Genomic DNA, 123,417 nt, shown 5'->3' with positions numbered 1-123,417 from the left:
TAAGAGAGGTTTCTAGAGATATTATATTATCTAAGGTAGTCTGCATGAAATTGGTAAATACTGACTTGCATTAGGGGCATCCGTACGTTTGTTTTCCCCTTGTCTCGCAACGTGTCATCATTCAAACACAGAAAAATACATTGCGAAATTGAAGTGAAGACAGTTACAGATGACCTGTTACACCTACAAACGTTTGCACAAAAACGACGGACCACTGAACTGTCGGCAAACTTCCCGAGAGTCGAGTTTTTGCGTTGATTTCTGTAAAATGCATTGAATGGTGAAACCTCTTTGGTCAGAAAATGGTGGGATTAAGAGATAAGGCTGAGGAACAACCCACGATGACCTTGTCAGTGACCACTTACGATTCGTCCGATTACGACACAAATTACACATGGCCATTGGTGAGCTAAGGCTTAGACAAATTAAAATGCAGGAAGGCGTAAGTGAGTAAACTTTCATTTTTATAGAGTTATAACTTAACGATTTAGAGAACCTCTCCTGGAATGCAAGATGTAGCTTCATAATGGCGTCAGTCCACGTAAAGATCAATGCTGCAATTAGTCTTCAGCAACCCATGCTTGTCGTAAGAGGCTCGTTGACGCATATCAACGGATCTCACATGTGAGATCGATGCTCATGCTATTAACCACTGGGTTGTCTAGTATCGGTTATTTACGGGCCGTCACCACATAGGTGGATTTTTGTTAAGTGTGTCATTAAACAACAAACAAACAAAATGGCGACGCTAAACGACAAAATTGTCGACTGGGAACAGTGCAGCTGGTTCTCAACATTTCTTCTATAGATGACTTAAATAAAACACGTGGTAAATATGAAAAATATGAATATGAAAAATCAGTCAACAGAGTGGTTTGTGTATGTTTTGCAACTCAGTTTGGTAAACACTTTCATTCTGGCAGCATTGCAAGAAAAATGGGTTCATTTAATGGAAGACGGTTAGATACAGGTGGAAATCGCAATCACTGGTGCAGTGCACAGATTGTCGTTGCTATCAACGATGTCTTGTTTATAGTTACCTTCTAAAATAACCTGGATTTTAAAAATAGATGATCATAAGATTCTCGTAAAATGTTATTTACTCCGATGTTTTAATCGGAAACAAGAGTTCGTACGATTCTATTGTCCAGTCTTCTAAATAAATAAGAAAATCGATGTTTTACCTTTTCAAAGGATTACCATGAAGAATAGATGATACATTTCTCGGTATTGATTATTATAGGTAAGTTTCGCTATTGCAGACACTTAAAATTTTCAGTAAAGAACAAGTTTGAACGTGGCTCTACACAAGACTGAGAGTCCCCATTTGACTGTTCGTGGTATTTTGTAGCAATTTCAGCAAACTCACGAAAGAGGCATCCGATCGGTCAACCAAAAGAATCTCAAGCAAACTGTTTATTTGTTGTTGAATGACGCAGTCAGTAGCGTCCCTGGAAATATGAAATCTCCTCTATATTTTAATCAAATTATCAACCGCCAACCATTATATTACCTATTGAAACAATTCGCAGGGTATAAAGAACTTCAAATAAACGATCTTATCCATCATGACATATCGAAGATGAATATAATGGTTTATTTCAATGTGATAAATTTACGGCTTCCAGAAATATGTATGCAAAGAATTATTTTGAAACAATCCCAGTTATATATAATAATGTCCATATTTGAAATTCATAAAATGAAGCAACTACGAAATCTATGTAAATTGCTTCCCATGTCTGTCAATATGACATGCATTCGTTTGTCTATACATAATTGCTGGATTTGTTTCAAGCCATAGTCTCAAAGGTCATACATATACCTCCATGATGTTTTGCTTGTGTTGTAAACTTATGCAATAACAGTTTATTGATTGATTGGAACTGAATGTCCAGTGAGTGACATCATGAGCATCTCACTACGCAACTGTAGATAGCATGCACCAACAAAGTGAGTGATTCTGAACATCCGATCCCGTTAGTCGCTTCTTACGACAAGCGCAGAACTAAACAAGAGTACAAGCGAAAGAGTACAAGTGAAAAAATCACCCTGAATATTCTGAAGTATTTTGACTGTGACTCACAGCTCAAACCCATTGTGTACATTTTGCCAAACCACCGCTCATATCCTCTGATGTGCCGTGTTGTAGATATCAGGAGTGCGTCTGATATCATAGATACACAATCATCGCAACAAAACAAATGCATGACATGATACTAAATTATGTTTAAAACGAAGAATTTCACCCAAACTAGTTAGTACATGAAATATTACCATAATAGCGAAAATGAGAAAAATATAATGCAACGACATATTATTTAAACTGATTTTTCTTTTGAAATATACCTACATGTTCCGAAATATTTATGGAAGAAAAGAAATTCCCTTCTAATGAATGTGTTTGCCTTTGTCTGTCAGTTCACGCACGTCACACACTGAACGTATTCACATGTTTTGTTTGCGATGCTGCAATAAGTCACCTGAAGGCTACTGTCCCCATATCGCTAGAAATACCACACATATCTGTGTCATGTACGACAGCAAAAGTACCGCTGCGTCCATTGTTTCTGAGAACAGAGCTTCTGTCTTCATGGCCATGCACTTTGGACTCACGCCGAGTTTGTTTCTCTGAGAGCTGTCGTATATCATCTTGATAAACCCCCAAAATGATAATAGTATCGCTTCGCGATAATCAGGGGGATTTGCGTTTCAGAGATGTACGGGATATACGTACCTAATGATGGTAACATTAACAAGTGTTTGTACCCTCGTCCATATGAGTAGTGAGTGAGTATGGTTTTATGCCGCTTGGAGCAATATTTCAGCCATCTCACGGTAGGGAGGGATGGAGGGTGAGTGGACATCGGAAATGGGCTTGAGTGAGTAGGGTGTTATATTCGATTTTAACTACAGGAGTCACTTTGGTATGCAATGGGGCTTCTTGCCTCTTGGCAATATTCCACCAATACCACGATAGGGACACCAGAACCGGCATTCACACATTGTACCCATTTAGAGAATCGAACAACTACCCAAGACTCGACAGGACGAGAGAACAAGTGAACCAGAAGGCCACTCCGTCGCCATGGGTATTGAATCAGGGACTTTGCTGTGTCTCGTGAACGATTTAACATTCGACAAACCTTCCGTTCTAGGCGACTGGACAAATTAAAGCATACATATATACCACTTTGTACATTCGCTAAGTAAAGAAACAGTTCCAGACAACAAGAAAAAGTTTTATTTAGATTTTGACAGCTTACAGCCTTACAGTTTCACATAATAAGTAAGGGAATCCAGACTTATGTTATCACAACATGAAGTGAGCCTACACGGACATAAACTGACGCGCAAAAGAAAATACTTACTAGGTTTAATTAACGCTGCAATCCCAAATTTGCGTTCCAAGTTCAGACCACTGATTGCATAGATCGCAGTCATCTTGTTTAATTTGCCAAAATGCAACCAAAATCATTTGTACGCGTTTTGTTCATTTGTGTACGGAGGGAATAAAGCCTGCTTTTCTCACGAGAAAAAGTTTGACGTAGGCGTCATTGCGTGAGCTGATTCACAGTGACAAGACGACTTCGTGCTGCTGTCACACGGCCTGCCGACCGCTGTATGGAATATCCTTGACCTTCCAGCATCGTAGCAGGGAGCCTATATAGAGTATACCTGATCGTAGGAACCGTGTGTAGTGGACATCACTTCATCGCTGTTACTGTCAATACATAAAACACGTGCGTTGCAGTGTGCTTTAACACACAATTTTCATTTCACCAAAAGATTTTGTCATCTTTATCATATTAGAAGAAACACAACCTGTGTACTTTCTTTTGCTCGGCAGTTTATCATAAGCTGAACTTGGCCAACTTGTGATAGTACCTGAACGTGTCTCAGCGTATTCACTGCTGTGAAGCAGAGATACAGGTGTTGATCGGTGGCTGTGACATGGATAGATACTGGGCTGCAGGGCATCCACCATGAGGTTAGAATCATAGCCCTATTTGCTTAAGGAAATGCAACCAAATGTTCAGAATACTGCTATCAGAACTATAACATATATGTTACATATGGACTTACAAGGCACAAAATACGAGCGACATGCACAATTAGTGGCATTCACTGTCAAAGTTCTCGCAATCGCAACGTGCGTACCTGAACCGAATTGATTTGCAATACAATTCATTTACCAATACGCAACCTTAATTATTTATCATAATGAGCAGTACGATAACAACAGATTGTCTTTGACATGTTTTGACAATGTTGACAATGCTAGCGTATCATGACAATGACCTTCGACCACATTACTGTCAATGACTGTTGACTGTTGTTCTGCCTGGATTGGCCATATTCCAATTTGTATTTGAAAACGTCCAAAGTTAGGCAAAGCACTCTCTTTAACATAAAAAAAAATGGAAAAAAACCACACGGACTTTCGATTTTAGTGACGCAAAATAATTAATTAAATTCATGATTGTCAATGGTTAAATTCAACGAAGACACGCGTGTACCATAACAATTCAACGTGATTGACTAAATATTACCGAACAAGTCTAAACGGTGTCCCAACGCAAAACTACGTAAGTCTAACAACAGTCAATTATCTGTTTAAGTCGAACCTGCTATTCGTCATACTACCGGAACGCACACTAAATAAATTGTGTGTTCAATCTACAAATACCCAAATAGAAAAATAACCCCAAAACAATACACGAAACATCAATTATAAGAAAAATATATAACGGAAGCAGCACAGATGTTATGACGATTACTAGTTTGGTAGGAACTCATATCATCGATGTAAGAAAGATGAAAGACAGAGTTCGATGGTTGAGAAACAACCCTTCTCTACAAACATAAACACGCAAATGCGCATCAGCCAAGTTAAACACAATGTTTTGCTGTGAAAACCTTAGGAATTATAAATGTTGTCGCTTTAACTGCATCACCTGAAAAGCAAATGCTGTGATTTCCAGCCTTCGTCATACTGGCTGGTTCCGCAGGGGCGGATACAGCTTTGTGAGAAGAGGACTCCTCCGTTTGCTCAATTCGTTGTTTATGTTTTCATCGCTAAATAAGTTTTCCCGCTACATCCCGAGTATACAGCCTATAATTTATCTCCCTTGTGGGCGATGTTTCTCCTATCACAAACAAGAATGACAGCAATGGAAAAAAACAATGAAACCTATTTCGACTGATTAAGTGTTTGTTAAGCTGGGCTCTGGTCTTTGGAAATGCACATATGAACTATTCATCACTGTGAACAAACTGAAACACCTGTGGGTTGGTTTTGCCTTCAGCAAAAACATATCTCAGTGCAGACATTATATCGGGAACAAAAATAATAACAATTGTAAGAACAATGAAGGCTGTTCCAACTGACCCAATGGCGACGGCACTTGGTCTGTTGTCTTGAGCACTCGTCAACATCCTGATTGTCTTGGAGAGATTCTTAGGCTCCAGAAGAAGCAGGTCAATAAAGTCCTTCCGAAACATCTCAAACAGCTCATCGGTGATGTTCCAAGAGGCATGGGTCTTGCACAGGCAACCACATACTTTCTGCTGAGGTACTGAAGATGTCAACTCAAACACGCCATGGTTTGAGGCTGCAAATGGAGCAGAAGATGAAGCAAAGAGAAAAGAGGAGAACGAAACGGGAGAGAGGGAAACAGAAGTGAGTAGTGAAGAAGTCGAAGATGAAGAAGGAAAGGGAGAAGAAGAAATAGAAATAAAAGACGACAGTGGCACATAAGAAAATGAAGAAGAGGAGGAGAGAGAAAAGGATGAAGTGAGATAAGACGAAGAAAAAGGAAAAGATAAAGATGAAAAAGAAAATGGGGAAGACGAAGACGACAATGAAAGAGCAGAAAAAGAGGAGGATAAAGGAGGTGACAATGAAATAGAACTAGTGGAGGATTCCATGTCAGGTGAATGTGGAGTGGAAATTGGTAAGGAAGATAGTAGAGTATCTGCTGGTGTCTGGTCCACGTCTGGTGAGCTGGATTGCTCCAGTGTTTCCACTGTCACTGTGGGTTCCAAATTAATGGAGGAAGAGGATGTGCGTTTGGAATATGAGTCCGATATCATGTGATGAGAGACTGATGTTTGGAACTGATGATCTCCTATAAAGGTAGACGATGACTGAGTACCCACAGAGAGAGATGCTACATCAGGAGACTGAGACCGAGACCATGGTTGGGGTGTACTTGATTCAGATGGAGATAAGGACAAATATGAAGTTGACACAAGCCCGTTGGCTATAAAAAAGAATTATATTAGTAAATATACTACAAACAAAAAAGTAGGGGTACACCCTAAAATTTGATAATCGTATACAAACATAATAGTGATGAGGTCATTTATTCTCTGAGGTAAATGCAACTTTTTGTGTGCTTAATGGGCACTTTAAACGACATGCAGGTTACTCGCTGTTTTTGATAATGTTTTGTAATTGTCGCCCTATGGGGAGCACCCAGTGACAGCTGAATTATGCATTTAACTAGTCTGGGGAAATGGCAGCAGACTACGTTAGACTTTGCTTTGTGTAACTTTGTTGATTGTGTGAATATTGTAGTCTGTCACCATTGTTTGTAATTCAGATTCAAGTTCTAATATTGGACTTCTCGCACATGGAAAATAACACAAACATTTTGAGAGGAAAGCGTTTATTGAAAGTAAACAAAAACGTATCAAAAGAACATTCACACACGTCACGTACTTTCTAAGCTTCCACGTTTATCCCCCCGGCCTACCCCTTTAATTCCTAATCCCGATACAATACTATCGGGTACATATAAATCTAATACAGTTAATTTCCCAAGCTATCAGTCCCAAGTTACACTACCGTTAACAGTTACGACATACCAGTTCTATCCATCCTGCGCATGTGGAAACCAGTGCGAAAATGTTAATTACTGTTTCTTTGAATGGTCTTTATACAGTCAACATAGAAGGGTCATGCTAAAAGCTATTCAAGACGTATGTGGTAGTAACTTTGTGATTATATTATCTGTTATTTTAAACGGCATTGCAGATCTGACAAATCACAAAAATGAAATTATATTACAAAATTCCTTCAGTGTTTCCCTGTATCTAATAATTTCTTGTGATGTAATAAGTGATTGTAAATATCTTTGGAGATGGGTTTTATAAGTTGAAAGAACTTGTCCCCAGTCCTTTTCACACTGTGAATAAAATATGTTTAAACTAAACCAGTTTTACCAGTTTCATTTCGCTGAAACTCAAAGAATACTGAATCAGTTGCTTTACTGCAAGTTCTAACATGTTGTTTGATGTGTCTATTGAACACACAAAACGTTGCATCTACCGTAGAGTATAAATGACATCACGTTTAATTTTATATATGACTATAAAAATTTAGGGTGTTCCCATACGTTTTGCTTGTAGTATGTATATCATGGAAGTCTTTTGGATTTAATAACAAATATGTATATTTGTATTTGTAATTCTTCCAGATTTTACATTTTATATGATCACGCTGAATGTGTTGTCTTTATCATCAAAGCATGTATTTGGCACCTCCTATAATATTGTATGATATGCGGAAACATGAACTGATAAATGAATATTAAAAACGGATCTTTCATAACGGTCAATATCGTCACCAGAGCCCTGTCCCTATTTACAGCTACCTCAAAATAATAATAATTTTAGAGTAATGTCTTACCAAAGGCCATGTTGAGTGGAAAGGCCACGCCGTTATGCCTGACCTCATTGCTGCCGTAGAGATAAGCGCCAAATGCGAAGGAACCACCAGAAAACCTTACGGGCCATGCGGTTACTGTCACTGTGTACACATCATAGGGGCATCCTGATATGACTTCATGGGCAGTTGTAAACGCTGAAAAGTCAGGGGTGTAGTTTCTACTAAACACAAAAGAGATAGACACAATTTCAGCCACGTTCAACTCAGTAGCTAACCCAAAGTCAACGTTTATGCTTGTGGTGAACATGTTGGTTGCAGGTACGATATACATTGCTGCGTCTACAACTATATTGTCATAAGAACTGCCATTTTTCGACTTGGTGAAAGAAACAACCAGGACTGGAAAATTCGAGTTTATACATTGCTGGCCACTGATGTCCGTGTCAATGTCCACATACTCGTACGCATTGAGTAGAAAGGTCTCCCCAGTACTTGAAATGACCTCTGTGTTGTCAGAAGATGAAACGATTCTGTTGATCGAACCGTCCGCGCTGCCACGAGGATCAATCAGGACAAAACTCAAACCAAACTGATCCACGGGAATCAGCATCTCTTGAAGAGAATCTTCATAGAATCCACCTATGTTTGTATTCTGATGTCCAGAGATGACCACAACAGGTTTGTTGCTCACAATGTATGTTCCTGTAAAGTCACCAGTACACCGTACACCGTACACTTCATATGCATGAAGTGTGTGGGTAGAAGTCTGCCCAGTTGTGTGAACATCACACTGTCCACTGGATAGCCGGTACAAAACGTCCACATTGGTGTCATTCATGAAGGCAATGGCTAGAAACACAGGATACGTCTTGCCTGTCTGACCATTGTAGGTCACGGCAATATACGACGTGGAGAGGGCGTGGAGAGGAAGTGCCATGTATCCTGAGGATCTGCTCTTGATCCCATCGTACACGTAGACAGTGACAGGGGCTGTAGAAGTAACATTCACGGCAGATCGTACAGCTGTGAAAAAAGATTTGTACCTCAGGTCTGTGGGCAGGGAAAGCTTCCATGTTTCCCCGGGCTCTATGTCATTGATAAGAATTTGGTCGAGAGATGGGATGGTGATTGTGACGGATGCCCTGTCTTCAGCTGTTATTAGAAGGATAGGATTCCCATCAGGCTTTTTGGGGTGTATAAATGACAGCATGAACTCCGTCCCCCTCTGGTCCTGTCCAGCAACAGCATCTGAGTACATTTGTAACAAGGACATAATAAACCAATTGTAAAATGATCTGGAAAAATAATATATATTAATATGTCTTGTCTGATTTTACCTGTATGTGATCAGTTGGTGCTCCACAACGTTTACTGCAAGCTGTTGCATAGATGGTAAGACATGCTGAGATATTTCATGGTTGTTTTGCAGATGCCATATGTTTTTCATAAATGTACAAATAAGGATATGAATAAAAATTATGTAACTTAACTACTAGTTTTGTGAGATCCATTTGTTTGAATTTGTGTCATATGTTCAGAGGTAAAAATGTAATGACTTTTGATAACGGGGACTGGGAATTCCAAAAACCCACATGTGCTCAAGTTTACTGAGGAAAATGTTATGCACCAAAGAAACGAAAAAGCAAACTGTAATTGACAACATCCACTGGGCATGCTTAATGTTGTGAACAAACATCGTGTTATACCTCGAAGCCGCGATTGAAACCTTTCTTATCAGTGAAGTACTGGCCTCAGAATCTGAAATAGTCGGTCCATTACATATGCCTTGTAGTGCTACAAAAGAGCTAAAAACCCCAAACCCATAAGGAAACACGCTTACTTACCAGATACAAACAGTATGGTCCAGGGTACGAGAACTAAGACCTGTAACAAGAAACATGTTGATCAGGGCTAAACATCCAGGGAAGAAGTATAATAGTTTCATATTACATTTATGACAGAAATATCCAGATTTTATGCAATTTCTTATTTTTTGTCGCACCACATGTTCCGAGGGTTATTATTTTTATTTATTTTTATTTTATTTTGGCTTGTTTGGTTGTTTGTTTTGTTTCTTTTAACAACTGACTTACCTTTAAAATATTTTGAATTAGTACTTATAATTTATTACCACGATATACAATTATGAGATGGGTCTCTCAAGCTGAAAATCACCCACCCCACCCCACGTCGACATTAACACATGATGATGAAGGGGAAGCAATATACACACATATTTAGGCACAAACCTTCCACATTGTCGAGCACTGGGAAGACTGCCAGATCATGTAACAGTGCTTGAGATGAAAGCTGCCATCTAGGTGCGAGGAAACATTATAGTCCACTACTACCTATGCGTCATTGTTTAAGAAGTTTCCTAGTAAAGTAACCATCAATATATCCACGAAGACGAGTTCTTAAGCGTCATTGATTCTTAATGGGTGATTGATTCTTTCTACTTACCTCAGCCTAAGTGCTTTCTTTACTGTTATATATATTAAAAAGGGTAAAGAGAATAACAGAAAAATCATATGTACCAAATGGGCAAAGAGTGCATCAGTAAAATGTTGAGTACCAAATGGTTACAAAATATAACAGAAAAATACAAATGGGTAAAGGGTGTGACAAAAACATGTATATACCAAGTATTGATCTTTGTGAAACTGTTTAACGATGCACCATAACTGAGGGTGAATACTCTTTTCTTTGGCAAGCCTATAAGTATTGATGAAAGGTAACGGTTTTGTTTTCAAACTTATTAATGTCAGCACAAGAAGTATCTAATCATAATGTTGACCAAAATTAAATATTGCCATCGCTAACCCTCAGCTGAAATATGTAAAATCTCAATATCTAATTAAATATCAGAATGTGTAAATTCAATTTATATCTGTTGTGATGAATACTTGAAACCAAACCTCGTTGGTCGGAATGACCTGGTCGACGCCATAAAGAGTTATCCAGTCAGCATTGTTTTCTCATGCTGCGTTCCAGTCGCTTTGATTACAGAACAGCTCCATACCACATGTAAACAAGGATTCCTCCAAACCGTTTCCTTTATACTCAAGGAATGGATACAAAATATCAAATGTTAAGAAATTGCTAATTTTCATGTCATTTTGTAGAAAAATGCTAATTATTTTCACAAAATAGCATTTGTTAGACAAGTGACGCCATCATCTGGCACCGTCTGTAAAAAGTCATATGTCAATAAACGTTCTCCTAAAAGTGAATTGTTTACTTTTATTAGTCAGTATGTGTCTCTTTACATAGATATTTCAGTAATCATATGACATAAAGCAGGAAAATCAATTTTCAAGGCAATGTGTAGGATCGAACACATTAATTAACTTCTAAAAAAACACTTATTTAAAAGAAAAATATTGATTCATGAATGCAATAAAAAAAATCTAATTTTAAAATAGTAAATTCACATAAGATTATTATGGAAAAATGTATGCTACTAGAGAGTATCAACATTATCTCCAATTAAAACAACAAACCCAAATTAAATTTGGTAAGGGGAGATAACTCTGGCATAACTCTTGCTCAGATTTTCCTACAAATGTCTGTGTGACCAAAATATCATGAAATATGATTAGAAGAAAGATAAAGGAAATTAACTGAGGAGCATAAATACAGGCTGCTACTGTCACATCCCGTCCAGTCGAAAACGGTATGCGCACAAACCGCCGTATCCAACCTCTTTAACCTCATGTACCAGAGATACCTTGTTGGTGACACAAGAGAAAGAGACCGTGGCATCACAACATCACTATACCTGGTTGATGTGGCACGTGAAGATCAATTTGAAATTAAACTTTAATAACACATGCTTGTCTTGAGAGGCGACTAACGAGATCGGACGGTCGGGCTCACTAAAATGTGGTTGACACATGCTATTTTATCCCAATGGCGCAGATCGATGTTCATGTTGTTGATCATTGGGTTGCCTATTTCAGACTCGATAGCTGGAATTTGACTGAGTGCGGCCTACATCTAAACACATGCACTCACTCTTTGTAAAAACAGAATTGAAATATTACACTCCATACTGTCGAGGCTGTCGCACGTGAGATATCGTATGTCTCAAATAGACATCAAACATCGACGGCCATTATGTTCCTAAAGTATTCGAAAGTTTACTTTTGAATGCCAGACTATGACCTTTGTTCTCTCAGCATCATATATACTAACGAAAAATGTAACTGTTCCTAATATTAAATTGCATACAATGCAAGTTATGAAAAATAACATAATATACGAGGGGATATCACAAAGTAGTGAGCTACACCAAGAGAAAGACAAATGCAGCTGTCCTAAACAAAACAGCCCGGACTAAATCTAAATTAAGCAGTCTCAATCACTGGTTGTTGATTACGACGGGGATTCACATGATACCATTCAAAACATATTTTTCATGCTGTTGTCTGAGGACATACCATTATCAAGAAGGTACCAAATGACATATCGTTTTCATCTTCTGCAATATGTTACAAATATTATACCCAACGTGTTGTTATGACTCATATGTAAAACTTTGGACATGCCTTGCTAATGATTCCTTCAAAACGAAATGAAACCTTTGGACATCGAAAATATAGTCAGGCTCACTGCTTTTGACATTCCCTCGCACATAAAACAAAGCACTTGGAGTGTAAATTTGATGCCTCGTCATAACGCGTGGCACGTGCACTTTGTGTTCAATGAAATTACTCACCTTTCGCATGACTTTTGGCACCTGAAATTTGCACAACTGATATTGAAAATTGAAGAACGGTTGATTATTCTCGGGAACTGTTGTGGAATACCGTGCCTACGTCATGCTACGTCCGCCTCATGGGTATTTCGGAGACTGGAATAGCGCAAAATGAAGCGGCCAGACAAGATACTGTCTCTAAGGAGACGGTTGCTACATGTGAACAGGGAACGGCCGTCAATTTTATGCTGATTGGGCTAGATTCACAAAAGCAAAGCATGCGACAACTTGTTAACGGTTTAAGGCCACGGGAAATAGTAGCGCAACACAATGCTCTGCTATATCACGGATAATCTACAGATTCCATACCCCCTGGTTATAAGAAATATTATATTATATTATATATTATATATTACACGTTATCATGTTAGTTTGAAAACTCTGATAATGAGAAACAGTTGAACGTACCTTATGAACATTTTCAATGAAAACATAATGATATTGCAGATATGATTGTAGCCTTTATTCAGGTAAGGTGATCGCCAGGTGTGATCCACACAAACACATCCATACGTATTGTCTGCAGGTAAACATGGCTTGATCACTAAGCACGGAACGTTTCCTCATATTGTAGCACTTCCTGATCAGAAACTGATCATTGTTAATCTACTTTATTTTATGCTTTGTCCTTGATATTCATTGTATGGAAAGAGAAAACTATCTTACCGGCAGAACCTACAGGAAAAAAATATAGATTATTTTCATGGGCATCCCAGGCGATGCAGCCCTGCTTTGCTTTAAACAACTTCAAACTAAACAGTATTACGCTTCATTCAAAATAGTTGTTCAAATATGTATGCGTTTATTATCTTTATTGTAGCATTTTAAAATGAAAAAGAAAATGCTACAAAGGGTAGTTTTAATTTATGTATATAACAAAAATGAAAGAATAACCAACTATATATCAAGGGGACCGTTGAATTACCGAACGTTCACAAGTTACTTTCTACATATATTCACGAATGACAAAAACTGTGCTAAAAAAGAAAAGAACGCAAAAATGGTAACTGGAAATATTTGTAGCTTTGGTGATATCTACATCATCAAATGAATGGCAAATAAACAAATGTGTGGGTAGAGCAAGGCCATATCACACCAAACCAGCAGAAGAAACGCAAAGTCGAACCGGTTGGGAGAGCGCAGCAAAGCAACTTGAAAAAGCGGTTGCGACATGAATTGCTTGACTATGAAAACGATGGTTTTTAATTTGCACCACATGTGAAAGGTGTAAACATGTCACGTCCAACAGATACTCATCACAACCACGCTATCGTAGGCAGACGACTCGGTTTCGGCTTTAGCCAGTTTTTTCCACCAGTCACAACAGTACAGTTAGTGCGGTGTTAAACAACAAACAGATGAGTGAGTGAGTGAGTTGAGTCCTACGCCGCACTCAGCAATATTAGAGCTATATGGCGGCGCTGTGTAAATAATCGAGGCTGGACCAGACAATCCAGTGATTCAACAGCATGGGCATCGATCTGAGCAACTGGGAAGCGATAACATGTGCCAACCAAGTCAGCCAGCCTGACGACCCGATCCCGTTAATCACCTCTCACGACAAGCTAGTCACCTTTTATGGTTGCTGAAGGCCTATTCTACCCCGGACCTTCACGGGTAAGACAACAAACAAACACATATAATAGCATAGAACCGTTATCAGACGCATGGAACATCACGTGACCCACCCCGATCCGATCCAAACTCGATTATTTACAGACCGCCGCCATCAGGCTGGAATATTGCGTGAGTGAGGCGTAAAACTAAACTCACTCACTCGGATGGAACAGCTGTCGTCATAGTTTGCGATGTTGACTCGAGAGAATGCACCTGTAATAAAAATCGAGGATGATCTTAACAAGGAGACGTACTCACCGTTGGTCGACACAGAGTTATCGGGTTGTCAACGACTACAGGGTTTAAGTTATAACATAATACCACAAGTCATAAAAAGAAATTGAGAGCCCAAATCAGTGAGTTGTAGCGAATACGAAGCTGGCTAAGTGTTTGAGGGTCAATAACAATACTGAATGAGATAATGGAGAAGCTATGTTGTCTACGTACGAACAACTTAAACTATCTCAAGTGCCGAAAAAACATGGCTAGTGTCGATTGAGCAAACTATATGTTAACTAGTTTTACTACAGATGCTTTGGGTCCCGAAGCATCAACTTGAATTATTAATCGAGCGTTATCCCTATACTGCTCCCATGATTCCAAACAATATGTCAGCGAAATAGTACACTTTATTTACTCTGAAATTGCTAAGATTTTATTCCAAATTTACCATTGCTCACGTGAACGTGTAAGTGTCGTCATTATTTGATGTACAATACCTGGTCATTTTCATTAATACCATGAAAAGTATCTCAATTTGGAAAACCAAATCCTCACATCAGGTGTGGTGTACCTTTAACGACCTCTACCTGCGTGCCAACCATTCATAATTATAGTCAGTTCATCTTGATCGTGATTTGTGTATGACACGTGTATGTAGTTCTGGTCACAGAACGTGATGTACATTACTTTGTAGATGTAGTGACAGTCGCTTTCGGTTTTCTGAATTTCCAGAACCGTCACAGAACAACATTCTAAACACACCATAATGGAATTTGTAAGGAACTCTTGCCCCTTTGGTCACTTTTGTTGCTTACAAAAGAAATGCCTACGTAAGACCATTATGAAAAGAAAGTCTTATATACGCCAGGCAGCCTAACATACTTCAGTCTATAAAACTGACTGCAATGGGACAGCAGTGCCATCTGTCAGTGGCCAACGAAAATAATCATACCAAATATTTGGCGAATACCCTGGAGTCTTCAGCCAATCAGATGGCTGGTTTGCCCTTACTCTAGGTTCTCCATGTCCATGTGTTGTTGCACCGAAAGAGATGGTTCGCAGACATTATCACTTCTCCCTTGCCCTTCTTTTGGGCCTGATCCTCCGACGCCTCGCTGGTGCGACTAGTAATAACTGGCTGCATACTTTATAACTGGTCAATCGTCTCGTCTCTCGAGCAGTATAGATCTTTGACAAATATTTCTCATCCCATAGTTGCTAGTTAATAATTCCATAACAAATTAATCATTTTCGGATTAGATTACATTTTCCACTTTACAGTTATGTTGCCAAAACTGAGCTTAATCGTTCGTTAAAAGCATTTTGATTCAATAAATTATACTTCCAGCTTCCAGACGTTCACTGTACTATTTGTTTCAAATGCGTACCTGTTCCATTTAATTTGCCTGTTGACTAAGTATGAATATTACATGTAGAAATAATTCTATTATGGACGGCGAGACGTGTGTGGCACATCACCGGCTCACAATTTTCTCTTTTTGATGGTACCAGCATACAGTTTAAGTTTACCAGCTTCAAATCATTCACTGACAAGGAGGTCTCCTATATACTTGCTGCCCCAAAGCCAACGTGCTGCAGATTAGACCCATGTCCTTCCTACTTGTTAATGGAATGTATGGAAGAACTTCTTCACAGAACTGTCAGAATTGGAAACAACAGGTTTGAACATAACCAACACCCAGCCTCTTGGAGAATAAACTGTAGTGAATAACATAGCAAATCATAATGACTTGATAATGAGTCAAGCTGACACAACGTCAGAGGTAGAATGCTGCGTCAGTTCGACAAAATCGCAGATGATATATTTTCTCAAGACTGTACCTTAGTAACAGTCCCCTGTATCCTATCTCTAATGCAAACGAAACTATCGAAGGTAGTCAGTGCTGAACTCTCCCCATTGGCTTTAAGTAAAGGAGAGAACAGAGTTCAAACTCCAAACAACACAGCTCCAGAATATCTGTCAAAGATGGTACTTAGGTACGAACCATCAAGACGTCCTCAGTCGACCAATACCAGCTCCGGGTTCCTACACTGCAGCTAAAAGTACTTGGCGCAAAGACATTTGACAGCTCTGCTTCGTTCTGTTGGAACAATCTTCCAATCAGTAAAGTCAGCTCCCGCATTTCGCTCTTTCAAAACACCCCTGAAAACCCACCTATTCAAACAATACAATATCTGGTCTCATATCAAAAGGATTCATTATATCATCTGCTTTCCTGCGTTCTTTTCAGCGACTTGAGCATACGTAATTGTGTGGATTGTTCAAAGTTGCCTTATTATTATGTAATCGCAGAGAAGTATAGGTTCTGACTCCAGCCCCTGACACTTTTAGCACTTTTTAGCCAACTCCCCATCCCCACATGAAAGGGCGGGTCTAATGACCATATTAGGTTCTTGCGATTTATACTGGGATGCAAAGTGTAGTAATGTCATGTGTAGGTCAAGTGCTAAAATCACTGTCCTAATAACTATCTCACTCTCAAATGCTCATCAGCATAATCATGGTGAACGCAAGCTGCAGCTCATTACTTAAGGTGTTTTGCAAACACATGCATGAACTATTTAACATTGCTAACAAACTGAAACACTTTCGGCTGGGTTTCACCTTCAGCAAAAAGATATCTCAGTCCAGATATTACATCGGGAACAAGAATAAGAACTATTGTAAAAACAATGAAGGCTGTTCCAACACACCCAATAGCGACGGCAGTTGGTCTGTTATCTTGGGCACTCATCAGCTTCCTGATAGTCTTTGATAGGTTTTTAGGCTCCAGAAGAAGCAGGTTCGTTGCTTCCTCCCTCAGTTTCCCAAAGAGCTCCTCGGTCATGTTCCAAGGATCATGGGACTTGCAAAGGCAGTCACATACTTTCTGCTGAGGAACTGAAGATGTCACCTCATACACGCCAAGAGAAGACGACGAAGAAATCAAGGACTGAGAGGAGAAAGAAGAAAATGGAGAGTAAGGTGGTATAGGCGAAACCAAGTCAGAATAAGAAAACAAAAGAGAAGAAATAGGAACAGAAGAAGGAGGAGGCTGTGAAGGTAAAGAAGATGAAGAAAGTTTAGACCGAGAAGGAGAGAGGGAAGAAGTCGGAGGCGATGAAGTAGAAAAAGAAGAGGACGAGGAAAACAAAGACGAAGAGCCAAAAGAAAATTGAGAGGGCAAATTAGAAGACGACGACGATGGCATAACTGAAGATAAAGAAGAAGGGTCAGAAGACGTGGACACAAAAGACGTAAAAGACGAAGAAGAAGAAATTAAAGCAAAAGAAGGAGATGATGACAAAGACAAAGGTGAGGAAGGAAAGCAACAGGAAGTAGAAGCAGATGACGATGATGACACTTGGCTGTTACCTGTAAAACAACATGGAAGAAAAATTAGAAACAGATAAGGCTAAGTAATTTCCTAAAACCAAGAAATTCACTTTCTACAACGTAATGTTGTTGACAAGAAAGTTACACGTTATTGCTTGATTGAAAAACTTATTTTGACATAGTGTGGTCTAACTTAAATGGGAAAAGAGATATTTTAGAGACATGGCTTACCAAAATTCATATTGAGAGGAAAAGATGCTCCATTGTACTTATTGTGATTTGATCCATAGAGGTAGGCAACAAATTTGAGGGAACCTTCAGAATATACAACTGGCCATGTTGTTACTGTCATTTTGTACACATCGTAGGGGCAACTTTGGATGACTTCATGGACACTTGTCGATGGTAAATTCTGGGGAGTATCGTTTCTACTAAACACAAAGGCAAGAGACACGAATTCATCTGTGCTCAACACACTAGATAACCCATAGTCAATGTAGATGCTTGTGGTGAACATGTTGGTTGCAGGTACGATATACATTGCAGCATCCAGCGACCTCTCGTTTAGTTTCTCCCCATTAACAGACTTGGTGAAGGAAACAACCAGGACTGGAAAATTCGAGTTTATACATTGCTGGCCACTGATGTCCGTGTCAATGTCCACATATTCGTACACGTTGAGTAGAAAGGTCTCTCCTGTACTTGAAGTGACCTCTGTGTTGTCAGAAGATGAAACGATTCTGTTGATGGAACCTCTCATGCTGCCATGAGGGTCAATCAGGACAAACCTCAAACCAAACTGGTTCACGGGAATCAACATCTCTTGAAGAGTATCCATATTAGATCCACTTACATTCGTTTTTTGGTGTCCAGAGATGACCACAACAGGTTTGTTGCTCACAATGTATGTTCCTGTAAAGTCACCGGTACAGAGTACACCATACACGTCATATGCATGAAGTGTGTGGCGGGAAGTCTGTCCAGTTGTATGTACATCACACTGACCACTGGACAGCCGGTATAAAACATCTACTGTGGTGTTATCCATGATGGCAACGAGAAGTAAAACGGGATAGGCTAGGTCTGTCTGACCATTGTAGGTCACTGCAATATACGACGTGGAGAGGGCGTGTAGAGGAAGTGCCATGTATCCAGAGGATCGGATACCAACCCCATCGTACACGTAGACAGTGACAGGGGCAGTAGAAGTAACATTCACGGCAGATCGTACAGCCGTGAAATACGATTTGTACCTCAGGTCTGTGGACAGGGAAGGCTTCCATGTTTCCCCGGGCCCTATGTCATTGATAAGAATTATATCTAGAGATGGGATGGTGATTGTGACGGTCGCCCTGTCTTCAGCTGAAATGAGGAGGATCGTATAACCGTCACTCTTCTTTGCGTGTATAAATGACAGCATGAACTCCTTCCCTCTATGATCTTGTCCCGCAGTAGCTGAATAAGACAAGGATCACTACATTAGGTATGAAGTGCTACCATGAACACAAATATGAAATTCATTGAAAAATTCATTCTGTACTAATAGGTGCCATTTACCATAATTTTGTTATGATATTATTTAAGTCACTTGAAACTATTGCTCGTTTTCATGTAACACTCTATTTGTGAAAGGGAAAATTTGCAAATTTTCACAACCTATCGGAGGGAAAAAGAAATAAATCATGCTGTCGACAGACTGGCCTTTGAATGAGAATCCGTTCACTGATACACTACCTACTGTAGACGATGATAGCATAATATCTGTTTTTCGTTCAAAGAATGTTTACCAGAGCCACACATGTATGTTGCTGTTACAAATACTGTATGTTTAGGTGTACCTGATTATGTTTCAAAGACGCTGAAGGTATACAGGAACGCATAAAACATACCGTTTTGCTTGACCCATAGTGAACCCTTATCCAGACCTTTGTGCCTCTAATGAAAGTAGGAAGTTATCAATATACTAGTGTGTTTCGGGCTTTTTAGGCGCTCTTTAACTTTAGCGTTAAGCACGGATGTTTGTAATTTAACTGCATTTCGGTTATTTTAGTGATAGTTTTTATGATTGTGCCTAAATATAGAAGTACTTATGAACTGACGCTGATTATTAAGACAGATTTACCGGAAGGTTTACATCTCAGACAGAGACCCAATCTGCCTACTGTTATGCAAATAGAAGTTACGGAACCTTTCTGCAGTCGTAAGAGATATCTGCTAAAAGCCGAGTCGATTATACAATTGTGACTATTTGATGAGCAGATATTTGTTTCAGCAGTATTACAGCTGTATGATTGTAATGAAATCTGTCCTGAACCACACCATCCAGTGATTGCCACCATGTGTTCCAGTAACAGCATACCACATGATACTATAGGGAACAATACAACGATGTGTTTAATGTAGATGTCTGATGGACCTGGGTGTGATTTTGATTCCGCGCTAGGAATCTTCGGTTTAGGGAATTGAGAAGGTCCTTGAGGTGATCGAGCTATTATGGCTTAAAAGTAAAGGGTAGCTTTGCACATTTCACGGGTAAAGAATCAAACACAAGCTTCATTCTTTACCCTAGTATTATTCAGTTGACACCTATTTTACCCAGTTTAGGAATCAATATGTACCCAGACGTGACCACACATGCCCAAAGCGAAACAAAACACATGGTAATTTTGTTTGTATTAATGAATATATTATTTTTCCTGTTGACTAGTCAGAGTTGGAATGTTTGGTCCATTTTTAACAAGAACTCAGGGTTTGGAATGAATATTTTTGCGAGTAAAAGCTTAAATCTGGCATTCCAGATGTATGTATCTGTGCACAAATGTGTGTTCTAATTTGAGTGTCTGTACAGCTGATGGTATGCGGTTCTAGCTTCACATCTAGACACTTTTTGACCTAAATTTAGAAATGAAAGGAAAGTTTCAAAACTCAGTTTTTATATAAAGTCACGTGGACTAACACATGTCAGCGCAGAATGCATAGATATATTGACCATGATGGCGAATATTGTGTTATAAACAATATTCCTAAATGTAGCATCTTCTTAACTCTGTTTCAGAAAGAACTCTGTTGCTGTATATTCATATTCCTGCTTTTGTACATCAATGTGTTTGGCTAACATTCAAATTATATTGAATCGACCTTTAATTACTTCCGTATATACAGGTAGTAATGAGGCCTGTTCAGAAGCGTGAAATACATGATCTGTTTCCGTTATCAAACGACACTTTCATTCACAGGAACCCGATATCGCACTGTAGGTTAAACATAGATCATAGATATACACTCACGTCAAATATATTAATAGAGTAAAGGAGCAGCAGCTGCCATATTGGATTGTCGTGCCGACATCGACTCGTTCCGACTTCAAGCTGAATGTACGCTAAGAATTCGGTGACATTCGAAACTATGCACACGTACCTCTCAATTATACATGTCCACACACATCCTGTCTGATTTCCACGACATAACACCCACTTTATTAACTTTAATACGTCCTCAAACTCGAAAATCGAACCAAAACACATCTGGGGTGAACGTTATCCCGCACTCGCAAGCTCTCGCTTGATCGCTGAAGCGAAGTATTTGTAGTATCGGTAAACAAGACGGCATGGTTTGAGAGTGAAAAGTTTTGGATGAGCTATGAATTTCAGATTTCAAAAAACAAAAACAAAAAAAAAGCGATTTTTAAATTTCGCGCTAATGTAATGAATTTGTTCTGGAAAATTACTTACGTTCAGCGGACCAATGAGATTGCTCGAGAGGCTCCAAGAGGCGCTTTCATTCCACCATTTTACGTCACTCAATGTCTCTTTGGCATGTAATGTTCAGAACGTTCCATTCTAAGGTTTTGCAAACAATTTTGGTCAACGTGATCAAAATGTACATGTCCCCTAAATTATACCAAATTTAATTCTACAAGCATGTTCACCAGTGAAGATCAAGGTTAGAATTGGTCTTCATGCTTATTGTCACAGGCGACTAACAGAATCGGGTGGTCAGGGTCGCTTGACTTGACTGACACGTGTCATCGTATCCCAGCTGTGTTGATGAACCCTCATGTTGTTGATTTTCCGAAAGACTGGTCCAGACTCGACTCTTTACAGACCACCGCCATATACTGAAATGTCGCTGTTTTTTAAAGTTTATTTATAGATTAGAAAACTCGTCACAACTTATAAACGAATCGAAAAAATATAAGAATTTTGAGGTTTGGAGAAGAATTTGGAAATATCGCCATAGTTTTACAAAAGTGAAACATGTACAAAGTATTATGCCATCAAAGTTTCGTAGATAACAACCCGTCCAGCTGTGTGTATATATAGTGAGACCTTGAAGAAATATCTTTTCAAAATGCAATGACTTGGGACTCTGTGTCATGTCTGTGTCGTGTCTATGGAGTCCAAACAATCTCCATGACTCTATGATAACTCTACCAGTTTGTAGTCAGGTGCAGTTAGAAACAGCCCAGATAAATGATGAATTTCGTTAGGATTCATCACACCAACGATAGGCACAATGGGGGGTATCTGAAGTCTTCCGCTGTGATGTAGCGGGAATATTATTAAACCGGCGCGCGAAATAAAATACTCTTTCACCAGTCAGGCCCATGACGGTTTATTATTATCTAGAAACCCCAGAAGAGTATGTGAAACTGGTATTTACAGGATCGAAGTATTGCTACATATGTCAGTACACAAATCATGAACGGGTGTCAATGGTGGTCAGCTGATGTGGTGGACGTGCAATGACGGTGGACAAAATGTCAATCAAACACTGTTGACTCACCTGTTAAAACGAACATGTAGCCAAATACAGCCAAAAGTGATTGAAACAGGAAATCCATTTTTCGCTTTGATTGTATTACAACTTGACTCAAACAAGCTACGATAACTCGCTTCCGATCCCAGGTGTGCCGATTGCACGAAGACAGAATAAGACGGTCTTTCACAAGTATTGATCTCAACATGTCACAACTAAACGCATTTATACTGCGTGGGTAATAAATGCATCGACGGAGTGCATGAACATAAATTGGAACCTTAAATTCTGGGATAAATAGTTCGATGCATATAACTCCCTCCCTAGCCGTATTTCCTATGAATTTGGATTGACGTTTCATCGATACACTCAAACATCGAGTATGTGTGATAAGACGCTCTTAGCTGTAATCAATTCCGATCAATTGTCAGATTAAATGGCCCATCCTAAAAGGTTCGGAGAGTAGGACTTTTGGGTACTAGGTTCTTGAAGTGTATTTGTGGAATGTGATGTGAGGTTGGACTTTTAGTTAAAGGCAACAAATTTCAACGTAAAGTGTCACATTTTACATAGAACAGGGGAGATATGTTTTGCATTAGTAACATGTTTAATATGTAATATATTTGTAAACATAACTACAATCTTATGTCTGAATTTGCTTACAGTACCACTTGGTAGATATCAGTTCTCCGGCAATGTGGATTTTGATTGGACGATGCATTTTAAGATTGACAATAATTATTAGTTAAGAAAATTAATGTTATTTTACGTACAAAAGTAACTAACATTGACCTCCTACATCGGTAACTCTATTAACTGATTTTTAAAAGATATTGGAGTATATATGTTGTCAATGTAGGTGCCGACGTTAATGTCACTCCTTCCATGCTGATCCGTCTTTACTGCAATGGAACCAGAATCTGTGCATGGTATGGCAAAACCAAACATTACAATTTGTCCAAGAGGCTATTGATATGCAATATCATTCAGTCATGACAAGTCCATTTACACACGTAGGCAGGAAATCACCCCCACTTGGTAGCACATCAAACTATCAAAGCGCTATTCATCATAAACTTGTCATCATTATGGTCAGTACGTAGGTTCCTTGAGACGGTGAACGGTGTGGTCTAGTGGTCAAAGTGTTCGCTCGTCACGCCGAAGATCCGGATTTGAGTCCTCATATGGACAGAATGTGTGAAGCCAGTTACTGCTGTTCCCCGCCGTGATATTGCTGGAATATTGATAAAATCGACGTATCACCATACTAACTAACTCACTCACCCACTCCTAGCGACCGAGAGAACCGCTGACAGTGTTGCTTCACATTCATGATCTGTTAGAATTTTCTTTTCTTAGCTACGTTTGAAGCCAAGAATATGTTAGTTCGATAAATCAAAATCACAGAGTAATTAAATCTAAATCACAAACTTAATTCTCATTAAATCAACTCTTATTCAACCCTAAGCACCCAGGAGGAAGGTCATGAAATTTCTTCATATTTCAAATATTAAAGTTCGAGTTATAGAGAAGGAGATAGCTAAACCAACCGCTGACATCTGGACCACATCATTTGACCAATGCATTTGATGTTTTCAAGCAACAGCTTCAGCTGCAGTCACGTGTATGAGACTAGACAATAATCAGAACAGCCCCGAGCCTCTTCCATCAACTCGAACATGTTTGTTTTTCTTACAAATATCTATATTTGTCCGACAAAGGTTATACAAAGCCTAAACTGATCCTGCAATTGGCAGAAGCGCACGTTATAATGAATGTATAGTGTCGTTTTTTTTCGATTCCTCGTAGTCGCACCTTTATTGCGAACCTTTTTATTGATTTTGTTCAAGTCCCTTTGTCATCAGATGCAATTACCAACTGACGTCCCTACGTTTGAAGTCTTGCTCGGACTTGATATATAAATCCAATCTGGGAATAGGCTAATGAAAATATACGGGCAGCATTAATAGATTGTTTTTGTACCGAAAAAACATTGAAACATTCATAAAACATGTTCGTACACTGAACGTCCTGAAAACGTAATGAATACTCTGTGAATTGATTCAGTACGAAGTTCAAGAGTTCATTAAACGATTACTGAACGAGAATGAGTTTGATACCTTGTTTATTACCCACATTGCAAATAAATCGTAGCTGATGTTGTTGTTTTTTTTTCACAAATTGAAACCGGTTTAAGAAAGAGGGGCTGAATAACTGACAAGAAGCATGTGGACTACTCCCAATGTGTGCCCACTTGAAGGTCTTAAATTTGCCCATGGAAAAGGACTGTCGGATCAGTCAAACTTTTATGAGAGGATCAACAATGATAGGTATGAGATATGACTTTCGATATCATGATGAACTTATTGTCAAATCGCGACCTCTACAGAATATTCCACAGTCACTCGGTGTGGTACTCAGCAACTGTATGGACTAATACGGACACCTGGTGCAGTGCTTGTTGTTGAAGTTAATGTTGGTTTATGCTGACGCTTCCGCCCTATACGACGGTGCCGACGACGGCTATGGATATGAAGGACAGAATTCATTATTTACATTGAAAGTGTAATTCAATATCCGACGCTTCTGAATCTGGTATCTCGATTTGAATTCTGAGTTGTGTTACTTGTATTCCCTCGAAACGAAGCCCTCGGGAGACCGAACCCAGTCATAGCGAGTGGATGTGCACTCAAGTGCTTCCGATTGGCTGGTTCATTTGCTGATATGCTGAGGGCTCATTGTGTGTACAGAAAGCTGATCTGTTTGATGGGCATTTTAGAAGAATGGCGAGTCACAAGAAAGTAAGATTCTTTATGGATAACAACTTCATTTATTATACTTGATGCGTCGTTTCAGTATGGATTCATATACCGTTGTCAAACAAAATCATATAACTAGAAGAAGTTGTTATCCATAAAGAATGTATATAGAGATGTTGGGTTTCGTAAATACATGTTCTCTGAATTTGCGTTCGATCCAATCAAAAATCATCTCTGTAGAGATGGTGAACTACTGCGTGACTGGAAAGTGTCATACGTCAAAGTACAAAACAGCACTTGAAATTGACAAAAGTTTGCACCAGTTTCCGTCAGATCCAGTCATCCAAGAAAAATGGATGTACAGTATGGTTCAAAATTATTGAGAATAGCTAAAGCATTTCATATTATTAAACGAGAACAAATCAGATAAAATTGAATGTATTGTGAAAGTGAACTGACCTTTTCATGTTGTGTAGGTAACAATTTAATATTTTATCAAGTCTCCTTGAGCTTCACGGCACAGTCTAAGACGAGTAGGCATACTTCCTATCAGAGAGGTTATTGTCTCGTGAGTTATGCTGTCCCAGTATCGGACCACTTCTCTCTTCATGTCTTCAATTTTTGTCAACCCCTTTTGATTCACACATTCCTTCATCATCCCCCAAATGTTCTCAATGGGATTTAAGTCAGGACTATATGCAGGAAATGGTAATGCAGTCACATTTGTCTCCTGAAACCACTGCTTGGCATGTTTTGCGGTGTGTTTAGGATCATTATCTTGCTGCAAAATCCAGTCATTTCCATAAAACACATGTGCACTTGGAAGGAGAAAATTATCTAATATGTTAGTGTAGCGTTGACTTGTCAGATGTCCCTCAAACACACACAGCGGGGTCGTTCCTAATAAGGATATCCCTCCCCATACATGAAACTTTGGGCTGTATTTAGGTCGTTGATACAACGGTGCTGACGCAGACTTTGTCCATATTTTCACATTATTGGGATATACCCATATTGAGCTTTCATCGGTAAAAATCACATTTTCCCAGTCAAAGTTTTCATGTGCCAAACACCACTCAACACGCCTGTCTTTATGTTCTTGTTTCATGAGAGGAGAAGGAATTCCAGTCTTTTTCTCCCATCCAAGATCAATCAAATTTCTTCTAACTGTAGATTTTGATACAGCTGTTGATCCCCTTTCTATCATTTCATACCTGATGTTGGAGATGCTTGCCCTTTGCTTTTTAGACGCTAAAATTCCCAGCCGGACGCGATCTGAGAAGTCCAATTTTCTGGGTCTCCCTGCTCCTTTCTGGTGCCCAAAATCCTTTCCCTCTTTAAAATTCTTCCTAATCCTATACACAGTAGAAAGAGGAGTTCCTGTTCTCTCTACCAATGTATTTACATCATCAATTCCTTGATTACACAACTCAAAAATCAACCTTCTTTTATCTTCAACAGACATTGTTGACAGTGCTGAGGAAAATGACGTCTGCTACAAATTCAGGGGAGGTAACTCTAATTGTACTATACTCAGTAGGCCAAGAAGAGTTACCTCCCTTATACCATTACTTAGTTTTAAGTATCAGTGAATCAGTTGAGGTGTTAGGATAGCTCAAAGTAAGAAGAAAAATTCTCAATAATTATGAACCAGACTATAGTTTGTTTGCAACCCACAGACATAAAAACATGTCATGTGTACAATTATCACACCTGTATAAGTACATAATGTGGTAAAGACAGGACTCATGAATCAATTTATTGTGTTTATGACGTATAGTCTGATAGGTGTTAAGTTCAAATTGCACGTGGTTAGTGATTGAAGCTGTGTATATTGTCTTTAGCGGACAGACAGGCAGACATATGGGTGTCAATAAACCAGACATTGAGTTTTCTCTGTGACAGAGGCTGCTTACCACAATCAACAAGTTTTTTACATAACGAGTAGATTATTTACTTGTTTGTGTACACAACCATGATTACACTACTGCTCACGACCTCATACTCCGAGCATGCATACTGTTTCATTACTATTCACTACGCATGCGTTATGCGCGCAGCACAGCACAGATGTTGAAACCCCCTTTTCCCCTAGCGCTGGGGGAAATTTAATGAATCGTTTGAACTCCGATTTTTGTTCATCGCGTTTTTTTCAACTTTAAAGGTTGAATTGGCATTTTTGATGATTTGTTTCGGTAAGTGCATACTAAAAGGTATCAGAATCTGCAAAGTTGTATTTTACGTTGCACGTGACCTTTAAGTCTCCCGCCAATGAAACTGTTTTATGTATCGTGGCATTTTCATTTTCACATTCAAATTGAAGAATACATGGATAACAGGAATGTGCCTGGTGAGTGGCCACCACTACCAGTTTCAACGTTGTTCAAGCACAAGTAGTCATGCGTGCTATTTATTGATTTCTTTAACAAGTTCTACTTTGAATCTATATCCGTCTTTTTCTTTTTACAGCAAACGTGCAGTCATATAGATGTAGGTTTATGATGTAATGCAGTATACAACTTTAAGGATGAAAAATGATCATGCTTCATAATTAAGTCTTGTATGATTCGACACCGAAACGTTGATTCAAGCAATAAACAAGAAGTTGTTATCAATAAAGTCGTATGCATCATTATTGACTAGCCAACATCTGGAATGCCAATCAAACAATATATTATGTCTATCTATATGTCTGTAAATATCCAAACATACCGTGTCCTCAGGAATCACCGATATGTCAATAATGACGTTCGCCGACTGTGTGAGAACCATTGACGAAGTTTTTATTCAAAGGTTAGTAATCGTAATATTAATGAAGAAAATTTGATCCAATGTTCGACAAAGACATGTATGCGTGAGACGTTCATATCAACAAATACATGTACAGCAAAGACAGGCTATTTGTGTAAAAATTAAAAAATGTATTTTGACGTTATATTGATGAAATTTCCATTTGATTTTCCAGTTATGAAACACTGCCCCTTCGGCTACTCTCATTATGCCAATCGATTTCATTTTTGCTGTATAAAGTCAACGAAATACTATTGTGTTGAACGAAACAAATTAACAAAGTCTGTTGTTTAAACATGGGACAGTATGCCCATTCTCAAGTGGAAAATATTGAACAGCGCAAAATATGAATCTTCGCTGGTTAAAAGTTTTTAAGACTTGCATATTATTTGATATGATTATATTATTCAATAGAGTGTCTTCTTGTTTATTGTAACTATACTTTCTCACCACAGCATAATTGTCAGAATTTAAAAATAAAATCATTTGTTGGTTTATTATATCATATTGGTTTACTTTACTCCACCAAGGAAACAGCACTCTTCATCTTCATCTACCTCTGAATATGTATATAACCGTACGTAGAACGAAAAGGGTGAATTTGTATTTCCAAAGCGTGAAGGGTGTGATATAGCCTTTAGGATCAAAACAACTACAACCTCATAAAAAGACAACATCTTGCTTTAAAAAGCAATATTACAGTATTTGACTTTATGAATGTGATATCCACTCTTGTTCTTTACAAAGAAAGGTGAAAGTATACTACTTTCAGGATGCCACATGCACCTTTATCCTTCAGGTCGACTGCCAGAAGACTGCCATCGCTTCCATCGAATGTTGGAAGACTGCAGCCATCACGTTGACTTAATATAAATCCTTCGGCCAAGCATCAACACAACACCACCGAGAACACACATCCAACCAACCCACCTGAAAGAATGTTTCTGGGTGACAGATTGACATGCAGGGTATTCTGATTTCTGAATTGTAATGAAGTTTTCTCCCTTATTGTAGAAAATATAATAGCAAAATATCGTCACAAGCACAGAAAAGGAAATATCCGATTTTGTTCATCTTTCAAACAAATGAAACAATTCAAGGGTGCTGAGCGAGGTCTGTGATGTCGGTTGTGCGCACGTAAAATCAGCAAATCTTCTTCATGAAGATCGACTACAGTGGTGGAGAATACGGTTAAATGATGTTGTGTAGACCTCAATAAGAGAAACACACTTCTAAGTGTTCGACGCATAATGCAATAATGCAACTCACTAGCATTGACATAATTATAACAAAAAAGTCATCATTGTCACTGATGATTAGAACACACGATCCGTGAAACACTGAGAGACGTGTTCTGACAGCAAAGGGCAGCCTTGGCGATAATAATTGGCCAAGGAGGTAGATCAATAAACAAATGTCATTTTCGCAATTTTTTGGCCTGTAAAAATCCGGATTATAATTGGTCTTCAGCAACACATACTTATTTTTAAAGGCGGCTTACAGAATTGGTTGGTTAGAGACGCTGACGTGATTAACATATGTCATCGTGTCACAACTGTGTAAATTGATGTTCATGATGTTGATCTCTGGGTTGTCTGGTTGAACACTGTCTGGAAAAGCAGCGTGAAACAACAACCAAACCAAACCGCAGTTTTTGTGTGGAAAGACTTAATATTAAATCCGCTATCAACATGAACATAATACACCTTATAACAATATTTTTCATTCTAATTGTGGAATGTTAGATAACTGTTTACACCTATAGTCTCCTGAAAAAAGAATCCAGAGTTTGTCTTTCTTTGGCAGGAATACAGCTGAGTATTTATCAATCACACGGCAACATAATGGTCTCTGACAGAAAGGTACAGAAAAGCCACCCAAGAGCATACACTACTTGACGTTGCTAACAAACTGCAGCACTTTGGGGCCGACGTCTTCTTCAGTAAAAAGATATCGCAGACAAGACATTACATCGGGAACAAAAATAACAACTATTGTAAGAACAAAGAAGACTATCCCGACTGATCCTATAGTGACGGCACTGGGTCTGTTGTCCTGGGCGCTGGTCCGCTTCCTGATAGTTTTGGAGAGGTTCTTAGTCTCCAGAAGAAGTAAGTCAGTAATGTCTTTCTTTAACATCTTAATCATTTCGTCAGTGATATTCCACGAAACGTGAGCCTTGCAAAAACACCCACATTCTTCCTGGTCCTCCTCAGAAGATGATGAACTTGACAGAGAAGATGAAGACACACATTTGTTGCCTGTAAAACAAAATGGCATCACACAAGGATATATCAAGGTACAAATCAGCAAAAGCATTTGATCTTGCCTGGCCTGATATTAGTCAAAGAAAGTGAGGGCGTATGGTGTTTGCAATGTTCAAACATTATCACCGCGGGGGACACCAGAACTGGATGACGTTACCCACCAATAAGAGATTTTGACCAATTCTTCAACATTTGCTCCTTTTAATGTTGTAACTTCTATCAAATAATATGACCAAAACAACTGTTAAAGGAGTGAGGGAGTAAGGTTTTACGCAGCTTTTAGCAATATGACAGCAATATCACGGCGGGGGACACCAGAAATGGGCTTAGTACATTGTACCCATGAGACAGACTATCGAACCCCGGGCCAAGACAAAGATAGCAGGCTATTATGAAATCTTAATAGCTATATTACTTATAACACAACACAGTCTAAACCGTGCTATTGTTATGATATGTATACTTGGATGCCTTGCACAAGGTATTTACACATGTTTGTGAGCTATGAAAGAGGTATTTTAGAGTCTTTAGAAACAGTAACGATGGTTTGGTTTTTGTACTAACACACTGGTGACATGTGAACTAAGGAAACCGTAGAAACTCAAACGGAAATATTATGAAACGTCTGAAAGGCTAAACGTAACAGTTCGGCACGTGCCATTTGCACCGAAACGTTTGAAGGGTTTAAGACGTAGGCGGACTTAAACAAAGCGCAAAGGACAGGTCAGTTTCTGTTTTTCATGACACTGAAACTGAAACTGAAATCAAGAGAGGTAAGGAAAATATGTATAAATGTTACCTTTATTGGGTATTTTTAAATACTTAAGCGAGCACATTTAGAATACAGCACCACAACGTTTCGTGAGGACATTAGATTAACCTAACCTTATCCTACCATATCCCTAACCCTGTTTACCTACAATCACGTAAAAGAATATTATGACGCGTTTTCAGATGGCAATACAGTGCTCTCTTTTACATGGCAGAAACAATTCTGGCAAAACACTGTCTCTCATGGCCCCAACTGTCATATCAAAGTCTTCGCAAGTACTGTATAACTAACACAAGGAATCAAGAACATCATTAGCTTTGATTTTGTAGCATACTAATTTCCTTGGTTATGGTGATTAAGCTTGTTTAATGACGATCATACAAAACCTGAATGGACAAAGGTAGATGATTGGCATTCAAGACATGGTGGTTGTGCCACATTTTGATGACCATCCTCTTAACGCAAGGCCTTCTTCGACCTCATGATTACTTACGTCATGAGGCAGTACAAAGTCTTGATGTGTTGGAAGAAGCCCTCCTCACATGACTGATGCACGGTCAATGAGGAAGAGGAAATGGAACGATGTTATAAATGGCGGAAGTTAAGCCAGAAACTGACACTGTGTTCAATTATTGCTACTTATGTGATTTCTTGAGGATTGTATTTTGAATGTATTTTGACAATGACCGTTATCGTACTATATAGTTACCAGCACTACAAATGGGTCAGTTATTGAATATTGAATACGTCCCTGAATATTTTCAGTTTTTCTGTTTTTCCCGCCTTTAGATTTATCATATATTGTTTCCTCTAGGATCAATTTACCGAAATATTTATTTCAACTGACATGTGGATAGGTTTTCTTGTTCTGGTAACACGTTGATACTATAAAAACGATAAACGAGATCGGGTCGTCAGGCATGCTGACATGGTTAACACTTGTCATCTCATCCCAGTTGCGTAGATCAATGTTCATGTTGTTGATCCCCGGATTGTCTGTTCCACACACGATTATTTACGGACCGCTGACATATAGCTGGAATATTGCGGAGTGCAGCGTAAATCTAAGCTCACTCACTACCTTCGTTTGCATACATGCAGGCAGGCAGGCAGGCAGGCAGGCAGACACAGACAGACAGACAGACAGACAGACAGACAGACAGACAGACAGACAGACAGACAGACAGACAGACAGACAGACAGTCAGTCAGTCAGACAGACAGGCAGACAGACCTGTTCCGTCCATAACAACTGTCGAAACTCAACATATGGAAACTACAATGCATGCATGCATGCATGCATGCAGGCAGGCAGGCAGGCAGGCAGGCAGGCAGGCAGGCAGGCAGGCAGGCAGGCAGGCAGGCAGGCAGGCAGGCAGGCAGACAGACAGGCAGGCAGACAGACCGTCCATAACAACTGTCGGAACTCAATGTCCGCATATGGAAACTACGATCATCTTTGCACAAGACGGCTTTATGTAACGGGTGACAAAGAATGACAATATCAGCTAGATCCTATATGAGGACTTCCAGTCATGCATTCTTCTAGTGCAAGTAATTTAGTTTCTTTGAAACGGTTTATCCGTTGGCGTACACTTCTCTGAGCTTGAACACTGGTTGTTTCAATTTTAGCATTGTGCCTATCCTTGTAGGAGAGTCAAGCAAGGGATCGGTTTCTTCTAGCAAATGTTGTCATGGTTACTGCGTGTCGTCATGTCCAGACAATATTCAGGTATTAATCACCGTATGGTCTGGTCCAACTGGCCAGAATAGTACCATAGACCGTGTTAAACAACCAACCCTAAGGGTTGTTAAAAACAATCAATGGATGGAAAATTCAAAACAATTTTTCCCAACATTTCAAGACAAAGACAATACACTTACCTGATAAAATGAACATGACGCCAAACACAGGTAAAAGTAGGTGAAATTGGAAACCCGTCATCATGAGGCGTTTATAATACAAGGTGAATGAAACGTCACAGGTAAATGTGCGATTTCAGGTGTGGAACCAATATAAAGATACGTTAAGATAACAGATCCTTCACACCTGTAATGATCTATGACAGGCTATTATAGATGAAGGTGTGTGCACAAGTGAACACACGAACGCGAAGACAAACAATGCAGTTCCATAATTAATATATTCATATACCACTCCAGGCTCAATATGCCGCGAAAGCGTTTTTATTGACAGCAATTGACTCTCACTCAGTGAGTTAGAAATGCTGTTTACCATCGTAGACGTTTCCACTCGTGTTTCATTCACCAAAGGAACTATGACAGATAATAATTGATTTGGTGTAGTCAGTAACATTCCTGCTTTGTATAGTGTATTCACACAGACCGCAGTAGTGAGTGATCAGTGAGCTATGCTTTGCTCCGCTTTTAGCAATATTTCAGGAATATCGCAGTAGGAACACCAGGAATTCGCTTCACACATTGTACTCATGTGGGGAATCGAATCCAGGTCTGCGGCGTTATGCGTGAACGCTTTAACCTCTAGCCTACCCCATCGCCTCTGAGTTGGATTCTTCAAGTTTATCCAATATTCCAACAACAATTTTTAAGGAGACACCGGAATTCTAAGGACTATTCACTTTTGAGACCAGAGCGAACGGTTTTAACCACTATGCCACCTCAACGTCTCTACAATGAACTACAGTTGTATATTGTTACGGTTAATAATTTGTCTTGACAAAAGGTATAACAAATCCCCTCAGAACCAGCAAAATATAACACTGACAAGACCAATATGTTCAGTAATATGTATTGACCAAAGAGCAAGATACAAAGATTCATAATAGGGTTTCTAATACAATGCAACTGAGTCAAACCTAAAGTAATGGGTCACAAATATAATACAAAATGCAACTGACCAAAGTCTTGGTTTTTAGTGAGAAACAGCTATGCTAAATGTTTCACAACGAAGCCGCGTTGAATGTAGGTTGAAAGTTGACGAAGAGGCAGACATGTGCAGGTTGGCTGAATAATGACACAACTCCGGTATAACTCTGTACGTCCGTGTGTATGTCGTCAACATATTCACTGATTCTTGAGCATTCCAGCAAAGCATGGAACCTTCGCGATCGGCTCGTGTTTACCAGTACTCAAAACACAACAAAGGACGGCAACTCTAACGTGCTACCTTAAAGGCGTGCCGCTAAAACACTACCGATGCGAAACGTGCCCCATAAGAACTACCACTCAAAATTCTAAACATTGTGACCCAACAATAACTATCACTTAATCAATAATAATACAAATCACAGAAAATGCACTCTCGTACAACTGTCTGTATATTTTAGAGGTTAGAGATATTTTGAGCGAGTGTGATGCATATAATACCACACTAAACAGGAATTTAGTTATATCAGGCGTGTCTGGCTAATACGGGATGAGATCCCGAAGTAGTGCAGGTGTGATCTCCGTTTGGTTTAAACCGAGTATAGTGCATGTCGGAACAAGTGGGATAGCGCTGATGCGCTGTAATTCATATTACGGGGGATGGAGGTGGGTGGGCATGGGGTGGGACTGAATTGTATATCAAATTCTCGAACATATCCGTGGACTATTGCACGATTCGACCTTACCACAACACGATCCCAGGTGGTATTCTTTAACGTAGACTTGCGACAGCCTTGCTCTAAGGTCGCTTTGAAAAGCATATATATAAAAAGCATATACAAGTACAATATGATTGTCAGGTGGGTTTGTAATAGATCTTTTTTTAAATTTCATTGTTTGTTTGATGTTAAGAATTGCATCCCGACATCACACGACAGTGTCAGAGCATGAGTTCATATGATTGTGTCCAAACGAAACTTTCAGAAGATAATGCTGGAGGTCAGTGACCAATAATACCCAGTCCTGAATATTCTCAGTGACAAATTCGATCTGGTATAATGGGAAAAAGCAGTGGAAGTTACACGCTTTGGTTACTGGAAATCCTTAATAACACCAGGTGCTCTGGTTTGGTTTGTTGTGATTTTCCAGCTATATGGCGGTGGTCTGTGTTACGTCATAGGAACATACTATCAAGGTGGTACGAGTGACTTCCTCTGAAACGTAGAGTTATCCAACTGCCATTGACGACTTCAGTTGTGTGTTGAATACCGCGAGGTATTTTCTTCAAGTTTATTCGGTAAACAATCGTGTCTGGGCAGACAATCCAGTGATAATCATCATGAGCATCGATCTACGCAACTGGGATACGATGACATGTGTCAACAAAGACAGCAAGTCTGACCATCCGATCCCATTAGTCGCTTTTCGCGACAAGCATCACCTGTGAAAACCAGTTCCAACCTGTATCTTCACCGGTTGAATCATCTACATCCAACAAATGAACTGATGCTTTGACCAGTAACGGACCAAGTTACTGGGCCTGACCGCCCGATCAATAAAGTGGTGTCCTGTAATAAGTTGTGTAAGACATGTGTGCGTTTCTCACACAGATGCTAGGGAATTTTTTCTTGACATGCATGTGTCCTTGTGTTATATTCCCTTTTGGGGAGGGAACCGTCGCTGCCATGCATGTCTTTAGTCACCATCACATACCGGTGCTTGACAGTGTTGGGTTTCGTGAGAATGAAAACGCGAAAGATATCAATTATTACACACGCTGTTGAAAGGGTATTGTTTTATTTGAAAAAAAATATCAAAGGAGAAATATACGATCCATATGATCTTCAAAGATTGCCACCTGCTGAATCTCACGCTGTGTATGTCAGTATACGTTATATTTGTTTCCGCAAATAGCTTGGATCTAGGAATGTGTTTGTGGGCTCCAGGCAATACCAAAACAACAAACACTTACCGAAATACTGAAGTGGGATGTTTTTCTTGTTTCTGGATCGTTTCCCAAAATTGATTTGCCTGGAAAACATTGCCTACCTAATTGTTCGTTCAACTTTAATTGTTCAAAATATGTGAGTTTCTGGTTGGTTTTTTTGTTGTTTTTTTTTGTTTTGTTTTTGTTTGCTTTTGTTTTTGTTTTTTGTTGTTTTTTTTTTGGGGGGGGGGGGGGGCTAGTTAATCGTTCAGTCTATAGATATGTACTTGATGAGTGAAAAGCCCGTCATCAAAACACATACTACTTTTATGTAAAGCTTGGAAATATACACGTTATCACTAACCACAAATATGACATTAATATAGTTTCACAAAATAGAACACACATTTTTGCTTCTAATTACTAGTCTTAAGAAGTCCTCTTGGTGTTCAGGGTAACAATCAATATTAACCAAAGAAAATACTAAAAGTATCATGTTGAAGTTTTATATTATTTTCATTATGTATAAATTCAGTTTCTTATAGGGAAATTATAAACGCAGTTGTACTGCTTAGAGGTTACAGATCACTGGGTAATTATGAATCAGATACATTTTTCAATTTTTACACGTTTAAAATTATAACAGTCAAAAGGGGTATATTAATGGTAATGTTTCTTCTAACTCCAAGGTCCGCTTTATAATACATTCTTATGTATGTATGTATGTATGTATGTATGTATGTATGTATGTATGTATGTATGTATGTATGTATGTATGTATGTATGTATGTATGTATGTATGTATGTATGTATGTATGTATGTATGTATGTAAACGAAAAAAATCCCGGCAAGGTTAATTTCTGATTACAAAACCAAATAGCTAGGAATGTCAAGTCTTCGGACATATATGTTTACATTCATTCAAAACAATTGCCACTGTACAGTACTTTGTAACCTTTGTGATCGTCAACTTTTATGGGATGGAGTAGCATGTTGCGTATCTAGACTGCCTAATTCTGAGCATAACAGAAAGAGGATAAAAGTATAATTATTCGTTTCATACATGGGCAAAAGGAGAATACATACAAAAGTTGAACACTGAATCGTCGTTTCTGATATTAACATCCGGTATATATATATATATATATATATATATATAGAGAGAGAGAGAGAGAGAGAGAGAGAGAGAGAGAGTGCGCGCGTGTGCGTGTGCGTGCGCGCGCGTGTGTAATAGAGGCAATGCCTTGAGGTATATACTGGGTATTGATTAATCTTTACCTAATGGTGAACGAGTTCGGGTGTTATCTGTTGTATCAAGATGTCGATTAATGTTAACAGGAAAACGTTTTTGTATGTCACGTTTATCTTACTATCTTTCCAGTGCCTGAGTAGTTAGAACAATTGTACGAACCAAGGATAGTTTGGGATTCCAGTTGTGGGAGGGAGAATACCTTTTAGAATATATCTATACCTGTACCATATAAACTTTTTAAAGTGGTTTTATTTGCTGGAGTTTTAACTAGAGAGGTAGCTCCCCTTACATAAAAATAGACACCAGAAGAGCTAAATATGGATTCGATCCAAGACAACAAACTCTGCAACGTCTATACGCCAACGTTAACCGTAAATCAGTTATTAAAACACAGTACGAAATCAACAAAAGCACAAAAGAGCATGATACAGTTACTACCAATTTTATTCTAAAATTTAATAAGAGCTCAAATCAAGTGTCACTATGCATTGGCACTGCGAAAAAAGAAGAAGAAAGATATTGGAAGTATACCGACGTACCAAAGCAGTCCTGATAGTAAACATGACCTAATTGCAACAATGGTTGAGTTTCCAAAGGGGTATCTAGGATAGGGACGATTTGCGCATAATTGCTGGCCTTCTTGTAACAAGACAGGTAACTCTCATTGTATATTACAGCTGACTCCAGAAGATTCACCACTTCCCGGGGTCAGAATATAGAGGAAATTTAATCGTTATTAAAACATGCCTGCAGACATTTCTTTGGTGAACTATTTCACCTTTCTGACAACCTGCCATACTTTGCGTTGATTTCGAGCTTCAGAAAATAGATATCTGACACCAGACATTACATCGGGAACTAACATAAGGAGTACTGTAAAGACGAACAAGGTTATTCCTACTGAGCCTACAGTAACTGAACTGGGCCTGTTGTCCTGTGCACTTATCCGCTTCCTGATGGTCTTAGAGAGGTTCCTAGTCTCCAGTCGAAGTTTGGCCTTGATGTCTTTTCGTATCATCTCAAGCTGTTCTTCAGTGATGTTCCAAGGAACATGGTTTTCACAAGGACACCCGCAAACCTGTGGAACATCTATGGCAGTCATGATTGCTAAATCTGTTTCCAGGATTGCGCGGGATGGAGCCAAGGAGTTAAAGGTTGTTGGACCGTCTGAGGTATGTTCATCTCCAGGTGTGGACTTCAATCCCGATGATGGGGACGATATAATGAATGATGTAGAGATTACGGGCTCAACCGGTGCACTGCTTCCAGAATCAAAGGCAGAGGCTATGGTTGACATTGCGATCATTGCTGAGGATGATGCTGATTTTAGTTCTCGTGATTCAGCATTTGTGGTTTGGAGAAAGGACTCAGACACTACCGTTACTGATGTCGTGAAAGCAGAAATCCCATTTGATGATGATGATGGGAAAAGACTAGATGAAGGCAGTGATGTTGATGAAGTTTCCGTAAGTGATGTAGTTGAAGACGATTCCAAAACTGTGTAAAATAGGAAAAATGCAAACATTTGGAATAATACCTTAGCATAGTTTCTGTCAATGGAGTCACACAGCTTTTCGATATGATTGCATCAAGGAAGCTCTGCTCAACCGCAGGTTAGACTGAGAAAATGTCTCAGTTTAATTTGCTGTTATTGCCCTCTCATGACCCTAATCAAAACGCGTTAGAAAATCGAGGTCACAAGCTCCTGAAACACTCCACTAACTCCTGTATGAATTGCATTAATCCACCTTACAGTAGACGACTAGGACACAACCAGATTATTCTTATATAATCTTCGGATAATTCTCTACCTCTTATGCTTTGAAGGATTCCCATTTGATCCAAATCGCTATGACAAAATTCACTGTTCTCACACTATTACAATATTACTTAAATCCGAACTATTTCATGACCACCAGTTACATTTCACAAGCTCACCCACACCAACCGTGATGAATTGGTGCAGAAAGTTCACTTATGATCAGAAAGATTTTGCACTAAGCACAAACAATATCACTCCAACATTCATGTAGAATAGTTAATCTGCTTTTATGACACACGAAGCATTACTTCAGCTTCATAACGGTAATATGTAAATAATCTAAACTCAATACAGTGATTGATATTAGGATCAACCATCCATGTCTTTAGGACCAACCCAACCACACTCGCAGAGGGTTAGCATCCATTCCGTGTAGATCATAATTAGTATTTTCTAAACCACAATTCAAGGGGTATGTGAAAGCATGGATTTGCGGATTTGAGGGTGGCAGGCCAAAGATCATGATCGTAGTATATTGGGGATTCGAACGTAAGTGAGCGTCTCCTAAATGAATTATGCATGTGTTTTTGCACAACGCGTATCAGATGAATCAGATACTCACCAAACCTCATGTTGAGTGGAAAGGAAAAGCCATTGTACATGTCCTCATTAGTACCATAGAGATATGAACCAAACTGCAAAGTGCCATCACTGTATGACAAAGGCCAGTTCTCCACCTTCCTGGTTAAAACATCATATTGGCATCCTGGAATTTCTTCCCTAGACACTCCAGGAGCAACTACGCCAGCGCCGAGATCTGTCCTGTCGACGACTGTCACAACGTACATATACTCGGCCACACCTAAGATGTCAGCCAGGCCATAATCCACTAATACGCTTGTGGTAAACATGTTATTAGCAGTTAGGACACACATAGAGGCGTCGCCAACCGATTTCCCATTTGCAGATTTTCCAAATGCTACAGCGAGGACAGGATTGTTTGAGCTAATACACTGCTGGCCTGTGTGATCTGTGTCGATATCCAAGAAGTCAAATGCCTCTAGGTGGAAGGATGAACCATTGCTGAATATAATCTGGGTGTTGTTGGATGCAGAGACAATTCTGTTTATGGTTCCTTTCGACCCATGTTTAATGAGGACATAACTCAGACTAAAGTAGTCTTCTGGAATCAACATCTCTTGAATGGTATCCATACCTCTGTCGACGGATACTTCATCGTCCTGGTGTCCCGAGATGACAACGATTGGCTTGTCGCTTACAATTCTAGTTCCAGTAAAATCTCCACTACAGGTCATGCCGAGGACATCGTAGGCGTCAAGAACGTGATTGGAAGTATCGCCATTTTGAAGAGCACCACATCCCTCACCGCTAGGAAGTTTATAATACACGTTCACATTGGTTTGATCCATGCTTGCTATAATGAGCATGACAGGTGCTTGGTTCTCACCATTTTTTCTACCGTGGGTCACAGCAATGTACGAAGTTGATAAGGCATGGAAGGGAAGAGCCATGTACCCAGATGCCTTGATTCGATAACCATCGTAGACGTAGACTGAAACCGGCGATGTCGATGCAATGTACACTGCGGATGGCGTGGCTGTAAAATATGCATTGTACCTCAACTCTCTTGGCAGTGTTTTTTTCCACGATTGACCAGGTTCCAGCGTTTTTGTCAGATTCCATTGAAGTAGGGGGATTGTGATATTGACAGTTGCACTCCGCTCAGCTGAGATGAATAGGAGCGGGTTCCCTTGCCTTGTTGGTAGATCTATGAAAGATAGCATGAACTCAGTTCCTCTTTGATCCTGTCCAACAACTGTGTCTGAAAATGTAAAGAAATAACACGGTTTACCGTGACGAACGTTCCAACAGAAATAATTAGTGTCGACTAAAGAAAGAAATAAAAGTATATATTTGTTGTCACGTAAACCGTTTAATAATATGTCACCTTTGATTTACAAGGTGCGTGATGCTTCTCAAACTGAAGCTGACCGCAGTGTATCTATATTCATTATAAACATGGGAACATATGTTCTCCAGGTTCGATTATTTACAGACTGCCGCCATATACCTGGAATATTACTTGGTGAAGCATTAAAGAGCAAAGAAACCAATAAACGTTTAGTATGTATGGTGGAATTCTATGTATTCTACTTACTCAGTATTGCGAACATGACGCTGCATACTGAAAGCATCATCTGAAAAAGAACATTATGTATCTAAAGTCAACTACATGCCTCACACATACAACTTTAATTGTCCTTAAACATCTTGAACAGATCAACAGCATATTCCCTTGCCTGCTATGACGATAGAGTAACATGTTACATGGTTCGGTAGTTTGACTACACAGAAATGGGATAAGAAACAAAGGAGAAATAGTGTTGAATTTAGACATGGATATAAACGTACACAGTTCCCGGGAAAACAGATGCAAAGTCTTTGAAAAAATGAACCTACATGCATCAGGTTCTAGAACACATATACCTACCCACTGAGACTTGCGAACCATTTTTATCTTAAACCGCCCCATCTTTAAGAGAATTTGGAATAAATACCTCAGGGAATGAGACTAATGCCTTTCGACCATAAATGATTTCGATTGATCTTTTCGAATAACATTTATACTTCCATAGAATAATATCGATATATTGATATGAACAATATCTGGTAACCAACCACCAGTGACACAGCATCCGATATCAGCATCGGATTAGGCACGTTTTGTTTTACTCTGTATATTGGTTTATCGTTATTTGCGACCCATACATGGGTGCTTCTTAAGTGGACTTTCAAGCACGTATGTGTAGGGGTTGGTTTCGTTTAAAAACAAAAAACAAGGTATTACTGATCTTTTTGTTCTGCAGTTTGTAGTCGTGAACTTCAGACATTTTGCTTTCAGCGAAGCCATGGTGGACTGAAGTACTTAGGTATTTCCCCTGAACATGGTGATCTGGATTGTCTACTAGTCATTTTGCTCTGAAGTGTTTTGTCATTTGCCCTGAACATGGTGTTCTGGATTGTCTAGTCATTTTTCTCTGAATTGTTTTGTCATTTGCCCTGAACATGGTGTTCTGGATTGTCTAGTCATTTTGCTCTGAAGTGTTTTGTCATTTGCCCTGAACATGGTGTTCCGGATTGTCTAGTCATTTTGCTCTGCGGCGTGTTGTGATTTACCTTGAACTTGATGATCTGGTTTGTGTACTCACGTACTCTGGAGTTCTATCTGTGGTACTCTGGATAGTGTCGTCATATGCTTCCGTATGATATAGGCGTTGTCAAAATCGTCTCTCCCTTGTGAGGTTCAACAAAGATATAACTATATACCCCACACTTTCGTCGTTCTTCACACGGTAACTTTACATTGCAATATAATTTATGAAGTCTGAGCAACAATGAAAATAGAAATTGTTCATCAAATCACTATGGAACGCATGAGATATGAAGTGTCTTGTGCGGTGGTGGTAGGGCAGCATATGGCATGCTTACCGGTTTCATTCACGCCGGATGACACCATCAGCAACCTTACCACCGACAACTTTACCTTGTATTCCCTGTGGAACTGGAACTGACGTTGCATATTTCCATATTCAAAGTGTGCTTTCTCAAATATCCATTGCGTGGCTTGTCTTTCTGTTTAATCATAAGACAGGAAGGCAGTTAGAAAGTTAGAAAGTCAGTCTTAATACGTTTCTCGAATTTCCTGACGAGTGTGATTATACGTCGAGATATTCAATCACGAATCAGTAACTGAACTGATTGATAGGCAGTTATTCAAAAACAATTGCTAATGGCTTTGTTGGAATTGTACAGTGTCACTATTTAGTTCAGCCAATATTTCTGATGATTATGGAAATATAAGCTTGTGTTTATATAAAGTTACTTTCGTCATCGCAACTTGTTTTCATACCATATTTTTATACCTACACATAAAACACGTGGTATATTCTCCTATCTGTGTTCACTTCTGAATGTAAAATGTGATTTTGGAATAACAAAGGGGATCTTCTTTTCACTTTGATAATATACTAATGTTTCTGTAAATGCAATATACCTATAAATATAGTTGAAGTACATCAGTTACCCATTAAACTGTAAAACAGTTCAAACAAAGTCATAGCAAATGAAATCAAAACTATTATCGAGCATTGTACTATTTCCTGTTACATCGAATCCAAACCCGGGGAACGTATGCATTTCGGAAAGAAGTTGCTCGATGCGTTCATTGTCAAGGATGCATATACCCCACCAACACCCTGATGTTAGAAAAAGGATATGCTACCCGACCTTGGTGTCGTCATTCATTGACAGTGATGAATGTCTTTAGTACGGTCAATGTGTGCTGGTCGTGTTTACTTGTATTCTTGGTTTGTTAAAAAAATGAAAATTGTTTCTCATCATCACTGCAGTGTAATTAACAGACTATTGGACATTGCTGATCTGACCCTTTCGGAAGGTATCCAACCTTAGAAAGTCTTTTGAATCCCAGAAAAGCGAAGCCATCGCATTGGCAGGGGGTTAATCTTTGACTTCTTCGTCTGAGGAGACAATACAGGGTGACCTTACTTTCGCTGTTGTTAAGTTTCAAGCTGATGGTGTTGAAGTCTCAAACATCCTACAAGCTGCTCAACAGATTTATCTGAATATTCCCCACATTGTTAAACGTGTGAAGACTATTTCCGGTGTCCCCCGCCCTGACATTGCAGGAATATTGCTAAAAATGGTGTAAAACTAAACTCACTCACTCACTCACTCACTCACTATCTGGATACAATTTTGTTTTTTTTTAACATTTACCGAGGATCTATTTGTACTGACCATAGTTGAAATAAGTCAGAAAAAATGGACGGCCATACTATTGAACATCGCATCGTCGTGAATGAACCTGTATAATATAAGTTGTTCACTGGTCACGAGGGGTCCATGGGCTCATGTACCCACGAGGTTTATTTATGTTCCCCCAGCCGTATTTATCTTACCGAACACCTGATTTTTAATTTTGAACTGTTTAAAGCACTTGTGTTAAATGAGAGGCGAGGTTCAATGCGAGGCCGTTTTGCAGACGATACAAGGTAAACAGATTTAGAGTTATCTCCCTTCCATTGAATTTTAATCCCGAAACATCGGTAATTTCGTTGCTTCAAGCGCGATTCAATGTTATTCGAGGCAAAGAAGAATTACCATGAAACACCAGAAGAGTTCGGAATTCCGAGAGGTGTACATTGAAAATAATACATCGAATGCAAGCGGGGTATATTGAAAATAATAGAATAGCGCTTAGCCAGTCAGAAAGCGATATTCATGTGTGAGGTAATTAAGATAAATATATCTTTCTTTCGAACTATAAAGTAAAATTGTTTTGTTGTCACACAGTTGGCTGCCAACGCTCTCTTCCGCCTCCACCCCTCTAGCTTTTTGCTACAATTTTGCCTAGCATTGTTTGGTAAATGCTTGGTAAAATTGTAGGAAAATTGTACCAAAACCAAGCCAAATGCTACTACTTAGATAACATGTCTGTAAATTTCGGGCGTGCAGGCGTGTCTGTATACAACGTTTGAAGTATAATGTATGTTGTTTTCTACATACAATGAAACAGATTCAGTTTGTCAAAACTCCGCCATTTCAACATTTAAACAAATCATGACCAGAATGTCTGATGAAATTACACATTGTGACATATACTTCCGTGTGTATTTCGAGTGCACACTTTCCGTCATACTGCACGTGTTTATGACAACCTGCAGCAGACGGGGCAGTGATAATGGAAATATGTTTTCTTCTTCATTGGTGAATGTTTATGGTTTCGGACATTTATCTTCAGACATTTGTGCAAACACTTGGGACACTTGCTGGTCGTGCCTACCACATTGGCTAATTGCATTGCGTGTCACCCCACACAGTTTGTGCCACATATATTTTGCCATCCATTCCGACTGGGTCTTACCTCCATGTTGTAGAACGAATATGGCAACGTGCGTCGTAAAACAACAATCACGAAGCGATTCTTCATTTTTTTTATATAAAACCAACGCATAATCCTGTTGATATAGTTTATTGATTAAGAGTAAAACTCCTCATGGCATAATATAGATACAAGTATATAAAGCTATGTGTAAAATGTAAAATATGATATGTTTTTTCGACGCCATAGTTCTTCATGTTACTTGGAACACATTGTCAACTGCTTTTAACAGAGAAAGTGTTCACCATTCTTGGATGTTAACTTTGCAACAATGCGCGTCGTCGTCTTTGGTACTTGCAAGAACCAGAAGCAAACACAGTCACACAAAAGTATACACCACACATGCATTGCACACCCGGTGTCACATACCCTTATCACGGAGGCCCGCCGTAGTTGGTCCGCCAGGAACCATTCTGCACATTCTTATCCTAAAGACTCGAAGCGTACATTTGTATTTTACAGGACACTGATCAGCAGCCTAGGACCACTTTCAGTCAATCTGATACTGAAACATTTTTTGTGGCGTCCTACGTTTTGGTGGTTATTAGTTTGCTGGATTGTAAAACCTTCTTACGGTGTTAAAGACACATGGTTCTGAATGTCTGAAACCGTTCTGCATGTTCTTATCCTGAAAACACTAAGCGTCAATTCGAGTTCTAAGGATGTGTAATGATCAACAGCATAGCATTAATTCCATTTTATATGATACTGAAACTTTGACGGTATTATAAGCGTGGATGGTGATTATTTGCTGGATCATTTTGTGTGAATAAAGACAGATGTTTCTGAATGATTTCTAATTACCCGAAAGCCTCGTCCGCATTCACAACTATTGGCTCTTGACACAAAGCACTATCATATGGTCCTCAATTCCATAGCTTCATTCTACCACACACACTGGTATAAATGTACATAAGGTTGTTAAAGCCTACTGGACTCTTCTGTCGTTTCTGACAGTGACAAATGGTCCCCTAGAATCCCGGAGGTACCACTGATCAAATTCCTATGGTAAGTATCATAATGCAAATGTAAAGCCTGTTAAAGGGCACTATTATCCCGAGACTTCGTGGGCTCTGCTATTACATAAGACAGATGGACACGGTTGAATCAGCAAGGTTTCCAAGAGTCTTCACACGGTCGCTTTTGATGCCGAATACTTTAATAAACCTGCTGTTATCAAAATACAATCTGTTCTGGTTGTACACAACATTACGGGGAGATGTGCGAATTTCCACCACGGTTTCAGACTGAACTTTATCCAACTGCAGTCGTTTAATCCCGCCCCATGCACTGTAATACAGAGCATGGTTTGTTGGATCCAGCGATACGGCAAAGATAGAGCTGCTGTCCTTTACGAGTTCCTCCTGTCGTCTTCCGTCATAGCTGGTCTTTACAAGGAAAGAGTAGTGGCACGTATATATCATTTTAGCATCAGGATCAACTGCCACTGAATACATGTACGGGCCATACTTCTTCATATGTTTTACTTCTCGAAGATGTTTCCCTCGAGTCGTCATCTTACTGATGGTGTAGCGTGGCGTGGAGGTCGTGAAAAACACCAATCGTCTGCAGACATCGATGGCCATCCCTTCGGAGGACAAGCGAGACAGCCTGGTGGATTTGGCAGGCTTCTGGAGATCGCTGGAGAATATCCCAGGATCCCTGGAGCTGTAGTTGGACCATATTATGGTCTCCGTAGCGGGGTCATAAACCACGGAGCGGACATGGCTGGTTTGCAGTGGCAATTTCTGCTCATCGTTCTTGCCAAAGATGATGAATCGTGAATCTTTGGCACTCACAGCCAGAATTCTTACTCCGTGTTTCTTTGCCGACTTTGCTTTGTATATGCAACTTTTCGGGTCGCTTTTCTGAAAATGAGAAAGTATTACAGAAGCATCTAGATTTCTGGGGAAATGGACAGTAGTGATTTATCAATGCAGAAAGTCAAGGATTATAATATTTAAGTCTGTGAAATATATGGTGAAGATATCAAGGTCTTCTGACAAACTAATATCAATATACTAAAGTAATAATGTATATACTCAAGTTCTATTTAGCGACGCATTTTAAACTTTGTCAGATGATATCAAGATCTCCAAACATGTGGGTTTTAAGCGACGTTCAAAATGTAGAGAATGAACGCAGTAAACCCAATATACTGCGTCTGGAGAGACGCACAAAAATACGGAGAACGTACCTACTGCGCAGCAAGGGTATTGCTAGTTCACTACTCATGACCACTGTCCACAGTCATGATCTCTGATTCATCTTGGACTCTAGATCCCAACTTTTGTAAGTCAAGGTAAAACAACGGGACGAACCTATTTCACAACTGTGTAATGTCATTATTTGACATTGAGTAACAAACTCACGATCTGATGAAAGTATCCCGTAGGAATATGACAAATATGCTAATAGTTGTGGAGATGCAGAGGGAGTATTTGATGGTCCCAAGCTCAGTGTTCCGAGTGACTGGGATAACACGAGCAACAGAGTCGTTGTTGTTGATCGCATCACATACACATTTGTATATAACTGAGCCTCGATCTAGACAACTGGGATACGATCACATGTGTCAACCAAGTCAGCGAACCTGACCACCCGATCCTGTTAGTAAATGTCTACATTTACAACCTGGCTCTCACGACAAGCAGTGGTTGCAGAAGACCAATTCTAACATGGATCTTCATGGGTCACCAACAGCATATGAGCATCGACCTACGCAATTGGGATACTATAAGTTGTTAACTGGTCACGAGGGGGCCTGTGAACAACTTATTTATCTTACCGAACACCTCAATGTTATGTTTGAACTGTTTGAAGCATGGGTATCGGATGGTACCTGTCAACCTGTGTGAATCAAACGATTCGAATCTTGCATCTTGCTGGGTTTTTTCCATGGGTAAAGTCGCCGAGATGTAATTCCCCTTCTTAATACTCACAGAGACTACATTTGAACGTTTTATCAAAATTTATTTATTGGAAAGAGAGTTAAATGTTTTCGCAGCCATCCCTAGATTTCCATTTGCAAAACATCGGTAATGTCCGTGCATCCTGCGTCATTTAATGTTATCCGAAATAACAAAAGTAACTACCACGAAGTACCGAATGAGTTGCTATTGGCAGCGGAGTATAAGTTGTTCACTGATCGCGAGGGGGTCATGGGCTTATGTCCCCTCGAGGTTTGTTCATGTTCCCCGAGCCCCAGGGCCTCGGGGGTTCATGAGCCCATGGACCCCGAGGGACCAGTGAACAATGTATTTATCTTACCGAACACCTGAATTTTTATTTTGAACTGTTTAAAGCACTTCTGTTGAATGCGAGGCGAATCGCCATTTTGCAGACGACACAAGGTAAACAGATTTAGTTATCTCCCTTCCATCGATTTTCAATCGCAAAACATCGGTAATTTCCGTGCTTGATACGTGAGTCAATGTTATTCGAGGTGAAAAAGTACTACCACGAAGCACCAGAAGAGTTCGGAATTCTCAGAGGTGTGCATTGAAAATAATACATCGAATGTAAGCGGGGTACATTGAAAATAATAGTATAGAGCTTAGCCAATCAGAAAACGACATTTATGAGTGAGGCAAGGTAAGTTGTCATGTCAGCGAGCCTGACCATCCGATCTGTCGCCCCTTGCGACAAGCACGGGTTACTGAAGACCAGTTTAAACGGGATCTTCACAGCTTCCAACCTGGTGGTCATACCGACGGGATACATTACTCCCAACAAGTAGATGCTCACTATTTGTCACAATATGCATGTGTAAAACGATATATGTAATTATATTACCAACAGTCTGAAGTGACAATACGCACCACTTGGATCACATTGAATGATTAAGGAATATGATTGGTAGCTATTAGTATACTACCCTCAAAATATGATTTTCTCTAACACCCGGTGTCGTCCTGATTTTAAATGAATTTGAAAGGCATTTAGGAGTTAAACGAACATGAATACATGATAGGTTTTTATTAATAACAACTTCTTGAGTTTAATGGACAATGATGTTGAAGGACCCAGTATCAGCTCTGAAACGTGGTGTAAAGTATAAAAGCAAGTGTTATCCACAAAACGTGTTACGTAGTCACAATTGTGTGTGTTCCCTGGCTGTTCTACGGCGTCGATCTTCGTGTTTATGCCGTATCTCAGCTTATTTCAACGTCCTGGACATGAATACCAGCGAGTGGTTGGAGCATACAACCGCCGCTTACGAAAAACGTAATCGAGGAAGGATGATAAGTCAGGCATCAAACCGGCGTGACACTCGGTAATCAGCAAAAGCGACTATTTTTTTCAGTTAAAAAAATTAGAAATTCGCCAAAACACTGGTTATTAAGTCACTGGAATTTCTCTGATCCATTCATATCGTTTACAACGCTATGCTCCCTTTGACCTCAAACTTCTGCTTGGCAGATGAACGAGGCTGATTATTGTCTGACGTTGACGTTTCAAATTAGTCCAGTTAATCTGTCATGCTAGGATTCCAAAGCGACATGTCTGTTTACCGACAGAATGCGGTGCTCGTGAGGTGTAACGAAACTCAGTGAGACCGCGAGACAGTGTTTGGAGATAGTTGACCTTTTTTAGGGAAGAGGATTGTAACAAAGTACAAGGACATTGCCACCATTGGAAACGAGCTCAGTGTTAGTGTCACCACACACGCCGTATGTATATCTGACATGTATATCTGACATGCAGTTAGCGATAGTTTACGAGAACGTTGTGAAACTACCGTAAAGTTTACAATGAACGTTTTGTTTGACACCGGATTGAATACAAATACACCTTTGTATTTCACAACGCATGCGGCATAAATATAGCGTAACCTGGGCAGCAGAAAGATAAAGTCCCTGCAGATGTATGTAAACATGGTAATGGTAACGAAGAGTTCGGACCCTGGTACAGTCTGACTAGGCACCGTCTGTCTATGAAGTGGACAAAAATTGTTCCAAGTATGACAAGCTCATTTTTTTCGTTCACAAAAATAACAATAACCTATCGGAAATGATTTCGACTGTTAATGTATAAAGGGGTATGCAGGGACATTAGGTATCTTGCTTGTCACGCCGACGACCGGTTCCGATTCCTCACATGAGACAAAGTTGGAAAGTTGCGGCGCAAAACCAGTCAAACTTATACAGTCTTACAGATCAATGCCGTTCCATGTATTGAGTTGCTTATAAAAAAGGTTTCACGTTAGAAAATTTATTGTTTACTTTGCAATTAAAGCGACGAGCAAATGTTATCAGAGGAATGACGTGCTCCTTGTTTTCATTTCACTCACAATCGACATATCAATGTGCATTTAAATCATTTAAAATTACAAGCATAAATACCCAGTGTTTCAGTGCCAAATATCAGTGAACGTTACACCCTTGATTTACTGGTGTGCTGTTCTGTACATGTATGGAGCGGTGGGCTAGCCTAGTGACTATGGTGTTTGTTCGTCTTGTCAACGACCCGGGTTCGATTCCATACATGGGTAAAATGTGCGAGCCTACGTTTGGTGATACCCTCTTTCATATTGTTGGAATACTGGTAAAATTAGCGTAAAACTCAACACACTCACTCACCCACTCTTGTATTTGTGACTCACAGTATTATACATGACATCGGTGAACCCGCCACCGTATAGAGAAGAGAACAACTTGACCATTATAAAATAACATCAGCAATGATATATTCCATTTTCTTAAATAATATTATCTCATCCATAGATACTATTTATTAAAGTAAGAAATTTGCAAAAAGAGTGACATTTTGCGGCTTGTTGGAGGAACTACGGAACGAGTGTTTGTGTTCCTGTAGCTGTACGTCAACAAGATTGAGTATCATGTGACATATCTAGACGTTCCGCGCTGACGAGGGCCACGGTAGTATCACATACATGTCTGCGTTGTACTAGGCGGGGACAGAAATGTGAACCAGACGACAACAACCCTGGTTAAGACGTGAAAACAGAAAAGGAATACATGGAAGTGAAATAGATTGAACCTACTTCTACTGCGGACCCCTATCAATCCGAATCTCGTTCGTATGGAAAACCGCTTTAAGGACAAATTAATAGTAATGGTCCACCGATATGACGCTCATATCCAGTCACATTTCCCGCTCGTGGCGCTACGTACATTCTTGTTCCCGGTCATAGTCCACTATCGTACTTTCCGATACTTTTTCAACTCCCTGGGGATGATACAGTCATGCTGCGTGTTTGTGCAATGAACGAAACACTCACCTTTGCCAGCACATCCTCACGGGTACCCATTTTACAGGCGGATGAACTGACACAATGTGGATCTAATTATCTTGTCCAAGAATACTACGTAAATGTGGCCTCGAACTCGAACCTAGGTGGCTCCACGGTGGACAGCTAGTAATTATTTGCTCACTGAGTCGATATTTGAATATTATCTGGTTAAAGAACGTTAAATATTAACCAAATTGCAAACTAGACCTACGGACGTCACATTGTTTTAAACTTACGAGAAAACGAGCAAAACCTGTTTTGATCATCAGGGAAGTGACATTGACAGGTCGCATATACTTGTCTGACACACAAAACATCTGATTATTTACCTACTTTGTCCTGTAATACGACTGGAATATGTGTAAAGGCTGAAGCCTCTAAGTTTCTATTATTTAGTGACATAAGCTGGTCATAACTCGAGTTGATTTGTTGTGAGAAGCATTTTCGAAAGGGACTCAACGGTGAGCCAGGGTTATATGAAAGGACTCACCTAAGACGTTGAGGTAGTTGGCGTAGTCTTGTTAAAGCGTTCTCTCGTCACACCGAACACCAGGTGTCAATTCCCTATATGGGCACAATGTTTAAAACCCGTTTCTGGTGCCCTCCGTCGTGATATTGTTGGAAAATTGCTAATAAACTCACTCACTACGATGTTGACAATGTTAAGTTTTAAAAACATTACCAAATATTTTAAAATTACCCTCTGTAGTACACTAAGATCTCCCATACTTTGGCTTGTGAAGTATTTATCGGGTTAAACTAGAAATCACAGTGCCACTGAACATGAGCGAGTAAGTTTAGTTTTACGCCGCATCCAACAATATTCCAGCTATATGCCGAAGGTCTGTAAATAATCGAGTTACTCGTTTCTTACGAGAATCTTCACGGGTCCCCTGAACATGGAATCGAACACAGACACACTGAACAAACTTCATTCAACCATACCCACGCTAATTCTCACACCGTAATTTGGGGTTGTGAGGAAGGTAAATAAAATATGTATTTCAGTGGATGTCGATTTCATTGGCTTGCGATGAAGTAGTCCAGCTGGAGACAGACTGCTCCCGCTAGACGTCTATTGCCGCGACTTGAAGCAGCTGCCCTTCCTTCCTTTCACACCCCACCCCCTCCCCTCTCCCTCATGATGCTGCTATATCGAGATCAACTGGACCAGTATGGAACAAAACAATGTAGAGAGTAAGAGAACATAGGGAAAGAGTTAACTAAGTAGAGACGGGCCTCTCTTATGAACAATCGAAACCAGCCTTCAGTGTGAAGGGCTTGCTAGTGTTGCGCAGTGAGCTTCTTCAACCGCCCTAACCTAGACTGTCTCGCAGTCTACGAACCGATTATTTTGACCATTAGGTATTGCTAAAGATTAATGAAACAAGTCAAGATTTCCCGAGGTTCTTAATACCAATCTGACTTTGGTTTCTTTTTCTATTTAAAAGGAATTGTTTTATGCATATTCAGAGCTGTGCGCGAAATGGCCACTGGCTCGTAGCCCGTGGCTAGAAAACATCCAGTCGGGACAGTAAATCTCCCGTAACTGGCCTAACAGTGAATTTTCATTAGGTCATTTTGTAAAGATATTAGTCCACCCGACTTTATAAGTTATAACACACTGTTGAATCATCCAGTAATATCGCCTGATAAAAATGCCCATCATATTAGCATCTAAATGACGAACCTCGTGTCTACATTCAAATTTCGGACGATCGAATAATTTGTGGGCAAGGAACTTCCAGGCACAGCAAGCCCGACTGCCTAGCAAACTTTCGAAACTTTTTCGCACACTGGTTCACAGATGAAGTTTTAGTCTATTCATACCCACGTGATCAGTGTAAGGCAAAATGATTGTAGAGTACCATTACGATAACCCAAGCATTGATTGTATTTACAGTGAAACAGGGACGTTTATGTATTACACAACCTACATCATGTGGGTTGACATGGTGAGGGAGGTATGTTTCGATACTCAGCATGTCTTAGCCCCTCACTGCACAGGTCTCGATTTAAGCATTTATAACATTTACTGGCACCAACCTCCAGTGCATGTTAATATTTTGCCGCTCACAGAACACACATTTCATGGAATACAGTTCCTGGCTCTCCTACAATGGTAAGGCTGTATATGAAGTGATCGGGTCAGATTTCCTCAGGTTCTGATACTGCCTTGTCACTGGGCCTCCTTTTCAGTTTGAGAGGAATTGTTTGTATCCATCAAAATCATGTACAGTGTATATTCAGACGCTATGTGCTGGTCGTCTACTGGAAGCAGAACGACGAGGAACTGGCTTTGAACAGTGACTTTGATGAGACAGCACGGGCAGTGATATGACATGAACTTCATGTATTGACACTGCGTGAGTGTGAGTGAAACCTTTCTTTATGTTATACGTGAGGTGTCCGGACACAGCTACATACTGGTAGCGTTTGGTATTATAATGACTGTCGCTTGAGGGTGCTATGTTCCCGTGTTTGTTAATATATAAGACCATAATTCTACATAATGTTCTAGATACCATATATGTTAATGATTCAGTGGATAGACCGTTTGCCTGGGGAGTGGTAGGTCGACGGTTCGCTCTCAACTCATAACAATATACGCTAAAAATATGACATTTGTTGTTGTCTTGCATGTCGCTCACTATTATAAGAATTAATCAGGGATCATAATTCTAAAATCGACGTCAAACCCCATTTCACCCCAGTTCTCCTCAACTGCGTCAAAATAAACGAATTGTACCTCGATATACTTGTTACACTGGGGTTGCTAAACAGTTAGCTTACATGAAATGATGAAATATAAGAACAGGTTACCAAATACTTACGGTCTTGCTTCCTGTGCTTGTTTTCTGAAGTCCTTGTTCTCCAACAGAAGCGTCATTTGGCTCAGTTTGATTTCGAACAGTTTCAAGAAGGACAATGTCTCCTGGTTCCAATACCTGCAGTTCCCCTGAACCGTCTATCCCCGCTGTTTTAGACGACTGTGTGGACCTTGGCGGTAACGTGGAAACGTGATTTTGCAGATGATCCTCTAGGTGGCGCTCCATCAGTCTCACGCGGTTACCGAAGTTAGCGAGTCGAGACTTCAGACGGATCATCATTCTTTCCAGTCTCTGAACTTTGGTCTGTAGTTCAACATCTTTGGCGGCCCTGGCCTCCAAAGAATCGGCCATATGCCTCTGGATAAAATCCGGAAGATTAGTATCCAGAAATGATCTGATCATCCCTGGAAGAAGGACTCTCATTGTTCGTTTGACAGTTTTGTCCCGAGCCCTGATATGCTGGAACGAGGCTGGGCCCAACTCAATGCCTTTGGTCTTGGTTGACCTTGAGGAGGAAATGATGTCGCCGGATCCATCAAATTCCAACAAGTCCCCATTAACCGTAGAATACACGAGGTAGAACACAACGAGCAACACTCGCTGAAGCTTCATCGTTAATGATTACTTACATCCTCCAACAGCTGGTGTGAATACGCCAACATGACATCCTTGGATTCTGCAATTCAAACCAAAGGGAAGAACATTACACTCAGTGACACAGGGAAGATCTGTATACACCAGCCTGTAGGTCCATTCCTGTAACCCACCGTCTCTTCCAGGTCAACAAAACGATGGATATTCTTCCAGTTGAGACATATTACGGACTTTGGTCGGGACTGTTTAGAGACGGATATGTGAAGCGCGGTTTCTCCTTTCCCTCGTACCAACGCCACCTGTGCATTTACACGCCGGCGATGGTCCCTAGCTCTTATAACGCTGTGGCTGTTGTGAAACAAATAGCGTTGAATAGTTTTTATAGCTAGTTTAAGGCAGAACTTTAAATTATGCGTTTTCTTATCTTAAAGTAAGTAGAATTCTGAAATATCGAATTATATCCGATTGACATACAGCTTATGTCTATAATCAGTGTTGATGGGTTTAGTTTTACTTAACACAGATTGCAAAGATGTTTTGCAAAACTGAACTTTAACATTTCACTATGGGCATCGTTTTTGCGGAATTTTAGACAGCTCTGAGAATTATAATAGTTAAATGGCGTTAGTCATAAATCCAACTTAGGATATAGATGATGTGAGAGTGCTAGAGTACATCAGTAGGGTGAACGTCACTTTCAAGAATATCGCAGTACATGTCAGCTCAATGAAGGAGGAATGACAGAAGTGGTCCTAAATGTTTACCACTCTGGTGAATGCGTGAGTGAATGTTGCTTTAAGCCGCACCAGCAATTGTAAAGCTATTCCTGGCTATACATTTTGGAGAAACCCACGGTTGAAGGTATGGCGCTAACAAACCAATAAACATAATGGAAGTGAATCTGGACTCGAACTCCCGAAACACCGAAGTCCAACCTGACACAAACTCTGGGACGCAACTCTGCTTTGAGGTCTTCTTCTTGATGAATAAACTGTTCAATCACACCTGGTGCACACAAACCATGCAGCACTAAACATGAAGAATGCCGGATTTGAACCGATATCACGAGATTACGACAGTTCAGTGACAAAAGTATGTGCAGATAATACTGGGGCCACTATCACGAAGCAGCCTTACTAAGGTTATCCTTATCTCCCATTACATTACACTTGGGTTACTTTGGTGACTTACGATCACCTTAGTGACTTGTGAAAGAAGGCCCGAGTCACTAGGTCAAGGTGATCCACTACCACTTCATCAAATCGTAACGCCTGACAGCCAGTCGCGTTTGGTCTAGTATTGGTCACCATAATTATGTATCAATACTGGTATAATACTCGTCATAGCATTATACTTACAAACTTCAACGTCACGTGATGTATGTTTGAACTCCGTAAATCCGACCCCCAACACACCCAGATACAGACTCGCCCTCACAATATTTCCTCATTGTTTCAATGTTTGTGAGCTCTAGAAAGTCTACGCATGTATGTAATCAAGGAGTTTGTGAAAAAGAGTTTAAGTGAGTCAAGAGTTTCTGAGAGAAGAAATATTATTACAAGCATTGTATGACTTACATCACGACACAAAGGCCGACGTGAACTGTGTCGCCGTCATCTGTCACTGCGAATTACTCTGACGCGACGGAAACGTTGTTTTCAAGAGGCGTTAACTTACAGTCTCCCAGACCGCGACAACTTTTTGAGTGTCCCCGTCAACACTTTATCAGCCAGCAGTGCTCCCAGATCCACACTCATACACCTTTTTTATTGTTATAATGAATCTCAGCATGATGCTTTATCGCTGTTCCCACCACAAAGTCCAACGCTTATAGTTTACCCAACACGAGCGTCAACGCAAGTATTGAGAGTGTGACCTTAGTGTGACCTTGACCTAAACCATCATTCATAAGTTTGACGTCCAAAACGATTCAGGGACCATGGACAAGATGCATGATACATGCAAGATATTATACCCATGAGATCTTTCTTAACACCGCGATTGCAGAAGTATGCCTTTCAAACAAATGAGGCTATATAAATACCAAGAATTATGAAGAAGACGGGAAATGTCTTATGGATGAACATTTACGTTTATAAAGCTCATCAACACCAAACACACCAGATAATGTACAATTGCTGCACCCAGTAATACTACACATAGGCATACAGAGGTCATCCCAACGGTCGACAATTTCAAGGTAGGTCGATCAGTCTACATCTGTCTTATTGATTCTGCTTATCATACAGCAATGGTTTACCTTACTTCATTCGCTGTTTGTGTAACGCACGGAGGAGTATCTGTAGCATGTGCAGGGTATCGTTTTAACATATATTACAAAGTCTAACTGAGATTAGTATGTTTCATTATTTGTTTAATTTTATGATATATCCAAGGGTCAGGTGATATATTTAAGGGTATATAACCCGGCGACTACATATTCAGTATTGAAGCCGTCTGTATCGTCAACTCGGACTGGATCGTTTATGCCTGAACCTGTTATTTGTTTTCATGTCATGATCTAATCAGAAACACTGTTGCGACAAGTTTGTAAGATATACATTTCGCATCCGCAAATTATATTTCAGAACATTATTTTTCCAACGTAAAGTGAAAAGCTGTGATGGGACCTTGTCCACAAAACGTTCGTAACGTTACAACAGACTTACGAATGTCTACATGTAGAAACGCTTTGTGAATCTCGACCCAGGAATCTCAATTCATCGGAATGTTTGTGGGAAATTCCTACTAGAAATATCGTGGCTGAAAAGCAAATATGTCGTATATGAGAGCCTCAGCGACAACATCGATAAGTTGAGAAATGCATGTGTGAGAGATCCATTTAACCATCTCCTCAAAAAGTTTCACGCCTCGAAAGACTGCAGAGGGAATCGAATAACGCTGATATATTGTTGAGGGATTACGCAGGGTGGTAACCTGTGGATTGGTGACGTATTTATCGCTAGTGCCTGTCTCATAACACCTGTCATTCTAGCTCGAAACATCTCCGGTTACAGACTGAAGACAATGACGATGCACCTGCACCGTGCACACTAGCATAGTCCTATCTACGTCACTCACTTTCCCTGGACGTTGTCCTAGGTCTACATGTACTTACCAACATTACCAAGCGCTATATAGACATATTTACATGTAACTCCATCGACACAAAACAACGTATCCTCTTTACATTATTTTGTATGAAGTATATAACACAAGCACTATGAAAGTAATCTGTAAATAATAGTATCTGGAAAGATAGTCTAGTGATTGAGAACATGTTCAGCTGGGATACGATTACACTTGTCAGTCCCATCAGTCAGTCTGGCACCGTTTCCATTCCGCGCGTTTCCTCAACCGTGGGTGGCCAAACTTAAGGTGAATTCTCAACTACTCCCCACTCTACACACACACACACACACACACACACACACACACACACACACACACACACACACACACACACACACACACACACACACACACACACACACACACACCTCCCTGTCTGTCGCTTTCCCTTCCCGCATCCCTCTCACTCACACTATCTCTCATTCTCTCTCACTCACTCTTTCCCCTCCCTGTGTGTTGATCACACACAGCGTCAAGAAAACGCCTACTCACCTGTGCTGGAGCATGATACTGTCCTATATTTTACAGCCACTTCATGCACCTCTGCCCATGCTCAATACAAGTAGCCGTCGAAGTAACATAATCATCACCTGAGACTACACGTATCTGCAGAGCGATAACAGTTCTCTTAAACTGATACCGTCTCAGCTTGATACCGACACCGTCACAGCGAACGGACCACTGTATGATACTGTTATCAATACCTGTAATGAATTCCACCTGTATCCTAAATGCCAGTGACGTCATGAGCAGTAGTTAACCTGTGCACCCTCTACATCAGAAAGACAGACGGTCACACACCTTGAATGCGTAATTCGATACACGAGGAATGTATTTATATCATGTGCCATTGCATACGGTATTTCCGAACACGAGCTCTGTCTGACCAAACAAAGTGTGTTCGTGATCTAGATAAAGTGTGAAGTTGTACAACAAACAATGACTAACAGAAGCGCCAACAACTTACCGACAACTAGCAATCCCAACAGATTAAGTCATAGTGTACTTGAATATCCCAGCTCAGCGGGCGACGCAATAATTGTTCAAGGGAAGTAACTCTTACTTTGATAAATTTCGAGAATGCAGCATTATTCCACGCCATACGTTCAAAATCCAAAATTCTGGATCGAAACGTGACGGAATGAGGATATTGAATTATAACTTATTGATGAAGGCTTGAATTACAGTGATGTCTTATAGAGGCATTTAGACGTTGTATATACATGTATGATCAAGATCTTTTGAGGATAAATCTTCTTTTTAATTCTTTAGTGAGTGAGTTTAGTTTTTACGCCGCATTCAGCAATATTCAAGCTATAAGGTGGCGGTCTGTAAATAATCCAGTCGGGACCAGCATGAGCATCAATCTGCACAACTGGAAGCCGATGACATATGTCAAACAAGTCAGCTAGTCTGACCACCCGATCCCGTTAGTCGCCTCTTCCGATAGAGCATAGTCGCCTTTTATCGCAAGCATGCGTTTCTGAAGGCCTATTCTACCCCGAGACCTTCACGGGTCCAGTTGCAGAGAAAGAGGACTAGTCTATCATACAGACACTGAAACAATTATATCCAAGAAAGGTCAAGCAAGTCTAGAACATGTGGCAAGTCCAGATTACTAGAATTTCAGTTTCTTCAAATGAAGAAAGTCTCTGAGCTCATTGTTATTACACTTTATGATAATTATATATGAGCCGTTTTTATGCGAAATGTGATGCTAGTTTCATAGAAGACTAAAATACAGTCAGTACAAGCTGAGAAGCTCCACAGGTTCCGAGTCAGTATCTCCGCCCACACTATTACAAGAAGTACCCTATTAAACCTATTTAACGGTTACGACTATTAAACTATTAACTTCACAAAGGATTTTGAGCGTTCCTTCTCAAGCTGTTTGATGTTCGATTCGTAATTCGATTCACCTAAATGAAAGTGTCAGAGCAGGAAAGTGAGGTTTGGTTCTCTCCCATCAGCAATGGCCAATTGCTTGTAGAGTAACTTCCAGCCAACGTGAGGGTAACGTTGTGTCAACGACGTGAACCCCGAAACAGATTTACTACTGCGAGATAACGACTGATTGAAATTATTTAATTTATTTTAATTCAAGTTATCAGGAACTTTCAGCTGTGGATGCAGAATGATTAGTTACTGACTAGTGTAGATACTGGTAAATCTCTAATACTTCAACACACCGTAATTATACTACGAACTCTCATTTGATTCGCGAGTGATCATTACTTTTTCAGGGTTCTAGACTAATTGACTGGATACGCTGTTTTTCTAGTTAATTCGGATGCATTTAAAGGCAACTGGCTGAAATATTTTCAGTCCATCAGCTTTGCGACCAATGTTCAAAGATATTCACACTTGTGTTTGCACTGTATTACGAGCGTTACCAAAATAACAATAATTTAAGATTTGAGTTTATAACACAACACCTACCAATATTTCACATGTATAACGGTGGTCTGTTAATTATCGAGCCTGGAGGACGCGTTCCAGTGATTGACATCATGAGCATCGATCTACGCTCATTTTGTGATACATGTACATACTTCAGTTATGTCAGTGTGTTTGACTACAAGACAAGCTCTGACACCTACTAGAAGTATTGATTGCGGAACACATATATTCTGTTCTATCCCACATCTACACGGGGAGTAAATGTATTTGTGGTTTGGTTCTTAAAAGAGAAAATATACGGTATATAAAAGAGGGGCACATCCGTGTGTGTTTTTAACCCAACACTGCGCAATTTTGTGTTTCAAGGTCAGCACTAGACGAGTTTTATGAAACACTACGCAGCAAAGCCGCGCCCAAGATAACGCTTTCATGCAGTCACGTGATGTCAAATGTTATAGAAGCTTCCATAAAATATATGACTTCCCAGTAAACCAGCTGTGTAATTAAGAATTATGATATGCAGACTTCGACAATGAGTGAGTCTGTATGAAATTACGCCGCATTTAGATCTATTCCAGCATGATCACAACACTGAATGCTAAATTTTGGCTTGACGCATTGCACACCTGTCAAACAATGGTTCTCCCGTGACGAACGAACGCTCTAACCGGTATGAAACTCGGCATCGACAATGATGAAGTTGGATCGCTTCATCTCATATATTTCAGCGCGTAATGTGGGATGGATGCCCAGAGTTATAAAATATCTGCGAGAACCAACGAGAAACGACATGTTTTGTGGAAATATATGAGACATTATATTTTAACGATGACACCGATATTGCGCTTACTCGGTACTGAAGAATTGTAAACTGTTCAGTAAAATAAAAGAGGAGGACCAGGACTTATAAGGTCAAAAACTATCATCAAGACATATATTGTATCGATAGCACTGAGACTGCACTTAGCACCGAAGAACTGTTAATGGCCTGTAACGTAAAAGTTTAAAATAAAGATATATAGTGTCCGTTTAGCCTCCCTAAGACCCCGCCAGAGCTGAAATATTCCCATGCTAGTTTCTGGGTTTCCTTTTATAGTACAAATACCCAGCAATAACTGAATGTGTACCCTGGCGCTAGTTTAGCGTTACAAATGCCATTATGTTGGGGAACAGTGGTTGGGAGACATGGAAGCATGGCAAGGACATATGGTTTCACGAAGCGGTCGTACAATAGTTCATAGGATGCTGGTTTTGGCATTGACTGGCATAACTTTATGTTAGCTTTTGCTGTTGACAGCTATACTGCACACCTGTGGAGTTTTCTTTCATAGTAATGAATTTGTCAGATTAGAATGAAAGTAATGAGCTCTCAACAATCTATCTTCTTTCACATTTATTTTGTTCAACAATATGATCAAAGTTTCGGAATGTTGCTCGGCATGTCACTTCATTGAAAAGTGCAAGTGGATATAATGTCAAAATGCGAGTTACTGCTGACTGCAAGCCCAAATGCATGCAGGCTCCACGAATTAGCGTTCTTTTTTTTTGTCATTCGGTTTGACACAGTTGGGCATCGCTTTAATCGATCTCGGCTCTCGAGACAATTAAATAGTTGGACATTGTAGACCTGGACAATTAGAGAATAGGCATGATGTAGTACCAGTGTCAAAGCTATACCGCACAATGCTTAGTTGATGGTCAAGGAAATCATCAAGGAAAATCACCTTTAGATGTAATCCTGTTCTCTCTGAGTGTTCTTTGCGATCTTACACCGACAGACATAGTATCATTTATATGAGACTGGAATCGGATATCATGTTTTTCCGTTTATGTAGGCAATGTCTGATGATTTATTTAACGTGGTGTCAGTAAATTTCCCAGACACTTCTAGGATTCACCCGACACTGGTGGTAGTAGTAGTAGTAGTAGTAGTAGTAGTAGTAGTAGTAGTAGTAGTAGTAGTAGTAGTAGTTGTTGTTGTTGTTGTTGTTGTTGTAGTAATATAAGTAGCTGTTACAACTTCAATAACCATAGCATACTATTTGTAGCAATTGTACACTGTTTAATTACTGACAGTGGCGGCAGTTGTAGTGTGACGAGTACTAAAGCTCAGGTAGTAGAAAAAGGCTTATAGTCTCACCATGAACTTAGACAGTGTATGCAGCAGTAGTTGCAGCTGTAGTACCCTTTAAAAGTCGAATTGCGAGTCCACGTTCCTGTGTAAACAAACGTCAACTGACCATTCAACTTACAGATAAACAATGACCAGACTCTGAGTGTATTGTTGATGCTAGTGATGCTGGAGAAAATTAAGAACAATTCCATCCAAAGTTTTATCAGCGGGATCTATTTAGCGAGGCTGACCCCTGCAAGCGTCTGACGCGATGTACGACTACAAGCCGTCCTCGTGTGGTCAGTCCTGGACATGTCTGACATGGTGATTTTCTTACACGTCTTGATACAAGACGGTTACAATTTCTATAGTAGTATGTTTAACTTTGTCAATGTGGACTCATTGAAGGATGTAAAGTGGTAGAGGGGATGCTGGTACTCCTCGTAGTGGTTGCTGTGGTTGGGTAATTGGTGGTAGCAGTAAGGGAAACAGAAGCCGTAGTCGCAGTCGTAGTTGTAGTCGTAGAAGACGTCGTTGTAGTTGTAGTTGTGGTAGTAGACGTACATAATTAAGTCATTGCTGTAATGATTCAAAATGCCCTGGACTGTCTATTTATGTAGACTTGCCTCATTATAGGATAGAATTACTATACATGGGCTCCGCATTCAGTACAGCCTATGGTAGTAGTAGTAGTAGTAGTAGTAGTAGTAGTAGTAGTAGTAGTAGTAGTAGTAGTAGTAGTAGTAGTAGTAGTAGTAGTAGTAGTAGTAGTAGTAGTGGTTGAGCAAATACTTGTGACAATCCACAGGGATTAGGTAGAGGTTCTGCTCCTATATTCTGTTCCTACATTTTCAGTGAATGGGTGGGAATAAAGTTGAGTTTTATTGTATTAAGGACAATATTTTGAGAATACTGCCCCGGGGAACATAAGAAACTGTGCCCAACAGAGGAATCGAAATCAAATCTTTCATATGAAGAACGATTTTGAGTCATTATTCTTTGTGTGGCATTTTACAATTCAGACAAATTTTATGAATAACAACTTCTTTCTTGCGTGAAAGCGACGATTCGGTACCGATTCTTGTACCGTTGTTAAGTGTGGGAATGTAACAAGAACCTTACGGAGAAGTCGTACTCACGAAATAAAGAAGTTGTGATCAATAAAGCGTGTCTATTTTGGAACACTCGACTACAACACCAGCCCCAGAATCATGGCAATTGTGAGAGTAGTGGAATAAAGTTTCGCCAGATGAAAGCTCATGGTGGCAGTTGACGTTAAGGTAACTGGCCATCATTCTTGATCCTGTGGCACAGTTACCACTGTACTCAGTACATCAACTCACGAGGAAGATCCACAGCGATGATGTATTGGCCATGACTTAACACGAACCTAGATAGCGCATGTTCTACCTAAACAAAAGAAATATGTTGCTGTTGACGTGAGCCTGATCTACGGGAGGTAAGTGTGTTGGGGCATGAATCCAGTGTCACGATGTAATCGATGTCGGGCCGTCCTGTTGTGACAGAGTAAGGAAATATGCGAAATGTTTAGATTTTGCCTGTCTAATGATCGATATCTATTTGCAAGAAATGAGAAATATTTCTGAAATTTTGAGAATGTCTCCACCTTCCGTTTCCCCAGATGCCCAAGTAGTGACTTTTAGATTAAATCCACATTTGAATCGTTTCGTTTTAAATTGAATTTGAAACTTATGCGTGTATTAACGTGAAGAGTACCAACTAGAACGATATAACAGACGTTTCCATCGCTGGTGAAAAGAAGTCATTGTCACTTTCTTGGAAGGAAATCTGGACAGGTCTATATATAAAAAAAATTGCAAAATTAATGTAATACAAGCGGTTTTACATTGCTCTTACAAAACACAAGGGAAATGTAATCGATGTCGACTGCGTACGCACCACATACATCATTTCTCCGATGACACATACTTATCATCTCGAAAATTCTGAGGCTTTTAATAATAATGCTTTGGTCTATTCTCAAGTTTTTAGATAGAAGACATAAACGTGAACGCTTACTTTTATGACATTTCATTTGTTCGAAATCTGCGTTCCTTTTGCTGTTCAGCATATATGGACCGGTGGACAGAGTGGGCGCCTTCAGTCGAGATTTAAACAACTGGGGCTACTTTTTAAAAACGGTTTAGCGCTCTCGGCCTGTAAATTATGTAAATGTTCATGCTGTTGATCACTGGGTTCATATAGCTGGAATATTGCTGGGTACGGCGTAAAACTAAACTCCCCCACTCGTTCTAAAACTCAAAATAAGGACCTGGTACTTGATGTTACCTCGCCTGGAGCTCGGTGTGAAGGGGCTAAACGAAGACAAGTCATCTCAGAGTGAACACAAAGCCTGAGTGTTAAAATGCCGGTATACAAGTATATTATCACTGTGCGACTGTCGTGCACGCAAACATGCATGCCACTGCGTGAGTGCAGTAATCTTGAGCACCGTGTGGAACCCACATTCACCATCACCTCCCTTTCAAAATGAAATTCATTACTTTTCGGGAAACGGTTCCAATATATCTGCTGGTTGGGACAATTGATTTTGTAGTTTTTCATTTATCTAATATGGTAGAGTTTCTCTTACGTGACGAACAGCTATCAAGGGTTTCAGGAAAAGTTAAGAAATATGTTCCAAGTTCCTAATGACATTCTGTTTTGCTACAGATGATGATGTGTGCTTTTTACATTTGAAAATGATATTTGAAACCGCACTTTCCCGCCACAGACACGAAAGGGATACTTTACATACTTCGCAAAATCGCTGAACACACAGACTTACCAATAGATTAAGTTATCTTCAGTTTCGGCAGAAACAATCTTCAGTTTCCTCTAAATAATGATTTAAATGGCATGAAGGCACATTTCAAACTTGCATACTCCGACGTAATATAAAGGTGAACTGACATTAATACGGACTTGGGTTCTCCGTGTATTGAAAACGGTATCAACACGAATACTGCGGTTATAACGAAATCGAAATAAGCTAAATTCGTAATAACTATAGTTCGTATACGCAGTTTGAAAATACAACCAGTTGTCGGTCCAAAGCGCAGTGCGTTATATCCGCCAGTTCGAGTCCGTTAAAAACGTAGTTTACTATGCCTCACAGTTGATAACATTCGTTGACAGACTCATTGACAAGTCAGCGTGTTATTGTGGGCACGAGAAACGATCTGTCAGGAAATGGAGGCCCTCAATCAAATATGACAAGTAGTGTCACTGGAGCCTAACATGGAACCCAACAGGGATACATCTCTGATCATCATACAAATATCGCTACCAGCGTGAACAGGAGCATGTCCATATCTACAGAAGTCACGGTATTGTCTCGCGTAGCGGAGATAACACTTTGGGACATAAAATCAATATGACTTTTAATTATACAAATATAATAATCTCAAATCAAGGCCTTAATTTGCAGCTGAATGTGTGACGATATATCCACAGAAATCGATATTAGTCTTATGTTTGAAGCACAGGAACATCCATCGCTTGAACTTATCGAGCCAAATAGTGATTTCAAACACATGTACAAAGAACATGCTTAAAAGGTGTATTACTGTTGCTGATAAAGCTGTCGTATTTGGAGGCAATGTTATCCTCTGGAGTGTTCGATGCGTGGAAACATGTTTATCACAATAATTTATAAAGCAAATACCAAATGTGAACCAATTGGAGCATTCTACAGTGAAAATGTTATCCCATTATTTATGCAATACATTCATTATTAATCTATTCATCTAACATCTTGAGGCTGCTTTTATCTATACATTTTCATGTCTAGACTGGTTTATTTGTTATGGGAGACTTATCTACAATCATTGCATTACTTATGCAAATTTCAGAGTGACGTCATATCTGCCTTATAAAGGTTTCAGTTCAGATGGAAACGGGGAAGATTATTGTAACCGTTCCCTTTTCACAGAGCTCTTACTCATTCGGCCTCCGAAGTCCACCCAAAACATGGAAGTCTATAACGACTTGTACTCTAGGTCATGAACTTTGTGGATCCTTCTTACAGTTTCAGACATAAAAGGTGCGTCTTTGAGTGGCATTTTAGTTCGGATGTACACTAATGAACAGACTTGAAGGTTTACGGATAACAAACATCGCAGAATAAAAGAAGTTGTTATCCATTACGTTCGTAACATTTGAGCACATTTTGAAAGACAATGTGCATATGTGGGCATGAGGGTAGCCCTGGCTAGTGCCTCTGGTTTCTAGTACATGTATGGGAATGAAATACCCAATAAGTGACTACTCTCAGTTTCTCTCTCTCTCTCTCTCTCTCTCTCTCTCCCCCTCTCTCTCTCTCTCTCTCTCTCTCTCTCTCTGTGTGTGTGTGTGGGGGGGGGGGGGGTACGCCACATGTAGGGTTCAATTACATTACTCGATTAAATGTGTGCACAAATATGAAAATAATAATTTATGGTTAATATCTTCTGCATCATAATATTACGAATACACACAACACAAACACACACTCCGATAAGCCTGTAACGGTCTGTACGTACTGACCGCTGAGGTCACGTAACGCGCCACAAGCGACGTAAGATGACGTGAAAATTTCAAAATGGCTGCAATAACTTTTCCCACACAACTGCATATGGTTTGCAAGATGGGAGGCGCGAGATGAAGCAAGAGTTATTCGAGCTGGAAAATTCCGCTGATTCCAGTGTCAATTTCAAATGAAAGTCAACACACACAGTTTCCCTACGAATAGCAAATGCCACATTAAATTATGAATTCTAAATGAGACGAGAGAGTGCCTTATTTACATTAGTCTCAGTTTCCGCTGGGAGTAGGGGTATTAGCACTACCCTGCGTAATTGCCGATAAGACAAACAAAGCCAGTCGTTGCCCGTGAAATGGAACGTCAATGAAACTTTGTCACAGATGGGACGGTCAGAAGGCTAGTCACTTTGAAGACTCATTAGCAAATGATGAGAATGCCGATCTTTATTGATAATCTAGGGCTTCAAGTCTGATCTCCGGAGATACTGGAACTGTCCAAACAATTTGAAGGCCGTGATGTGTTGGAATTTCAGTAGCTAACGAACTGTACTGCACTGCACTGCACCTGAATTCTTCGTAACTTTAAATTATGGTTTTTCAAATATTTCATTTGCAACTGTTTCAAAACATGTTTTCCAGAACATCTTTTATGACAGTGCAGTAATTGTAATTTCAAACTGTAATGATCCGAAGTAAATGGTATTGTTTTTGTCAAGACGTTTCATCGATGATTGTGTAAAGTGCGTTAGAGCGGTGTTATCGACACGTATGGTCCATGCGTTCAAGAACTCGGCTAAACGGTAAAGAGAAATGACGGCTTCGATAATAAAGAATTTCCTGCAGATTTTACACGCAATTTTGCAAACTGCATTGAATATGGATAAAGTCGTCGTTCAGACTGAAGCTTGGTTTGGGGGCGAGAGAAATCATCACGCCGATCGCGTGAATCGAATGCGTGTGAACAAAATATAAAGTCACTCGATAAATGCCCGCGTTGACATATGTTGTATATTAGAATACAAGCATGAAAGTTCAGCTCGTAAGATTTGATGTCACTTATCCATTTCTTACAGAGACAAGACTGAAACTCGGGATGGAATTGTCGCCTCGACGACTCTTCTGTATACCTATATAGGTTATTACGGCAATATGAAGACATATAGTCTGGCTGTTATTGGCAACAGGCATTGACAAATCTGTCATCCAAACGCCTGTATTTCACTCTGTGAGTCTTAGATTGGTTTAATCTCGCTATGAAATGTACATAAACCGTCACGCTCCAGACGGTCAAATGTGACAGACAATAGGAAATTGACACTTTCGCCTTGCTATACGGCAGGTGATTGTCTCTCTACATTGGTGACCACTACTCTCTTGGCAGTTATGTCGATTTCAAGTAATCTCGAAATATACAAGTGGTATGTCGACAGACCTATTGGGTCTCAATATGTCATAATTCTGTCACGGTATGTGGATTTAACACCTGTACAGATATAAATCCAGCTGTTTGTTTCATGTAGGCTGTAAATCAGTCGCAATCTAGTTGGAAGTTAATCCTACTGAGTAAGTGCGTGAAGTGATTTGTACTTGTAGATATCGCTACGGGCAGAAACAGGCAGGTCAGTGGTGGACACTTAAGAATGTTCAGGGCGGGCATTGGATGCACTGTGAGTGAGTGAGTGAGTGGGTGGGTGGGTGGCTGAGTGAGTGCATAGAGACAGTCACATGCATGTCGCCCCTCGGGTCAACGTACAACATATCAGCCGCTTTGATTCCAGACAAGTTGATCATTACACAAGGTCATCACCGCCGTTGGCCAAACGCAACATAAACAACCTTTGTCTCTTCCCCCAATTTAACAATTATGTAGTGTTCACACTAAAATCTAATCATACGGGGGCCTATCTGTATTATCTTCGTTCAAGAAACCCATATTCTAATGGTAATAAATAATATTTAGAGTAACTGTCCTCAAACGTATATATTCATTTACATGTATCAGATCCCAGAGTTCGTGTGAATTTGTGACTGAGTATTGTTTTACGGCGCTCTTAGCAATACTCCAGCAACATCACGCGTTCTGACATCAGAAATGGGATTCACACATTGTACCCACATGGGGAATCCTATCAAAGGTTTTCGGCGTGACGAGTGAACGTATTAACCAATATGCTACCCATTGTAGGGAGGACAAGTAAAATTGTACCGATGTATCAATCGAAGATTGAGTATGTAACCTGGCATACTCACACCTAGTCTGTCGTACAGACCTGAAGCAAATATATTCAATAAATCCATGTGGCAAGTCCAGATTTCCATAGCTTCAAATGAAAATGAAGAAGGTTTCAGGGTTCCATATTATATATTTTTTTACTACGAACATTTTTCAATTAAAATATGTTCATTTCAGAGACAAGTTGTCAGTTTAGCACACACCATAAAGATCAGTTCAATCCAAGGTTTTAGAACATCAAAAAGGATCTTGTTCATCATGTGGATCTTACATAGATAAATCTATTATTGCAAGTGTCTACCAGATTTCTGTTTCTCTTTCCCTCTTTCCCTTTTCAAACGTCACATATATTTCACAAAAGCATCCGTCTTCGAAATTCAAAATTAAGAACTCATTTCCTCGTGGGAAATTCATTCAAGAAATTCTCTGTTGTAAATATTGAAATTAACACCATCTTCACGTCATTCAAAGCACATGGAACCATGTAAAGTCAAAGTTCATCGCGCATGGAAAGTTGAGCCATACGGCGCCCTCTGCAGGTGAAACATTGAACCAATTGTCCGTCAGGGTAGATAAACATATTTGATTACCAATTCAAACATGGCTGAAAGCCACGTGTTTATCTTCAATCATCTGTCGCTGGACCAATACTGGTTGAAAATCAAAATGGAAATTGAGCGGAAATCTGGCATTATGTTTCTCGACTAACAATCCCTTAATAAACTCATCATCTGTCGAACCACAGACTAATTTTACAAAAACTTATGAAAAATATTTGCTTTGGAGGATTATTTACTCAGCGCTGACCGGCAGATGGACAGTCAATGATATTTGGCCCTTATGCCTGTATTCCCAAATTTTTCAAATCAATTATTTATTTCTGTGATAATATTCACGACGACAAAAAAATGTTATGTGGAAGGTATGCACAATCACATCAGCATTTGTTGATGTTAAAAAAACAAACAAAACAAAACGTGACACTGTAGACAGTGGCTTTTAAATCAGTTTACAAAATTGACATAAATGATACACAATAAAGTTAATTTGATAATGATCTTTTCGACTGATTTTGGTAATTTTTTCTATTATATGTGTACGTCACGCTTATCGATAGGTATGACATACATACACACAACTGTTCATGAATGGGAGTGACCACCTGGATGGCACGTGTTTTTCGTGAATACAAAGCTCGTCAAGGTTAACCCAACACTGTCTTTGAACATTATTAGAAATAAAGGATAAATTATCAAAGTATGAAAATGCGACCTGCGTAGTCAGGAAATATTCCACCCGTACTTTGTTCACAAGCAGTCTCCCGTATCCAAAGTCTCTGTTCACAGAAAGTAAACATTGGTCAGACGAAACAACCAAACTAGCTGAATCTGGAGTATGTACAAAATCCACATATTGGGTATCTGCGTCAAAAAGGTGGAAGACACAGTTATATAGGTGAAAGGAAGTGACAAAGAATCAACGTACCTGACAATGATAGCCCATTGACGAAATGGCATGACTAAGGGAGGTAACTGCCTACTGGATATATTTCCACCTCGCATCGTTCGCAAACCCAAACTGTTATTGTACATGGCTGATTTGTTTATAGACGGGGATTAAGGGATTTGATACGCTGCATACCGTATCAAGTATTCATAATCCTTCCTAAAATTTGCTTTGGAATCAGGAAACTCAAGTGGACTTAGAATCGGGAATAAAAAGTGTAAACAACGATTGCCGGAACACCGAAGGAAATATTTTCCTAGGAATCCGAGGTTACACAGATTGGAGATGATTTAAACATGTGAATGAGTCCATGGATGAATTCTTTCTCAAACTCAACATTGTTGACCAAATCAACGATGCCTTGGCTGTTTCCGATACTGAACCAAGTTACGCTGACAAACGATATTTGGAAAATTTATACATGTAGTTGTTATGAAAATGTGAAAGATGGCTTCTCTCAAACACATTTCTAAGTCTCCTTGTTTGCTGAGGCACGGGTAATATTTTGCTACGTCTTACCTTCGATGTCATTGCCATTACTAGCATACAGCTTTATACTTAATGGTATCATTGGTTATCTGGTATGTCAATGGTTAGTAAAAGGTTCCCACATCAGTCAAATATTGCTTTTCCCAGACACAACAATATATGTCCTACGCCATCTTGATACCTTTAAGCATATATTCCTGTGTCTGAAATAAATTAAAATCCTAAATACGGTCTCCCATCTCCCCCAACAGCTGTCCATTTATGGTCAGATGACATAAAAAATGAAATATCAAAGTCTATTATTTTTTCATTTACCCTTTAACTTTCTTTGTAATAAAAATGTTGATGGTTGCCACAACCCTTGTCGTATTGATATGATATACAACCTTATTAGATATACAGCTTTATTAGATATACAGTTTTATTAGATATACAGCTTTATTAGATATACAGCTTTATTGGATAAAACCCCCAAGATTATTCCATGATTTTTCCATAATGTCATCTGTGTTTTCTTATTCCATGTTTTTTTTTTCCTTTTCCAAGAGTGGAAAAAGTGCGTAACATTCGCAGGTTTTCGTGGTCTTGTAGGAACTCTGAACCAGAGTTAAAGGTGAAAGTTTGAGAAATGATGCAAAATTTACCGATTCTTCTTTTACCGATCTTAATATAATAAATTATATGCACATACGTGTATACGTACTGATTTTCCATGTATTGCACCATGTAACCTTTAAGCTGATGAACTGTTACACGCCTAGACTTGCTTTCTGAACAACCTGATTGTAGTTCCAATCACATGTATAATTAGCGTCACCAGTTCCAGTCACCATGGCGACACAGTTGTTGAATGTCACAGTCTCTTCATATGGCAGTTCAAAGTAATGTTCGATATACGTGAAAGAAATACCATTCAAGAAAACCATGTAACTACATTTGTTCTCAAGTATTCTATCAAAACGTCCAGGAATGTACTATAAGTTTATACCTTCCTGTCTCTCCACTAACTCTTCCTCTACAAACAGATCCGTCCAGTCGACAAATATAGCTCTGTAATGAACGGTGGCGTATGGACAAAGAAATCCTGCAACGTGCATTCTGAGATAAATTGCATCAAGACGAGATGACACAAGTCATAAAGGCTTGAGGCTTGCAGGATTTACTTCTATTTGATCCGTACCATGGAGTAGATGGTATTTGGGAACCATCAAGACATATTTTTTATCCATATAAGTATCACTGTCAAAATTGTCTGCGACGACTCGAAATAAGACGGTATATCCAATTAGTAACGAGAAGTCGAAACTCTCAAAGTACATGTTGTTGAACAAGAGAGATGTTACTGTTTTTACAAGTCGTGTTAAACAGTTCTGTCAGCGATGAACATCGACCTGTTTCATAAATTAACCTGTACCAGTGGTACTGAACAGCTGGGTTGGTGGTAAACACCGTCAATGTTGATACATGGACTTGTATCTGTAGGGCTTAAGTGCTGGGTTGGTGATGAACACAGCTAGTGTTGATACATGGACTTGTATCTGTAGGACTTAACTGCTGGGTTGGTGATGAACACAGGTAATGTTGATGCATGGACTTGTATCTGTAGGGCTTAAGTGCTGGGTTGGTGATAAACACAGGTAATGTTGATGCATGGACTTGTATCTGTAGGGCTTGAGTGCTGGGTTGGTGATGAACACAGGTAGTGTTGATACATGGACTTGTATCTGTAGGGCTTAAGTGCTGGGTTGGTGATGAACACAGGTAATGTTGATACATGGACTTGTATCTGTAGGGCTTAAGTGCTGGGTTGGTGATGAACACAGGTAATGTTGATGCATGGACTTGTATCTGTAGGGCTTAAGTGCTGGGTTGGTGATGAACACAGGTAGTGTTGATACATGCATTTGTATCTGTAGGGCTTAAGTGCTGGGTTGGTGATGAACACAAGTAGTGTTGATACATGGACTTGTATCTGTAGGGCTTAAGTGCTGGGTTGGTGATGAACACAGCTAGTGCTGATACATGGACTTCTATCTGTAGGACTTAAGTGCTGGGTTGGTGATGAACACAGGTAATGTTGATACATGGACTTGTATCTGTAGGGCTTAACTGCTGGGTTGGTGATGAACACAGGTAATGTTGATGCATGGACTTGTATCTGTAGGGCTTGAGTGCTGGGTTGGTGATGAACACAGGTAGTGTTGATACATGGACTTGTATCTGTAGGGCTTAAGTGCTGGGTTGGTGATGAACACAAGTAGTGTTGATACATGGACTTGTATCTGTAGGGCTTAACTGCTGGGTTTGTGATGAACACAGCTAGTGCTGATACATGGACTTGAATCTGTAGGACTTAAGTGCTGGGTTGGTGATGAACACAGGCAATGTTGATACATGGACTTGTATCTGTAGGGCTTAACTGCTGGGTTGCTGATGAACACAGGTAACGTTGATGCATGGACTTGTATCTGTAGGGCTTAACTGCTGGGTTTGTGATGAACACAGGTAGTGTTGATGCATGGACTTGTATCTGTAGGGCTTAAGTGCTGGGTTGGTGATGAACACAGGTAGTGTTGATACATGGACTTGTATCTGTAGGGCTTAAGTGCTGGGTTGGTGATGAACACAGGTAATGTTGATGCATGGACTTGTATCTGTAGGGCTTAAGTGCTGGGTTGGTGATGAACACAAGTAGTGTTGATACATGGACTTGTATCTGTAGGGCTTAAGTGCTGGGTTGGTGATGAACACAGGTAGTGTTGATACATGGACTTGTATCTGTAGGGCTTGAGTGCTGGGTTGGTGATGAACACAGGTAATGTTGATGCATGGACTTGTATCTGTAGGGCTTAACTGCTGGGTTGGTGATGAACACAGATAATGTTGATACATGGACTTGTATCTGTAGGGCTTAACAGCTGGGTTGGTGATGAACACAGGTAATGTTGATACACGGACTTGTATCTGTAGGGCTTGAGTGCTGGGTTGGTGATGAACACAGGTAGTGTTGATACATGGACTTGTATCTGTAGGGCTTGAGTGCTGGGTTGGTGATGAACACAGGTAATGTTGATGCATGGACTTGTATCTGTAGGGCTTAAGTGCTGGGTTGGTGATGAACACAGGTAACGTTGATGCATGGACTTGTATCTGTAGGGCTTAACTGCTGGGTTGGTGATGAACACGGGTAGCATTGATACATGGACTTGTATCTGTAGGGCTTAAGTGCTGGGTTGGTGATGAACACAGGTAATGTTGATACATGGACTTGCATCTGTAGGGCTTAAGTGCTGGGTTGGTGATGAACACAGGTAATGTTGATGCATGGACTTGTATCTGTAGGGCTTAAGTGCTGGGTTGGTGATGAACACAGGTAATGTTGATACATGGACTTGTATCTGTAGGGCTTAACTGCTGGGTTGGTGATGAACACGGGTAGCATTGATACATGGACTTGTATCTGTAGGGCTTAAGTGCTGGGTTGGTGATGAACACAGGTAATGTTGATACATGGACTTGTATCTGTAGGGCTTGAGTGCTGGGTTGGTGATGAACACAGGTAATGTTGATACATGGATTTGTATCTGTAGGCCTTAAGTGCTGGGTTGGAGATAAACACAAGTAGTGTGGATACATGGACTTGTATCTGTAGGGCTTAAGTGCTGGGTTGGTGATGAACACAGGTAGTGCTGATACATGGACTTGTATCTGTAGGGCTTAAGTGCTGGGTTGGTGATGAACACAGGTAATGTTGATACATGGACTTGTATCTGTAGGGCTTAAGTGCTGGGTTGGTGATGAACACAGGTAACGTTGATGCATGGACTTGTATCTGTAGGGCTTAAGTGCTGGGTTTGTGATGAACACAGGTAGTGTTGATGCATGGACTTGTATCTGTAGGGCTTAAGTGCTGGGTTTGTGATGAACACAGGTAATGTTGATGCATGGACTTGTATCTGTAGGACTTAAGTGCTGGGTTGGTGATGAACACAGGTAATGTTGATACATGGACTTGTATCTGTAGGGCTTAACTGCTGGGTTGGTGATGAACACGGGTAGCATTGATACATGGACTTGTATCTGTAGGGCTTAACTGCTGGGTTGGTGATGAACACGGGTAGCATTGATACATGGACTTGTATCTGTAGGGCTTAAGTGCTGGGTTGGTGATGAACACAGGTAATGTTGATACATGGACTTGCATCTGTAGGGCTTAAGTGCTGGGTTGGTGATGAACACAGGTAATGTTGATGCATGGACTTGTATCTGTAGGGCTTAACTGCTGGGTTGGTGATGAACACAGGTAATGTTGATACATGGACTTGTATCTGTAGGGCTTAAGTGCTGGGTTGGTGATGAACACGGGTAGCATTGATACATGGACTTGTATCTGTAGAGCTTAAGTGCTGGGTTGGTGATGAACACAGGTAATGTTGATACATGGACTTGTATCTGTAGGGCTTAACTGCTGGGTTGGTGATGAACACGGGTAGCATTGATACATGGACTTGTATCTGTAGGGCTTAAGTGCTGGGTTGGTGATGAACACAGGTAATGTTGATACATGGACTTGTATCTGTAGGGCTTAAGTGCTGGGTTGGTGATGAACACAGGTAATGTTGATACATGGATTTGTATCTGTAGCCGTTAAGTGCTGGGTTGGAGATAAACACAAGTAGTGTGGATACATGGACTTGTATCTGTAGGGCTTAAGTGCTGGGTTGGTGATGAACACAGGTAGTGCTGATACATGGACTTGTATCTGTAGGGCTTAAGTGCTGGGTTGGTGATGAACACAGGTAATGTTGATACATGGACTTGTATCTGTAGGGCTTAAGTGCTGGGTTGGTGATGAACACAGGTAACGTTGATGCATGGACTTGTATCTGTAGGGCTTAACTGCTGGGTTTGTGATGAACACAGGTAGTGTTGATGCATGGACTTGTATCTGTAGGGCTTAACTGCTGGGTTTGTGATGAACACAGGTAATGTTGATGCATGGACTTGTATCTGTAGGACTTAAGTGCTGGGTTGGTGATGAACACAGGTAATGTTGATACATGGACTTGTATCGGTAGGGCTTAACTGCTGGGTTGGTGATGAACACGGGTAGCATTGATACATGGACTTGTATCTGTAGGGCTTAAGTGCTGGATTGGTGATGAACACAGGTAGTGTTGATACATGGACTTGTATCTGTAGGGCGTTAGTGCTGGGTAGGTGATGAACACAGGAAATGTTGATGCATGGACTTGTATCTGTAGGGCTTAAGTGCTGGGTTGGTGATGAACACAGGTAATGTTGATACATGGACTTGTATCTGTAGGGCTTAAGTGCTGGGTTGGTGATGAACACAGGTAATGTTGATACATGGACTTGTATCTGTAGGGCTTAACTGCTGGGTTGGTGATGAACACGGGTAGCATTGATACATGGACTTGTATCTGTAGGGCTTAAGTGCTGGGTTGGTGATGAACACAGGTAATGTTGATACATGGACTTGTATCTGTAGGGCTTAAGTGCTGGGTTGGTGATGAACACAGGTAATGTTGATACATGGATTTGTATCTGTAGGCCTTAAGTGCTGGGTTGGAGATAAACACAAGTAGTGTGGATACATGGACTTGTATCTGTAGGGCTTAAGTGCTGGGTTGGTGATGAACACAGGTAATGTTGATACATGGACTTGTATCTGTAGGGCTTAAGTGCTGGGTTGGTGATGAACACAGGTAACGTTGATGCATGGACTTGTATCTGTAGGGCTTAACTGCTGGGTTTGTGATGAACACAGGTAGTGTTGATGCATGGACTTGTATCTGTAGGGCTTAACTGCTGGGTTGGTGATGAACACAGGTAATGTTGATGCATGGACTTGTGTCTGTAGGGCTTGAGTGCTGGGTTGGTGATGAACACAGGTAGTGTTGATACATGGACTTGTATCTGTAGGGCTTAAGTGCTGGGTTGGTGATGAACACAAGTAGTGTTGATACATGGACTTGTATCTGTAGGGCTTAAGTGCTGGGTTGGTGATGAACACAGCTAGTGCTGATACATGGACTTGTATCTGTAGGACTTAAGTGCTGGGTTGGTGATCAACACAGGTAATGTTGACACATGGACTTGTATCTGTAGGGCTTAACTGCTGGGTTGCTGATGAACACAGGTAACGTTGATGCATGGACTTGTATCTGTAGGGCTTGAGTGCTGGGTTTGTGATGAACACAGGTAGTGTTGATGCATGGACTTGTATCTGTAGGGCTTAAGTGCTGGGTTGGTGATGAACACAGGTAGTGTTGATACATGGACTTGTATCTGTAGGGCTTAAGTGCTGGGTTGGTGATGAACACAAGTAATGTTGATGCATGGATTTGTATCTGTAGGGCTTAACTGCTGGGTTGGTGATGAACACAAGTAGTGTTGATACATGGACTTGTATCTGTAGGGCTTAAGTGCTGGGTTGGTGATGAACACAGGTAATGTTGATACATGGACTTGTATCTGTAAGGCTTGACTGCTGGGTTGGTGATGAACACAGGTAGCGTTGATGCAATGACTTGTATCTGTAGGGCTTAACAGCTGGGTTGGTGATGAACACAGGTAATGTTGATACACGGACTTGTGTCTGTAGGGCTTGAGTGCTGGGTTGGTGATGAACACAGGTAGTGTTGATACATGGACTTGTATCTGTAGGGCTTAAGTGCTGGGTTGGTGATGAACACAGGTAATGTTGATGCATGGACTTGTATCTGTAGGGCTTAAGTGCTGGGTTGGTGATGAACACAGGTAATGTTGATACATGGACTTGTATCTGTAAGGCTTGACTGCTGGGTTGGTGATGAACACAGGTAGCGTTGATGCAATGACTTGTATCTGTAGGGCTTAACAGCTGGGTTGGTGATGAACACAGGTAATGTTGATACACGGACTTGTGTCTGTAGGGCTTGAGTGCTGGGTTGGTGATGAACACAGGTAGTGTTGATACATGGACTTGTATCTGTAGGGCTTAAGTGCTGGGTTGGTGATGAACACAGGTAATGTTGATGCATGGACTTGTATCTGTAGGGCTTAAGTGCTGGGTTGGTGATGAACACAGGTAATGTTGATACATGGACTTGTATCTTTAGGGCTTAACTGCTGGGTTGGTGATGAACACGGGTAGCATTGATACATGGACTTGTATCTGTAGGGCTTAAGTGCTGGGTTGGTGATGAACACAGGTAATGTTGATACATGGACTTGTATCTGTAGGGCTTAAGTGCTGGGTTGGTGATGAACACAGGTAATGTTGATGGATGGACTTGTATCTGTAGGGCTTGAGTGCTGGGTTGGTGATGAACACAGGTAATGTTGATACATGTACTTGTATCTGTAGGGCTTAAGTGCTGGGTTGGTGATGAACACGGGTAACATTGATACATGGACTTGTATCTGTAGGGCTTAAGTGCTGGGTTGGTGATGAACACAGGTAATGTTGATACATGGACTTGTATCTGTAGGGCTTAAGTGCTGGGTTGGTGATGAACACAGGTAATGTTGATACATGGATTTGTATCTGTAGGGCTTAACTGCTGGGTTGGTGATAAACACAAGTAGTGTGGATACATGGACTTGTATCTGTAGGGCTTAAGTGCTGGGTTGGTGATGAACACAGCTAGTGCTGATACATGGACTTGTATCTGTAGGACTTAAGTGCTGGGTTGGTGATGAACACAGGTAACGTTGATGCATGGACTTGTATCTGTAGGGCTTAAGTGCTGGGTTGGTGATGAACACAGGTAGTGTTGATGCATGGACTTGTATCTGTAGGGCTTAAGTGCTGGGTTGGTGATGAACACAGCTAGTGTTGATACATGGACTTGTATCTGTAGGGCTTAAGTGCTGGGTTGGTGATGAACACAGGTAATGTTGATGCATGGACTTGTATCTGTAGGGCTTAAGTGCTGGGTTGGTGATGAACACAGGAAACGTTGATGCATGGACTTGTATCTGTAGGGCTTAAGTGCTGGGTTGGTGATGAACACGGGTAGCGTTGATACATGGACTTGTATCTGTAGGGCTTAAGTGCTGGGTTGGTGATGAACACAGGTAATGTTGATGCATGGACTTGTATCTGTAGGGCTTAAGTGCTGGGTTGGTGATGAACACAGGAAACGTTGATGCATGGACTTGTATCTGTAGGGCTTAAGTGCTGGGTTGGTGATGAACACGGGTAATGTTGATACATGGACTTGTATCTGTAGGGCTTAAGTGCTGGGTTGGTGATGAACACAGGTAATGTTGATACATGGATTTGTATCTGTAGGGCTTAACTGCTGGGTTGGTGATGAACACAAGTAGTGTTGATACATGGACTTGTATCTGTAGGGCTTAAGTGCTGGGTTGGTGATGAACACAGCTAGTGCTGATACATGGACTTGTATCTGTAGGACTTAAGTGCTGGGTTGGTGATGAACACAGGTAATGTTGATACATGGACTTGTATCTGTAGGGCTTAAGTGCTGGGTTGGTGATGAACACAGGTAACGTTGATGCATGGACTTGTATCTGTAGGGCTTAAGTGCTGGGTTTGTGGTGAACACAGGTAGTGTTGATGCATGGACTTGTATCTGTAGGGCTTATGATTAACTGCTGGGTTGGTGATGAACACAGGTAATGTTGATGCATGGACTTGTATCTGTAGGGCTTGAGTGCTGGGTTGGTGATGAACACAGGTAGTGTTGATACATGGACTTGTATCTGTAGGGCTTAAGTGCTGGGTTGGTGATGAACACAAGTAGTGTTGATACATGGACTTGTATCTGTAGGGCTTAAGTGCCGGGTTGGTGATGAACACAGCTAGTGCTGATACATGGACTTTTATCTGTAGGGCTTAAGTGCTGGGTTGGTGATGAACACAGGTAATGTTGATACATGGACTTGTATCTGTAGGGCTTAACTGCTGGGTTGCTGATGAACACAGGTAACGTTGATGCATGGACTTGTATCTGTAGGGCTTAACTGCTGGGTTTGTGATGAACACAGGTAGTGTTGATGCATGGACTTGTATCTGTAGGGCTTAAGTGCTGGGTTGGTGATGAACACAGCTAGTGTTGATACATGGACTTGTATCTGTAGGGCTTAAGTGCTGGGTTGGTGATGAACACAGGTAATGTTGATACATGGACTTGTATCTGTAGGGCTTAAGTGCTGGGTTGGTGATGAACACAGGAAACGTTGATGCATGGACTTGTATCTGTAGGGCTTAAGTGCCGGGTTGGTGATGAACACGGGTAGCGTTGATACATGGACTTGTATCTGTAGGGCTTAAGTGCTGGGTTGGTGATGAACACAGGTAATGTTGATGCATGGACTTGTATCTGTAGGGCTTAAGTGCTGGGTTGGTGATGAACACAGGAAATGTTGATGCATGGACTTGTATCTGTAGGGCTTAAGTGCCGGGTTGGTGATGAACACGGGTAGCGTTGATACATGGACTTGTATCTGTAGGGCTTAAGTGCTGGGTTGGTGATGAACACAGGTAATGCATGGATTTGTATCTGTAGGGCTTAACTGCTGGGTTGGTGATGAACACAAGTAGTGTTGATACATGGACTTGTATCTGTAGGGCTTAAGTGCTGGGTTGGTGATGAACACGGGTAGCGTTGATACATGGACTTGTATCTGTAGGGCTTGAGTGCTGGGTTGGTGGTGAAAAAAGATGCTGCTGATGCATGAACTTATAGCAGTAATACCGAACACCGACACACCATGTACACAAATTTTAGATTCTATATTCTGTTATGCATGCACGTCGTTCATGCCAGACAAGTAATCGGAAGTTCGTTGTGAATGTTGCTGATAGGGACAATAACAAAGCAAAAAGAAAAACAAACATTACCCAGTAAGCTTAGAATATACTATACATCTACAACATGAGAAAGTATCTGCTCTGCTCACCGACTTCAGGTAACCTAACCTCCCCCCATGATGCCCCCACCCCTCCCCAAACGCAAACTTTTCTTGCCGTCCAAGACCCACACAAGGCCCTACAATGTCAATGTGTGCACTTCTACTGGCACTGTTATTTTACATGACTAAACTGTTGACAAAAGTTAGGATTTAGGAATTGATGTCGCGACTCGAGTTATAGAACATTGTTGCCGATCCAAAGAAAAACAGATTAGTGGAAAATGAGATAGCGTCCGGCTTAGCAATTGCTGGAGAGTGTAGTGACGGTGTTGACACAAGTTCCGACAATGTCCGGTAAAATATCAAGGCCAATAAACTGGACGTGTTTCAAGTGGGACAACAGATTTTGGGAGGTCGCCAGCATTAATAACTACGGGTCCAGAAGCGCCCCTTGTCCAACACCCTTTCCAATTCGGTCATACAGACGGACCAGTGACTAATGACGGGCATGGATAAAGGCATCAATGTTAATGTGTGACTGTGATTCATTTTACACGACATGTTATATAGAGTTTCAACGACATATTTGTTTGATCAAATGAATATTACAGTGGTTACAAATTCTGTTAATTCTTATCCAGCTGAAATACTCGCCATTCGAAAGCGTTCAAATGGTCTGTAGAATGACAAGTGTGTGTGTGTGTGTGCGCGCGCGTGTCTGTGTGTGCGCCTTTGTGTGTTATGGGTGAAGTACGGGGTGTGGGGCGGTGGTTGAACGAAGTGAGGGATTGGTTAAAATAATCTGTTGCCTTACCCGCTGAAAATGTAACTGTTCTAATATATCAAATAGACGAGAGGGTTATATAGCTACGTTACTCACTGATGCACCAGTGCATATACCTTGACACGCAGTTATGACTTGACAGCAGGGAGACTGTAACAGAATTTCCCTGCTGACACGTACGAGACCTGTGTACATTTCTACATGGTGACCTGTATTATCACCCTAACGCTGACCACACGCTCTTCTCCAGGTGACAATCTAACTGATAATTGAAAAATCTATATAAAATGCATTCAGTAATGTGGTTCATTTTAACGATCTCTTTCGATTTTACCATTTACTCGTTAGATTGAATGAAATCTGATAATTAAAATCCGACTGTCTCATTTAAAGCATGAAGAGATAATCAGGGTGATAACGATGTCGGGCGACGATTGTGCTAATTGTTTATTAGATGTTGTAAGGAAACTATTACTTGATTTTCTCGCATGAAAGACCTTACCTTTGAAGTCGGAAGCCGGACAACTAGATATTTATCTCAGAGTGGATTTGCGACGATGTGTATTTCATTAAGTTTCTTCTGTGCAGCTATTAGCGAATGACCTCTCCAGTCAAAGGTCAGGTCACCACCCAAGCTCTGGCGCAAAGGAGTCTGGGAAGGATAATGCTTATCAGCATGATCACGAGACCCCAATAACTGCTCATCACCGAATTAAATGTATCTGTCCATCAAAATAGTTCGAAATTGACAAGTCTCAGTGCGAGGCTGTACAGTCCCAACATTAGAAGACACCCGTCGAGATAGACGGTACTGATTATAGAGGAGCAAGCGAGAAAACAATTAGCCTTGAAATTCGACGCATGTCCGCAAAAGTGGCTGATGTTGTTGTCTATTTTAAATGCCCCACTTCGAAGTTACTTTACCCTTAACCTTTTAAGACACATCTTTCAGCCTACTGAAGTTAATTCACTGAAATGAACAATGACGTTTCATCACAGGTGTATTAGGGGTGTCAATGACATATCCCGGTCACCTGTCAATCAAACGATATTGGCGTGAATTTCTTACGGACTCGAAATGTTCTAAGCAAAGAGCTATTTTTTCTTTGCGATTTGATGGACACGGTTGATGATTATCTCGGTGGGTTATTGTAGCAGTCAAATTGGCTTTTCCTTCCAGGATGTTGGTTAGTTAAACTTCAATGCACAAGTGGTATTGTAACGCCATCGACAACAGGTGTCGAGATACAATCAGGATACAAACACCTGTTTAATCGCCGCAGTAAATACAACGGACCTTCCTTCTTCAGTCATTTTTCCTTTGAGATACCAGTGGAAAAAATACTTCATTCCACATTGATCTCAGATCTGGGTGCTGTCCCTTAGACAAGACAGGATCCATGTCAGATTTGTCCTGATTGCGATCTTAGTTTGTGTCAACAATGCATACACCTGTGTTTTTTTGCTAACAAAGCGGCAAATGGCTACAGTGTACGAGTTTCATCTCCACCCTCACACTAAAGTCACTGCACAGGCTGAGAATCCACCGGAGGATTGACATTAAGATCCTTTCTACCGGTCACTTCACAACTCCGCTCCTGTGTATTTTCAGGAGATGCTTGTCCACTACAAGCCCTCTAGAAACATCCGATCAGCTGACCAACTGCTATAATGGTTTATCAGAACACTGAAATCTTTCTCTCGTGTAGCCATTATGGAACTCTCTCCTACTTTAGTACGTACGTTTGTGCGACTTAAGACCTGTCGGGGTTTAAGGGCTCTACATACGTTGTCTGTGTTTCGTTACGTTGACTCTTCCGGCGTTTCCACTGTCTTTACTGTTGTCTGCCTTCAGTCTATATATATGTTGTTATTTGATTTTATTACTCTCTGCTCCCCGTCTTCCGAAACTCCGAGAAGATACAGGTTTCAGACGTTTACTACTGCGGCGAAAGTTACAATCATGGCACATATCCTCAAAAACATTTTACAAATTGTAGTGAGTCGATGTGCAGGGTTTTATGACCCTTTTAGCAATATTTCAGAAATATCACGGCGGGGGACAACAGAATTGGGCTTTCTTACCCATGTAAGAAATCGAAAACAGATCTTGGGCGTGACAAGTGAACGCTTTACCCACTATGCTACCCTGCCACCCTTTCACAACTTGCAGACGAAATGGCAGCCTTTTACAGCCTAGCGTTGTTTATCCAGCACGGCGTGTACTTGTTGATTTCTGTTGGTCATGTTTATCGTGATGCGATTCGTTCATGTTGCAAAACACTACCGGACAAAAAGGAAGTGCACACTTGAGTACAAGTGCCGAAACAGCGTTATATTCTTTGAAAGGTCATGCGGGCACACTGACTGTCACCTATGATGACTACAAAACTGCAAGAAGCTTCTTGTTGTCAGTTTTAGCCACCATTAAAGTTTACGTGGATGTATATTTTCTTTGGCCCGCTAGTTTCTATTAAAGCGCTTGCCAATAAACTTAAGTCATTCCTTTTGCAAGCTAGCTTTATGTTAAGCGCGTGTATGTTTTGCCTGCACGAGGGTTTTAAAATCAGTTGAACAAGGCTATTGATTATTTTGTAGAAATCTATTTATGTTTATGTATTTTGTGTTTTATGTCTCATGGTTTTGCTTCTCCATTGTTCCGTACTTTAATTTGTTTTCCCTGTAGTTCGTGTTTTCATTACTTTCTGTCTCTAGCTCTCCCTTCTACCCCTAACTTCTCACTCCCACTCTATCTGTCGTTCTCCGACCCTTTTCATCTCCTATTCACTCGTGTAACCATTTATTTTACTCCATTCCTTTCATCACTTGTGGGTAGCATAGTAGTTAACGCGATCCCTCGTCACGCCGAGGACCCGGGTCCGAGTTATCACATGGGCACAATGTGTGACGCCCATTTCTGGTATTCCTTGTCGTGATATTGCTGAAATATCTATCCCTGGCCGGTTGTGCGTGGAATATTGTATAATCAAACACAGAAGTCCACGAGTGGGCCCACAAAGTCTAAATGATAGTACCGCATCACAGAGGCGATCGTCAGCCCACCAGCCGCTGTCAGAGGGACAAGTCCCGTTACATGAAGATTTCATTGTCTATATACTACTGACTGCCAGGGATCCTTGAAGGATATAGGCCTTCAGCAACCCATGCTTGTCGGAAGAGACGACTAACGGGATCGGGTGGTCAGGCTCGCTGACTTGATTGACTCATGTCATCAGTTCCCAATTGCGCAGATTCCTGTGCAGTTCATCACTGGAATGGCTGGTCCAGATTCGATCATTTACAGACCACCGCCATATAGCTGTATATATTGCTGAGTGCGACGTAAAATTGATCTCTCTTTAAAATTAAACTAAACTATATTTCAATGGATAACCCTGCTCTGTAATATGATGAAGAAGGGAATATAGCCCAAGTCTCTGCTGAATAAAGAAGCTGTCAGTTAATCTCTCTCTCATCTCATATCTCTCTCTCTCTCTTTCTCTCTCTCTCTCTCTCTCTCTCTCTCTCTCTCACACACACACACACACACACACACACACTGACTGGGATGCTGCATTGTACCGTACTTAGATCCATGTATGTTCAGCCTGCAGTATCCAGCGCCTTATCAAAATGTTAACATTACGTGGCCGACCGGTCGTACTCGGATAATTAAGGTTCTTTACTCGTATATATTTTCTCTGATAAAATACATAGCCTACAAGAGTGCCAAACGATATATTTTTAAATGTGGGGTAAAACTAAACTCACTCATACACTCCTTTTATCTTTATCTCTCACCAACTCAACTTCCTTTGTCATTAATTCCCTCTCTCCACTCACATTTCTTTTCTCTCCATCCATATATTTTTCCTTGACATTCCTCCTCTCTCGCGCTCGCTCAGTTGCACTACTACCCAGATCAAGACATTTAATATATATATACTGTTTATATAAATATAGGTATATATTCCGTCTCTCCAGTGACATGGTCTGATTATATAGGACGAACATGACACGTGTTTTATCACAATATTTTTATCAGTGGTAGCACAGATTTGTATCATTGTCAGACAATATAGTAGGGGTTGAAACTATACAATAATCAAATTGTCGCTGGTTGACAACATTGATTTTTATTTAGTAAACTGTAAAACTGTGTACAAACCCTGAACACACATCTGAAGACATCACCTGCCCACCATTATGCCATGGTCTGGTTTTAGACGTGCATATCTAACAGTTTGGACGGCAGAATGTGAAAAGACCCGTACTTGTCCCGAACCCGAGTTTGATTCTCCTCATGGGCACAATGTGTGGAGCCCATTTCTTGAGTCACCCGCAGTGATATTGCTTGAGTAACGCTAAATGCGGCGTAAAACTAAACTCACTCACATCGTGTACTCATGTGGGGCATCGAACCCGAGAACCACTGGGCGAGAACCACTGGGCTACAGACTATCCTACCCTACCGACAGATTTAGGGAACCAAATTTACACCGTGTATGTATACACATTTCTTGTAAAACATTTGTAGGCATGCTTTAAAAAGAATATAAAGCCATAATCATTGAACGGTGTATAATCGTTCCCTGAAGCTTTCACCTCGACACCGTCATAGAAGTACTACTACACAGAAATCAGGAGCTTCAGAGAACACCTAACGTTAACGGCATATTGGGAGATCTGAGGTAGTGAGTGAGTTACAGGTAACGCCACAAGGGTGTGGTCTATAACTCCAACGCTTACTGCCGGTCAGATCCGCCAGGGTTTGGTGCTGAGGAACTCAGAAACAAGCCGTATTTCCTCTATTAAGCGTCTGGGTTCCACTAAGCGACGGTCTTTGATAAGCACCGTGGAAAATGCAGCTGTTCAAGAAATATGCGCTGGATCTCCAGTAAGCGCCGGTTCTCCAATAATCGCTGGGTCTCCAATAGTGCCGGGCCTCTAATAAGCGCCGGGTCTGGAAATCCTTTGAAAAAGCATGTGCATTGGCACTTATTAGAGGAAATACGGTAACAGGACCCAAATGGCATTCGTCATACGTTTCTTGCGTTCTCAAAGGACATAACTGAATTTAATTGACTTAAAATGACCCTAAGTTAACATAAGTGTGTTAGCTGGTGTTTGAGAAAACTCTTCGAGCGAGGATGATAGTATTTTCATTTGTTGAAAAGGTTCACATTATCTTAATCGAACACAGGGGGAAAATTACATTAGCAATTTATTTGAATTACCTACACAAATGTGCACATCATTGGCAATTATATCTAGCACCTTCGAACCCGCGGTAAAGAATGTTCTCCAAACCGTTCAGCACTTCAAATAACGTTCTGACTATCAGTTTTTGTAAATATAGTTGTGATGAAAAAGTGGCAAATTTTAAAAAAATATTCAACAGTTTCAAAGTGAATGCGTCACAACGTCTGAGATAGTATTGCTTCAATACGCAGTGCCGCGACGTCATGCTATGCTGGGACGTATGACTGTGTTGGAGAGAATGCGTTTACGTGACACTGACCTTTAGAATACGCACAATATTACATCTTCCTCTGAATCCTAAATTATTCTTCCTCTACATGATGTTACTGAACATACTAATACATGTTACAAAATTCTTCACCTATATGCTACTACAACCCTCCTCTGCATTACTCGACTTGCTACAACGCTCCGTTACAATTTTTCTCTACAAGCTACAACGCTCTTCGTCAACTGTTACAACACGTTACATCTACATGCTGTAACACTCTTAATCCACATGTTGCAACATTCATATTCTACATGCTGCACTACTATTCCTCTACATGTCGTAATATTTTTAGTGGGTTAGTGAGTTCAGGGACCTTCACGGGTCTACAACATTGATAATGTACCAAACATCTTATACTAGATGCTGCAATAATCTCCCCCAAATTGCTTCAACACGCTTAATCTACATGCTGCAATAATGTTCCTCACCATGCTGCATTATTCTTAATATACACGTTGCAACATTCTTAAACTACACGCTGCAATAATTTTCCTCTACATGGCGCAATAATCGTCCTCCATATTGTGCAATAATCGTCCTCTACATGCTGCAATGATCTTCCTCTACATGATGCAATAATCTTCCTCTACATGCTGTAATAATCCTTCCCTATCAATTGCTTCAACACACTTTATCTACAAGCTGACATAATATTCCTGTACGTTTGGCAAGAATCGTCCTCTACATGCTGCAATAATCTTCCCCTGTTACTTGCTCCAACACGCTTAATCTACATGTTTCAATGATCTTCCTCTAACTGTCTCTGATCAACAAAATGCTGATCAACGTGACATTTTATGCAAAAGTCTCTCGTTTGATGATCCGAATCAGCATGTTGCAGTACTCATTCTCTACGTGCTCTATTATTCGCCCTATACATGTAACAACTCTCTGCATCAAACATTGGACATACTCTCCCACCACATGCTACAACTCTCCACATCCAATTGCTACAACGTTCTATATACTGCGATACTGTTCCATCCACGTGTTACTGTTGCTTTTAGTTGTAGCTTGCGAGTTTGCGTTTCCATGGGATCATTTACCCTATGTTACAGTCTGATGTATTGAATAAATACAAAATTAATAAACATAAACATAAAATCACGATCATCTATTGTATGTTGGATAAATTAACGTAGTGTATCCCACACGATTACAGTGAAATCTAGTCTTACCCAGTCGGCCTAGTTCGTCCTAGAAATGATGTCACGATCCATCGCTGACTTAACATAGAATTCCTTCCGTTCCTGGGCGTATTTTTAACTGCTGTTTGTAGCATTGTGTCATTCGACTCGAAAATGGGGTTCTTTTATCCAAACTAATGGTGATTAAACTGACTGGGCAATAAAGGATACTTCAGATTTCTATTCTTGATTTTGAATAGCCATGACCTATTACATATTTATATTATTGTCTGTTGAGATTAATATTTTCTCATTTATGTCCTCTTGATTAGACCTAATCTGAGACTAATTAGTGTCATCCCAAAGCTTATGGCTTCCCAAGGTTTAGCTAACAAACGCATCCTTGACATAAGCTATAGTTAATTTCCAAATACATTGACTACTAGTATTTTATGGCCCATTTTAAACATTCCTCAAGCAAAGAACATTTAAGGAAACTCTCTAAGGTCCTTGGTGTCTTTGGGGACACGCCGAAGACCCGGGTTCGAATTCCCTCAAGGGTGCAACGTGTGTAGCCGAATTCTGGTGTCGCCACACAGGATATTGCAAAAGGTACTGAAAATCGTATTTACTCCCTTCCTCTACATTCGCTGGCAGACCAAGAAACATAGTATGAGATTCGAACCACCTCTGCAAATGGTCATGCCTTTACGCACAGTGCCACACGGCTCAATGTAATGACTCTGTCTGTATTTATCACATCTGTGTAAACTGTACGTTTAGTAACTGTGACTCGTGTCAAAAGAATGAAAATGTATCATACACGTCAATCAATGTTCCCCTTTACGTCTGTTGTGTGTGAAAGGTTGCCCTTCCATGATGTTCCATGAATAGGACAGGGGTAGTGTAATGGTTAAAGCGTCCGCTTCTCGCGATGAAATCCCGGGTTCGATCGATTCTTCACATGGGAACAACGTGTGAAGTTGTCCCACCGTGATATTGCTGAAATGATCCTAAATATCTATATACTTTCTTTTCTTTGAAGCATCGAGACTTATTACAATATGTACGTACGTCTACTTGTGTCAGATTAGTTTCGTAAAAAGAAAATATCATAGCACTGAGACAAGTATATTAAACGTTTTTATGAAATCATTATCCTAGCTAATACTTTGATCAACACTTGATGATTGGTGGCTTTAATGTCGCGTTGAATAGATTAGTCTCGAAGACGAAGAAGTTCCTTTTCCGCGTGTCCGCTTTCAAACAAACCAAAACCAGAAAATAATGATTACGTCGCTGTCTTTTGATGAAATTCTAGGTTCAAGTCAGCCATTACAGATTTTCACGCAAAATCAGGATGAAGTGATGAATGCCAGTGTGTCTCAATATGTTCTATTCACTTGATGATTATCATTTGTTTTTGTCATGTTTCACAATCATGTTCTGAAACATGAATTCAGTAAATTCTGACTGGGCTGTTAAGTAGTTCCGTGAACTTGCTCCATACCCACGCAGCTAAGATTTCTCTCAGAACTTCCTGGAGAATGTGAAAACTTCCTTTACTGAAGCTTCCTGCGACTTGCATTACTGTAGCGGTTGGTGTTTGGCAATATGGCCGACTTAGGTCACATATGACGTCATAGGCGGAAAGCTGACGTGAGTTCTGGACAGCGGAATATGCAAAAAGGCCAAAGGTCAGATATCAGAAACTGCTTTGGCGATTAAAGCATAAACAACCACATTTTGGATTTACAAAATGGAGTTCACGTTTCTGATGACTTGTTCTTTACCCAGCTAATTATTGCTTTTGTCTAGTATTCTTCTGTAACCAGAGTGTCAGATGGGGTGATCATGAATTCCTGGCACCAAAGCCAGGCATCAATGAGGACTCGAACACCGTGGTACTTAGGAAGCAAACGTCACTTTTCGTAAGTGACGTCCTCATATTTGCCATAGTTCTCTTATATCTTGTCAAATGAGCAGAAAGTTTAGTGACATAAATATTTTACTGGTTGTATCAAAAGGACAATGTCGGATTTGATTGCTTGGATTCAAGACTATTCGTATACCGAATACAAGAGTTTCGTAATTATCGTTTTCCATAACGCCCTCTACATGCGCTTGCTCGTGCCACCTCTGTGTCAAAACGACATGACGACGGCGGTCATTAGAGGATATTTTACTATAGCTGTGTTAACTATGTGCATCTACTGACAAGATGTCGAACTGGCCCATAGCATTTTAGTACATAATCCACATTTCATACTTACAGTTTGATGCAGAACTGCTCATTGACGGGTACAAGTGGGCGTGGCCGGTCATAAACCGAGAGTCATCTGTTAAAACGTTTAGTCCACATTTATTCCTTATTTAGTTCATTTATTATTTATCAATTAGTTATGCCACTGTGTGTTGTAATAACCAAGCTCCATTTATCGAAAAAGGACCTGCCTCCAACATGAAATACAAGTAACTTTGAAAAGTAGTCCAGAAAAACGAGATTCTAGAATCTGAATTTAGGGGCTGTGCTCATTGTCTAATCAGGCTTGATAAAGACCACCAACAACGCGTAATTCATGCACAAATAGAAAGCCATGACATATCGCACGTGTTTGGTGTAAATATGCTACTGTTGCCAATTTCATTTTGAAATCTGATACCCTTTTCTTCTTTGACCCACGGGGCGTGAGCGATGTCCGAGGTGAAATCGACATAATTATAACTTGTGAAACTTCAACTGTCAGTCACTCTCGTCGTGTTATGACAGTCTTTCCTCACTCCGTCATCGTCGCTGAACACGACACCCCTTGACACACACAGGAGACAGGTGAAATGGGTTCTGAAATGTACATTCTTCCAGGCAGGAAATGTGTTACAGGTGTCGATCATATCAGCTTCCTGTGGCAACGGTAACGGACGAGGTATATTAGCTTCATTATGAAAAGGCAGTTTTCTATTTCCCGTGACAGAAAAATGTCCATGTAGAATAATAGGTCATATCCTGTCACGTTAAGTTCATAAAGAGATTTTAAACAAAATTAAACTGATATGAACGTCTCATACATGTACTTTGTTCTAAAATCCTTTACGGTCAATGATATGATTACAATTAAGAAACAGATAGATTATGATTTAAAAATAAAAAGGCAGATAGGGAAATTAACGCAACGATGAACTGACATAAACTGAATATTGTATACCATACCTTATATTAAGTTTGATAAGTACGTCCCCTGAAAAAAAAGACACCAAAATACAATATTCCAACAATTATATTACGAAGATTGTGTTTATGAAACTAGAAAAGAACATTCAATACTGTGTCATATTCAATATCATAGCTGCATAAAAGGAGACTGAGAAATAAGATGAAAAATCAATGTATTTTTATAAATGTGTGTAATGTGTGTACCATATCCAAACAGCTTGTCATAACGTCCTTGAGGGGCATTCTAGAAGTTATATAGGTGCCGGAAAACCAAATTCAATGGAAGGTCGTCGTCTTTATTGCAATGGGTGACCGTTTCTGTGACGACACTAGCACCGTTATCGAGTAAGTGACGCAGTAGTTTGAGGAAGTAGGTTGACGATAAAGTTGACGAAGGAAAACGGCAGGCATGTTTCTCAAAACTACACTCTCTTTTTGCACACGAACTATTAAAACAAAGAGACGCTGTGAATTTTAAAAAAATGTCCCACAAAGATCGTTTATCATGCTCTTGGCTCGTACCGATTACACAAGTTTACGTTTTAGAAGAAAGCGGACAGAATTACTGTTTTTACGACCAAAACTAACCCCAGCTAATCTAATGCCATTTTTTACTACACCATAAAACACGCTTCGCTAACAAGTGAACAAATTGCATCCGTTTTCGTTTTTACCTCGTGTTAACATTTCACGGAGCATTAAAGAATTATGTTAAAGGCAGCAGTGTAGTCGTTGAACGCATGTTACAGATGATTCCTACTTTTAGATACACCACGTGTTCGTTTCGGAGAGGAATTGGATTCTAGAGTACTCTGCACCCCGCTGCGAAAAGAGGAAACGGCTTGAATGGAACCGTGTGTTTATGATGTGTCACTTGACCCGTGAAGGTATTTTGGTTTTTCGCAGGGCGTGGGTTCGAATTCAGTTAGTGCATCAGTCGCAACTCCTTTCAAAGCTTGCTTAAATATTACAACGTGGTGATGATAAATGGAACTGTTAATATTTCTCATCAAGGCGGTCCATGTTTTAACATGTATGACGTTCGCGCGCACAATTACAACGTGTTGTATAGGAAACAGATCGAGTGTGTTCAACTAACGGAGTGCTGAAGTTATATAATAAATGTAAAGCTGTTCTGAGAACACGTGCGAATGACAGAACTTCGAGTGGTAGTGTTTGGGGTGTAAATATGACAGAGAGATTAATACATTGTGCCCTTATGGTGAATCGATCTCGGGCCCTATCTGTGACCTGTCACAAGGCTATCCCACTTTCCCGAAGGCTATCCAGTGTGTCTGTGTCTGTGTGTGTGAGAGAGAGAGAGAAAAAAAAAAGAGAGGAAGAGAGAGAGAGAGAGGGATAGAAGTGGGTGGGTAGGTGGTGGGTGGGCGCTAGAATGAGTGTGGTTGACTGACAGCATCTTTATTCAGTAAAGGCTTGTGCCATATTCCCTCTGCATCATTAAACAGTGTATACAGGACATATACATAATTACATAATTAAAATAAGGTTTGCTGAGCTGCTTTCGATGTACAGTATGCTTTGAGCAAATTAAAGAGAAATGATATTCATCTTCAGTTACATTACAGTAGATACAGTATCTCTTCTTTAACTTGCATGCCCTAGTTACTACAGTATCCAAATAAAATTTCCAGAGAATGTTGACGTCTACTCGACGTTGAGCAAGCAACAATTTACTGATCAGGCTGACTTCCAATCCAGTCTCCACTACCGACGTTGTCTTTGAGCTTCGTTTCGAGATCTTCCATGAACAAGGAAAATAATATGGGAGACATGACCTCGCCCTGTTTTATACCAATAGTAACATGGAAGTAGTCAGAGATATTACCTTTATATTTAACGCAAGCTTTAATCTCGGCGCACATAGTGAGTGAGATGTCATCAATCATATTAGACACAAACCCAAATTAACAAGGATGATTTGCATGATAATCAATAGCCGTGCATCCAGCCGTCTTTCACCATAAAGTTCTCTCAGTGAACCCTCAGCCCATGTAAACATTATGCTGGAGACGGAGATGTCATCAGTTTATTGACCAGCCTAATCACCACCTTCTACTCACACCCACGGCAAGAGCAGCAAGTCGTCACTGGTGCCGCAAGTCGGTGTCGAGAGTTACGTCCCCTGTTGGTTCGAATCTCGTTTCGTCTCGAGAATGTTTTAGGGAGTTTCAGCAAAACACCTACGCTTGTCGGTTTTAGCAACATGATGAACTAGTGAGACCTACATCACCACGACTTGTGAACATCCGGGTTAGAAATATCTCCATTGACCAATGCGTGTCGTAAGAGGCGTCTAAGGGGATCGGGTGGTTAGGCTCGCTGATCTGGTTGGCACATGTCATCGCATTCCAGTTGCGTAGATCGATGCTCATGCTGTTCGTCACTGCATTATCTGGTTCAGACTCGATTATTCACAAATCGCAGTCATATAGCTGGAATATTGCTTAAAGCGTCGTAAAGCTTAACTAACTCACTCACTCATACACTTCGGCCTTCCCTCCCCTACGTCGCGAAAGACCTGGAATGATGTTAAAAGAACTGACACATCACCAACTGTTCAATGAACATGTACCCTTTTACCTGATAGTGTTGTCCTTTTTCAATAAGTTTCCAATAATCGAGCTGCGAAAGAAACTCTGCACAGCACCTGCAGCGGTCACAGACGAAACACGTCACAAAGGAGCTATCGTAGCGGCAGCATCAAAGTGGCTTTTTGTCGCATCGAGTTGAATATCGCGGGGAAAAAATAAAAGAACCGAATCTCTCCCTGCACGTTGCTTACATAAAATATACTCTGCATTGTCAATTGAGTGTTAAATTGTGGAAATAGATGTATTTATACTTGATGGGGGAAACAGAGGCCAAGAAACATTTACCGTAATGTATCTTGTGAACGTTCGTTGGTGACTTTTTTCAAGTATATTGATCCTTTGGCGCAACTAACGAAACGTGGAGTGTGGTGTCGTCTTACTTTAACCAGCTGTAATTCAATCACAGTAAAGCCATGACTTGATAGAAAAGTAAATGGTATAATTCGACTCGCTGACCTCGATGTCAATAATCCAGACATTTTCCGGGCAACACATCTTAAACAGACATATGTATAAAGCATACTTAACATTCTGAATTTTTATTACCTTTTAACGTGAAAATGTCCAAAAATGTGAAAGAACATTTGAGCTGAGTTCAAAGCAAAACTACTTGAAGGGCAAAAAGCTACGTAATGTCCTTTTCCGCTTAAACTAGCATTGTTCGATGTCCATTGTTGTTTTACCCTGGTATTATTTGCCCAAACACGGGCAAAATGAATTCGCTGTATAGAGTTGCGTCCTTTGGGCGAGACAAGAAATTGTGACCGCTGGTTCGAATCCCAGATCCGGTCTGATTATGCTTGTAGATTTCTTCAGCACCACGTGGCATTTATATCACTTTGTGTTTCTTTCCACACCAGTCACACATAACATGATATTCCTGAAATACTCTCTCTCTCTCTCTCTCTCTCTCTCTCTCTCTCTCTCTCTCTCTCTCTCTCTCTCTCTCTCTCTCTCTCTCTCTCTCTCTCTCTCTCTCTCTCTCTCTCTCTCTCTCTCTCTCTCTCTCTCTCTCTCTCTCATCCTTGCTGAAAACTGAGTGATCTCATTTGTTTTTCACCGAACAACTGGACGTATATTTAAGGAACACCGGTAAGACACCACATCCCATGCCACACAGTACGACGAACAGAAATTACGCGCTAACATCAGCATTCTCATCCCTGTATCCGCTCCTGCCATATGTTGAGCACATCCCATGCCTGAATTAGCAGAGCGCGTCGACCAGCCTGGCACAACCCAAACACTGCAACGCTCGACATATGGCGCTGCGGATCGCTCAACAAGTGCAGTTTTATTACTTCTATCTAGATACAGAGACTTCTCGTCAACTTTCGTCGCCTTTTTCTTGCGTTTTAAGATAACATTCCGGCTTATGTCAACATTTTGATAGGTGTGTAGATGGATTAACATTAGATGAATGGTAGTTTAATTATTTGTGTTTACGAACATGTTTTGAAATCTATGTCGCGTTTTCCACGGGCAGCCCTCTGAGCTATGTTCGACTTCACAGTTCAAAATATCCAGATGAGGTTAAACATGTGTAGACTGATAGATTAGAAGAGCAAAATAATACGACAATGATGAAGATAAACCGTAGAGATTAATGCCCTTGCCGTTGCCAGATGAAAGATTCTTTTGCAAGTGAATCCATGATATAAACGATAATCATGATAGTATTACAACATAAAACCCCATGGATCCATTATTTCAAATTTAATATCAATATCAAATTACTAATGATTTCCCGTTGCTTATCGTATCGTGAACACGTTTGGTTTTTTTTATTTTGGTTTTCAGTGTTTAACCATAATTAGAAGCTTGTCCAAATAACATTTTTATGAATCTAGAATTTCAATATCATTCGAAAAGTGTAAAATCATCTCCGCTAGAGAGGGTTTTGAAAACAAATTTTCGACATGAACATTATCCAAACTGAATTCGCGAATCAAAACAGCAGGAAAAGCCCATTTCATCTAATCCCCCGCGCTCTGGGTTATTTCAAACTTTAACATTTCCCGTTAATTCGGACAGCTCTAAGAAGACCGTTTGTGACCTTTTTGTAACTCAACCAAATTTACGTTCAAACGTTATCCCACAAAGGAAGGTTAAATCCTCTCACAATTCTGCTCAGCCTTTTTAACCCATACGGTCCGTTCCGATCCGCAGCTGTTTTGAATCCCAAAGTAATAATCACCCCGAGGAGGACCAAAGATCTTACGAGCGTACCAGCTGTGAAAGCCAAACATTACATCATTTGTATCTTGTTCGAAGTCGTTACCGAAACAGTTTTCGCACGTACAAAAAACCCATGCTCGTACTACCGAATACTATTTAAAGTCAGCGTTTCAATCACATCAACTTGGCTATCTAACCCGTGTCCTCCTCAAACCGTATTTCGTAACGAGAACATGAAAGGAGGTCCATGGTGGTCGTGAACGAATGGCCAAGCCAGACAAAGAAATCGTCATGGTCATCACTCCGGCCAGCATCGGCCTTCAACGAATCCAATTGACCATTACTAATTCTGCAGGAAATTAGTATTTTAAATCAGAAGCCCGGACATTTTTACGTTCTGGTCCGAGCTAAATTGGATCGTAAAATTAACATAACCTAGCACTGAAAGTGTTGAAGAACGCTGAAGGGGTATCAAGACCTGAGCTCGCAGTTGGACCACTGAGCCATAGCTCGTTACTTCAGATTTACATGACAGGTATTCAATACAGGTTTTGTAAGAATTCTGTATCTATTTGATCGAGGAAAGAGGTGGCAAATGTCCTCATTCAGGATTAGCAGAAACTCCAGCAACAATTATTCGGCCATGATCAGAGAATAAATTGCCACCGTTCATTCCTGGATTATTTTATTTTGGGTTGTTTCTGTTTAAGATCTCCATACAATGGATTGTCTCGATAAAGCGATCATGTTCTGCCCATGAGACACAGATAAAACATGCAGACTAAATGGACACGGAGACTATTGTCGGCTTTTTTCAACATAAAAGGGGCATAAAGACAGTTTCGGGTGTCAATATCGTTGTCAGGTGAAATCTACATGTGGCTGAAAGCTGGACAGAAGGGTGACATTTCGATACTGGTGTCATGATGAATACGATAGCCTCGTGTTGCAAATGTTTCGAAGATTAGCACCATTCCTATAGAAAACCACTATATAGAATGACGGACGAAATTAGTCAGACGTTCATCGCGGGCTATCTTCGAATTCCAACATATACCTTGTACCCACAATAGCTGATTCAAAAAGGAATATTAACTACAGCTATGTATAAACCATTGTCATAGATATTACAGTTGATATCTGATCTTACTGAAACTACAGAAGATAAAACAAAATTAATACATTTGATAAAGAAATATTTTCCACGAAATTACAGTGCAAACCTTCCCTTCGCTGTTCAAATTAGTGTCATCAAATCATAGACATATGCTCGAAAAAAAGTTATTTTGACCCAAAATACATTTATACATTTTATGAAATAATTTTACCCATGAAATTCACCTACCTCTCAAAATCGTTGTTGTAGATTTGAAGTAATGTCTGTCTGTATTATTATGTATTTGTAAAAATATTTATATCAGAGACAACTGCCCCCGATCTGAATCGAAAACCAAACAACCGAAAGAAAGTCAACAATTTTTTTCAAATATTTACGTTTCTGCCGGATGGTTGTAGTGGTGAGCAGATCCTTAAAACCGTACAACATTTCTTCACGAAATTGTATTGTTCTGTTTCTTGTTTTGTGTGTGTGTGTGTGTGTGTGTGTGTGAGAGAGAGAGAGAGAGAGAGAGAGAGAGAGAGAGAGAGAGAGAGGAGGGAGAGAGAAATTATTGTTCATATATATCTACTCATATAAACCCATGCGCATGGTAACAGTACAGATATTTTACACGAATATAGTTAAAACAAAATGTTACAACTGGACCTGTAAGGGCAATATTACTACTCCGTAATACCAACAAAGACATCCCTCAAATATTTCCATTTTTGTTATCAAACATAATTATATTTCTGACATTCCGAATTTTCATGTTTCCATTTTAAAAGAATATCTCCCCAAATACCATTCACTTGACAAGGAAAATCGATGCAATTTACAAATTTTTACCCAAACACTTGATGAGTGCTGCATAAGATATCGAGGACTTTGTCTTCTGATTTCCTATTAGTCTGTGTTATCGACACACATTTATTTCAAGTACATGCCTATTTAGTTTTCTGGAAATGCCAGTAGACATAAAAGTGATACACCATGGTCTACCAAACCTGTAACCTAATCTCCGATGCTTTGCATCTGCGCAGCTCAGTGATCTAGGCTGTCCTAACTGATAGTTTTTATATACAACTGTGCAATGCACGTCAAACTGTTTGTAGGCTTTGCCGTTTGGTGACGCTTTCTGAAATGAGAAAATGATTCAAAAGCCAATATGGTATTTGGAATCTGTTTTTCTCAGTTTTAGACTGACAACTTTTCTATACAATGCCAAGTGACATGGATGTTAATAACATGTATTTGATGGCGTTTTGATTTCTTAACTGCGTGCCCATTCCTCGTGGGTGATATCGAATACCATTTTTCAGAATCATTCACAGGGGAATTGATGTGGCAACGTACTGGTCTGGGTATTTTAAGAAGCGTAATAATTATTGAAGTTAGGGATGAGTCACAAGTTATTTAGTGTACAGGAACTATGGATCATCCAATTGTCGAAGGGTTTAAGTTTCGGTTCCAACCGGTAACCTATTGCGTAATACCAGAGCATGCCAGTCATAGTGAAATAGGCATCCTGTCACTGCGATCAGAGACATAGATAAAGGCCACGGGAAACGACAACGTGCACGCGTGAGTGACATGAGGTCTTTCTCCACTTAATTGGAGTAACGAGATACATAACCAAACACAACGAAGTACAATAGTGACAGTCTCGCTAAAGTCTGAAAACGACCCTTGTCTGTCACCACAAAGTTGAAAATGTTCCCGTGTTTGTACAATGTGTAACATCCACGTGATTTATCGTTTCAAGAAATACATTTCTGTTTTAAATGGGCTTCCCATTTTCATGATTTTTTCTAAATTAGTAATCCATCAATTTCATTTATAATTTAGCTTAATAGTTTATATTAGTTCTGTGAAACATATTTCTCATTTTGAATACTATAACTCGAAACAAATATCTTTCTGATGGTAAACGTGATGGAATGATGATAATGACGGCGATGATGATGTCGATGAAGACGACGATGACAATGATGTTGATGATGATGATGAAGATGATGATTTAGCCTTCAGCATTGTGATGCATATAATCGGGCAAGCAAACATACAGTTATGTACCTACAGTTAGCCGCCATTCTTAAAAAGTCTTAAAAGAGACAGCGATTATCAAGGACCTACCAACCTTATAATTTATGCCGAGAACTGTGGAACAGGGATGTGTACAGGCTATCAAAGATCAGACTGAAATGAAGCTGAATGTTTGAGTTAGTTTTGAAAATATATCTTCTGTGGTGTGTAAATGACACCCGTGACATTTAATTGTCTCATATGGCGAACTACAAGCTGTGTACCTTTGATAGTTAAATTCCACCGTGAAATCAACGTGAACACAAGTAATGTATATTTTGTTACCTGAGGACAGCGAACAACGAAATCGTTTACAATGGGATCGCTGCTTATCATCAGAAGCGCGCTGCTGTCTCTCTCATAGTCTGCCCTCAACCGCAGTATTTTCCCGCGAGTCTGTCTTGCCCTTTCCGCATTGCCAAAGTCTAGATTTCACCGCTTGTGAATCTACCATCTCAGCTTCCCTTTCAATGTGAAAAGAATTGTTTCTTTCTATCAAAACTGTACGTAATCAGTGAGTGAGTTACGCCACACTAAGCAATATTCCAGCTATATGGCGGCTTGTTCATAGACTAAACGTTAGTCTAGCGCGCCAGTAGTCTCTCGCAGTCGTGAACTGCACGTCCCGCCCGGTCGCACTGCTATAACTCAAATTACACATGTCTACATTTTCCAGAAGCTCAGACACTGTGATTGTAACTCACTACGGTTCGTTATCAGGTTGAATCATCTGCTAGTTTCTATCAAAATCATCATAGATTTTCGAAAACAAAGCTTTGGTCTAGTTCGACTGCATGTGAGTCAGTTCTTGATCATGCCTGTTCGCATTACAATACTAAGCCGTGCTTGTTCATTCATGAACTCCGACAAAATGTTACAAATTCCCATTTAATCATATAATGCAGAGATGAAAGTGTAGAATCTGAAAGAAGAGCCGTCCGTACAAAAGAAACCTGTTTCATATTACGTAAACGGACTTTTTAATTGATTTTGCATAGTATGAACTGTTGCAGGTCTTGGAAGTTAACTTGCTTTTTTCTAGTATGCCTTTGATCATGAAGACAAAGCCATTTTTTATAATTATTTACGTGCTGTGAATCATGATTTTTTCATGATCGCACCAGGGATGCGAATGATAACATTGTATGATACACACATAAATACATACACAACATATAATTATATCATCTAACATAAATGACATATAACATCAGCTGAAAGATTTTTTTGGTCTGACGCACACGCACACAATTACATCGTACTTATGAATATACATATGCACATTCGCATTTAGTTATAAATACGCATGTTATCAAATATTCCATTTATGTGTAAACAGTGACTGTATGATTCAGCCTGTATACAACCATTTTAAACACAAACAAAAACATTTCAGAGATTTGTCTTACTGATGTCAGAACAATGGTTCGTTTGGCAGCAATAATAACATAAATGTGCTGACCTTGCATCTTCTGTCAGCTGTAAATAATCGTTTTCGAAATTAATACCTCTGTGAGCTATTTATCGTCGACGTACCATGGGTATTCTTAGATAAAGTTGTTTTATGTTTCCAACCAGGGGGGCGTATTACAGTAATCTCTGCTATCAGAGCTCTAGTTTCTGTTCAACGAAAAATAGGTATAGTTTGAGTCGTGACATAACGCTGTAATACCCTCATTTGTATTTCACTTCGCTATGAAATCGGCTCCGCTTGTTTGAAATAGACATTGTGTGTTTCAATAGCTTGTCAGCTTTAGCCAGATCAACTTGAATGACTGAAGCGATAATTTAGGGATCTGCATCTGTGTGTCTCTCGTATGGTCACAGAGGGATGTCACATCGCGTACTCCATCTTCAGCGAGGGAATAAATGACCCAGATTACAATGTCAGATTCAACAATGATGAACCGGTCATGTGTTGTCTATTTCAATGTACATTTCATCAGGATGTGCTCGATTTCAGAGAAGGACAAATTGACGTGCCACCCTCCAGGTCAGACGGACACGAGTCTTAGTCCAGGCATGTGAAACCACCGACACCACATCGTGTGTCTGGACACCGGTCAGCGTCAAAATAGCCCCAGGTTGTTCGTGGAGGGTCGGGTCGTGTCCGAGAATATTAAAGGCTTCCGCTAGATCTGACTTCAACAATCGACGGAACCTCCTCAACATAAATGTTTACGTTTCATGTATATTTCAACGGTCAAGCCTCCCAACGATGTTAATTTCTATTGATTGCCGGTCAGTGGTGTAATACTACAACAATAGCTGTACGTGTGTAATTGATAATATCCCCCGGGGCATCATTTCTTCCGTTCCGATAGTATCAGAAAAAGTACAAAACCTCAACTAAAGAGAACCGTACGTCTTGAACTAGACGTTGTTGATTTCGTTATCAGCTGATCGATGTCATCACGATTAGATTCACATGGTCCTGGGAATTGACAAGCGAGTTAAAGTACTATCTGTTACACTAAGCTATGGAGTCTGAGCAGTATCACTGTCTCAGCTACACGTGACCTACATCGCCAAAAGCACTTGGCACGTCTAGATGAACGTATATACTGAAGGTCATAAGTTACGCAACCATTGATTAAGTCCATATTACATCACGCTTCCGTGTAAAATATTAATTGTATCTTCACAACAAAACCAACTTTGAGTTACATTTATATTGCAGAAGTTGAAGCTACAGAAAGTTAGCCCCTTTGTCTTCACCTCACATGAGGCTATCATTCACGCTTAAGAAAAATACACAACCTTGTTGACAAGTCTCTCCAAGCCCCTTCTGAAATGCAAATGTCTGATAATGGCATTCTCGTAGGTTCTCACTTGCATTATTCCTCCACCTCGGCCCTGAAACTGTATCCAATAAGATGTTCAAGTAGGTATGTGCTGATCGTCCTTGGACTGATTCACGCCAAGAAAACATAAATTATTAAAAGCCACAGTTTCGAGGTGATTTCGGGTTGGAAGGTTCTTCGACAGCGTGAAATATTCTTAATAAGGAAACATCCTGTCATAACGCTGTGTTCTGGCAACATTTATACAGATGTGTGCTGTGATGTAAAGATGTTATCTCATAAACATGACAACTAACGTAAATACATCAACGACGTATGCTGAATGCATGTCAGCAACTTTGATTTGCGGTTATTGTAAGGAATGCTTCAATTCAGGTGTTGTCCCACTTGATATGTTTTATATACAGGAAAACAAATCCTAACGTCTTGCATCAGGTATGTAACTGACGGTTTTACCTCCATAAACTTTACCCATATGGGAAATCGAACTCCAATATTCGGCGAAAGCTTGAACCAGACAACCTCCCCACCCATCTGTGAACTATACTTATGAAGCATCTGATTTGACACAACTGTGAGAATACACTTCGTGATAATGACTACATCATTGAACATGTACGTCGACTACATGCAAGTCAAGTGCCTCGTTAAGCCAGACTTGGAATACATGCAAGTCAAATGCCTCGTTAATCCAGACTTGGAATACATGTAAGTCAAATGCCTCGTTAATCCCGACGTTCTTTTTAGTGTCATCAAGTGAGTGAGTATGGTTTTATGGCACATTACGCAATATTCTTCACACATTGTACACATATGGACAATCGAACACGGGTCTTCGGGTGACTAGCGAACGGTTTAACCACTGTGCTACCCCGCCACCCCCTGGATAAGAGAGTTACGTCAACGGGTAACTAAATCAGAGATGGATTAAATGCAAGAAGAGATGACGTTGGATGAGTGAGTGAGTGAGTTTAGTTTCACGCAGCACTCAGCAATATTACATATATATAGCGACGGTCTGTAAATAATCGAGTCTGGACCTGACAATCCAGTAATCAACAGCATGAGCATCGATCTGCGCAACTGGGAACCGATGACATTTGTCAACCAAGTCACCGAGCCTGACCACCTGATCCTGTTATTCACCTCTTACGACAAGCAGAAGGCCTATTCTACCCCGGACCTTCACGGGTCGATGAGGCTGAGGTCAAAAATTAGTTGGCTGTAAGAAATTGTTCATACATATATTGTCATCCTTCCTTACAGTGAGTAGACTCAGGGCTTGCCAGAACCATCTAATTCTGAGTTTGATTCCAAGCCTTTCGCTGGTTATATTTGTTTGTCAGCACAATGTCCATGCTTATAGTTTCTTTGAAGTGGTGAACATGCGAGTCATGATCACGTCAGGCTGCCATCACTGACACACCTGATGCTGCTGTAGTTATTCTCAAAAACGGCGTCGAATCCAACGGCAGTGTGATATTAGCAACTTCGCCACCTCGTTAGTACTACACACGTAACAGTTATAACACACCCGTTATTCTGGAGCTTCTGCATTCCGAGCTGGAACGAACGTCTACATGAATACAAATAAACATTGCTCCCTGGCCACCTTTCTATCATCCATGCGTTTGTTTATCTGGACTATTTCCTTTGGAAAGGAGCCGTCCGTTTGTTTGTTTGTCAATTAAAGACGTCAATACCATAGGTGTTCTGTAACAGCTGGATCTGCTATGATGCTCACCGCACAGTCAAACCTCATTCCATGTCAACCCTACCCCTCCCTACATTAGCCTGAAACTTCAAAATAGTCGGACACACCATTGTGGGTAGTCTGTCGTACAGACCCTGAAGATTATATATCCAAGAAAACCTACGCAACTCTAGAAAATGTGGCAAGTCTAGATTTCCATAGCTTCAGGGTCTGTACAAACCTGCTGAATTCATAGCCGACTGCAGATTTGTTTAGTCTCTGAAAATGAAGAAGGTCTCAGGGCTCCATTTCATTATATATTTTTTTCACTATGAACGTTTTTTTTCAGTAAAATATGTTCATTTCAGAGACTAGGTGTTAGTCTACATTGTGGGTGAAGCGTTCGCTTGCTTGTTTCGAGGTGCGCTTCACTTCTTTCTACCGGTAACGATCGGATACGGATCAGACAAGCCAACCTCCGTGACTCATGCCATGACACCTGGCAAAAAGGCCACTTGCGATAACTCATGTTGTTTTTGTACTGGCTGACTCCAAAAACAAATGGAGAATGTTCTTATGAAGCATACTCCGTACATAACTTGCTTTTTGACGGCGGTAATCTATGTGGGAAGACGCTCGCTTATTTTAATTGGTGTTCATCCAAGTCTTGTCTTTACTTGCTAAAATCAGTGACTGATATCATGAGCAACGTCACAACACCCGTAGACACTACGGGTCTGAAAAGACGCCAGTGCAGCATGCTCCGACTATCTACACCGGGGCTGGTACTAAATAACAGAAGAGAATGGTTTCATTGCTACTCTCTATGTGCCCAGCATTGGTTTATTGTTTATCATGCAATAAAAAAACGGAGACCCGTGTAAAAATTAGTCTTCAGCGAACGGGATCTGATGGTCCTGCTCTTTGCTCTAGCTGATGCTTGTCATCGTGCACCCATTGCTTAAATCGATGACCGTGATGTGAATACATTATCTATTCAGGCGAAGTTATTTAGAGATCAAGGTTATTAGAGATCATGTATCATTATCATTGCTGATTGTGACGTCTCTGAAACTACACACAAATACTTATCGAATTATTTAAATAACATGTACTATTTTCAGAAACAAAAGATCAAAAGTTCACTTTCTTTCATCAATGGATTAAAGAACCAAAACGATACCAGTGACCGGAACCAAACCTGTTCTCATGCGCTAGCTGACAAATTGACACCGGTTCCATCATTGTAGTGTTACTGGTTGAGACAAGTATCTACGAATAAAAAGTACCACAGGTGAGGGCGTGCTAACAAATAAATATAAACACATTTATGACAAAAGTCAAATAGACGCCCATTAACAAGTCATAAACAGTATTAACGTCACCCCGAACGTGTCCTTAAACAACAACGTTAACATGTAAATAACATCTACTGAATGTCAAATGTATCGATAGGTATGCGGTCCATATCAAGCAGCCCTATTCTAATATATATGAAGCGTTATCGTTTTCTATACATATCCCCGTTTATATCAACCTCAGCGCCTTTGTGTATCTTTCGGCGGCCGATGTTGTCATAAACATATCACTCTTTGACAAAGGTAGCTCTCGTTTGAAAAAAAAGCCCATTGTGTTGTCGTTTGAAAGGTGATAATGACAAGCGATTGAAAGAAATGTACAACACGTTAGGGAAATCTAGAACACCGACAGCGAGCCTGGGGTATATAGGCATTGTCATCTTGAGTTGGTTTGGCTTGAACGACATATGTTCTGTTGGAAGAATCTCCGACCATTTTCTTTGATCAATGCTGCAAAGTCTTCTAATAGCTTAATGCAGGGTGGGTGGCTGTTTAATGTAGTCACTTCTTAATCAGTTGGGATGTGGTGTTAGGGTCGGGCTAATGATAATTTGTTAATGGCGTTTTATCTGACTGAACACACTTGGTGATATGATTAACTTCGATTTTTGGGGTTGTTTATGGTGTAATTAACGAAAGTATGATATTTTTTGCAGTTTCTTTGTCAACATCTGTTTCAAAACAAAAGAAGTCTACGACACCCAAAATGTTTATGATTTTTAGGAAATAGTTTGATTATTCCGTGCAAGGATGATGTACTGTTATTAAAATGTTTGCAAAACGGATGATCACATCACAAAAGCCACGTCACTTTTCGGAACTGAGATAAATTGTTATTTGAAACAAAATACAAAACTAGTTTATTTGTGATGTTCATGATTAAACTCCTCACTCGGGACGAATCCCTGCGGGCAGTTTACGGAATGAGTTCGATAAAATGTTTAGAAACATTAAAAACTAAATATACCGATAGTTGTAGCTAACGGGGAGAAAATTCATGCATTTGAATAATCGCCGGATGAAAATTTTATACTCCAACTGAACCCAATAACTATTGCAAATTATGAGCATTTCGCGAAAAGGACTCTATACGCCTTGGTGACCAATAAACATTATTTTGACAATTTTCATATATAAAGAATACAAAAATTCATATTATGAATGGTGAATTAAAGACAATAAACTGGTCCTGTTGTGATCTCCAACTGAGGGTCCGGGAACGTGAAGTCAAGCTTTGATCTCGCCCGATCTCGCCCAAATCGGCCTCTTTCATCAATTCACGCGAGTTCACGGTGCGACTGCGATAGAATTTTACAGCAACAGGATAGTTTGCTAAATCGTCCCTTTTACATCCATACCGATTCTATCACAGACGCATTTCCCGATAAACATATAAAAATGTCTTGAGGTCTGATTTAAGTGCGGTCATCACCATGTCAGTGATAATGCCGTATTGTATTTACTATCCGCCATCATGATTATCTGCAACCGTTGTTGGCGTGCCGTCTAACCCTGACATTATTATTATAATCTCAGTTTCTGTCGAATGTATCCACTAACTCGCTATCTCGATCGTTAGCGAAGAAAATGACCATTTTTTCACGAGATATGTCGCTTTGTTTGATTGTGATTATCAGGTTCCACCTGCGAGAGAGTGACAGGAATGAGATACATTTCATGCATATTTCAATCCCGTTGAAATAGGCGTCGGCATTTTCAGATGATACATTTCTTTTGAATATAAAGTAAGGACTACGAATGTCTCTTTTTAGTGTTGCTACAAAAATAATTTCATAAGAGGCTCAAGCAAACGAATGAAGATATGTCAATTTTGTACCTGCTTTCACTGATGCAGGTGAGGTTTTGTCGGCGGCTTTGATCACCATGATCGACACAGGGAGCGTTTTGCACTTCGCTATCAATATCATTGTAGTCGTGTTTATTTCTCATCAAGCTGCAGGGCAGAGGCTCCCCGGTGTACGTATTGTGGGATAGGGGTCCTCACCTGTCACGAACGTGTCCTGCTGAAGGTTTAACGACTGTAAGTAACAACTTCACAGCAAACACTACACAATGAAAACTAAACATCAAACCTGATAATGTTGTTCATTCTAAATATCATAACATATTTCCAGATGTACCACGTGTGAAACCCATTTCTGGTGTCCCTGCCGTGATATTGCAGGAAGATAGATAAAAGCGGAGTAAAACTCACTCACTCACAGATATATTTCCACACGAGTAGTAGTTCACTTTTATCAATCCGGGTGTTATCATCGAGAACGTCGCGGCTGTAGTAAAAGTGTGTGAGTTCAGTTTTAAGCCGCATTCAGCAATATTCCACCTGTACGTCGGCGGTCTGTGAATAATCGAGCCTGGACCAGACAATCAAACGATCAACAGCCTGGGTATCGATCTGCATAACTGAGATACGTTGACATGTGTGAACCCAATCAGCGAACGGCATCACCCGGTCCCGTTAGTTGCCTCTTACGACAAGCATTGGTCAGTTCTAGCCTGGATCTTCTCGACGTAACGAGCTTCCACTTTAATAAGGCGGACAGTTTTGCGGACAGTTTTACGGACAGTTTTGCAAATGCCTGGTACCGTCACTGTTGACATGCTTGTGACATATATGGTGTCTTAAAACAGATTTAAACAGAGATGTTTTATGATTTTGGCCTTGGTTATTGCCGCTTATTTCAAACTTTTCAAATGGTTGGTGCTGATGTTCTTTTCAACAAACATATAATAATATTTCAATGAGCGTTCGATTGAATCTGAGACCTTTTAGACTTGCATATTTAACGAACATAGGTCATCTTTTTCATCCCTAGCACGCCACATTTCATCGCAGCTAGCGTTAGGTTGTGGCGAAGGCACTAATATTTGATGGGTAAAATGCCTCCATGCAACAAGGACACATCTAGGTTTTCCAACAAAAATGTTAAAGTTCGTGTCAAGTTCAGAAAAACCGGGAAAAACATAATAATGGTTCAGTATAGAAACATCTCACGTCAACCAACATATCATTTGAAGATACATGCGGCATTACGCTATCCTTTGTCCTTATGGGCGGACATTTTGTTAAATCCGACACGTGATCTATAAATATTTACATAAGCTGTTAAATGTCAGACGATACACTAACGCCCGTCACAAAGTCACCCCAGTCACAAAACATACCCAGTTCCTTCTCATTGGTCTAGCAATGGTCACGTGAACTTATTACTGAAAGATGATTTTGTACAAACATAATTTATTGTGCAAGGGCATGTTTACTCTAGATCAAACTTTTCTGATATTAACTGAGTACTGGAATCACAATGTGTCCTTTCGAACTTTGGCTTTCTCACAGATCTTCATGGCCAGACAAAACAAAAGTATATTTTCGTACTGGAGATGAATTTGGTTTTGTGTGTAGTATTCATAAGAATATTCAAATTGGATTTTTAAATAATTTTCGTTCTATATGGTTATAAAGGTATCAAGAGTAACGAGCACAAAGCATATGAAAGGTCTTACCTATTTAGTTCCCCTAAGAATAGAGGATTCCAGTCGTGGGGCGAAGCTGTAACAAAATGCCAGAGATTCGCAAAGCCTGCTGTATGTATTATTTGTAATGTCGAGGAATACATGAAAACGTGGATTTATGCAATAAATCAGAATTGTTTTCCATAAAGTTGTATGTTTTCGTATGCATGTCTATAGTTAGTGGCAATATCACATGCTTCGGAGCGGTACATATCTCCATAACACTCACTGACTGTGGCGTTATGGGAGCTCCGTTCCATCATACATGATACATACTGGTTACCAACAACAACATGTTTGGCACACATGAGCCGATTAGTTTATCATTTGCTTCGATCTTATATGAATATTTGCAATCTAATTTCTCCCACCACTCACATCTTGTCATATTGAGTTTGGTAGATACGGGGGGATGTAGGATATGTTAAAATACAAACGAGAAAAATTAAAATAAAAAAAACCCCAACAACACAAGACCCCTAAACAGAACAGTAATAAGAATGACGAAAGATACCTTTCAACCACCAAGGTACAGACACGTTAGCATGTAACGAAAAAAACCCTTCATTCAATCCGAACACACATATGGTGAAAACAATTTCCTCGATTATAGGACCCAATGTACAATGACAACTCCCGCACGACGACTCGGCTGTGGTGAGTTTATGGCAGATGGGTGAGTAAGCATCTATCTAGAGAGTTTTTATGTTTCGGCCACCTCCATCACCGAACGACTACTTCATAGAACGTCGGTTTGGGATTAATTCGGCGGGCAAGTTTTAAGACCAATGGCAAAGCTAAAAACAATCCTCTACTGCCAATAATTCTCCAGACTCCTAATTGCAATAACGACGTTTCCAGGTTTTATTGCGCCAACACATTCAAACATTCGTTTTTACACAGCACGTGTCGGAGAGTTAAGGCAGATTTTAAGACAATTGGGACTCGGGTTCATATCTCTGAGCGTACAACATTAGGGATTTGCCCGACACACACCATTAATAATCCAAGCCTAAGAAGGCATTAGGGAAATAGACGCGGGTATTTTGTGACATTCTTGTGCATGTTTAATTTAGCCTTGTCCGCTGTGCTCCAAATTATTGATCGTTGTTGCAATTTCTTTCGACGCCCGTCGTCTCCTTCCATGAGACTAAACATTGTTTATTTTTAATGACTTTCTTCGATTTCCTTTGTGTTGTTGGTATGCTACAATGTATAACTCCTGAAGTATTGCCGGTCTGACATCAACATATTTGAACACGTCATTTTGTCAACAGACAACTACAGAGTCAGATTATATTTTCCAAACTGGTTAATAATTCAAGGAAGTGTCGACTTCAGTTAGTGCTAAAAGGATGTTGCCAAAAACACACAGAAAAAACCCCAAATCCCATATATCTTGTCTATTGTACAATTTCGAAAAAAGTTATCTTACTGCATCTGTCGTATTACTGGAGGGGCGCCCGAGTTTTGTAAAGAGGTCGCAGGTTGTTCTTCCGACAGTTAGTTTCCTGTCTATCGCTGCATTCAGAAATATTTCAGTTATTTGGCGGTGGTCTGCAAATAATCGAATCTGGACCAGACAATACAGTGATCACCAGCATTAACATCGATCTCCACAATTGGGATACGATGACGTGTCAATTAAGTCCACGAGCCTAACCACCCGTTCCGGTTAGTCCCCTCTTACGACAAGCATTGGTTGCGGAAGACCAGTTCTAACCTTGATCTTCATGGGTCGCCAACAACATGAGCATATATCTACGCAAATGGGATATTCACGGGTTACATCTGACATCCATTCGGGGCAAGTCAATGAGGACATTGAGAAAGTCTGACCAACCTAAATTTCCTCGTTTTTCACCTCTCACGTCAAGCATGGGTGTGGAAAACCAGTTATTGCGCGAATCTTCACGTATGTCAAAGCTGAGGTTGTCATGGTAGTGTTTTACTGTGTTACCTTACCTCGATGTCATGTACACAGTATATATTTGTTCATATTTACAATTTCTGATCCAAACCTAAGAATCAGTGTTTGATACTGGGATTCTTTTCAAGAAGCAACCGTTACAAAGATTAACTTTAACTCCCTTTCTCTAACAGGGTACTGAGGTTACCTTGGTGACTTACGATCGATCACCTTAGTGCTTTGTGAACGGAAGCCCTAGAGATCGTGTTGGCTGCTTTGGTGTTCAGTACGGCAGTACACTACATTCATTCAGACTTGACAAAGCCGCACACATAACATTCTTATTCCACGACATCGTATCACGCTTTGAAAACAATTTCAAAACTAACAAAGCAATTGCATTTTAAAAAGGAAAAGTTCCTTTTCCATTTAATTTACTTGCACCACAAAAGTCTAAATTCCCCAAACTACTGCGCGACGTGTCATGTTGATGTTTATTTCGGAAGATGGAGTTTGCGGCGAGCGTGTAGGTGCAACATCCAACAACAGACGCGGTAAAACCCCTGGTCTACTGACAATTGCAAGTGTTCGCGAAACAGCAATAAAAGTTAAACCGTTCCATTAAATGTCGGTTTTTTAACAGACTGAGAAGATGTACGTGATTCGCAACACCTTAGTTCCATTTACGCTGATAGTAGACTTAAAGTTTTAATATCTGTATTCGACCTGAGTACTTCAACGTAAAGGTCTGCAGTGCAAAAAAGAAACAAAAGAAACATCGATGAAGACTCATGATAGGTGTGGATGTTTTTTGTACACCATTCCATATGTATTATTCAACTTCGAACCTACTTGAAAGCACTTTCTAGAGAAAACATAAATAAAACAGCATTGCGTGGAGATAGAGGAGTGTCGTTTATTGGGTTCGTGAGTGAATGGTTGAGCCCCAAAGCCCCAATGTGAACATGCACGTCAATAGTGGGATGGATATATCAGTCACAATTATTAGATTCAGTTGGTGTTTTAGACAAAGTAGTTGAAACCTTATGAAAAGGTCACTGAAAATGGAACTAGGTTCCATCAAATTAGCATGCAAGGAACTATTTGGGATTTGATCCAGCGACAAAAGGGTTCTGTCACGAGAACGGAGAGTGACACTATGTCGTAGAAAGGAACATATTCTGTCTTCTGCACCTCAAACTAGCCAATACGAAAATATGTTTTCAGTCGTAGGTTTTCAAGACTCACAAATGTTTTCCGATTCGTTCCGTGCAAATTCGCGATTCGTTACGTGCAGGAAACAGGGAAGGTGTCACGAGAGTATCACGTGACGCCTGTAATCACAATGTGTTTTACATAATTACACATTTATCCGAGAAAAGACACGTCATGTACAGTCTATTACTTCCGGCCACATGGCGAGGCTAAGTGTGCACGGTGATGACGTACCAATCATCGGGAAATGAAACTAGTTCCTCTGTACATATCTTATGAGGCGGAATCTAATCCCATTTCCGTCTCTACAGTACTGAGCAAAACAAAGCACCACTTTCAATTGCGTGGCTGCTTTAGCAGCTATGTTTGAATGACATTCAATTTGGTGTTTGAACGAGGCAGAACGCAGGTACACAGATCTCTAGCTGTATCGTTATGTGGGGAGACGGGACAAGAGATAGGTAATGTTGGGTATCGAATCGAACCCGGGTCTTCGGCATGACGACTGAACGCTTTAACCACTTGGGCTACCCCACCGTCCTCCACTTACAGAGGTCATACACAGCTCTTGCCTAGTCTGTCTCACAGTCCCTGAACCACATTATGTTCCCTACTGCCAAGCCCTTCCTTCTATGCAAATACCCTAAATGAAGTGTGTAGACTTCCCTAGGTTCCTAAATATTCCAACTCACTCCTTTTCAGTTTAAATGGGTTTATCTGCTACTGTCAAAATTTTACATATTTAAGGACTAAGCGTTAGTCTATACACTTGCCCTTTTAAATGTACTGAACGGTCATAAACATACATATCCCTAACATTATAAAATTACACTAACAGGCAAAAGAAAGTTATCACTTAGAACTAACGTTTTCGTAATTACAGACACTGTCACATTCCTTCCTACTGAGGTTACTCCTGTCGTATCTTCCTAAGCAATCTCGGTAAAACATCGGTAATTTCCGTATACTTTCTTAAAAACTAGAACCTCTGCCCCAAAGATGGGCAAACCTTTCGTATAGACAGAACCCAGTCATATATGGCGGATCAAAAGGCATCCCCACGCCTTTCATTGACAAAGCTAATAGCACTGCTAATTTTTGCGTCTAAAAGCCAATGCGATACTCTCTCTGGCGTTACACCATTACCCTAACGGAACTGTGCTTTCAAAAGTTAATCCAACCAAACCCTAACCATCACCCTAACTCTAACCCCCATCACCTACAATTACGTAAAAGAGTATTATGACGCGTTTTCGATGTTTATGGTGCTGTATTCTAAAGATAGGCCAAAATCTCAACCGGAATTCGAATCCGGGCCTTTTGAGGTCAGCATGCTAACCGCTACACCACTGTACTAGCCATTATATGTCACATCAATAAAAAATGTGTTTCCGCTTTTCAAATAAACATGAAATACCAAATCTATCCGTCTCACGTTCATCATCTAACTCCATTGCGGCCGCCATATTGGAATGAAGTCGATGAAACACGTGACTGGATTGGACAGAAAGAAGGGAGAGAAGTCGTGTTGCGATTTTTGACCGCTAGGGGATTTTACCAGAGCCGTGAAATATGGTCGTATAAGATCAGGAAGACATGACAGGAGTAACCTCTGTGGGAAGAGAACGGTGAATTTGTTGCTGGCATGAAAACATTCAAAAACAGCATAAATGGCCTTTGCTGAAAATATCCGTGTGCAATTGTTGCATAAGTACAGATGTGGAACAGTGCAACCACGCAGTATCAAAAAGAACAGCACAGAAATGCTGAGACCTTCACAACTCGAACGTGACAGAACCATTGGTATGGCTGAAATGGGTGCCTCACAACGTCACATTGCAAGCGTCTTCAGTTGGAGGCAAGTAGCCATCAGAACTTGTTATGCCGTTACCAACTGACTGGCCAGACACAAGACCGTCCAATAACGGGAAGACCAAGGGATACCACACCACCTGAGCATCTGGACAATACACTTGCGAATCACATTCGTCACCGCGACGTCAACGGCGGCGAAGGCCCTGGAACATGTTCCGAAATGATGGACGAGTTCATGTCAACAGACGAAAGGGTTAGCGACAAGTGACAAAGTGCGTCCAAGAGAGGTGCACCCTTTTGGTGCAGGAGGTGTTATGGTATGGGATTGGATATGTGGTCAAAAGAGAACACGACGTGTTATCTTCATGGACATTTGACTGCTCAAAGCTACGGAGAGTCTTGAGACCACTTGTGTTATCATTTGTGCGGCGAACAGATTTGATCATGCAACAGGACAATGCACGTCCACGACTACCTCAACAACGTGAACACCAACGTATTGCCCTGGCCAGTACGATCTCCTGACGTGAATCCGACAGAGCATCTTTGGGATCATCTTGAGAGACAGGTGAGACAACGTCAACCTTCACCAGCAAATAGACAGCACCTCGAGCTCTCTTTGATCTGTGAGCCAGAATTCCTGCTAACATCATCCAGCGACTAATGTCATCCATGAGGAGACGTGTTTTGGCATGTATCGATTCAAGGGTTCGTCACACATGCTGCTGAAAGCTTAGACAGTTCCGTATTGTGACTTGAAATACATCTTTAGAATGATCTGTGATTGGGCAACATTTCGTTTTGACCCAACGTCTCTTGTGCTTGATTCCGTGACCAGATTACTGTCGATTGGAATACATGGTTCTGTTGCATGCTTGGCACATGGTTATATTTTGTATGATAAACAATATTTCTACCATACGTGTTTTGGTGGCTTCTTTATGAGCCAAAACATCAGGTAATAAGTTTAGTTAGTTAAACTTTATTTAAGCTTCAATCAGATCTTTTCCTGTAGTTCCACAAACACAGTGACAAAAGCTAATTGTCAAATTCACTACTACTGGTTTTCGGAAATAGCATGAAGTTGTATAAGGCGGATGAGCGTGTGCAATCATTCTCCACCGGCGTGTGTCTTAATCCTAATATCAGCTACTGGTTAAGTATCAGTCAAACTAGGACCCTCGTCATCAAAAGGACTATTGCTGGTAGCCCTGTAAAACAAGACCGTAACACTCTCACAACCACCAATTTAATTTGGCGCTTTACGTTAAATATAATGTGAAGTAAAACCAGTTCTCCCAGCAGTCCATTCAGTATATAGAACTCATCCCGTCATTCCTGAACTGAACTGAGTATAGGGCGCTGGGTGGAGAACCGAATAGAGTGACGGATATAAAATTAGACTCTGGGATTTGTAAGATTTACACCGACCCAGTCAATAACAACCTCAGCTCATACCCCCAGATGAAGATTAAACCAACGTCTAGTCTCTAAAACAAATATTTTTGATAGAACCAAAAAAATCCATGGAATTGAAAGGGAGTCCTTGCGGGATTCCGAAACTCAGGAAAATCATTCATTGTTTAGGTTTTCGAGATTGTAGCAAGAGCTGGGCGCAAGGGTGATGAACGCTTAGTCTCTGATACATATATGTTGATTATAAGAAATGTACCCATTCTAACTGAAAAGAAGCCCCAGTGAGATGGAAGAACTGAACCTGGGGAAATCTAGGCTTCCTTCATTTTGAGCTTTAGCATTGCAGGGAGGGCTAGGCAGTTGGGGAAATAATGTGCTTCATGGACTGAAAGACCGACTTGGTTTTGCAGGTACTGTAAGACAGGAGTAAGAGTCTCCGCCTTGGAATACAGGTAGTGTCAGAAAACTCTTCATCACTAAGGAGCTCTCAAGTATTAAGTTTTTGGTGAGTGAACTGGACTAGGGGCGCTATGTTTTTAATTACTGACTTGGTTTGAATAAGAGAGGTTATTTCGGCTCCCGATATTTCAGTCGAGAACATATTGGTTGTCATTTTACCACAAGCCTACTGGTTACGACAGACCCACATTCTAATACAACGATATGCATGACATTGTATACTCCTTTAACTAGCCTTGCTTCAAGGCTAAACTGAAAACTTAGTCCATGGATGCATCGTAATTCTGTTCTTCGACGAGACAAGCCCCGCTTGCTTTAGATAAGCGAGTGCCACCGTGTGTTAGTTGTTAGCTTAAAGAAATTACATTACAATTTTCAACCTTAGCGACTTATGAAAATCTACCCTTTACCTTAACGCTCCACATAACACATATCCCTACACCCACCCCTACGCATGGATTTGGTCCCAGCAGAAAGCCAAACTCCTCTTCCGACAGTCTAATATTCATCAGGAACAGTTCCCCAGACCAAACCATCCCACATTTTGTGCCAGTCTATCTCCATACCAGGTTCCCCCATCATCAATTCATCCCCATCTCCATCTTCCATCCTCCGCACCAAACCAACCCGAAACACTCTCACAAGATAACTAGTGTAAGCTTAATTTAACTTGTCATGTTCGTTTCCAGCGAATTAAATATGCACAAACCCAGTGCTAATCTATTGGTAAACCTCCCCATGCTAAACAATCATTTGCCATTAGTATGCATGTGTCTGTCCGTCAACATCCCTCGCTTGTGTTAGCATGAATTGATGTTTCTTGTGCTCTGTTCCGGACCAGTGTCTTTCCCAGATCAAGAAGCTTCTAAGGAAACACTGAGTGATTTTTCTTGTGTTTTCCTAAACTTGTTGTCATTATTTAATCATATCTGTCTGGCTGTACGAAGGCTTTTATTAATTAAGCTGTCAGTGTCGATAACGTCAAAGTATGTGCAATCGACACAGATGACACTGCACAAACAATGTTTCATTAGGTAAATAAACATGGCGCATAGGGGTCTAATGCCTTTTACCTTCTTAAAAGCACACATTCATTATTAACGATTATAGATACTATGGACTTGATGATGTTGACTTGACACTAGGACAGGACGACTCTTTCTGTTAGAGGAAGCATTCGTGCATATTCTATACTCCGCTTGAAACGTTCTGAAGGTTCCGTTGGGACGGTGAATTTTTTGCTACCTATGTGTAGGCGTGAAGTTTGTCGCTGCAAATTAACAAACGACAAAAAACAGATCGTGCAGTGAACGCAACAAACAAGTGATATGAAAGAGGTGATAATGATATTTTATATTTGACACCCACACGGCAATATTCCACCTCCTGCTTGTCGGCCTGTAAATGATCAAGTCAAAACCGAACATTCCTGCGTCTGACTCGATCTGTGTAAATGGGATGCGTCCATCAACAAAGGCTCTGAACTTGATCGCTCGATCCCATGACTGTCTCTAACGACAAATCTGGGATGTTTGCGACTGTAATCCGAATCTTTACTTCCAAAGCACAAACTAAGACAAATATTTTAAATTGTATTCACAACTTACTTGTATACATACAATAATAATATTTTTACGTATCTATATTAAATAGGAGATATTCGGTTGTTGTTGAATATTTATTTCTGTTGTTCGATTCTTTGAAAATTGAATCAAAGGACAAAACTTCTATGACATCCTTTGCACGACCTAACCCGACACAACGCAATTCCAGGAAATGATTCCGATCAGAGTATATGCTGGTCATTAGGTGTTGCGACCTCTTTTCGAAACCATACCAAATGTGCTTTAGACAGTGTCACTGAAATAGATAAAAACTACCAAAATAATTACTTTACACCCATTTAAATCTAAAATCTAAATTTTCACGAGTTTTGCCTATCAGTAAAACGTATCTTCGGTTCCAGGGGCATACATTAAGCAGACCGAAGCGTGCACGGAATATTTGTCCAAGTTCCAAATGTATAGTTAGATTCTTTGAGAATTACCTCAACGACTGCATACCTAGTACCTGGGCCTATTTCAAGGGTTCATTTGAGTAGGTACCCACCATACGAAGGTGACGTTTAAAACATTTCCTCTCATATTTAACCTCTTTTGGTGGTTTTCCAAAGTCTAGTTTTAACTATTTGTCATCTGTTGTGATTTAATAATGATAACGATCCCCATTCTTTAACTCACATAACCCTAATAGGACTTTGCAAAAAAGGAATTACTATTTTTCAGCCCATTTAGGATTTAATCAGTCACATCTGTAAGATATTTAGATGGCACAGTGCAGCTAAATATCCTAAACAATTGTTCTCATAATGTTACTACAAAATTGCTGGAGTCTTTAAACATTTAAATCATTTCTCACAGTAGAACAAGTTCAGCCACTCCACCATGTCACAATGCCCATCTGTTTCTTCACCCATCCGGTCATGCGCTTCAAACCGGAAATCAGGTGACGATCGATGGCAATTTCGGCCAGTTTGTTACGACATCCTCCAGTAACGTTGAACAGACGAATTAGAACTGATATCTCTGACAAAGCTATTTGTATCACTTTAAGCACAATACGGGTGGTCACGACTCAAAGGGCCCGTGGAAACTAACAGGCTGGAATAATTTACAACACAAGTTCGGGAATCTTTAGATGAACGTGGGACATAACGATACTGCGATCATTAAGTGAATTTACTGGTAAGACTATTGACGTTAAAGTGTGTTGCGTTGAAAGATCGATATTAAACAAAGAGTAGTTTAGCGTCAAAAATGAGAAAAATCAAGCTATATTGATTAAACCACTGAAACTAAATGTTTTAACGAACAGCTCTCTGATATCTTTTGAGATATTTATTTATACTGGCGATGTGAATGGATTTGTTTTCAAATCAAGTTGACCTGTTCACAACATAGGTGTACAGTTATCATGTTTGTGACAGCAATTAATATATGAAAATCGAAAGTACAAGAATAAAAATTTAGAATTGATGTTGTTCAATATCGATCTGTAACTTCCGTGACTGACTCCATGAACTTGCCAACAAAGCAATATGAGCTTTCGTAACTGCCTGAACCTTTTCTTTCTTGTGATAAATGTACTTCGTTCTGCGACTGGTAAAATAATGAAACAAAGCGGTTTTCGATCCTCTCAACGACATTGCATAATCATTTTCGCTCATTTCGACTCGGTTATCATCAAAACCTTCTCCTAAATAACTTCCCCTCTTTGCAACTAATGTTTCTTTATATGTGTTTGTTTTCTGTTGAAGACTTTGGTGTTTAACGCCGTACGCGGTAATAATTCAGCTATTTGAAGGCAGTCTGTAAATAATCGAGTGTGGATCAGAAAAAAATCGTGAAAGCAAGTTCCCACTTAGCCCATGTAGGATAACACGCAATCACATAAGCACTAGTTCAGCTTAGTCGTCTCTGATATTTACTCCTAGAAATATAGTTATCATATGATATGAATTTATATCTACAAAACATGAACAATAATCCAAATGGAGCTTAAAAACAATTGCTAAGGCATTTATACTTACTTAATTCTAGGCTTGATTAGGGCACCCTTTTCAATTTAGCCTCGAGAGCCTGGGACACAAGGTCGGCGGTTGACTGTTGCGTGGACTGTTGCGTCCTAGTAAACATCTCTAAGACGGCAGTGGTACACAACGGTTTCACAGTAATCAGTCATGACTGGAGCTGACCCATGGAGTTCACTTACAGAGAAACGTTGTCACCATGAAAAACGGATTTTGATGAAATCGTCAAGATTCGTGTTCGCATTAACAAGGTTGAATCACTAGTCTTCAGTATTATACTCTGTGCATAATCCTGTTAACGTCGTCCACCGAGAATTGTCCGGTACATAATGTTTCCGTATTATCAAGGTCCAGATTAACTAGTTGTGACCTGAATTAACGGAGTTCTGATCAGTGACTCTATAATACAGTGTGTTAATTAACTCTGTACGTGCATTTACCCAGTGCACCAGCCGGTAAGGGTGTGGAGTCCGGTATGAAACTTAAGGGAGTCCGGATTCAAGGGTCTCTATGGATCAGAAGGTAGAGCATTCATAAAGGACAATGCTTAAATGAATTTCTCCACTACAAACTAAGCTAAATGTCAAAATAACAAAATAGTGCCGGAGGGACAATAATATTGAGGACAAATGTATATTAATTTGTTCTCCGAGATGAAGAACAAAAGACAGATATTTGAACTACTGTTTCAAATGAATGTGTGGCGGCGTTAAAAGCCCCTAGCACTGTTTTGAATGAAGACATATATTATTTCCAATAAGTCTTTTTTGGCTGCCGCATGTTTAAAAGCTTAACATGTAGTTCTTTTTACAATCCAGACACTTCTCAGATACCGGCGCTTAAATCCAGAAATACAACTTGTCTATAGTCACATCACGTCCCTGTTATATATGTGACTGGAGAATTGATAAATACTAATTAAATACTCACTCACTCGCGCTCTCACTCACTTACTCATCCACTCACTCACTCGACCACCCACTCACTTACTCTTTCACTAACGCTCTGACTCGCACTCTAAGTCACTCACTCACCCACTTAATTACTTTAGCTTAGTCTCCTTGGAGTGGCTCTGCATACCTCAAAATAGTGAGTAAGAAGATCCGACATACGTCACTTTTAGACATAGTCAAGCCATATCATGGTGGCACACATCAAACATGTACTCATCATTGCACTTATGCGGGACTCCGAACCCGGATCTCCGATGTAACGAGTGAACACTTTAACCATTCCACTGTCCTACCGCCCATTTAGTTTCTAAACTTTTGATGGGTGTGTAATAGCGAAATATAAAACAGATATGTATTTGTGCCATAGAGCACATTGACCCGTGAAGACCCATCCTGGGGCGACTGAGGGGATCGGTTGGTCAGGCTTTCTGACATGTCATCGTATCCCAATCAAGTAGATCGCTGCTCATAATATTGATCTACTCCAGACTCGTATATTTACATGCGCCGCCATATATTGGTGAATATGGCTGAGCGCAGCGTCAAACAACTAACACTGTAAACTCTCATCAGCCTGAGGAAGCTCTATACAGTGGAAGTGATTGCGCATGGCTCTACGTCGCTTTTAGCAATGTTCCAGCCACATCAGAGCAGGGTACATCAGCAATGGGCTTCACGCATAGCACCTGTGTTGGGAATCGAACCAGGGCTTTCTGAGTGACGAGAGAATGCTTTAACCACTATGATACCCTAAGACTTACACCTCCAAGTACCTGCAGGTGCAGTTTCTAATCGTTTGATGGGTGTACAATAGCCAGATATACAACATACAAGCATTCGTATCATTAAACACATTGTATTTCAACACTCATCTTGCGAGGCGACCTGGGGAGATCCTGAAGGTCAAGTACTATTACAGCAAGATTAACATTTCCGAGTAAGATTTCGTGCGTGGCGTCAGGTTTGTTATCATGTTTCTGTTGAGATAAACTTCCCATATGGATTACGATTATGTGTGCATAAAATTGTCGCGCTTGGTTTTCAGGTCAGAGGGTTTTTTTACTCACAGGACTTTAAGGCTCAAGTTACATGAAGCTACCCACTGCAATCCGATTCCGTGTGATAATCCTTCTCATTTCTCATTCTGCCAACCAACAGCAGAAGGCGTAACAGGTGATAAAACTTGATACATCCAAACACAAACAACAGCTGTTTGATTTGAACTTGTCTAGCTGTAGGTAAATTGATTACATGTCTCTGAAATACGTTTATACCTGGACTATGGTTTGAGTTGATGCAAGTCATGCTTGTTGATAGCTCTGGTTTATTCTAGAATTTAGCGTAATTTGGTAACCATGCTTAAAGATAAAATGGCCGTTTAAAGGTCATTACAATATACTTACAATGAGCTATATCGGCCATTTATTTATTTATTTATTTATTTATTTATTTATTTATTTATTTATTTATTTATTTATTTTATCAATTTATTTTGTTTGTTTGTTTGTTTTGTTTTGTTTATTTATTTTGTTTGTTTATCATCATCATGGATGCTATTTGAACTTCTAGAACGTATTAGACAACGAATAGTTTCCCTCAGTCCCTAGGGAAAGAATTTTGAAGGAGTCCGGCTCAAGTCTAGGATGATTGGGGAATAATTTCCTCAGCTCTTGACTGAAATGAAGCATTTTTCTGGTCGCCTTATTCATTACCTATTTTGGTTTTGCAGATTAATATTAATTCAAAGGCGGTAAACTCATTTCTAGGACTTACGGTCAGTCTAGAGATTAAGGAAAACGCTTGAATGTGGTTGGCTAAATGATGATATATGTGCCGAGAAACATAGATACGGTGCCATACACATAAGGATGTCCAAGCTGTGTTTGTGTGTAACGGCTGTATGGAAATTTTGGGATATATTTCACTATATTTGGGATGACACTTTCCCAGTTAAGTACAGATTCTGGTCATTTTGTTAGGTTCAATCCCAACCGGGAGCGTGGAGGCTGAGTGGCTAAAATCAATGAATTTTTGTGTTGGCGATCCGGTGCCTGACTTTTAGAGAGCGGGTGCTCTGCTTCTGCTCATTATCAGCGGGAAGGTAGTGTTGGAAGCGTAGCTTAATGGATAGCCTGCGACCCTAATTCATCCACGTTGGATTCTTGACAGGGGTAAATGTGTGAATCCCATATCTCTGGGAAATAACTAGGCTTATGAAATAACTAGACCTACTTTTTTTCACTCCGCCAGGGGTTTTAAAAATATGATGTGACGGTCGCATATGTCGAAAATGTCCAAACAGAAAATAGTTGTTAAAATCAACGTCCGTGTTCCGAAACACCCGTAGGTGGACGCTAACCGTAGTGACTTCACTGCAGTGCAACTTTAGATGAAACGCCGCTACGCGTTTCAAATGTTGTCTCGATGTCCAGTGTTATATAACTGACAATGTCAAAGATGCATGTTATTCATCACTCTAGTAATATGTCACTTCGTGTATCTGTCAGGGATAAAATGTTAAATTCTTTCGATATTTGATCGACCAGGTCGAGTACTATGGCAGTTGTATTTGTGAAGTCATTTGAAATAGGAACAGCAGTCTGACGGTGTTCCGTGCTTTCGTCACAGTGGACGCAACTGTTTTCCACGGGATGGTGCCATGATCAAGCCAAGAAAGGATTGCTTAAAATAGCAACTGTTGAAGCTAGGCTTTGAAATAAGCTAGCCGACAGTCTTACCTTGGGAAAACATACAATACCATGGTTGTCCATTGTGTCATATCCCTTTTTAGCAACACTTAAGCAGCGTCATGACTGAGGGATGCCAGAAATACGCCCATGTGCAGAATCGAACCAAGGACCTCGGGGTGACAAGTGAAGACATTAACCACCACGCCACCATCGCCGCATCCACAACATTGTCATAGTGGATGGCCACGTGGTGAAAGCGTTGATGGGTGACACCAACATTTACGTTCGAATCCAAACGTGGGTACAGTGTTTAGTGTCCATGTGTAGTGTCCCTGTCTGACATTGCTGAGACGTCCTGCAAAAGCGGCAAAAAAACAAACAAACCCACTCACTAGAAGATTCTCATTTAGAATTGTGATCATCTTTGTGATAAACACATGTCAACAGATGTATTTTCATCAGGATAATATAGAATATACTGGTAAACTTTTACACTATACATTAGTACAGCAAGAGGCGACTAACAGGTCAGTACGTGAGCCTGACAACTCATTCCGTTAGTAACCGCGTACGACAAGAAGGGTTGCTGAAGATCAGTTCTAACCCGGATCTTTTGTGTCTTCTTGTAACTTTCCT

General features: G+C 40.3%; 4 protein-coding genes across 5 annotated transcripts; all 4 read right to left on the bottom strand.

Annotated features, from left to right (window-relative positions):
* Nucleotides 1-5,256: 5,256 nt before the first annotated feature.
* On the bottom strand, nucleotides 5,257-8,885 carry LOC137272085 (uncharacterized). The gene is made up of 3 exons (XM_067804448.1): nucleotides 7,697-8,885; nucleotides 5,916-6,266; nucleotides 5,257-5,615 (listed from the first exon to the last, which is right to left on the bottom strand). Exons 1-3 carry the CDS (start codon nucleotides 8,883-8,885, stop codon nucleotides 5,257-5,259), a joined length of 1,899 nt encoding a protein of 632 aa, XP_067660549.1.
* A 7,967-nt stretch (nucleotides 8,886-16,852) lies between these two features.
* On the bottom strand, nucleotides 16,853-19,030 carry LOC137272084 (uncharacterized). Its single transcript, XM_067804447.1, has 3 exons — nucleotides 17,842-19,030; nucleotides 17,525-17,649; nucleotides 16,853-17,227 (listed from the first exon to the last, which is right to left on the bottom strand). The coding sequence occupies exons 1-3, from the start codon at nucleotides 19,028-19,030 to the stop codon at nucleotides 16,853-16,855; spliced, it is 1,689 nt and encodes a 562-aa protein (XP_067660548.1).
* Nucleotides 19,031-38,721: 19,691 nt separating this feature from the next.
* Nucleotides 38,722-40,549, bottom strand: LOC137272081 (IgGFc-binding protein-like). The gene is made up of 2 exons (XM_067804446.1): nucleotides 39,367-40,549; nucleotides 38,722-38,744 (listed from the first exon to the last, which is right to left on the bottom strand). The coding sequence occupies exons 1-2, from the start codon at nucleotides 40,547-40,549 to the stop codon at nucleotides 38,722-38,724; spliced, it is 1,206 nt and encodes a 401-aa protein (XP_067660547.1).
* A 4,252-nt stretch (nucleotides 40,550-44,801) lies between these two features.
* On the bottom strand, nucleotides 44,802-58,606 carry LOC137272977 (uncharacterized). 2 transcript variants are annotated; one of them, XM_067805415.1, is made up of 3 exons: nucleotides 58,508-58,606; nucleotides 53,818-54,490; nucleotides 44,802-46,595 (listed from the first exon to the last, which is right to left on the bottom strand). In XM_067805415.1, the coding sequence occupies exons 2-3, from the start codon at nucleotides 54,424-54,426 to the stop codon at nucleotides 45,807-45,809; spliced, it is 1,398 nt and encodes a 465-aa protein (XP_067661516.1). In that variant the 5' UTR covers nucleotides 54,427-54,490; nucleotides 58,508-58,606; the 3' UTR covers nucleotides 44,802-45,806. The 2 variants fall into 2 exon arrangements, with proteins under 2 accessions (XP_067661516.1, XP_067661517.1); XM_067805416.1 differs by lacking the exon at nucleotides 58,508-58,606 and adding an exon at nucleotides 58,033-58,231.
* Nucleotides 58,607-123,417: the final 64,811 nt, after the last annotated feature.

This window comes from Haliotis asinina, chromosome 2, assembly GCF_037392515.1.
Source record: "Haliotis asinina isolate JCU_RB_2024 chromosome 2, JCU_Hal_asi_v2, whole genome shotgun sequence".
Taxonomy (NCBI): Eukaryota; Metazoa; Mollusca; class Gastropoda; order Lepetellida; family Haliotidae; genus Haliotis; species Haliotis asinina.
Note: the sequence above shows the minus strand (reverse complement) of the source record. Positions and strands in the feature narration are given on the sequence as shown.

Excerpts from the sequence above, each read along its gene's own strand:
- LOC137272085 (XM_067804448.1), bottom strand. The coding sequence starts at position 8,885 with ATGCTGTCATTTATACACCCCAAAAAGCCTGATGGGAATCCTATCCTT. Across the intron at positions 6,267-7,696 it reads TCCACTCAACATGGCCTTTG|CCAACGGGCTTGTGTCAACT; the intron begins GTAAGACATTAC and ends TCTTTTTTATAG. Across the intron at positions 5,616-5,915 it reads TGACATGGAATCCTCCACTA|CCTCAAACCATGGCGTGTTT; the intron begins GTTCTATTTCAT and ends CTCCATTTGCAG.
- LOC137272084 (XM_067804447.1), bottom strand. The coding sequence starts at position 19,030 with ATGCTGTCATTTATACACGCAAAGAAGAGTGACGGTTATACGATCCTC. Across the intron at positions 17,650-17,841 it reads TCCTCTCAATATGAATTTTG|GTAACAGCCAAGTGTCATCA; the intron begins GTAAGCCATGTC and ends GTTGTTTTACAG. Across the intron at positions 17,228-17,524 it reads CTTCGTCTTTTACGTCTTTT|TCCTTGATTTCTTCGTCGTC; the intron begins GTGTCCACGTCT and ends TTCTCCTCTCAG.
- LOC137272081 (XM_067804446.1), bottom strand. The coding sequence starts at position 40,549 with ATGCTATCTTTCATAGATCTACCAACAAGGCAAGGGAACCCGCTCCTA. Across the intron at positions 38,745-39,366 it reads TCCACTCAACATGAGGTTTG|TCGTCTACTGTAAGGTGGAT; the intron begins GTGAGTATCTGA and ends GTTGTGTCCTAG.
- LOC137272977 (XM_067805415.1), bottom strand. The coding sequence starts at position 54,426 with ATGAAGCTTCAGCGAGTGTTGCTCGTTGTGTTCTACCTCGTGTATTCT. Across the intron at positions 46,596-53,817 it reads CAAGCACAGGAAGCAAGACC|AAAAGCGACCCGAAAAGTTG; the intron begins GTAAGTATTTGG and ends TCTCATTTTCAG.